The sequence below is a fragment of the Astatotilapia calliptera genome, chromosome 4, assembly GCF_964374335.1.
Source record: "Astatotilapia calliptera chromosome 4, fAstCal68.1, whole genome shotgun sequence".
Lineage (NCBI taxonomy): Eukaryota > Metazoa > Chordata > Actinopteri > Cichliformes > Cichlidae > Astatotilapia > Astatotilapia calliptera.
Genome location: NC_137425.1, coordinates 2,286,041 through 2,406,659, shown reverse-complemented (window position 1 = coordinate 2,406,659; position 120,619 = coordinate 2,286,041). Strand labels below are relative to the sequence as shown.

At 43.0% G+C, this 120,619-nt stretch overlaps 6 protein-coding genes across 12 annotated transcripts; 3 read left to right on the top strand and 3 right to left on the bottom strand.

The window, feature by feature from the left end:
- Nucleotides 1-57,642: 57,642 nt before the first annotated feature.
- LOC145428224 (uncharacterized) lies at nucleotides 57,643-65,343 on the bottom strand. Of its 2 annotated transcripts, none has more exons than XM_080300085.1 (4): nucleotides 65,185-65,343; nucleotides 60,599-60,730; nucleotides 60,155-60,284; nucleotides 57,643-59,024 (listed from the first exon to the last, which is right to left on the bottom strand). In XM_080300085.1, the coding sequence occupies exons 1-4, from the start codon at nucleotides 65,339-65,341 to the stop codon at nucleotides 58,754-58,756; spliced, it is 690 nt and encodes a 229-aa protein (XP_080156211.1). In that variant the 5' UTR covers nucleotides 65,342-65,343; the 3' UTR covers nucleotides 57,643-58,753. The 2 variants fall into 2 exon arrangements, with proteins under 2 accessions (XP_080156211.1, XP_080156212.1); XM_080300086.1 differs by having other exon boundaries at nucleotides 65,205-65,334.
- A 1,018-nt stretch (nucleotides 65,344-66,361) lies between these two features.
- On the top strand, nucleotides 66,362-85,107 carry ift70 (intraflagellar transport 70). Of its 2 annotated transcripts, XM_026163971.2 has the most exons (20): nucleotides 66,362-66,546; nucleotides 66,910-66,975; nucleotides 67,968-68,177; nucleotides 70,766-70,822; nucleotides 70,952-71,087; nucleotides 71,683-71,787; nucleotides 71,886-72,014; nucleotides 74,590-74,639; nucleotides 76,008-76,160; nucleotides 78,227-78,292; nucleotides 78,423-78,476; nucleotides 79,523-79,588; nucleotides 79,838-79,914; nucleotides 80,026-80,233; nucleotides 80,338-80,385; nucleotides 81,070-81,141; nucleotides 81,874-81,977; nucleotides 82,205-82,283; nucleotides 83,777-83,906; nucleotides 84,561-85,107. In XM_026163971.2, exons 1-20 carry the CDS (start codon nucleotides 66,499-66,501, stop codon nucleotides 84,695-84,697), a joined length of 1,995 nt encoding a protein of 664 aa, XP_026019756.2. In that variant the 5' UTR covers nucleotides 66,362-66,498; the 3' UTR covers nucleotides 84,698-85,107. The 2 variants fall into 2 exon arrangements, with proteins under 2 accessions (XP_026019756.2, XP_026019757.2); XM_026163972.2 differs by lacking the exon at nucleotides 80,338-80,385.
- c4h16orf89 (chromosome 4 C16orf89 homolog) lies at nucleotides 84,908-94,732 on the bottom strand. Its single transcript, XM_026163973.2, has 8 exons — nucleotides 94,444-94,732; nucleotides 92,461-92,613; nucleotides 91,770-91,920; nucleotides 91,362-91,479; nucleotides 90,601-90,760; nucleotides 89,895-89,999; nucleotides 87,658-87,747; nucleotides 84,908-86,470 (listed from the first exon to the last, which is right to left on the bottom strand). The coding sequence occupies exons 1-8, from the start codon at nucleotides 94,622-94,624 to the stop codon at nucleotides 86,367-86,369; spliced, it is 1,062 nt and encodes a 353-aa protein (XP_026019758.2). The 5' UTR covers nucleotides 94,625-94,732; the 3' UTR covers nucleotides 84,908-86,366.
- An 826-nt stretch (nucleotides 94,733-95,558) lies between these two features.
- Nucleotides 95,559-102,334, top strand: alg1 (ALG1 chitobiosyldiphosphodolichol beta-mannosyltransferase). Its single transcript, XM_026163969.2, has 13 exons — nucleotides 95,559-96,459; nucleotides 97,870-97,947; nucleotides 98,033-98,136; nucleotides 98,364-98,512; nucleotides 98,657-98,746; nucleotides 99,239-99,352; nucleotides 99,538-99,644; nucleotides 100,289-100,327; nucleotides 100,411-100,470; nucleotides 100,558-100,668; nucleotides 100,775-100,889; nucleotides 101,096-101,171; nucleotides 101,758-102,334. Exons 1-13 carry the CDS (start codon nucleotides 96,096-96,098, stop codon nucleotides 101,890-101,892), a joined length of 1,542 nt encoding a protein of 513 aa, XP_026019754.2. The 5' UTR covers nucleotides 95,559-96,095; the 3' UTR covers nucleotides 101,893-102,334.
- eef2kmt (eukaryotic elongation factor 2 lysine methyltransferase) lies at nucleotides 101,924-106,244 on the bottom strand. 4 transcript variants are annotated; one of them, XM_026163970.2, is made up of 8 exons: nucleotides 106,067-106,244; nucleotides 104,272-104,334; nucleotides 104,117-104,197; nucleotides 103,892-103,993; nucleotides 103,585-103,718; nucleotides 103,263-103,507; nucleotides 102,982-103,173; nucleotides 101,924-102,443 (listed from the first exon to the last, which is right to left on the bottom strand). In XM_026163970.2, exons 1-8 carry the CDS (start codon nucleotides 106,172-106,174, stop codon nucleotides 102,343-102,345), a joined length of 1,026 nt encoding a protein of 341 aa, XP_026019755.1. In that variant the 5' UTR covers nucleotides 106,175-106,244; the 3' UTR covers nucleotides 101,924-102,342. The 4 variants fall into 4 exon arrangements, with proteins under 4 accessions (XP_026019755.1, XP_080156209.1, XP_080156208.1 ...); XM_080300083.1 differs by having other exon boundaries at nucleotides 102,982-103,131; XM_080300082.1 differs by having other exon boundaries at nucleotides 104,117-104,170.
- A 942-nt stretch (nucleotides 106,245-107,186) lies between these two features.
- On the top strand, nucleotides 107,187-120,109 carry pigq (phosphatidylinositol glycan anchor biosynthesis, class Q). 2 transcript variants are annotated; one of them, XM_080300081.1, is made up of 14 exons: nucleotides 107,187-107,270; nucleotides 109,145-109,335; nucleotides 109,526-109,712; nucleotides 110,091-110,260; nucleotides 110,396-110,592; nucleotides 111,540-111,671; nucleotides 111,778-111,898; nucleotides 112,685-112,811; nucleotides 112,935-113,088; nucleotides 116,152-116,263; nucleotides 117,184-117,264; nucleotides 117,522-117,636; nucleotides 117,731-117,792; nucleotides 118,760-120,109. In XM_080300081.1, exons 2-14 carry the CDS (start codon nucleotides 109,183-109,185, stop codon nucleotides 118,910-118,912), a joined length of 1,764 nt encoding a protein of 587 aa, XP_080156207.1. In that variant the 5' UTR covers nucleotides 107,187-107,270; nucleotides 109,145-109,182; the 3' UTR covers nucleotides 118,913-120,109. The 2 variants fall into 2 exon arrangements, with proteins under 2 accessions (XP_080156207.1, XP_026019753.2); XM_026163968.2 differs by lacking the exon at nucleotides 107,187-107,270 and adding an exon at nucleotides 107,967-108,096.
- Nucleotides 120,110-120,619: the final 510 nt, after the last annotated feature.

Here is a 120,619-nt window from a genome sequence, read left to right as displayed (position 1 = left end):
TCAGTGCCACAGGTCTGTAATCCTGGGGGCCACTGGGACGTGACGTCTTTGTTACAAGAACAAGCCATGATGTCATCCTCAGCAATGGGACCCTCTGCAGACTCCACAAAGCTGGAGGCACAGACCTTGAGGACACTGGGACTCACCCCGTCCGGTCCAGCAGACTTGTCTGAGTGGATTCTTCTCATTTATCTCTGAACCTGGTCATGAGTGAAAGTGACAGGTGGGGGAGGGGTGTCAGGACTTGGTGAGGTGGTGAGTAACTCAGTGGGGGGGGGGAGCATTCACTGCAGTGCAGACTGTTGAAGAACACATTCAACTCATTTGCTGTGTGCCGACCAATTATCTGACCAATAATATGGTTGCTGTGCAGTTACCATAGTAACAGGCCATCCAAACAGATCTGAGCCCCAGTTTTGGTTCTAACTGGATTAACTGGCAGTTCTCTGGGTCTTCAGTATGACCAGTAAGTGTCAGATAAGTGACTGAGCCCATAACCTCAGCAGGATTCTGGGCTGAAGCCTGTTTTCCCGTACACTTCTGTAGATATCACCCCCATGTGGCCATTAAAAAGGAGGCGGGTTTAAGCCACTTCCAAGCAAACCCAGAAGCTACTTCAGTCACTTCCTTAATGAGTCCATAAGCCAACACAGTGTGAGACTTGCAGAGTCCAGGGTGGCATCCTGGTGGTTACTAGCTGCCTGCTACTGGTGAAAACAGTAGATACAGATGTGTTAACTAAACTGAAGCTCCACCCATTTCAGATTTTATATTTTATCGTGGTTTTACCTGGTGACTGCTTCTTTAAATGCATCATTTTATGGAAAACGGCGCTGGTCATGTTTAAAAACAGAAGGGGGTGGAGCTGAGCCTCGTCTCTACGTCACCTGACGTCTTCTATATAACATGCGTCGTTAATCACGCTGTCACGATAAAAACATCACTGGGGCTCGTAAAACGCCGCGTGCACAAACAGCCTGCAGGGTCGTTTTTTACGGGAGGGCAGTTATGTGAAGGCTTGTGGCATTAGATATTGTTTTTCATCTGCACAGCATTCGTGACTTTTCTATAAGGCTTGATAAAGATTGAAGTGTCCTGCAGCCTACCAGGGCTTCGTGGTTTTTACTTTATGCAAGTCTAAGAAGATTTATCAGTCTCACCCTACAGAGAAGACAGTGCAAGCTTTGAACTCAAAATCAACCTGTCAGGTTATGGCAACGCTGAGGTTATGGTGCCAAGGAGACGATGAGTATTTCAGGCTGTATACAGTGGGGCAAAAAAGTATTTAGTCAGCCACCGATTGTGCAAGTTCCCCCACCTAAAATGATGACAGAGGTCAGTAATTTGCACCAGAGGTACACTTCAACTGTGAGAGACAGAATGTGAAAAAAAAATCCATGAATCCACATGGTAGGATTTGTAAAGAATTTATTGGTAAATCAGGGTGGAAAATAAGTATTTGGTCAATAACAAAAATACAACTCAATACTTTGTAACATAACCTTTGTTGGCAATAACAAAGGTCAAACGTTTACTATAGGTCTTTACCAGGTTTGCACACACAGTAGCTGGTATTTTGGCCCATTCCTCCATGCAGATCTTCTCGAGAGCAGTGATGTTTTGGGGCTGTCGCCGAGCAACACGGACTTTCAACTCCCGCCACAGATTTTCTATGGGGTTGAGGTCTGGAGACTGGCTAGGCCACTCCAGGACTTTCAAATGCTTCTTACGGAGCCACTCCTTTGTTGCCCGGGCGGTGTGTTTTGGATCATTGTCATGTTGGAAGACCCAGCCTCGTTTCATCTTCAAAGTTCTCACTGATGGAAGGAGGTTTTGGCTCAAAATCTCACGATACATGGCCCCATTCATTCTGTCCTTAACACGGATCAGTCGTCCTGTCCCCTTGGCAGAAAAACAGCCCCATAGCATGATGTTTCCACCCCCATGCTTCACAGTAGGTATGGTGTTCTTGGGATGCAACTCAGTATTCTTCTTCCTCCAAACACGACGAGTTGAGTTTATACCAAAAAGTTCTACTTTGGTTTCATCTGACCACATGACATTCTCCCAATCCTCTGCTGTATCATCCATGTGCTCTCTGGCAAACTTCAGACGGGCCTGGACATGCACTGGCTTCAGCAGCGGAACACGTCTGGCACTGCGGGATTTGATTCCCTGCCGTTGTAGTGTGTTACTGATGGTGACCTTTGTTACTTTGGTCCCAGCTCTCTGCAGGTCATTCACCAGGTCCCCCCGTGTGGTTCTGGGATCTTTGCTCACCGTTCTCATGATCATTTTGACCCCACGGGATGAGATCTTGCGTGGAGCCCCAGATCGAGGGAGATTATCAGTGGTCTTGTATGTCTTCCATTTTCTGATGATTGCTCCCACAGTTGATTTTTTCACACCAAGCTGCTTGCCTATTGTAGATTCACTCTTCCCAGTCTGGTGCAGGTCTACAATACTTTTCCTGGTGTCCTTCGAAAGCTCTTTGGTCTTGGCCATGGCGGAGTTTGGAGTCTGACTGTTTGAGGCTGTGGACAGGTGTCTTTTATACAGATGATGAGTTCAAACAGGTGCCATTCATACAGGTAACGAGTGGGGGACAGAAAAGCTTCTTACAGAAGACGTTACAGGTCTGTGAGAGCCAGAGATTTTCCTTGTTTGAGGTGACCAAATACTTATTTTCCACCCTGATTTACGAATAAATTCTTTACAAATCCTACCATGTGAATTCATGGATTTTTTTTTTCACATTCTGTCTCTCACAGTTGAAGTGTACCTCTGGTGCAAATTACTGACCTCTGTCATCATTTTAAGTGGGGGAACTTGCACAATCGGTGGCTGACTAAATACTTTTTTGCCCCACTGTACGTGAAAGAAGGGAAATTGCCTCTCTGCTGTTTGTTTGTGCAGGTGTGACCTGCTCGATGAATATGTAGAAACCGAGCGTCCCTCCTTATCGATCAGCCGAGCAGAGCGCTCACGTCTCCGGCTGCGAAAATCACCAGCGACAAGGCCGAGCCGCCCACCGCTCCGATCCATCACCGCTCATTTTATGGCTCCCACCTCCGGATCAATACAGCCGGCAAGTGTGTGAGTATGTGTGTGTGTTATATATGTGATGTGTGGAAGCTGAGGCCGATTCAGACTGACAGAGAACCTCAGGAGAGTCAATAAACAGAGCAGAACAGGGTGCACTGATAAATGTGTTATAATGCTGTTGGATTTATCCGCAGTCAGATCTGAACACTTAAAATATTAACGCTTGGTTCATCGAGACCAACCAGCTCACTTTTAACTCCAGTACAAACTGGAAAAAGTCCAAACTGGAGAAGTCCTGATATCAGAGCAGAGGAAACCAAGAAACGAGCTTTCATGGTGTCATTGTGCCTTTTGTTTGTGTTTGTTTGTGTTTTTATTTGTCTTTAGTCTCCCATAATCCCCTGTTTTATTTTTCAGATGCTTCCAGTCTCGGGTCATTTTGCATTTGGGGGTTGAGTTAGAGGTTAGAAGCAGGAATTCAGCTTTATCTGTATCTGATGATACACCTGCTAAAACTAAGACAAAAAGACAAACACTAAACATCAGCAATGTTTGGAGGGTTAGTGAAGTTGGGCTAATTACACAACTAAACACTCATAATGGTGTTTGGTGTCTGTGTGTCATTATGTCTGTAAACTCGACATTTAAAAAGTTATAAAAAGTCATATAATAAGCTCAAGTTGTTCAGGTACAGTTAATAACTGTTCTCTGCTCCTGCGTCATGTTTATGTAATCAAAGTCAGTCATGCTGCCGTTATCTGGTTTTTACTGCACTGTCAACTTTTTAAAGTACAAAAGGACAAAAGAAAACAAAATGAATATACTGAAAGTTAAAGCAAACACTCCCCAGAGAGAGAGCCGCCTTAGCCAAGCTGCAGAGTTATTATTATAATTAAGTTCATGTTTCTGGTTTAAACGCACAAACGCCATCACGTGGCAGAAATAAGATCCTGAGAAACGTTCAAACTTCAGCCAGCAGAGAGTCTGAGGTCACAACATGAGGTTAGTAATTAATGGTTTGCATCACTCTGCTGATCCTCAGCTTCATGTCCACACCGAACAATCAGTCAGCCTGGCACCAAATATTTGAATGCTTTTCTAAAGTGTTTAAATATTTAGTGTCTGGGACACTGTGAACCCTTGGGCAGCAGTTACTTTACTCAAAGATGAGCTTCACATGAGCAGTGCGAGCCGAAGAGCCGAGAATGAGACTGAAGAGTTGGTAGAAAGCAGGAAAGCCCCACAGGAGACCACTGGACACAAACCGGGTAATCTAACATCATCCCTGCAAGTCCTGTTAAATGTTTACATCACAGTAAGAGTAGAAAACATGGTGACTGTGACCTCAGTGCTTTAAACACACACTGAGAGGATGAAATATATTTTAGTTTCTGCTTTTACGTCAGCACATGATTCGGTTTGAATCAATCTTTGAATCATTTCATCTGTGCAAGGACCAAATCCCTTCCCTGGCCTGAAAACACACACCTGCACTCTCTTACACACACACACACACACACACACACACACACACACACACACACACACACACACACACACACACACACACACACACACACACAGTCACATATAAATGCAGTGCTGCTGGATTGATGTCTCTGACTAGATTTCCCATTGGATGTATGGGACCATCTGTGGGTTCGCCCAGGCTTTGTTTGCCGTCTGAAATGAATCCTGGCACCAGCGAGTTGATCACGATGGCCGAGTTAACACAACTCCCTCCAGCGGCGGCGTGTAACACGATATACCCCAGGTGGCAACAACAACAACAACAACGATACACCCCTGATATCCACACACCACCCAAAGTTATCTTCAAGTGTGCACCCAGAATCTTAAATGTGAGGAAATTCAAATTCAGGAATCTTTTATGCCTCGTTCCAGTTTTCTTGGATCAACTTTTGCCGTTTACCTGACTGCTGATAACGAGGCCTGATGCAGTCAGCAAGGCTACTGATTTTTGGAAAGCAGGTATAGTGGAAACTCTGAAGTAGCTAACCCTAACACAACAAATCATTTGTAATTTAGCAACATGAAGGGCAAACAAGTGCAAGTTTCTGCTTAAACAATTGGACTGGTCATTTCTGAAACGTCAGTGCTCAGTGTCTTAGTTACACACAAGGAGTCCTGATTTTAATCTCAACCCTGATCCGGCAGAAACTGCGCAGAGAAGAAGAACGAGATGGAAAACAAAAAACTAAAGCACGTGTAAAGCAATCCACTCGTTGTGCGTCACTTGTGGGCATTACAGGCTCCAGCTGTGCAGGTAATTCTCCCGCGTGTCAATCAGCTCCTCTTTGCTCTCATTGGTTTGTCGGATCAATCACTTCCCTCACAGCTGAGGAGAAGTTTGATTCAGGACCGGACAAATCCGAGTCATCAGACATGTTTTCTGAATGTTGCTGAATGTTATTGACTTTCTGTGGTCTCGGGGATGAAGGGCACTCAACCCTGTGAGGGCCAAGTCATCACAGGTGCTAACACGAACCCTGCCCTCGCTCTGAGTTTATTAACTGGAGTCCAAACAGATGTTTGCAGAAAAGACTGAAAAGAAATTAGACATTTAAAATGATACGTCTTTACGCCTTGGCTGAAAAGACTCTGGAGGACAACTTAATAAAACATGACATATTCTTATTGCCGAGGGTGAGTGTTCAGGTTAGGGTTAGGGCTGACATCAGCACCAATGAGAGAGTCTCTCTGCTTGAAACTTTCACCTTGTGCCTCCGTACATCTCCAACTTTTCTTCTTGGGTCTATTAAGCAGGGCCAAGGATGCTCTTACGTCAAAGCACCAGTGTCCAAAGACACCTTGTGGATAATGAGATGCGAGCAGCAGTGATAAAATGGTAATAAAGGTACCAAGACATCACAGACTGCATCCCGAATTCCCATTTTGGAATCTCTAGAAGACGTTTAGAACATCACCAAAACATGAACGTAAAGGCATCAACATAGAGCATGTCTTTAATCTCGTTCACACAATCACACACACATTCGTACAAGAGCTTTTTTATACGCATGAGCACGTTGTCTAACATTTGGGGAGGTGAAAACCCACAAAGGCACCAGAGGAACTTAAAAAACAAACAAAAAAAAGAGGAAGTGAAGAGAAAAGTAATGACTGATTAAAATATACGCCACAAGTTAACAGACAAAAGTGATGTATTCTTATCCACAGAACTCATCTGAGGTCTGACTGCAGGTAAATAGACCTCATGGGAAATATTCTGGTCAACATCTGGATCCCTGTAGGAGATGTCAGAGGTGGAAAAATGCACTCAGCACCTCTGCTCATATCTATCTGCCGCTCAGAGATGCGATGCGGTAAACACCCGGTCGGACGTTCGGCTCGTGGCTGAGTGCCGTCGCCAGCTCAAAGTGACCTTGGATGAAACTCGGCTCTGTGAAGTAAAGTGGATGTTGTAGTTAATCACAGTCGGTGGTTCAGGTCAGAGACTCGGATCAATAAAACTTTATTTTTGTGTCAACTTTACAAGTGACTGACAAGCTGGTAAGATCATCTAAATGCAGGTGCAGCGCTGAGGTCAGCGGAGAGCCGAGATTTAGAGCTGAGATCTTTGGGACTCGAGTACGGATTTACTTCTCATTAGACGTTTGTTTTATATTCAGTTTGCGTCGGAGCAGAAATGAACCGTGTTTAGAGTTCTGAACCAAAGCGTTTGCTAAACCTGATGCCATTGGCCTTTTTGAGCTCCAAATTGATCTTTTTCTTGACTTTTTCTCTGACCGGTGTCCTATCCATGTAGATATGTGGGAATGTTGAGTTGGTAGAGGCCCGAATTCTTCATTCGAGGCTTAAACTGGAGGCCAAAGATCGAGTTTCACCCTTTGTGCTGCTATGGTCTGGCTCGTGCACGATCTCTAGAGGCCAATTTGGACAGCTGGGACGATCCCCAGTGAGGTGTTTAAGCGTCGCACGATGTTCTGACCAGAAACATAGTCAATCTGAACAGGTTTCACTTTTCACAACTACTGAACCGTAATAAACTTATGTGGCTGCTGCCACTTACGGCGATCCTCCTTCCATAATCGTTTAAGTTGGTTGTTCCCATGTTTCAGCCCCGAGTAACTGTAATAAATAAAAATCAATAAAACCCACTGAAGGTAGTGAAAATGAAATTTATTTATTTTTTAAAAGACAGTGTGAACACATCTGGAGTGGGCTGAGCAGAGTATCTTTGCCTAATTACCCCAAAATTATCTGAGCGTAATGTATGAACACAGCTCTGGTTTCTTGGGTTAAAACTGGGACACTTTCTCCCACACTATAGTCTCTTAAGGTGGACTGCCATGTTGTTTTTCATGTACCTGAACACGAATCTATAGACTGAAAGTCATGAATATTTCACAGACTGCTGTGAGACTGCATTGCAGCGAGTTAATGTGAACAGACTGGCCATAAAGCGATACGGGGCTGGCGGTGGGTTTACTCCCCGCTGCAGCTCCTCCTCACACCTGTATTTACCTCAGTCAATCATCTTGTGGGACACGCTTGTCCAAGGAAAAAAAAAAAGAAAGGAGGGAAGGAGACAGAGCAGCAGTTTGCAGTGAAAATAACCTGCGAATCAATTCCACGCTCAGCAGATTTCACCTGGTTCTGTTTTTCCAATTATGTGTCTGGATGGGAGAGTGTGAGGAGATGTTTATTCTGACCAGTAAATGACATTTATGCAAATGGCCTCAGGACGGATTGCTGACGCAGGTGTGTGTGTGTGTGTGTGTGTGTGTGTGTGTGTGTGTGTGTGTGTGTGTGTGTGTGTGTGTGTGTGTGTGTGTGTGTGTGTGTGTGAATACAGGTGCATTACCAATCATGCTGCCTCTCGGTGTTGTGGTGGGATTAAGTGACAGAGCAGCAGAGTCTGAATTCTGCATGACACTGGAGCCGCTTTCCTACCACTAATCAGCTGCAGGCCGGAGCTTTCCTCCGTGTAATACAGAGTGAAGAATCACATGTCAATTTTATGAGTGTCTCCAAAGAGTAGTAGTAGTACGATATTCTTTCAAAGTGCACAAAGACAGAATAAAAGGTGGAGGTAACCACTGTGATGCCTAAAGTCTCATTATGAAGCCTCACGATGAGCATTTCCACCTTTATCATCTTGATATTTAAAAACCGGATGTGATTGGTTTTCCTTGGACTCTTGCGCTCTGGGGGCCTCTGGATGTCTGGAGCCTGGATCTCCTCCATATCTGCTTCATAATATTCAATATTTAGTATTTACTGTCATATACACATAGATTATTGTGATTATGTTGTTTATTATATTGCTCTCTTTTTTTGCTTGTTTTTTCTTTTTTCTCAACAGGTGATCCAGGTGATTGATATGTATTTTATCACCGACCTGGTATTTTCTGCCTTCCAAGCAGAATGTGATGGTGAACAGTGTCAAAGGCCAACGCGGGGCCCGGCATCAGCAGAACAGAACTACCTTCACTAAGTGGTGGAAATGAGCGTCTGGGAGGATGTTCAAGCTCAGCCTTTGAGAGAGGGTGAGAAACTCAGTCATCTGGGTGGGGGTCAAAGTAGAGCTTCAGACCGAGGATATGCTTGAGAGATTTCGTCTCTCTGCTGCCTGTCTGAAGGAGGGGACCGTGGAGAGGACGGTCTGGACATCTGCAGCCTTGATGGACTGGACCCTGAGCAGCTGCAGTAAACTAACGTATAGCATAAATCTTGTACCCGTGTAAAGCTTCAGGTCACCTCATTGCTTTTGCAAGTTTGACTCCATGTCCTTCCTGAACTAATGCTATGCTCGATGAGTACACGGTCACGTTTGTGCTCTTTTCATTTGGAGCAGAAACCTGGCAGACACATGATGTGAGGCTTAGTCTGACCTGTTGAAGACTGGTTTCACATTTTGAGGTTAGGAAATCAGTGTGACCAGATGCTAACTTCTTAAACTGCAGAGCAGTTGTGTGAATGCAGCTATATTCACTCTGTGTGAGTTTGCAGTCGACTGCTCATTCCCAGTTTTTCCTGATTTCCCCTTGGTAAAGCGCTGTGGCTGACCTGCAGCTCATTATACCCTCAGCTGAACCTGCTCTCCATGCTTCTCTCCTTCCTAATCTAATGGGACTCTCTGTCTATCAGTCTCTGGCAGCCGTCCGCATCAGGGTTCCACCTAAATGACTTCCTGAAGTCCACTGCCAGCATTTTCATTATCTTAAGACATTATCTCGGACAGATTCTAAGCCAAAAGTTTTCTAAAAATTACAAATCTGTTTCTAGCAGAAGTTTTTATTCTTGCCAGAGGGGAAAAAGCCTCTAAATCTGAAAAGAAAACATAATATATTAATGCACGTATCAGTATAACTAAGGGGCTGCGCAAGGACAAGCTAAATGTGAGCTGCTGTGGTCGATTTAAAACTGCCTGAACAACAGATGACGTGGATGCTTTGAGTTGGTTCCACGTCAGTTTTATTGACTAAATGTGTCTTATGTAACCTTTTTGTCATGTGTTAAATCAGCCAATGTCTGAGCAGGATAGGCCTGTGTGACCTGCTGTGTAGTCTAATCGTCCTCTTGTCCCCCCGTGGGATCGCCAGTAACTGATTGGATTGGGCAGCAGAGGAGGTTAACGTGCACCTGTGATGGCAGAACAACGTGCGGCCCAAAGGCAACAACTCACTCGACTGTGTGAGAGAGAGAAGGACTCACACAGGGAGTTTATTACAGTTGTTAATTTGTTACAACGTCTGATGAAGTTGTGCGCCCCCATGTGGGCACGCCCAGACACGTCCGTGTCAGCTATACGAGCAGGAGGAAGACTCAAACCAGAATGAATATCATGTGAGCTTAAAATCGCCATTGGCAACGTCTGTCTGATTTATGTGTGAGGAGCTCCAACAGAGGATCTCTGCTACATTTCTGTTGTCTTCTGCTCCTCGCATCAACACAGAGCACCAGCCTAATGGCTGGTGTGATTAGGATGAAGGAGACAAAGACAGGAAGTAACGTGAGAACACACAAAGTAAGTAACACTTCAAAATAAAACAGCACTTGCAATAACTCAAAACCATACTTGGATTATACCGACTGTGTTTACAGTGATGTGTGAGGACCTAGAAAGGCATCATTTAGGCAGGAAGGATTCAACAAAAGGAGCTGTTGATGCTGTCCATGGCCGGGAAAACATGAAACGAAGAGGAAGACTACTGAGGCTGCTATAAATACACTAAGGGATGACTGGGCAGAGGAGACACAGCTGAAGTAAAGCTAAATGCAAAGCACCAGAGATGAAGAAAGAGAGAAGAAAGAGTCTAACATTTGACTACAGGACACAAGAAACACAAAAAGTTAAAATAGACTAAAATATGTACTAATATACAAACCTCAGGCAGCCCAGGGTTCATGACAAAAACTACATACAGACTACAAAGAACATGGCATTTAGATTATTTTAATACTGATTATTCTACTAAATCCTGCCTTACCATCAAAACTCCTCACATCCTGGGATTGCTATGGGAGCTGCTGGAAAGCAATCGCTCACATCCCACAGAAATCACAGGGAGGATGGAGAAGCTTACCTCTTTCGTGTGAGGAAAATACTTGTAATATTATGGTTCATATTGTGTCAGGTATGTGGAGAAATACGAAAAACTAAAGACATTTTTTAAATGTCTCTGCTGGCTCTGTGGGCGGCTCAGCAGGAGGAGTGGGTTAGAAAACAGACGGTGTCCCTCAATTGTTCCTGCTTCAGGGTCCATGTAGACAAAAGAAAGGTTAACGTGCTCGTATAGTGACGCAAACACCGTGGTGTCAGTGTAACTCCGGCAATCAGTCCGTCCACGTAGCCCGACTTCAGAGAGCTCAGCAGGCCTGCGCTTGTATTTCAAACCACTCAAGTCATAATTTAATTTCACACCTGCTCCTGCCTTCGTGGGACCCGGGCGAGCTGTCTCTCAGCTGGAATGAGACGCGAATGGTGTCAGCACCTGCCACGACGTCTCGGCTCAGCTCGCTCCGACCGAATCATCTGAAAAATGGTGCTGGAGTGGCGAGCATCCCTGAAAGACCGGAGCAGGGCTGAGAACTCAGTGAGTGCAGCCTGTGGAGGAGAGATATTGAGAGCCTTAAAGCACTTAATCAGAACTATCAGATATCTTCTTCTTTCTCTTTTGTTTTGGCCTCTGGGTGTTTTTCATTTATGCTCTAGAACCTGCAACAACATATTTTGTCACCTTTGCATTTGTTTGGAAAGTCTTTCTATTTATATTATAACGCATATCTAAAGATGGCCATAAATTCATATCTGCATAGAGGAGACGCTGAGTTGGAGTCAAATTTCATGGCTTTGAGTTTAAAATACATAGAGAAGAGAAATCTATCTTAAACTGCCTGCTGTTTCTGCAATCTCCTGATATGATGTGAGTCAAAAGACAAACAACATTAACCTTAATGCACAGGTGTGAAAGGCTCGGGGGCCAGAATCGGCCAGAGAAATCCTCCAACCAAGCCCCTTGGACAGCTTTGAATAATGTGAAGGAGGACCTATGAAATGCATAGTTTCACCTACGAGGGTTCTTTCATCCTATATCACAATAATTAAAAGACAAAAAAGTTTCTATTTTTCATTTTTATCTACTATAGAAATTCTGTTTTCTACAATAAAGTAAAGCAGTCTGGCCAATGAGCTACCAGAACTTTTTCTGTATTTTTACACATTGCTTTCTTACGATTTAAACCCAGAGAGTCGTGCTTACAGATTTCTTTAATTAAATAAATCAGCATGAGATCTGCTGTTGAAATTGCACTTCTTTTCCTTATATTAAGATATCTGAGGGATTCAATGTGTAATTAAACTTCTTTTTTACTGACAGATCAGTCCCTGTCTTAGTATCAAACACTGCAAGGGACACAAGGGAATTAATCCGTTCACTGTCTCTTTGAGGATTTCTCTGTATTTTTGGGGGGTGCTTAAAAGGGTCACGCTCAGTGGAGCCGTTTGGAGCACGATGACCTGACCATCATCTGCTTGAAACCTTCTTATTTTTCCTGTAAAAGGACCTGAAGTAGAGCTCGGCTGCTCTTTCACACTGTACAGCTTACTGTGTTCTTTTAATCTGAAGGAGGGTGAAGCTTCTGCAGCATAAAGGACGAGGATAACTCGTTTATAACTGTCTATCTATATTTTGTAAGACTAACAGAAGTTTAATATATATTAAAGTCAGGAAATATGATTTTATGTTTATGTTGTAATGTTGCTGTGATGGGGCTCTTTGTTTCAGATACACTGCAGTCATTAACTTGCATGTAACACTACAGTATGAATGCTCATGGTCACTTTATTAGGTACACCTTGCTAGTTGGCCCGACAAGCTGCTGAAAACGATACTCTGAGATTGTGAGACACATCACGAGCGACGTGATTGCTTCAGGTGTGTGGAGGCAGCAGGTGGGAACTCAGGCAGAGTCCTGTTTCTGTGCCATAACCAAACCACACCCACACACACACACAGGACAGATAGAAAGTGGTGATTCAGCCGGCGAGGACAGAGGGACAGAGGCACTGTGACAGATGGACGTTGTCAGCAACAGTACTCAGGTGGGCTGTGGTGCTTAAACAAAGCTCATCTGATACCAGCACCTCCAGCAGCAGCCTGAGCTGCTGATACAGGCAGGGTGGATGCTGTGGTGATTTTTACACTACACTCTGACCCCACCACCTGAGACTCATCAGACCAGGAAGCATTTGTCCATCTTCTGTTGTCCACTTTTGCTGAGTCCGTGTGAACTATAGCCGCAGTTTCCTGTTCTTGCCACTAAGTGTGGTCTTCCACAAGCCCTGGAGATGGCTGAGACACCCAGACGCTGAGTGACCTTACTTCCCCACTCTGATGCACTTTGAAGTTCATCAGCGCATCCTGACCATGCATTGCTGCCATGCGATTGGCTGATTAGATTGATGAGAAGATGAAGCGGTGTACCTAGTAAAATGACCCTGGGTGTAATCTCAAAGCTGCATTATCCAATAACTTCGATTCCATCGAGCCCATCTTTGCCCAGAGTTGTCCAGATGTGTGACTGATAAGCTCAGAGCATCTCTCAGCTCGACAGCCGTCCAAAAGATTTTAAACCAGCAGAACTTTGAACAGACGGCAGTGAGCTTTTCATCCATCATCAGAGCGAGGTCATAATGTCCCCACGGCGCGGCGGCCTTCCACGCAATCAATGGAGATTTTAAGAAGCTTTTCTTCACGCAGCTTTTGTTTTGTATCATCGATTGGCAAAACTTACATGAGCGTGCGAGATAAAAGGAGACAGAGTGTGACACCCGAGCATGAAGGCTAAAGCCGTAAATCTGCAGACGCCTCTTGGTGCGCACGGAAAGTCGGCCATTATAGTGGAGGCAGACGTAATTGATGGTCGCAGGTCTGGAGGAGAGCGAGCGAGGGAAAGTGACAGACGAGGGACAGACGGCAGGAGCGAGGAGGCAGATAGATCGTCCTTCTGTTCTCACTTTCAGTCTCTGCAGAGCTCTGCGGGCGGATAAGACAAAAGACGTCTTCACCTTCAGCATCAAAAGCGCTTTTCTTTGAGTGTCTGAATGCTGCTGAAGTCAAACAGGAGCAGCTGGCAGCCTGAAAACAGAAGTTAAATCTAAAGACAGTACTTCTTACAAATAAACACATCCTTGAGCTCTTTGAAACCTGAGACTCTTCACTTATTTATGCCTCCTGGTTGGAGGTTTTCTTCTTATTGGCGCACTGCAGTGTTTCTCTAGCCTTAAACGGGATTATGTTTCTTCTCTGCAGGCTAACGTTTTATCATTTGTTACTGGACTGAAAAACATGAGTGCATATTTTCAGTCACTAACATTACAGCCAGTCACACAGATCAGACTGTGGATTGTGAGCTCGTCCGTTTGCTGTTGCACGTGTCTGCCTGCTGTCCTTCGTGCTTGTCCTCTTCACTTTTGGATTCCTGTTTTGTTTTTGTGGACTAGGTTTCTCTGGGTTTTATTTATTTATTTAGCAGCTATTAAAGGCTCGAATTTTGATCCTCTGTCCAGTTCATGGACTATAAAAACCCCATCTGAGGTACTTTACCGCTTCTCTTATACTCTTATATAGACTCGATCAATATGTTGACCAGGAAACCAACAACAGTCTTTACCACATTTTGATTTAACTTTTTTATTATCAGAATACAGCTTATCACCAAAACACCTTTTTAAAATGTAGGGCTACTGTATAATATGGCCATTGGCCCTAAATTGCTGTGTGGTGTAAGTTGAGTAATTACTCTTATTCTGGTTGTTCACTGCTTAAAATTACTTCCAGTATGAATATTTCTTCTTCACTGGGAAAACTTGGATCGTTATCCTCGTATCCTGCTGTATCCACTGGTAAGTCACTATGATTACATCGTCATTCAGGAATAATACTGTTATAAATTGCTACTGTTTCTGTCTGTGTGAGCTCTTTAGTTGAGCCCACTCATGTTTTTGTGTTTCCTTCTTTCATTTAGGGTTTTACTTCCTTTTGTCTAGATTAAGTTCAGCTGAGTCTCGTTACCCTCCTGTGTGTGCACTTCACTCTTTGTTAATCATGAGTGGATTCCTAACGTACTCCCTGGCTCGTCTTCAGCCCTCTTAATAAAACTTTGAGCTTCTTGTTCATTCATGTCCTGCATTTCGGTTCTCGACACCAGGCTGGTTCTCAACGACTTTACTGTTGCCTTCGTAGAAGCTCCGTCACTTTGGGTCACAATGAGTAAAAATTTAGGTCAGTTTGAAACCATGTTTCAAAGTGGAGGATGATCCGTGTATGAAAGCCTCTCATCGTCTACCAACATGTCAATCACAAGCTGTCAGTCACTGCTAACAGTCTTCTGCACGTCCAGCTTTTTGTAACCATGACAGCGATGGTAAGAAGGCTGATCAGAGCTGTAAAACGCCGTCTGTTGTACTGTCTGTGAGAGGAAACGAACTAGTCGCTGTACTCAGACAATAAATACACATCAGGTAACGACGGGAGAGGAAACAGGTGAAAAACAGCTGAGACCACAAGAAAGCAGAACAGATCAAAGAAAATAGAAATATTAAATTATCAAATTATCCTCACAAAGGCACAGAGAAATGAAAAGCCCCTGGGTTTAAGACCCAGTGACACTGACACCAGCAATCAAAGCTGAAACTGAACCTCCAACTGAAGCTTACAGCAGTTTTTGCGACACGCTCAGAGGTCAGGTCGAAGAAGAAGAAGAGTTCTTAACTAAAAACAGAAACGACTAAAATACAGGTCGGTTAAAAGTTTCAAATCCTACAATATTATCTGACCTTTTGACCTCTACTCCGACCTTGGATTTGACCTTTCTGTGCTGCAAAGTGAATTTAAATGTTCTCTAAGAGAATATTAAGCTTTTCATGCATGAATTGTGACAACCTCAATCAGGATTTTTAGGCACGAAAAGATGAATAAAGTACTTAAGAAGAAAATCCTGATTGAAGTTGTCACAATTCATGCATGTCAGGGTTAAATAACAATAATTACAATGAAACGTGTCATATAGTAACATTAAACAACCAGTGGGTGGCAGGTATGGAGTGACATCAGTGCCCAATGTAGTGGTTTATGTGCAAGGATCCCATCAACACTGACACAAACACAAGAAAACAGCCTTTGAATAGCTGCACCGCAGTGACCACTGAGTGAAAGGGTTAAATGGGGGTATGTTTAGTTTTGTATGCTGGTGAACGTGCGGTGACTCAGTGAAACGCAGCTCATCCTCTGTGTTCCTCTGGAGTGCAGATGTGGAGATTTCCATAAAGTGATGAAACCAGCACATCATAATATTCCAGGTAACTGATGAAACTGGCATTTCTCCGTGTTATAACATCCATCCTAAACACAACATATTGACCTGGCCTCTCGGGCTCTGAGCGAATGCAGTGAAGCTTTTCTGTGAAATGAGTTGGATAAACTGTGCTGTCATCTCGTGCCTGTATGTGTTTTAATATTATTTGACAGAACGCCTGAGAGATTCAGTCACTGCTGAATTGTTGCAATTCTTTCTGTTACATACAGGAACACATTTCCACCTTAAACTGCAGAAAAAGGTACAACTTCCTGCATGAAAAACAGACAAAATGCAGGAAATGAAGCTTCTGATGCTCTAAATGTGGAAGACCTCAGACTGCCCCCAAAGTTCAACAAAACCTCCGTCCAAGTACAAAGTCACGTGTGATGCATGACTGTGTGAGTAATGCTTTCCTTTTAATCATGTAGCTTTATTCTCAGTTTAACTATTTAAACGTTCCTTCCTTCAGTCTCTTTTCTTGCTCCACCACAGAAAGCTGTATTTGTATAAATGCAGATTTGGACATTGGTGCTGAAAGCTGTGCGTCAGCTAAACTGCCAGTTCCTGTGAGAAAACTCACTCGAGAAAGTCTCATTCCTTAAATCCTTTGAGCCTTGATTGAAATTCACAGGGACCATTACCGCCTGAGGGTCTCTTCCAATTCAGAATGAGAGCTCCCCCCACCACCACCACCGGAGACCCCACCCTGAGTCGGCGCCATCCTTCTTTTCTGAGGGCCCGTCTGTCATGTGTCAGGATTAGTCAGCCGGAGAGGTGGACCTTGTTATTGAAAAGCACGCCTGTCTCGCTTGCTCTGCCTCCGCCCGACTACCTGATCTCCAGGAGAAGGAAATGTCCAATTTCTGTGATATTTTACTTTGTAATGAAAGTGTCAGAGGGGATGTGAGAAGGAGGAGATGCACCATAAATCCCCACCTTTGGAGAACAGGGTGGAGTGTAACCATGTCTGTGCTGGTCCGGCTGCTCGGTGAGTCCATGTTTTATTCACAGTTCATGTTCACTTCTCTGGGTTTTGACGTCGATGAGGACGGGCCTTCAGCTGGCAGGTAAAGAAGGACGTTCAGACTGTATGTGGGAGTTTTTTACTCCTTCAAACTGTACTTTATTACATCCATTGCTTTCAGAAAGAAGAGAGTCGAGGAGCAGTTTTATTGGGCATTAAGAATAAAAAAGTGGGTTCTTCATGAAATTCGTGATTGCAGAACCTGATCTGTGGAGTTTGTGTTTATATATGTGCACACAAACAAACTTTATCCCCATATCTCATTTAAAAAAACAAAAACAACTCAAGAACATGTAATGGACAAAAAAGTGGCTCCAAGCATGGCCAGAGAAACCCCGAGAGAGGCCCAGAGAGGCCCTGGGGCACCGATTCGTCCCTGGGCTCCTCTCTCACCCCAGTAACAACCTACAGACCAGAGCTGAAGAAGCCGGCTGCTAATTCATTAATTCATCAACTGACAGAACATGAAACAGCAGCTGATGAGTTATTTTTCAATTAATTTGATAGCAGCTTCTCCAGCTGTGCACTCAGCATATTTAGTTTGTTGATTACTGGGCAGAAAAAACAAAACAAAAAACATCTTTACAGTTTTTAACGAAGCAATGAAACACTAGTTTATAGCTAACTGTATAGCAAACATGTATTTACTTACACCGTTTATTTACACATTGGATCCTTGTGTAAATAAAGTGCAATTTTAAAACTATAGCTACGTTTTTCTACAAGAAGTTCAAGAAGTTTAAAATTGTAATAAATAAATGTGCAACATTACAGAAAAAGGTGAAATAGAAATAGAAAGATTATTATTGTTATCATTAATAATAACAATAATAATAATACTGTGGGCTCATTGTAAAAAACTGATTTTTTTAGTAAATAAAAATGAAAACTTACTGAATTACTTTGGTGAAGTCTTTATCATCTGTAAAACTTATTAAAATGCATTAAAAGCCCCCTCTCACATTTTGTCTCGCAAGTTGTCCAGTGGGCCCGATTGGAGTCTTTACCGGGCCGATTTTGGCCCAGGGCCTTATTTTTCACAACCCTGCTGTAAATGATTGTGCTATATGTACAACTGTGTCCTTCCATTGTGTATGGCTCTATACCGGTCGACTGTGAACTTTTAACAAACAAACTCTAAATGACACCTGAGCTGTCAGGAGTGTTTCAACCAGGCAGGCAGGCGATTGGTCAATTTTAATTACAGGCCCCTCTGCCCCTATCTTTCTCCTGCAGATTGGACAGCTTCATTACCTGATGGGCAACAGTCAGTGTTCACTTTTAATTGTTTGTGTCGTTGCATCATGCCGATGTAAAACCAGGCTGGCATCAATGAATAATATGAGTTTGAGAAGAGAAGAGAAGAGAAGAGTGTTTGCATGAAGGATCAATAGCTAATCCTCAGCTTAATCTGGTGCCTTTGGTTTACGGGGTATCTGTCCTGCCTCTCTGCTGCCAGCTGCTTCCTTATGAGGAAAACAAGATCGTTTGTGTCTGACAAAAAGCTGCAGTGATTTAGGAGCTAATGCCTCCACCGGAGCAGTGTCTGCACACCGAGAGGAAGACAGAGGGACGGCTTATCTCAGCCTTAAAAAATGAACAACAGAGGGAGAGAGAGATACAGACACAGGTTTTAAAAGTTTCCCACATACAGTCACTCTGTAAGAAAGCTTCCCCGTCAGCCTGCTCACAACCTGGTGCCAAACGCTGCAGTTCCCCTGATGTCCACCAGAGGCTCCAGCAGTGAGTCCCCATAGACTCACATGTGTCCAGCAGAAATAAAGATGTTTACAGCCTGATGCTGATTTGGTCTCTATGGATAATTTCTCCTTTCATAACAACTTTTAAGTATTTTGTTATTAGTCACCTGCTTAAAGTTGCAGCCTGTCATTTTTTGAGTTTATTTAATAAAAAAAAGGATACTGTAGTCATTAATATACATAGAATAATAATATGTAATTACATCTTCCAACAGACTGCATTCCACAGACTATTGAAAATGCATAGAAGCAGGTTTGCAGGAGAAGAGAAGCCGTACTGTAGCTTGGATTATGCACTTGGATTGGGAGGGGTAAGAAAAATAGGATTACAGTCAGTTGTCTGCAATCTGCAATCCACTGACATTTAGATAAAAATGGCCTCTTTGACTGACAGGTGTCAGTCCCTGTTTTAGACCCTCAGCTTCATGTTTATTATTAACTTTAGATTTCTGTTTCATTTTACTGTTTGTGTCTTCTGAGTTTGTTGCTTTACTTTGATGCATCTTTTCTCTGGCGGTTTCTGTCTGTCTGATTGTCTTGAATTCCCTCCCAGATGAACTTAGTCCCGTCTCCCCTGTTATTTTTCACCGGTCGTCTGATGTGCATGTGAAGTCAATGCAGGAGCTGACAGAGCAACATTCAAGAGCTACACCAGCTGGGAGGAGTGGAGGCGTGTTGTGTTTGGACGATGCAAGAATATAGTAAAATTACACCCACACCTCACCACAGCTGAGGTGAGTATCACCACCAGCCGGGTTTGAAGCTGCAGTAATTTCCAAGATGAAGCAGAAAATGAGAAGAAGGTACGGGAAGCAACCCGGACCCTTCACTATTATGAAATCTTCAGCTGACAGTTGTTGTCGAATAAAATTAAGGGGAAAAAATTTGTTCTCCACTAAAATGTTCTGCAAGATGGCATGCATGCCAATCGCAGTGGATTTATATTTGTGAAAGTTTTCCATTTAATACCAACTATTTAACTTCAGCGAGGCACAGCGGCACATTGGATGCTACTGAAGGAAAAAAGGCTCAAACATTTGTGTGCAGGAGTTTGTAAGATGATGTTCTGAGAATGCTGATTAGTAAAATTAGCTGCTCTTTTCCCCACACTGGTGAGATCCAACATCAAACTGACTTGTACTGGACAGCTGGCAGGTGAAAGAGTCTCTAAGCTTCGATCTGACTGCGCCTGACATTTGCATTCTCAGACAGAAGCCGTGATTATTATTGGCTTCGTACGGTGAATAACAATCCAAACAAGTGCCTAAAACTTCGGCGCAGTTCTGCACACGAGTCCACGCAGAGGCACTCATAAATTCTCCCACACATGTATCCCTCGCTCTTGCTTTTATAATATCTACGAGGCTATCTCGCCTCAGATTCGATTCCGAGCCAACGCTTCAGTGCTCAGACTCATCCTCTCCCTCCTCCATCAGCCTCCAGCTTCAGCTCCGAGGAATAACTCACTGCCCGCCGGCCCACGGTAATATCGGGCTGCCTATCGATTACACAGCCGGCCACAGAGAGATGGACTTCTTCAACAACAGGCAGACACAGAGGAGGCAGAGCGACACTGCGGTGTGAAGCTAATGAAGCACAGAAATGATCTGAACACAGTCCTGCCTCCGTCCTGCAGTGTCTTTTAAACATGCAGGATCACCTGGAAGCTTGTTTGCATGTCATCTCTGAGCTCCTGAGGCTTCATCAACCTCAGTGGGTGGGTGAACAAAGACAAATCAATGGAGGCTGTCATCATTTGACTTGCATCACATGACCCAGAAATTAGAACCAGAGACAAGTGATTGCTTTCAGGGTGGAAGCGCATTCACACTTCAGGCGTCCTCCACGTGCCACTTCACCTTGTTTCCATTTGATCCTGCAACACCACAAAGGCAAAATTAATTCAATTAAGCCTGAGATGTCCTGATGGATCAGCGACCTCCACTTTGTCTTTGTGCACACATAAATATATATACACTCCTCACATTCATTACAAACATACACACCCTCTCTGGAAATTAAATCAAGCTCCACTCTGATCATTAGCCTAACCAGCTGAAACCGGAGTGAAGGGAATAGCAACAGGCTGTCTTTCACGAACTGTCGAACTCGCTAGCTGCTTGTTAGCCTTCAGCTGTATTTACTTTGAGCTGTGTGAGGTCTGCTGCTGCTGGCAGGAAAATGAGACGGGGGGGAACAATCTTTCCATCACGCCGTGACTTTTGATCAAAAGTCGTGGAACATGAAAAAGGATGCTGCAATAACCGGCGTCCTACATCGAGAGGAGTGCGTGATGAATTTAAAGTTTAGGCCTCTAAACGGCTCAAGAAGCATAACAGAAAAGTTAAACATTTGTAAAAGCACATAAAAATAAAGATACAATAACAATTTGTGTCGATATTTTGGTGTTTCAGTCTAATGACGTCCTGCTTACATCGAAATCTATTTGGACCTTGGACTCAGAGCTCCAGGAAAGATGCAAATAAGCCTCAACTCCTCATCTTTAATGTGCTTAATCTGTCAGAGAATAATGAGGGAACAGGCCTCACCCGACCATTAGACAGTCTGCTGTCTGTGAACAGAACCACCGTGCATGAAAATGGCTGTACATCCTAAACAGACAGTCTAATGCTTTTGTTAAATCTCTTAAATTGAAGCTGAAAATCTGCACTTCAGTCACATCTTGAGTCTTTGATCTAAAGTCTCCTGTGGTGGTGTACAGAGACAAAGTTAGAAAAATATATATATCACCATCCAAACTCTGTAAATAACTCTGCAATAACTTCTGTGTTGATTTGGGTCCAATGCAATAAACGCAGCTCATTTCCTCGTCCTGCAGAAACATCATTAATTTGCAGGCTTGTTTGGTTCCACGTAAAGAATTAGTGTCATTTTCACCCTTTCTCTGTTTTTGGATTCTGCCCAAACTCCTGAGGGAAATATTCAGCTCTTTAGCTGTTAAATGATCTCCCATGTTCACCTGCTCATTTCTCTGTCTTCAGTTTGCTGCTAAGCAGGGAGTGAACAGCAGCCCTTTAGAAGCTTTTCTTTGAAAACAGCTGCCTGCTGCCAGAGTGAGACTTTTAAATTAACCCCATAAGGCCTTTTCTTTTCTTTTCTTTTCTTTTCTTTTCTTTTGAGTTTCCACCTGAAAAACATCCTTAACTCTGGTCAGAAACACCTCCGTGGCTGTTGGGCTGAATTTGATAACCTTGGCCTCTATATGGATAAAAGACTTTTGGTGTAAAGTAACTGATGTAACAACAGAGGAACATTTAGTGTAAGTTAGCACGTTAAGGAATCATATCTAGTGATTTAAAGCTCACACATTATTCTAATGCTTCCTTACTTCCTGTCATGTTTCTCCTGTTTCTGCGGTGGATGGTCGTAATAAACATGACCATCGATTCAAATATTGAGGTCAGTGTAAAGCTCACACTTCAGACTGCTCTGAAGACTCAGTTTCACTAAGTTATTTCTACTATGGGTTGCTTATGATTAGAATAGAATTTCCCTATAATGGTTATTTTAGGCACAGAAGCCCCTCCCACCTTATGCTTAGTTGGCTAAAGTGGGAGGAGCTAAAAGGCAGACAGTATGAACTGAGGGGTTCTACCAATGCCCTGTACAAGACAAAGATGGATTATGTTGAGCTGTAAAGCATGTAAAGCTACTTTAATGGAGTCCAAGAATAAAATTATGGAGCTGGAAACGATCAGAATCAGAAACTTTCCTGGAAATCACGACTGAATTACGAGCAGGGCTGCTAACAGGAGAACCAAGCTGATTTCAGCAAGTCAACAAGTGATGAACAAAGACAGATTTGCACATAGAGGAACCAAGGAGAGGCCGACAGGATTCAGAGAGTAAAGAAGGAAAGTCATTCAAAAGGATCTGAGGTAGTGATTGTGTGTTTGTGCCTTTTCTTACATCCAAACATTTGTGCACCGTAAGCTGTTGAGCTGTAAGCTTTACAGCCTCCAACACACATTACTGGAGTATCTGAAAAACAAAAGATTACAGCTGACAGCAGTGAAAGTGTCCCAGAGATGCTGCTTTTACACCAGTCACTACAATTAAATAAACACACAAAAGAGCATAAATGCTGACAGTTTAACACTTCTTAGCGCTTTAAAAGAAACAGAAGAAGACGGGCGAAGGCTGTAAATGTGAGACCATCATCACAGGTTCATCCTCTCAGGAGCAGGAAGGTGATCAGGAGATTCACCTGTCCCTTAAAAGCTGGTAGAAGAAGAAACGAGAGAATTAAACTGAATTTCTAACACATGCACACTATTTTACAAAGGAAATTAAAACAATCATGTCATTATATATCATTAAAGTCTGTAACTACATTAAATATCTACCAGACCGTTTATAACAGAAAATATTAAAATGGTAATGTGAGATCAGACAGTCCGACTGCCATCCAGTCAACCTCTCACTGAACATCTACAGCCCCGCCTCCTGTTAGTATCCCCACAGAAACCCTTATGATCTGGCCATCAGGTGCCCACTCCCAGGACTGTCCCCGGGTGGGGCCACATTAACCTGGGTATAGGTCTTTTGATTGGTCCTCACTAACATGCCTTTGGAGACCCTACCAAGGGAAGATTGACAAATGCCTACAGCAAAAAAAGATGAAGGTGATCAGTCTATGTTCCTGCCCTGCACTAAGGCCACAAGCTGTGGACAGAGACCAAAGGAATAAAACCATTAATGCAGGTTGTGGAAATGAGCTTCCTCTGCAGGGTTTCCGGGCTCAGCATTATTTACGCTCACCTTTCTCTGCACTTCAGAGTTTTTCAGCTCATCATGCACTTTTCTGTTTTCATAACCTGACTCAGGGCTTTGCTGTCATTTCAATGATATATCATACAAAGATACAGACATACAAGAGTAGAAAACTTTGAACAAATAAAAAGAAAACTTTCTGTTTCTTTGCTTCCTGATTTGACTTTGTTATAACCTCAGGATAACGATGCTCAGAAACTAAGAGCCTTAATCAGGACGTTTAATGACTACTTCATGAGACGTCAACAGTTAACCACAACATGTACAGGAGCCTGTTTTCCACATAACACCCCCAAACACACATGAACACCAGCACTCTCTACAACAGACTTCACATTCCAAAACTGATGAAGTCATTTTTTCTAGTTAGCTATGACACCTGTTGTTTAGAGTCCTCAACCTCAGGTGTCAGTGTACAGTGGTGTGAAAAAGTGCTTCCCTCTTCCTTATTTTATGTAATTTTCTATGTTTGTCACACTTAAACATTTCAAATCATCAAACAAATTTAAATATTAGACAAAAAATAAGACAAGTAAATACCATTTCTAAATGAAGGTGTTTATTATTAAGAGGGAAAAATCCAAACCTACATGACCCTGTGTGAATTTAGAGCTTTAGAGATGGGGGGGGGGAACTCAGTCATCTGGGGGGATCTCAGAGGAAAGCAGCTGACCGTCCACATCAAACGGATTCAAATGAGCTGGTTCAGCATCTGACCAAAATGCCTCGTGGATGGCTCCTAGGTGAGGTGTCTCCCATTACTGTACGATCACTTTAGTCTAGTTTAATATAGATAATGTTCATGTTTTTTCAAATCCAGCTAAAAAATAAGCCCATCAACCCTCAAAAATGGTAAATGGCCTGTATTTATATAACGCTTTTCTAGTCCCTAAGGACCCCAAAGCGCTTTACACATCCTGTCATCCACACATTCACACACTGGTGATGGCAGCTACATTGTAGCCACAGCCACCCTGGGGCGCACTGACAGAGGCGAGGCTGCCGGACACTGGCGCCACCGGGCCCTCTGATCACCACCAGGCAACGGGTGAAGTGTCTTTGCCCAAGGCCACAACGACCGAGACTGTCCAAGCCGGGGCTCGAACCAGCAACCTTCCGATTACAAGGCGAACTTCCAACTCTTGAACCACGATCGCCCCGAACGGCATTTGACTGTTATAATCTAACTCTCTACCAACATTTCCAGCTTATTTTTTGGTTAACTTCACAGATTGAAGATGAACAGTTACTCCTGTTTTATTTTTCTGGCACATCTAAGTGTTGATTTGATAAATGCATTATCCTGGAGCTTGTATGAGACGTACTAATATAAATTTGTGTATCATCGGCATATTTTAGGGAATCAGAAATGCTGAACATATGTTCATGTACATAAATGTACTTTCCTGACCTGATTCAGATTCACAGAACAGTAAAAGTGATCTGTGGGGAATGAAGCAGCAGGAGATGAGATTTCACTGGAGCAGAACAGGAGGGTGTCGTGACCCAGCGAGGGGTCACAGCAGGGAAAGGTCAACAACCTCCATCAAAGCCTTCATGACTGACACGAATCCCAGCATCTCTGACGTCCACGTGGGAACCCCTCACCACGGTGTGACTCAAACAGACACCGTAACCACCTGCTGGGTGTCTGATTTCCATAAGGTGACAGTCCACACGCTGCGCCTGTGACACCTGAGGAGATTAAAGAAGTGTGTGTAACCATGACAAATATTCTCATTTTTAAGAAGTTTATCTTACAGTGTGTAACAAGGATGTGAAATATGTGATGCTGCAGCAGTCACGTTTTACAGTTGACTTCTTTATGCACCATGACGAGGAGGAACGATCTTCGGTATCTGTGTTTTCATGCTGCAACCCTCATAATATCCGACTTTACAAGCTGCTGTCATTAATTAAGTAGCTAAAATAGTATCAACCTCTAACGAGAGATAATATATTGTTGTGACAGCTCAGACTCATGAGTGATTTAGACTTCTGTAGTGAATCCTTGAAGGCCTGCTTACGTGCCTGCATATGTGAATCCTTGAAAAAAGGATTTTGCTTTTGAAATGGACCTGTACAGAGTCAGGGACTCCAACTAGCTGAGGTGAAGCCGAGCAGACAGCTAGCAGCTTTAGCCGCCTGTGTCACCATCAGTGTTGGTCAAGTTACTTGAAAAAAGTAATCAGTAACTAATTACTGATTACTTCCCCAAAAAAGTAATCCCGTTACTTTACTGATTACTTATTTTCAAAAGTAATTAATTACTTAGTTACTTAGTTACTTTTTAAAAACACGATTTACAACCTGAAGAGGTGATAAAGTGATAGATCTTTCAGCCCAAGTCTACTTTTTCTACATAATCCATCATACAAAATGTAATCAAATGGAAAAGTCTCTTTTTTTTAAAAACTTGTTTTATTAGTTTTAATCTTTTAACTTTATGCATCAAGCAAAAATTTAATTATATGCAACATTCTCTGACTGGAAGAAATTAGTTTAACATTTAAACCTATTTTCTGCACATTCCAGCACATAAAATAAAATATTTTTTGTGTTTACACTCAGTCTTTCAAATAGATGCAAGTAAAACACAGCAGAAAATAAATAAAGTCAAAGACTCAGCGGTCCTGTTGCTCTATTTTTACAGGTTTACATGTGATGTTTACAGTGGTGCAGGTGAGTCGCAGCGGTCAGTGGAAGAATCCGCGAGTTTCTCTGTGAGTTTCCCATTACGTCGTAGCTACTCGGTGCTTGTTTGGAAGTTTAGGGGTTTTTCGCTGTAAAAAGAAGTTTTCTTCCCACGCACAGCAGACACTAATGTTTTTGTCACTTTTTATGGAATCAAACTCAAAGTAAGGTCAGTACTTCCACGCTTTAAACGCTGCACGCTCATACTCTCTCTGCACTCGATATATGATCCACTGTTGATCTGCACACAGCTGTTGTCACGAACGGCGCACTCGCTTACGTCACTGTCATGAGACATTCTCGCAAAAAATCACGGATTTAGTAACGCAGTAACGCAGCGTTCCTACGGGAAAGTAACGGTAATCCAATTACCGTTTTTGCAATAGTAATCCCTTACTTTACTCGTTACTTGAAAAAAGTAATCGGATTACAGTAACGCGTTACTGCCCATCTCTGGTCACCATCCACCTGTCAGTCAAAGAGGCCACGCCTACACAGATATATAATATCACATCAGATGATTGATGACAAATAACAAGACACAGCTGGAGCCTCAAGTGGATTTTAGAGGAACTGCAGGTTCATTCACCTTGGCTTCATTTTTTACCCATGGAGGTTTCTACTTGGCCTTCACTTCAAGAACCTGAGAGCTATAGCATGAAATCAACATTTTTTCATTGTTGTCCTCTGAATACATGTGATAGTGGAAGCTTTAAGGTGAATTCTTCACCGCAAAGTAAAGAGAAGGGCAGATTAAGCGGGTCTGCCTATAAAGATTCAAAGAACCTGGCTTTTGCATTGGAAGTGTTCTGTGTACAGTTTATGCTCTTGTTCTGCTTTTTAGAGGCAACCAGAAAATGTATTCTTCACATCCCAGCTGCACCACGTTCACCATGGCTCAGCTCCATGTTGTGCCACAGCAAGCCAGTGTGCACAGCCCAAAGACCCTGGAACAGCTCACCTAAAGAGTGCCGCATGGATGATTTGATTTGTGTGTGTGTGTGTGTGTGTGTGTGTGTGTGTGTGTGTGTGTGTGTGTGTGTGTGTGTGTGTGTGTGTGTGGCATCACCCTGTTTACCTCAACAAAAACCCAACTGGACAAATAAAAGTTTATTTGCTTTCTTCTGCTAGATCGTCTGCACAATTCACCACAACTACACAACATCCATCCAACAAGTTATAAATAAAGTAGAAAAAACAATGGTTCAAAAAACAGAAGACGTTGGTTCATTTAAAGAAATCAGTGGGTGGCTCCGCATGTTGGATTTGGTGTTTGACATGAGTGACCTTTGACTGGAGGCACAGCTCCAACAGAGCAGACGGACACTTTGTTGTACCAAAGAAATAACAAAATAAATAAATAGAAATAAAAATCAACAACCACAGAATTATAATCAGATGGCATAAAAGTGGCTGCAGTAGCCCGTTTTATCAGAAGTGCCCAGCATGTGATCTGCTTTCAGTGCTGATCTGGGATCCAGAGTCTTAACTTTTTTGCACTTCTCGTTTCTTATTACATGTTTTCTTTGATTTATGGTTTGTTTAGTTTCATTTTCATTTTCTTATTTTGTATCTTGACCTTTGGCTCTGTGTTTCCTGCATTTCCTACTTTAATTTGGTGGTCCTTATCTGCTGTGTTTGATTTTAGTTTTACTCCCATTATCCTGGATTATTTCACCTGTTATTTGTTACCCAGCTGTTTCCACTCCCCTCATCAGCCCTCAGTGTGTCCGTGTATAAACAGCCATGTTTTCATTGTTGTGTTATGTTGCTATGCAACGCCTTTTTGAAATTTTGGTACTTTTTTTTTGGGACCTACAGCAAAATAAACTGCTCAGTGAAGCTCGCCTGCATTTGTGTCCTACCTGTTACACTCCAGAACACGGCATTGATCTCCTACACAGGATAAACTGGTCCTTTGGTTTTACAGTCATGGCTCTTCATCTGACCTCTCACCCAGGACCTTGTTGACCTCTGCCACAAAGTGTTGGTGATTCCCCACCGTCACTCCTCACAGAATCATTCGTCTAACAACTTTTTTGGGGGGTGACTTTGAGATGAGAGAAAAGGCGTAAAACTAACTTCTGTTTTTAAGGACTTATTTGTGCTGCATGCTTTATTTTACCAGCAGGAGGATTGCTGTGATCTGCATCACCGATAATGCAGCGCCGTTTTAAATGTTTTATGACACAACAGGGACTTCCTGAACACACCATTAATTTTACTTCTTGTTTGAATTTCTGCTGACCTGCACGTCCTTGAGCTGTTCGGTAAGAAATTCAGACACTGAAAGGAGACCGGCGACATTCTCGTTACAGTTGTCGGGTTTCTGTGGCTCGGCGCGGCGTTTCAGCTGATCCTCTGTAATGAAACACCTCCTACTGTCTGGAGATGACGGGCACACACATACTTCCAGACCTCACGGGGAGGGTAATAAAAGGAGATGATTTCTAGGTGAGTAGAGCTCAGGCTGTCCCACACACACACACACACACACACACACACACACACACACACACACACACACACACACACACGCACTTGCAGCAGGGAAGCATCTGGTCTCAGTGATGATACAGGTGGTGGAGTGTGTCACTGGCCACCTGTCTCTCTTTAAGTATCCTTTTACAGGTGAAATGAATGACATTATGTCTCCGTGTGTATGTGTTGGTGTGTTGGTGTGATTTCATCAAAGTCTCATCCTGTGGAGCTTCTTTATTAAAACACCTGTGTGGTTTTGTAAGGAGGATCACGCTTGTCCATCAGTGAAGACACTGATCAAAGCTGCCCGGCTGCAACTGTGGATTCCTCATGGATCTGGTGTGCGTGCGCGTGTGTACTAAAACTGCATTTATGTTACTTTTTATGAGCACTATGTATTGAGCGATAAGCAGTATATGTGCATTTAGTGATCACCACCTTATGGAACCCATCATTTCCTCAGTTTGTTCAGTAAATCTCTTTGTGGTTTGAAATTTATGCATAAAATGGACAAAAACAACAGAACACAATTGAAAAACATCAAAAGTTACTCTAGTTACTCTAGTTACTCTAGTTACACTATGATGTTGTTTTATTTAAAAACTGGAAATCGGCCCGGAGGCAGAGAGCATGTCCAGATTTTGCAAATTGGATCAGATGAAGACACTGAGGGACAGTGCATTATTCTAAACTTTGTGATTTAGCATTAGTCATCAGGAAGCCCTGGCCTGAAGCATACCCGATTTAAACTTTAATACATTCCCAAATAAACATCATGCTGTGTTCACTGAGGCATTTTTCACCCTGGTCATTGTGGGTCGCTGTTTTACACACGACCAAGAAAGGAAAAGGTCAAATAAATATGTGAGCTAGCAACATGACAGCAATATAGCAACAGGAACTGAAAATATACTGCATAGAGTATATGAACAATAAGAAGCTGATACATAATGAATGCTGGAGCGTCCTCTTTGGCTGTACCGGCCAAGAAAAAGACAAACAAAGCTGCTGCTGGTGTTTATTCCCAGTTAAACCAACATATTTTTTATTATTTCCATAAGCTAATATTCAAATGAAAGTCAGTTAGCTAAGCCTTGGCTTTGCTGGCCTGTCCATTTTTAAAAGTATGACCAGCTGTGTGATGTTGTGTTGGTCCCACGTTGATGATAAAACAGCCCTGACCCGTCGCGGTGTGGACTCCACCCAAAGCTGCACTGTGGTATCTGCACCAAGATGCTGAACACCTCTCACAGATGCTCAGATTGGCTGCTTCACACAGATTTGAATAGCAGGATCAGCATGGCCGACCGTTTTAGCGATAACATTTATCTGTGACATCACACAGAGCTAAGAGTAGAAATCAGTGTGAGGAGAAGAGTCGAAGCTGAACAGGAGCTATTACTGCTAACACTTCCCTCTGTGAGTGTCTGCTGAAGCACTGATGGAGACAGTTGCAAACTGCTGGACTGCTGCCACGACTGTCACTCATGCATCGTGTGCATTTTTAAACCATATGTCTCGGCTCTGGTGGGGCTCTGTTTCAGCGTGCTGTGGCTCACGGGGCACCCAGGGGTGCTGCTCGTCAACAGGATAAATGGGTTGTTTTTTTGGAGAGCTGGAGGGTCCAGATGGAGCTCAGAAATGTGGAGAGAAGCCACAAAGTTTTGGTTGTGATGATGATGAGGGCTGTGGACCAAAGACGAACACCTGCACGAGTAAACAGCCCAACACGGCCAATCAGATTTAATGAACTCCCAGTTAAAAGGTAAATATTTATCAGTTTAGCAGGAAGTTGCACACATAGGAAGCAAAATGTGTTATGAGGTCGTTTTTTTTTTTCATTGAACACAGGCTGGCCATACAAATGGTTACTTTTATTGATAAAATATGTTTCAATAGGAGTCAAGAGTCTTTAGTAAGGATGTGTCTCCATGGGAACGATGGAAAATTTGTCTTTTACCCAAACCACAAAACTTTTCTAAACTTGAGCATTTCTTAATGATAATTAATATAAAAATGTAACTAATGCTAACCCTCCAACATCCAAATGTTCATTTTGTGCACAAAGACACCAATCGGCACATGTGAGACCGGTCTGATGGAAAAAAGTGTTCAGGACCATGAAACAGAGGATCCTGAGCTGCTGTAAACCAGTACAGTCATTTAGGCTGAGGTGTGTGTGTGTGTGTGTGTGTGTGTGTGTGTTGTTTCGGTTCATTGTGTGATGTTGGTGAAACACATTTACAAAATCTTACAGATCCAGACATGAAGACAGGCCTGTGGATGGGCTGCAGTCCCACCGTCTGTGGGTCCCACATGGCCTTCAGGCCAGGGCCAAACACAAAACTCAACAACACTGCCAACCTCCACCGTCTGCTACGTGTCCGTGACCAGCTTATGAATGTGTGTGTGTGTGTGTGTGTGTGTGTGTGTGTGTGGTTGGCATCATTGACAGTGGAGGCTCCTCTGTGTCTCGTGGGGAGGGAAGAGTTCATCTCTGAAGTCTCAAATAAAACCAAACACATTGATGTCTGAGGAAAATCTAACTTTAACAAAATCTTTGGACACATTCGTTTGAAATGAATCGGTTTAGTTTCTGATTTTCTGAAGCCGTTCCTGCACAGTGGTGAGGATGCTCAGCTACAAATACTTTGGTCAGCACTGAGGTGATAATTATTTAATGAACCCGGCTTTTTTCCTTATTAAACCTTTGTACCAGTAGAAACCTCTTTTTAACTGAGAGGAGTTACTTGAACAATTCAAATAGAACAAAAAGACAAATCAGCATGCACTGAACTAAACCTGACGCGAGTGGCCTTGAATCATTGTTTAAATTTTACAGTGTCGGGATATTACCAAGATAATTGGGGGGGGAGCCATCTTTATTAGCTGATAAAGTCCCAAATCAGGAGAAAACAACCAAGAGTAACTCAGGGCAGGACACAAGGGAACGTCCACAGGAGCATCGCAACGTGATAAAGAGGAAGGCCAGACTATCTAAGGACTGCAGGAAGCAAAGGAGGCACAGGTGGAAGAAATTACCAGAGGTGAGAGCAATCAGGTAATCATTTAGCTAGCACAGGCTATAGATGGAAACTGAACCTTCAAAGTAAAACAGGAAGTGCCTGAAAGACAAATAATAAAATAGAAGAGGGATACTATAGAAAGATGAGAGAGAAACACTGAGGGAACTTATCTATAGCTTTTTATAATAAAATAATAAAATCAAGAGTTGAAGAAAAATTGATAAAATAAAAACAGGAATTATGACCACAAATAAAATAAAATCTACTAGATTAGCAAAGAAATCAGACCAGCAGAAAATCCTATAAAGCAAAGAACCCGAAAACAACATGACACCTTAAGACGATGACAAAGAGACAAAACTGAGCCAACGGGACGAAGGGTGAAAATGGACAAATGGAACGTCACATGGGGTCACCAAAGATTAAGAAAATGCAAGAGTCGGTATTTAGAACAAAGACCGTGACGGGCGTAAGTCCTTACCGCGGTGTTAGCATGTTTCCATCACTCAGGTTAGCGTGAAATATTTTCAATTGGATCCATTTTTGCACAAAAATCACTTTTTACTGGAAATTAGTGCCTCCTCCTTCCAGCTCAAAGAAAACACAGTTTGTAAGAATCTTTTAAAATGAAACAGCCATCACCCACTGAGACTTTATTCAAATTTGTGTCCTTGATTTACTGAAAGGAGCTTTATGGACCTCAGACTGGGATTTCGACTGTTCCCAGTCCACCCAATTTGACGCTGGAAGGGCTCAGCTGCTTCCGTTTGGACTGATTGGACTGGGATAAACCCGACTCTGCAGAAAAGCTCCAAACAAAGCTAACAGGATCACAGGCAGACACATGTCCCTGGAGATGCCGCGCTCTTTAAACTCTCCCACACTCAGACTTCACTGGCAGAGTCAGACGGCTCTGAGTGGAGGGCTGCAGAATCAGTCACAATGGCACACGAGTCACAGTCAATCATCCTCATGGCGGCCTCTCTATATCAACTACAGCATTTTCTTATTAACAAATCATCCTGTAGCTGCTGGAGTTGTGGCGTCTGAGCCTGTGGACCCACACAGACACTGGAAACATGCTTTCAGGTATTTTTTATAAAGACTGGAAAGAAGCCGGAGAGTGACCGGACCCACAGCTGGGGGAGAATTCACGATGAGGTGAAGAGAAGCAGGTGAGTGCTTCCCAGAGGCGAGTTTTGGTGGTGAGAGGGGTGACAGTGAGTGTGCACGCTGGCGAGTCCTCCTCCTTCTTTCCAGAAATGATTTGCAAAGATTTTTGCATTTACAGAAGATGCAGAGGAGCTGAGATGAAGGATGAGACGCCTGACTGGTCACTGCCACTGGGTCTGCATCAGTGTGATGACTGAGCTGGCACTTCAACACAGGTGATCCAGCAGGAAGTGGTAGGAGGACATGATGGCAGTAAATCTGCCACTCAGAGGGAAAAGAGCCTCTGGAGAGAGAATAAAGCTTGATGTAAGACCTGTGAGGGAAATCTACGTCCTGATTTACGATGTAACCGGAAATCCCTCTTAATCCCACACCACAACCTTCCACTGCGGGCTGCACCGACCCGACGTGTAGTTGTGTCTCTCAGGAGGTCCACGGAGGAGTTTCCGGTTACGTCATAAGATTTGATGTCGATTTTCTAAATTGCACATGACACACCAGCACATACCATATAACCATATTAACCTTTTATAGGGGACTCATCGAAATACATGATGTCGGAGGTATAAGCCCAGTCCGGTCCAGCTGCAGGTGACTGCTTCACGATTGATAATCTCCAGTGTGGCTACACATTTATACTTTTCTTTAAAGATTGAAGTTCATTAAGTTTGTTTTTACTGAGCTGGTACTTGATGGGCTGTGTGATGGACCAAGCAGTGAAGGAAACTCAGGCACAGCTTAAAGTCCAAAAGAAGGGTTTTTTATTTAACCCCAAAACAAATTTGGTTAAATTATACAAAAAAAATCTTGGGCCCATGAAAGACGTCAAAGTAAAAGAACTCTACTCAAAAGTTACCAGCAAGCAATACTGGTAACTCAACAAACTGACCTATCCAAACGAGACAAAGAGAGGAAACTTTACATGTCGCTCCTCCTACATCACCCCCACAAAGAGGGGGTGAAGCTAACATAATAAATTCCAAAAAGAAGATACAGAGGAGATGAAGGATGAGATCCAGAGTTATGGTGTGAGCCAATTTGCAGTTCTCCATCTAGGCTTGCTCCGCCCCTTTCCCCACCTCTTAGCCCATCAACCAGGGACCGGAGCAGCTGCAACTGCGGTAACTCAGGAAACAAAGAGATTAAATCATACCTAACAGTGACAACCAAAATGTGCACACTTGTTTTAAAATGCAGTATGTAAATTAATTCTAACCCAAAACCAGTTATTTATTATCCTGTAAATTAAATCCTATATTTAAAGAAAGAAAATTGTGAGTGTAGTGTTATGTGTAGGCCTCTAAACTAATATTAGGTGGATGTTACCACTGTGTGGCTGCAACTGCAGCCGTCACAGGCTGCATCCATACGAGAGACGTGCAGACAGCTGCAGAAGAAATGAGATCACACTTTTAGTCAATATTGAGCCCACTTTAAAGGAAACGGCAACAACAGTGTAAAAGTGTATTTGTACTCAAAATAAACATAGAAATGATAAATACGTAGCAAGAAGTATATGTAACTATTGGTGGTACCTTTCTTAAATATGATTCAACCAAAATTAAATAAATGACAAATATTGGAATACTAAATCAATTTTATCAGTAATAAGAAAGATAAACTGGAATATATGCAGCGTAACCTTCTGAGGTCAAAGCCGTCATGTTGCTAAGCTAACACTAGCCTGAACACTCTCTACAATCCTACAAATCTAATATTTAAGATGTTTGCATCCATGTTACTGTGCTGTGTTTAAAATGATAAATGATGTGAGGTATTTTTGCAGATCTTTGTTTGCCTTTATTGGGGAATTTGGGTCCTCGTTGTTGTCGTCGATGTTTTATGTTTCCATCGTCGGGGGTTTCATCCCCGCAGCAGCAGCAGTGTTATTTACTTTCTCCTCTGTATCCCGGCGCAGGGATACGTGCTGCATATCAGGACTGTCTTAAATCAAAGACAGCGAATCCCTGGCAGGTCAATTACTGTCTGACCTTGTGAGTTCAAATTTAACACAGAGTGAATCACAACACAAAGTCTGCGCTCACAGCTGACACTATGGGCTCACTGCCACTGCTTTAATTTATTAAGCCTGACATTATGCTGTGGCCCCAGCAGCACCATTCAAATACATTTAGCCTGTGCAGTGTATTTTCCACTGTTTAAGCTCTCGATTCAAAGGTTCAGCTAAATGACATTTAAAAATGAGACTTTCATTAGACACAGAGTGTTTGTGGCTTGCTTCTGTCAGCCGCTGAGAAACTAAAGATTATTTTACTGCCTCCGTTCTGCTGTCTGTCAGTGGCCGAGAGATGCCAGGCTTCCCTTGTTTGTTCAGACTTCCGTTATCATTTCAATAAAAACTATTTGTTTAACGGTTTCTGTGCTGTTATCTCTTTCATGAAAAGTTGCAGAAGTACACTGACAAATTCATGATTAAAACTATAATGACAACACATGTAAAAACAGAGCCATGGGCATAATTGACTCCATTTGCTCGCTTGAACTTCAAAGCTTCTTAAACTTAATTTCGATTTGTCAGCATCAGATCTGGTTTGGGGCTGTTTTTAGGCTGCCAAAGAGCCTTCTGTCTCCTGATTTAATCTCAAACTGACTGCACAACGTTGGCATTCAGCTCAGTTCCATTTAGGATGTTTTCACACCTTAAATCCTTAAAAATCTTAAGTCGAACTCTGATTCATTTTTGCCCTTGGTGCAGTTCACTTCAGTTTTATTTATATAATGTGAAATCATATCAACAGTCGCCTCAAGGCACTTAGATGGGAGCACTAATCGTACTCAGGTGCAGACTCAAAAAATGGTACCAACACCGTTTGGTCTTGGTCCGGTTTCAAACACAGAGCCATTTGTTAATGTTGTGAACGAGAACCAAACCAACTATCAGGAGTATGTGAGTTTAAGCTAAGCGCCTTCCTGTAGCCGATACGCAGTGCAAGGCAGCAACTAGCCGTAAAATGAACGTAAAGTCTCCTTGGTACCCACAACACAGCTTCCTATATTTATTTTTGCATCTGACCAATAAACAGACTAAATGTTCTCACATGGTTTGTAGAGACGCATTTTGGTTCACCTGAAGGCCCAAACAGCAGCACATATCCCTGTACTCGGATATCAAAAACCAATTTTGGACTTTTCCCTGTATTTTACAGATTTGCCTGCTGATAAAGACCTCCCACACACCATTCATACTACAAAGTAATTGATAGATAAATACTGGAATGACACGTTGCTGTTTTTACACCACTTACTGTGATTATTTCTGGATTCTTTTTGTTACAACAGGACTGCAGTTCACAAAAGGATTCTTTTACAAAGTAACAAAAACTTTGGGTTCTATGGTTACAGGACAGTCTGGACAACGAGCTACCAGAATTTTGTCATTTCTTATTGCTGATTATTTCTTAGCAGCTTTTCTGTATTGAATATAAAACCAACACACTTTCTCATTTAAGTTATGACTGCTCTTCTTAAGATATCTCTGGGATTAAAGCTTCTGTGCACTGACAGAGAGGAGAGTTTCACTCATTCAGCCAGCATGAGATTAAAATGGGCTGTATGACTTCCCTGCTCTGGAGCTTCCTCACATTTCAGTGCTCTCCTTGGACATATCATCTGTTCTTTATGTGTAGGATGGTTTTTAAGAGAAAGCACCCCAACAATCACACAATCCCCTATGAACAAGATCTGGTGACACTGGGAAGGAAGAACGCCCTTTTAACAGGAAAGAACCTCCAGCAGAACAGGATCAGGGAGGGGCAGTGGTCTCTCTGACCAGTTGGTGGGTAAGGAGAAAGAGAGCATGGAGAGGCAGGACTAAACACAGACAGAATGTACACTTATATTAAAATAACAATATGACAGCAGTTTGTCTTTACAGGCTCTTCGGGTACATTAAACACTAAACCTTTGACTGTGGCATTCCAGAGAGAATCCCAGCAAATGATGATCCCCGTGTGCAAGCATTTGGCAACTGTGGGACAGAAAAACTCCCTTTTTTCAGCAGGAAGATGGCTAGTGATGCACCAGCAGGGAAGCAATCTGCTGCTGGTGGTCTCATTAGCTTGAAAAGAAGGCGACTCCTTAGCCATAAAAGGCAGGCAGTGTGAATGACTCGAACAAGAGGATGTAGAGGTTTGAAAATGATACCATAGGTGTCTCCCATCAGCTGAAGGAAGCTTCCTGGATTCAGGTATTCAGAAAAACTTAAAGAAGTCGAGTCGCCTTCAAAGACTACGATGACCTGATTAACTGAGAACCTGCACAGACATCTGCTGCTGGTGGTTGGCTCATAAAGATGGCAGGGGGAGTGAACACAAACAGGACAAAACAGAGGCTGCACGGGCTGGTTTAATGTGATGCGTGACATTTTTGTAATGGAAAATTTGACATTTGCTTTGAGACTAAAGACTAACGTATTTGATAAATGTTGGAGAGGATGGGTCGAGTTTATCAAACTTTAAAGAGCAGATTTTTGGGTTAAAATGTTACGAGTTTCACTGCAACGACCCCGGTTCTCTGATACAGTCAGATATATTGTGTCTTTTTATGTTTTCTATTCCTAAACAATAAAACATATAAAAAATAAGCTTTGAAGATTTCTATCAGGTCATATTTTCTGGATTAAAAAGGGGTTTGAAGAGAGATTTCATGGAGTTTATCTCCAGCCTCACCACAGATGGTCTGTGGCAGGCAGGTAAAGGTGGATGAGGTTATTATGGTGCGGTCACGGCACAGTGCCTTCTATCAGGAGCACAGTTAAGGCATTATTAGAAGGAGATGACAAGCCTGCGTGTGTGTGTGAGGCTGCTTTAGATGAGAGAATCAAATTGACAAGGGAAATTTTCCGCTTCAGGTGTCTCCTACTTGTTTATCAAAGTGTCTGTAATCAAACTGCCTCCTCGAGAAAATGGAGCCGCCACCGTCTCTGGCTCCTAATCAACCTAACCAGCCTGTCTCTGTGGCCAATTTGGCTTCTGAAGGGTCTCCGCATCCTGCGCATTGTTGTCCTCCAGATTTCCTGCGACAGATACGACACCCTGCTGAAAGACAGCCTGCGACCTGCTGTCACCGAGGCCACTGTAAATGTCAGCACAGCCGTCAAGGGCCAAAGATCCCAGTGGGAAACACATGACATACGCCTTTTCTATCCCCCCTCCTCTCTCTTGTATTTTTTTGGCTAGCATTTTAAGGTGTCTGCCGTTGAAAAGAGCCTCCTCGGTGCTCTTGGCCTTTACCGCTCTCATCTGACATTTCTCCTGAGTGTCCTGTGAAAGGCGTCCTGTGTGTTTAGCATTTAGAGACCGGCCTGTCAATTCATAAAACGCTTTGAGGGGAAATTAAAACTGTGTGAAGTGTTGTTTCAACTCTGAAATCTATGTTTACAATCCCAGATTCATCCAGGGTAAATTTTTCTCAGAGCACTCAGAGAGCCCCAGAAGGCAAAGGCCATACTAACCTTAAAGCATTACATAGTGAAATGGTGTGTTATATCTTTGCCTGTGTGATTGGAGCACAACTGGCTGAAATCTTTGGCTTCTATAAGCTGCAAAACTTTACATTTTAAGATGTAGATGAATGGTGTTCATGAATGTTGTGTAATTTTGTGACGACGTATTGAAAAGATAAAGTGTGTTGTACAGCTCCCTCCATGATAAGTTTGTTGATGTGGTTTCTTTTTTCTAGGTCAACTTTGACCTTGGGCGCTAAAAATGACAGTAAAGGTCAAACGCTTAGCCAACCTAGCACTCATGTCCCTGAAGGCCTGGCATGTTGTTGTGAGGTTTTAAGAAGAAAATCAATAAAATATTGCCGGTAATAGTGTGACCTTTAGTGTCACCGTGACCTGATTCCCACCAAAATTAAACCTGTTATCAACCTGTGGATGCTCAACTTTGCTTCTTTCAAACCTGTAGCTTCAATAATCTGACCTTTTAGTTTTTTCAGCTTCAATTTCCAATAAAAATTAATCTTTTAATGAGCATTTCTTTTTAAAAAGTCTTTATACGCTCCACCTTCTTAGGATCAGCTATCTATTGGTTGTAAAGACATAATGATTTAAGGACTGAAGAAGAATGTTCCATGGAGACCAAACTGGTTTTGCATCAGGATGTAAAATGTTTATTTCTGCTGTAAAGTTTGACATTTTAACTTGAGAGTCTATGAAGACTCCCAAGTTAAAGTGAAGCTCACTTTAGGAGCCAGCATCGAGTGGACGTGGAACAAAGCTTTTGGTCATTTTTGGCACTGGCTTTGTTTGTCAGCAGCTTGAGGAACACAAACAATACGACTGTTTAGTTGGAGGACAACAGCAACAGTTTTCCAGCAAAGATACTTAAAACTGTAAGATAAACAAAAACATCTGAATATGGATAATAAGGCACAAGTAAACTCAATCAAGACAAAAACGAAGTGTCTGAAAAGGAAACTGGGATGAAAGTGAGGACCGAATGCTACATCAGGACCTAACCTGTTTGTTTTGATCCCTTTTAGTTTACTTCCTCTTTTATTTACGTTAGTTTTCTTATATATAGACTGAATGCACATGAGGAATAATAAGGTAGGTGAAGTCAGTCATGACACGGGAGAGCTGAAGGGTGATTAAAACAAAAAGACTGAGGGGGAACACAAAGTTGCAGTAAAGCAGTAATGTGGCCAACAGGACCCAGGTAAGGTAAAAAACACAGATTGCTACATGAAATAAACTATAAATATTGAACACAGACAGGAAAACATGACTGGCTCCTTCCATATTACCCAGTTGGAGTCATTTAATCAGGTGGAAAAGGTTGACTAAGGATGAACCGAGCCGACGTGTACAGCATCTCTCACACTCTGGTTTGTCTGCTTGTTTTCCACCACTACGATTTATTTGGCCTGGTGGTGAGCCAGCTCCTTTACCAGTTTAAAATTGAAAGTGAGCCATTAGGAAGTCTGATGTGCTGCAACACCTTCTGCTGTTTGTGACTCACATCAGAAAAGTCTGCAGAGTCTCCAAACAAATTAACAAGATGCTGCCTGATTCCAGCTGTTTCCTGCTTTGTTTCCAAACAAAATCCGTCTTTGTGTTTGTGTGAACTGAGTGCAGCGACCTAACGCACGCACGCACGCACGCACGCACGCACGCACGCACACACACACACACACACACACACACACACACACACACAACCACACACACACACACACTAGTTGGCTGAGGAGCCCGGGGCATCTGGGACTTGGATTAGAAGCCATGACAGGGAGATGGAGGAGGGATTACGCTGCCTGCCTCATTTCAGCTTTCCTGCCTCAGTTTGTTTGCATTAGCGTGAAGAAGAAAAAAGATGTAATGAGTCTGAGAGTGCTGGTCTGAGTGGCTGCTCTGCTATTAGAAGAAGACAAGCAAAAAAAGGCAGAAGTGTATACGATCAGCCAGGGAAACAGCACAGTCTCTGAATCTCCTGACAGCTGTTGGAAAGTGTTCACAAACCAGAAAGTTTGGATATTGTGTTTTAATTATTCCCTTTATTAGGCACACCTTGGAAGTCCCAAGTCAGACCCTCTTTTGAGTCGCCTTAATTATCCGTGGCTCAGATTCAATAAGGTGCTGGAAATGTTCCTCAGAGATTTCGTCCATATTGACATCACAGCATCACTCAGATGGTACAGATTTGTCAGCTGCATGTTCACAAGTACGACCAATAAAATCACGATCATCACAACCTGACAGGATGGTATCCAATGTTTGGCAAAGCAAGATTATTAAGACCAGTAAACCTAATGATGACATTTATGCAAAGAGGCAGACACAAGACCAATTACCAATGGATGGATGGATGGATGGATGGATGGATGGACGGATGGATGGATGGATGGATGGATGGATGGATGGATGGATGGACGGACGGACGGACGGACGGACGGATGGATGGGCGGATAGATGGATGGATGGATGGATGGATGGATGGATGGATGGATGGATGGACAGATGGATGGATGGATGGACAGATGGATGGATGGATGGATGGATCCATGAAATCCAATTCTGTCTCCAGCTGAGACTCATGACATGGCGCTGTCACTTGGTGTTCGCTGGCTCTGCGGTAGAGTATCACTTCCTGTTCCTGCTCAAACACAGTGGTGTTTCTGAGTAGCTTATTTGCTTAGCAATTTAATTAACAACTTTTAAATACATTCTTCTTTCATAGTATAATTTTCACGTGCTTCATCCGAAGCACACTTTCTGTGTACTCACTACCTAATTTATAGCCAAAGTATTCACTCACTGTCTCTGTACTGTTTCGCTAGCTTAGCTTAGCTCGTAGCCGACTGATATTTGCAGCTCTGGAGGCCAGGATTACTGAATTGTAGACTCGGCTTCGCACCCTTCATTCACCTGTAGCTAGCCAGGCCCCTGTAGCTGGTGCAGCCGAAGATAGCGTAGGCCCCGCTAGCTGTTCCCCGGCAGACCCCAAGCAGCTGGGGAAAGAGGTTGGCTGGGTCACGGTGAGGAGGAAGCATAGTCCTAAACAGAAGCCCCAGGTACACCACCAACCCGTTCATGTGTCTAACCGTTTTTCCCCACTTGGCGACACACCCGCCGAGGGTCAAACTCTGGTAATTGGTGATTCTGTTCTCAGACATGTGAAGCTAGAGACACCGGCAACCATAGTCAATTGTCTTCCAGGGGCCAGAGCAGGCGACATTGAAGGAAATTTAAAACTGCTGGCTAAGGGTAAACGTAAATTCAGTAAAATCATAATTCACGTCGGCAGTAATGACACCCGGTTACGCCAATCGGAGGTCACTAAAATCAATATTGAATCGGTGTGCAACTCTGCTAAAACAATGTCGGACTCTGTAGTTTTCTCTGGTCCCCTCCCCAATCAGACCAGGAGTGACATGTTTAGCCGCATGTTCTCCTTAAATTGCTGGCTGTCTGAGTGGTGTCCCAGAAACGATGTGGGCTTCATAGATAATTGGCAAACCTTCTGGAGGAAACCTGGTCTTGTTAGGAGAGACGGCATCCATCCCACTTTGGATGGAGCAGCTCTCATTTCTAGAAATATGGACAAATTTATTAAACCCCCCAAAATATGACTATCCAGAGTTGGGACCAGGAAGCAGAGTTGCAGTCTTACACGCCTCTCTGCAGCTTCTCTCCTCCTGCTACCCCCCCAAAAACCCATCTCCATAGAGACTGTGTCAGCTTCCAAAAAGACAAAAAACAAACTAAAAACCAGCAACAAACAACTTAAACATAAACAATCACAAAGAAAGAACAATACAGTATCCACATCTGAACCAAAGAGTAAAACAGTGAAATGTGGATTATTAAATATTAGGTCTCTCTCCTCCAAGTCTCTGTTAGTACATGACTTAATAATTGATCAACAAATTGATTTACTCTGCCTTACAGGAACCTGGTTGCAGCAGGATGATTATGTTAGTTTAAATGAATCAACACCCCCGAGTCATTCTAACTACCAGAAACCTCGAAGCACAGGCCGAGGGGGAGGTGTGGCAGCAATTTTTCACACCAGCCTATTAATTAATGAAAGACCAAGACAGACTTTTAGTTCAGTGAAAGCCTGATGCTTAGCCTCGTCCACCCCAGCTGTGAAACTCAGAAACCAGTCTTACTTGTTATCATCTATCGTCCACCTGGGCCTTACACAGAGTTTCTGTCTGATTTCTCAGACGTTATATCTAAATTAGTTCTGAGCTCAGATAAAATAATTATTGTGGGTGATTTTAACATCCATGTAGATGCTAAAAGTGACAGCCTCAACATGGCATTTAATCTGTTATTAGACTCAATTGGCTTCTCTCAAAATGTAAAAGAACCCACCCACCACTTTAATCACACTCTAGATCTTGTTTTAACATATGGCATCGAACCTGAACATTTAACAGTGTTTCCTGAAAACCCTCTCCTGTCTGATCATTTCCTGATAACATTTACATTTACAATAATTGATTACACAGCGGTGGAGAGTAGACTTTATCAAAGTAGATGTCTTTCTGAAAGCGCTGTAACTAAGTTTAAGAATATAATCCACCCACTGTTATCATCTTCAATGCCCTGTACCAACACAGAGCAGAGCAGCTATCTGAACGCTACCCCAACAGAGGTCGATCATCTTGTTAATAATTTCACCTCCTCACTACGTACGACTCTGGATACTGTAGCTCCTGTGAAAACTAAGGCCTCAAATCAGAAGTACCTGACTCCGTGGTATAATTCTCAAACACGTAGCCTAAAGCAGATGACTCGTAATCTGGAGAGGAAATGGCGTGTCACAAATCTAGAGGATCATCATTTAGCCTGGAGAAATAGTTTGCTGCTTTATAAGAAAGCCCTCCGCAAAGCCAGAACATCTTACTATTCATCACTGATTGAAGAAAATAAGAACAACCCTAGGTTTCTCTTCAGCTCTGTAGCCAAGCTGACAAACAGTCAGAGCTCTTTTGAGCCAACCATCCCTTTAACGTTAACTAGTAATGACTTCATGAACTTCTTCACAAATAAAATTTTTATCATTAGAGAAAAAATTACCAGTAATCATCCCACAGATGTAATATTATCTACAGCTACTCTTAGTACCATTGATGTTAAGTTAGACTCTTTTTCTCCAATTGATCTTTCTGAGTTAACTTCAATAATTACTTCCTCCAAACCATCAACGTGTCTTTTAGACCCCATTCCTACAAAACTGCTCAAAGAAGTCCTGCCATTAATTAATTCTTCGATCTTAAATATGATCAACCTATCTCTAATAATCGGCTATGTACCACAGGCCTTCAAGCTGGCTGTAGTTAAACCTTTACTCAAAAAGCATCTCTAGACCCAGCAGTCTTAGCTAATTATAGGCCAATCTCCAACCTTCCTTTATATCAAACATCCTTGAAAGAGTAGTTGTCAAACAGCTAACAGATCATCTGCAGAGGCTTATTTGAAGAGTTTCAGTCAGGTTTCAGAGCTCATCACAGCACAGAAACAGCTTTAGTGAAGGTTACAAATGATCTTCGTATGGCCTCTGACAGTGGACTCATCTCTGTGCTTGTCCTGCTAGACCTTAGTGCAGCATTCGATACTGTTGACCATAATATCCTATTAGAGTGATTAGAACATGCTGTAGGTATTACAGGTACTGCACTGCAGTGGTTTGTATCATATCTATCTAATAGACTCCAGTTTGTGCATGTAAATGGAGAGTCCTCTTCACACACTGAGGTTAATTATGGAGTTCCACAGGGTTCAGTGCTAGGACCAATTCTGTTTACATTATACATGCTTCCCTTAGGCAGCATCATTAGAAGACATAGCATACATTTTCACTGCTATGCAGATGACACCCAGCTCTATCTGTCCATGAAGCCAGATAACACACACCAATGAGTTAAACTGCAGGAATGTCTTAAAGACATAAAGACCTGGATGGCCGCTAACTTTCTGCTTCTTAATTCAGATAAAACTGAGGTTATTGTACTCGGCCCTGAAAATCTTAGAAATATGGTATCTAACCAGATTCTTACTCTGGATGGCATTACCTTGGCCTCCAGTAACGCTGTGAGGAACCTTGGAGTCATTTTTGACCAGGACATGTCCTTCAAAGCACATATTAAACAAATATGTAAGACTGCTTTCTTCCATTTGCGCAACATCTCTAAAATTAGAAATATCCTGTCTCAGAGTGACGCTGAAAAACTAGTTGATGCATTTATTACTTCCAGGCTGGACGACTGTAATTCATTATTATCAGGATGTCCAAAAAACTCACTGAAAAGCCTTCAGCTAATCCAAAATGCTGCAGCAAGAGTACTGACAGGGACTAGAAAGAGAGAGCATATTTCCCCTGTTTTGGCTTCCCTTCATTGGCTTCCTGTTAAATCCAGAATTCAAAATCCTGCTCCTCACATACAAGGTCTTAAATAATCAGGCCCCATCTTATCTTAATGACCTTGTAGTACCATATCACCCTATTAGAGCACTTCGCTCTCGCTCTGCAGGCCTACTTGTTGTTCCTAGAGTATTTAAAAGTAGAATGGGAGGCAGAGCCTTCAGTTTTCAGGCCCCTCTTCTGTGGAACCAGCTTCCAGTTTGGATTCGGGAGACAGAAACTATCTCTACTTTCAAGATTAGGCTTAAAACTTTCCTTTTTGCTAAAGCATATAGTTAGGGCTGGACCAGGTGATCCTGAATCCTCCCTTAGTTATGCTGCAATAGACGTAGGCTGCCGGGGGATTCCCATGATGCATTGAGTTTTTCCTTTCCAGTCACCTTTCTCACTCACTATGTATTAACAGACCTCTCTGCATTGAATGGATGGATGGATGGATGGACGAATGGATGGATGGACGGATGGATGGATGGATGGATGGATGGATGGATGGATGGACGAATGGATGGATGGATGGATGGATGGATGGATGGATGGATGGATGGACGGATGGACGAATGGATGGACGGATGAATGGATGGATGGATGGATGGATGGATGAATGGATGGACGAATGGATGGATGGATGGATGGATGGACGAATGGATGGATGGATGGATGAATGGATGAATGGATGGATGGACGAATGGACAGATGGATGGATGGATGGATGGATGGATGGATGGATGGATGAATGGATGGATGGATGGATGGATGGATGGATGGATGGATGGATGGATGGATGGATGGAAGGATGGATGGATGGATGAATGGATGGATGGATGGATGAATGGATCGATGGATGGAAGGATGAATGGATGGATGGACGGATGGACGAATGGATGGACGGATGAATGGATGGATGGATGGACGAATGGATGGATGGATGGATGGATGGATGGATGAATGGATGGATGGATGAATGGATCGATGGATGGAAGGATGGATGGATGGATGGATGGATGGATGAATGGATGGATGAATGGATGGATGGACGAATGGACGGATGGACGGATGGATGGATGGATGGATGGATGGATGGATGGATGGATGAATGGATGGATGGATGGATGGATGGATGGATGAATGGATGGATGGATGAATGGATGGATGAACGAATGGACGGATGGATGGATGGATGGATGGACATGATCTCATCCGTCCTTCAGTCAAATGAGCGGATAAAAAGAAGAGAAATTGAAAGTTACAGTTTTTTGGCCTTGTACTTGGAAATAAAAAGTGAGTTAAGGGATCGCCGTTTTGACACGCTGGTTGAGATTTTGTGATTTTACAAGTACAACAGGATACAACAGGTCCATAGACATCTTAAATTGGAGATAACTCAAATTTAAATAAAGTAAGATATTAGATTTGTTTTCTTCCTGTGGACCTGTTCTCTCAACTTTTTGATCAGACCTTGTATGATACTCTGTGCACATTCAGACAGTTCACTGTAATCCTGAGCTTAACCATCTTACTTCAGTGTGGCAGGAAACTGATTGGGTCTTAATAAGTGAGAAGACTGAAAACTGGCAGATTTCAGATTTCTGACTCCGATGAAACTAAAGTTGTTTTCACTGGACTTTTTCCAGACAGTCAGCTTGGGGTCTGGACACCTTGACTCTCTAGATTTTCTGCTGAGCTCAGGATCTTTGTCCTGTTGATGAATCGGTTTGGTTTAAGCTTAAGCTGTAGGACAGACGCCTGACTGTAGAGCAGTTTGGTATAAAGACAAGTTCAGTGACTGCAAGGTGCCCAAATCATTATCCCTCCACCACCGTGCCCACGGTCTGAGGTGTTTGTGCTGACATGCTGTATTCAGTTTTGTGCATTATGAACAAACATCTGCACTTTGGTCTCGTCTGTCCAAAGAACAATGTTCAACAAGTCTTGTGCTTTGTTCAGCTTTTAAACCTGGGTCATGGGGCCATGTTCTTTTTAAATGGAAGAGACTTTCTCCTGCAACTCTTCCAAAAAAAACCAACCTGCATGAACTTTAACCTTTAACCTGCTAACTGAGGCCTGTAGAGTCTGGGACGGAGCGCTCGGCTTTTCTGCCGTTTCTGCACGCTCTGACCTTGGGCTGAATTTGCTGGGACTCCCGCTCCTGGGAAGACTGTGGGATTGAGTTAACACTTGAATACTCCAGACCATCAAACTGACAAAATGCCTGCTTTTATAGAGGTGCTCACACTTGTTAAAGGTCACTTGATCATCTGCACAGAGTCGTTCTGTTTTAATTTGACTGTAACAGTTTAGACAAACGCACCTTTGTTTCACCATATTCTCTCATTCCTGCAACTTTCCGACTTTACAAAGTCCTCCACCTGACTCGTTCCCTGCATCATTTTTAACACTTCAGCTTAAAATTATTATTTTCAACTATCAATGGTTCATTCAGAGTCTGATAATCCTTTCTGCTTTGTAGGTTATCTTATTGATCTATTCCATTACTCGGTACGGCATCATCAGGAGGTCAGAAAACATTATAATGTCTGCAGAATCTTTGCACACATTTTTTAAAAATCTCATCTTCAGAAATGCATTTTTCACTTTCAGTCTCCTTTCAGCAAATATTGAATGAATCTCATTTCACTCACTTTGTTAGGTTTAATAAAGCCGGCTGTTATTACTGTGTTTCACTGTTTAATCAAGCAGCAGAGATTTCTCTTTTTTTCTTTACGAAAACATGAAAGTTAATATTTGGAAATGTTTCATTATAACAGCTACAGTCCTTTAGGATACTTCAGTTCTGCAATTATGTGAATAATAAATAAAAAAAGAGGGTGAGGCTGTTTGAATCAGGCTCCTGTTCATCATTTAATTACTTTCCAGTCTGGTGAATAAATATTTTGCCCGGTGCCTACGGGGCGTGAGCGGCTGGGGATGCGTTTCCTGATCAGAAAAGTAGTCACTGTCTTGGAGAACTTGGATTTAGGTTCTTTCTGCAGTTGCTAACATTTCACTTTTATAAATGTTGCTTCAAATATGCAGGCAGCACTTCGAGTCCCTCTGAGTTACCTTTCAGACCAAAATAAAATCAATCAGTTCTTTTATTTTTTATTACAAAAACTGAGGTTGTTCATCTTTCACTGTGGGTTTCATTGTTCAGATGTTATTGCTTCTTTTTGGTGAGAGCTTCCCAGCATAGTAATGTAAAGAAAGCCTATGAGGAATCACATCGGACGCTTGTATCTGTGAATTCAGACAGTAAAGATAACTGTAGATCTGCACCTGCTAATTAATGAAATCCGAGCAGGATTTCTGCGTCTGCAGATGAGACTGGGGAGGCTCTACGAGCAGCAGTAGTAATGGATATGCGCTGTCCTTTCATTTGAGACATCCCGTTCAAAATGTTTTACATGAAAAGGAACACGAAACTAATGTGTGAACGAGTGAATATTTAAATGAATATCTGATAAAAGAGGGAAAAGAACACCAAAGTGACTTAAACTACAGTGTTTATTAAAAACAGTAATAACTCACCACATTTTTAGGGTTAAATTAAACTAGTGGACAGTAACGCGGTGCTGGCCGGACAGTCGGTAGAGTATTTCATTCGTTTATTGAGCGAAAGCTGTTTCGGTTAGATTCTCACCGAGTGCAGTGAATTTAAATGAACCCTCCTCTGCAGCCTTTGATGCTGTGCAGCGTCTGCTTCTAAAGTGAAAAGACAGCAGAGCGAGAAAGTTCAGGGAAAGAGAAAGACACTCCGGCTCTCAATGGAAGCAGCCTGATTAGAAAAGATCAGAGAAAGGAGTCACTGACATGTAAATGATCAGAGTGGGTGTGGTAGCTCACAAAGTTCAGCTGTTTCAGCAGCGAAGTTTAAAGATCAGCAGAGATGGTTAAGCAGCTATACCACATTCAGTTTCAACATAGCATGATTAAAAGCAGGAGCGTGGGTAAAAGCTGGGTTTGAGTGTCTCCACTCAACCCCTCTGACATCTGCAGGGCGGCTCTAAAAAGTGCGTTTGCTATCAATGCGATGACAAAATTAAAGTGAGGGACACAGGGTCAGGGCTTTTTGAGGGAAAATCTGTGACGTGTTGGAAGATAAATAATGTTGAATTAAACAACAAAATTCAGTCTAAGCCTTTGTGCTAATTATTACAAGGATTTGATTGGATAGCCATAGTTTGTCTTTATGTGACATCAGAGCTACTGGGACACTCCCACCTGGAGGGCAAAATCAGTACTGTTGTCCTTTCCCCTCCAGTCATCCTTTGAACATCTTTTAACTTATTAAAAGGTAAAACCATCACTGCCTGAACATCCCCTGTTTAAACTAAATATGGTGTCCCTCAGGGGCCCGTTCTAGGTCCTCTTTTATTTTCATTGCACTGTGGCAGCATGGTGGCACTTTTGCCGCACAGCAAGAAGGTCCTGAGTTCAACTCCACCACCCCGTGTTCCCTCCCGTACTCTGGCTTCCTCCCACAGTCCAGACAGAAGTGGTTTGTGGCGATAGGTTAATTGCCCACGTTAGCTCCCCGACAGACTGGCGACCTGTCCAGGGTGTACCCTACCCAATGACAGCTGGGATTGTTACGGTTCAAGCGCAGGACTCCAGAATCAGCTGTACACAAGAATTTATTTACAGAATCCACCAGGTGTATGTACAGGAAGTGCAGGGCAGTGCTATATACAACAACATGCGTGACGGGGCTCCAGGGAAATCCAAAGGGGGTAATCACTCGTTCTTAGAACACTCACGACCGCAGTTCCACTCTCCACAATTGACAGAATGATTCACACAGGGAAGGTATCCAACGTTCCCAATAGACTCTTGACTTAACTTGAGCTGTAGCTTTGACTCTCACTGACGCGTGGTAGACAACAATCCAGCGAAGACCAACAGACTCCTCCTAGTCTAAATGCCGATTGCCTTGATGGGCATCAGGTGTGTTCCCCTTCCGTGGGCGTGAACCCACAATGAGTTTCGCCCCGGCGACAGAGAGGAGGCGAGAGAGAGAGAAAGGGAGAAATGGCTGATCAACGTCCTGCTGATCCCCCAGGCCGTGAAAGCAAATGGATGTATTATATACTATATATTATAGTTTCCTTGGTCAGTCTGACTGCTTTTGATGTCTTGTGATGATGTGTTACTGCACATGATTCACATATTTGTGTTTATTTGCCCATACTCTGCTGCTCCCTCTGTGCAGACGACATTCAGCTATTCTAAGTCCCGACACGTGTCTAAATTATAGATATAATGGAAACACACCTGTCAAAGTGGCCACATCCCCAATTTTAAGCCTCAGCATAATCCAAATGTATGTCTTGTAAAGAAATTCAAACCCATACAGCTTTAATGCAGGACAAAAAGTAGCAATAGAGACCAAAAATGTTTTCGCGTCAGGTTGTAAACGTGTTTATTTCTGATGTAAATCTGGCAATTTAACATGGGAGTCCATGGGAATGACTCACTGCTGGACATTAGAGGAACTGCAGTTTTCTTGCTTACCAGGGGAACAAAAATCTTAATAAAAAAGATGGTTGTGCGTTTTCTTAACTGTTGATTAGTGACTGACGTGAGGCCGGACTCTAGTTATGAACTTGAAGAGCATCTGATGAGCTGATAATTCAAAAGAAAGCAGAATCAGGGTTACCCAGTTTATTAACCTTCTTCCATTCAGATTTTGCATACACACACGAGGGAGTTTGTAAAGTAACTCATACAGATTAATATCTTAAAATTAAGGGGAGGAGGCAGCTCATCACATCCTTCACCCTCAGGGGCCTTGAGAGGTTTACCCTCTAATTTGAATTTTGTCTAAAGCTGCAGACTCTCAGTCTGATACTGCCTCTCGCTGTGGAGGGCGAAGCATCAGAACGGTCACTGCAGAAATAAAGCAAAGTGGCAGCCGCCCTTTTTCCTGACTTTAATTTATTCATGCAACGCTTTGCTTGAATTGAACCTTTCAGAAACTCAGCGCACTTTAGGAAAAATGACATCTGTGTCTAATATTACATCCTGCTGCATGGCGTAGACGGCCCTCGCTGCTGACTAATCGACCTCCAGTGCAATGTTCCCCCACCAGAGTTTATGAGCGTTCATTCTCATCTTTCACTTGCTTTTTTCAGTTAAGTCACACCACAAGCTGTTGAGAAAATTCACCATTGAGCTATATGTAATAAAAGTCTGTTTACTTTATTGGCTAAGGGATCTCTTCTTAAATCCAGAAAATGATGTAAACGGCCCCAGCAGGTCACGTCACCGGGGAAAAATGATGCAATCATCCCATCTCCTGCAGGACAGGTAAGACTGAAAGCATGCTGGTGTTTTACAGACAGCCGTTCAAATGCTGCATATATCATCAGTGCACCTCTGAAAAAGCATGTACGACTACACAAACAGGTAGGTTTTTGAAGTGCAGATTTTTAGTTTTAATTTTTTATGAAAGAAGAAATTTTGAGTGCGTCATTGCAACCGATGCAGTTTGAGATACGAGAGACCAACAAGAGCTAACAGGGTATGAAGAGCCAGCACAAGCCAAAAGTAGCTGCGTGGATATGGTGAAAGTTTTATTTGTAGAATTATGAAAATGCTGTTCATATGATCAAAAACAGCTTTGTTGTTATGCTGTAAGGCTACCGGGTTAATGGTAAAGATATGAGAGGACACAGAAAGTCTAACATCACCGTAGTGCACCTCGATGCTGTGAAAGCTACGAGTCCTTTGGAAAACATTTTACTGAGAGAAGCAGCAACATTTACTTGAAAAAACCATCACGCTGAGATTTTTAGGTGGGATTCATCTTAAAATGCATCTCTATGGATGTTATGATGTTGCAGTGCTCATCACTCTGGGGCAGGTTGTCTCAAAATCCACCTGTCCTGTTACAACGGTAAGATCAGGTAAATCAGGTAATATATATAAATGCCCCTCTCGCCCCTGCAGTCTTTATCCTTCAAGCTCGGGTCCTCTACCAGAGGCCTGGGAGCTTGAGGGTCCTGCGCAGTATCTTAGCTGTTCCCAGGACTGCGCTCTTCTGGACAGAGATCTCCGATGTTGTTCCCGGTATCTGCTGGAGCCACTCGCCTAGCTTGGGAGTCACTGCACCTAGTGCTCCGATTACCACTGGGACACTGTTACCTTCACCCTCCACATCTTCTCCAGCTCTTCTTTGAGCCCTTGGTATTTCTCTTCTCATGTTCCTTCTTCCTGATGTTGCTGTCATTCAGTATGGCTACATCTATAAGCCGGCTTCCTCTGCTTGTCAACCATCAGTATTTTGTCCGTCTGTATCTGGAAGTCCCACAGGATCTTAGCTCAGTCATTCTCCATCACCCTTGGGGGCATCTCCCATTTTGACCTTGGGGCTTCCAGGCCATATTTGGCACAGATGTTTCTGTACACTATGCTGGACACTTCTTATGGCGTTCCATGTATGCTAACATCGTGCACCCTGCTGTTACATGCTGGATTGTCTCAGGGGCATCTTTACCCAACCACTGGTAGGATTTCTGGATGTCAGCCACCTCTGCCCGTGGTACATACCATGCAAGGGACTGTCTTCTCATGATGGTTCCTCCTCATTCTTGGGTTTCTGCTGCCTGAAGTATTCACCGAGCACATGGTCAGTAGTGGCCATCTTCCTGATGCACTCATGTATGTTTGTTGTCTCAACCTGGACCATGGTTGTGACACTGACTACTCCTCTGCCTCCCTCCTGCCTAGTATACACTCTCAGGGTGCTCTGCTGTACTAAATCCTTTAATTTTCTCCTTTTTTAAAAGCTATGGTTTTTACACTGATACAACCTGCTGGTGTGCAATTGCAGCTTAAAAGCACAAAAAAAATCAGAGGGGAGATTTCCCCCGAGCAAAATCCTTCATGTTCCTGAGTCTTGATTGTTGTTTTCTGCCAGTGTTTTGGATTTCTTTGTTGTTGAACATTGTTACTGGTTTTTGTAGTCTCTCCCTTTTCTGAGGATTGTTTTTAATGTTATGTTTCACCGAGTAATTAAAGTACCTTTTTATCCCTTTACCGCCCTGCCAGTCCTTCTGTGTTTTATCTGCACCTGGGTCCACTTTATTTGTTTCATTGCACACGTGACAAAAACACTAGCATGCCAAGTAAAACGACTGTAATATAATGAAAATGACTACAAAGAGAAACAAAAATACCACAAATGGATGCAAAAGACATATTTTGTCAGAATGCAGAGATGACACGCTCTGCTGCTCACGTTCAGCAGCCGACTCCAGGTGATGACTGAAGGCTCGCGGCTGATTTAAGAGGATGCACTCTTCTCAGATGGAGGTGATGCCTCACTCTGACCTCAACATTAAGTCAAGGCTGGCCTGAGAGATGAGCTGTAAAATCAATAGTCACATCTGATTCAGAGAGATTTGTGACGCACAGTAAAATGTGACTGCCTTTCAAATGAGGTGTCAAAGGTCAAAGTGCATTTGCAGCAGCAGAGAGGAAAAGGATAAAGAGGATTTCCTGCTCTGAGCTGGATGAAAATAAGAAGAAGAAAAACAAAAATCACGTTGCAGATGTCTCAGGAGAAAGTTTCAGTGAGAGCGGTGATTTTCCTTCAGCCATACTGACACCAGTGCAGTGTGTCGCTGACACCATAAGGCATGAAATGTGGTATTGATCTGGAGCTTCTTTGACACTGAATTATATGTAGGACAGCTGAAGAGCTGCAGCCAGTCAATCCACTCATGAACTGATCAAGTGAAGCAAAGCAATAACTCTGTGTGACCACGAATTACAGCATGAAAGTGAGTGCCGGGCTGGAGTTTTTCTTTCCAGCACCTGCTCTCATGTTGTATTCATCAGGTGATTCAGCCAGCTGTCAGCGAAGCGAGTGAATCTGGAGTTCATGGCTTTTCTTCGGAGCCGCCTCAAAACAGGAAATCCCAGCGTGTCTGTCTGTTTATATCGAAACAAACATAAAATCATTTCGATTAATGCACAATTACGGTGAGCTTGATTATTTCTACGTGTTATTCCTGTGAGATGATTTGCAAATTCTGAACACATTTTAATGACCACCATATAAATCACTGATTTTTGCTTTCCACAATAAGCAGTAAACGCTGCTTTTCATCGATTTTGAATTTGGGGTTTTTAGAGACCTGGAATCTAAATGTGCGTCTCTTAAAAACACTTTGGGTCAGCTTATGTTTCAAATGTGTTAAATGATAAAAGAGAATAATATTCACTGGTGGTTCCAAGTTTACTGTGTGCAGGGTCGTCTGTCTCTCTGTGTTGGCCTCTCGCCCTGTGGCAGCTGTACACCAGTCATGACCAGTGTTGGTTAAGTTACTTAAAAATAGTAATTAGTTACTAATTACTGATTACCTCTGCAAGAAAGTAATCCAGTTACTTTACTGATAACATTTAAACCTAATTCCAGCATATCAAATAAAATAATGTTTTTCAAATAGATTAAAGTCAAACACAGCAAAAAATAAATAAAATCAAAGATTCAGCAGCACCGAGTCCTGTCAGTCTTAAGTCTATTGTCACCTGTTTAGCAGGAGGAGGTTTGCCCGGTGCCGCAGCGGTCGTGTCAGTGGGGGGATCCGGGGGTTTCTCTGTGAATGTCAAATGTCACGGGAAAGTAATGGTAATCTAATTACCTTTTTGCAATCTTAATCCCTTACTTTACTCGTTACTTGAAAAAAGTAATTGGATTACATTAACCCATCTGTGGTCATGACTGAAACATTATTGTCATCGGTATATGAACTACCTGGTTATTCTTCACCTCTATGAAAGGACTGTGACCTCCGACCTCTGTGCTGAGTCTGGGGGTTTCCTTCCTCCTGTCTTTGTTTCTTTTGCTGCTCGTTTTTTCTGTTTGGTTTCCTGTCGTTATATAAGTTGGTGATGTTGCCACAGCAGAGCATCTCCTTCCAAAACTCATCACTGCTTGTAGTGTTTTCAACTGCAGATTTGAGCACCTCGATGCTGCCACGTCATGAGCTCATCAGTGCCTTGGCCGGACGAGATAACAAGTACTCGGTTAAATTTAAGCATTTTAATGTTTTCTCACTCTGGGACATCAAACCCTGTGTGTCATAACTGCACACAAAGCTCTGAGCTAAGACTTCAGTGTTTACAGATACACAGTAAACAGAAATACAGAAACTTTAAACGACATTTGGCTTTTTAGCCCGAGTGTCAAAAGGCTTTCTGCAGGTTCTTATTTATCTTCTGCTAGAATGGAGCATTTCAGCTATTTTCATAAGCAGCAAAGAGGACACGGAGTCACAGGAAGTATTATAAGAGCGCTAAAATAGTCATTTGTAAGTGCTGCAGTTTATATTTTGTGTTTTAAGTGGCTGACAGCCACCACAGTTGTGTCACCCTTTAATGTTCCTTTCACACAGTTTCATCTCCTCTGTTGCCTCCCTGTGTGATCCTTCCCACGTCGTCTCCTGCAGTGAATCAGAATTGAGAGCAACCACAGATTACACACAGTATGTTATAGTACGGGATTACTGAAGCCTCTCTCCGTGGCTCTGATGTAATGCATATGTGGGTCACGGCTCAGAGACCCACTTACAGCCGAGTTTTAGTGTTTTGTTGCAAACACTTTTGAACTGAAGCCTCTGATGGATTACATTTCAAGGTCCCAAATGTTTAAATTTTAAGTTAGGTGCAAGTTTGGAAAGACTAAAACAGCAATGAGAACACAGAAGATTGTCCTGCACTGTTATGCTGCACTGTTGCATGTACTGTGTCATATATGTTACACAGCAATTTACACACTGTTTACATGAATAGTATAAAGTATAAGTATAATGAAGCTGATGCATGGTGTGTAGCTCAGTAACAGCTGGCAGGTTCACTTCTTCTTGCTTTATGTTGTGCTAGAAGACGGTTGTTGGGTGACGTTCGTAATGAGAGGATTTTCTATTTTTAATTCTATTTTTAAGCTAAGCTTGTGTTGCTCAATAAAAGAGACATTTCTCAGGAACTCTGTCAAAGGTAAAATCATAAAAACATGTAAATCAAAAGTAAATTATATTATAAGCCGGACAAATCAAAACTTTTCAAAAGCAAAATTAAGATTGCATTCAATTAAAATTGTTACAAAAATTCTGAAGAAACAAACATATTAATAAAATAAAATAGAAGTCTATCAAATTAAAATACCGGACACAATATAAAGCAGATATATAACTACGAAGACTGACCCTGATCAAGACTTCAGTACACATCAGTCTGTTCTGCTTGTTTGATTGCTCCTAAGATTAAATATTTTATGGTTTTACCTTTAACAGGGTGCCTGGTGGAAAAGCCTCAGAGCCTCCACTTTTATCTTTATGGAACCAGCTTCCAGTTTGGATTCAGGAGACAGACACTATCTCTACTTTTAAGATCTGGCTTCAAACTTTCCTTTTTGCTAAAGCATATAGTTAGGGCTGGACCAGGTGACCCTGAATCCTCCCTTAGTTATGCTGCAATAGACGTAGGCTGCCGAGGGATTCCCATGATGCACTGGGTGTTTCTTCTTCACTCACTATGTATTAACAGACCTCTCTGCACTGAATCATATCTGTTATTAACCTCTGTCTCTCTTCCACAGCATGTCTTTATCCTGTCTTCCTTCTCTCACCCCAACCAATCACAGCAGATGGCCCCGCCCCTCCCTGAGCCTGGTTCTGCCTGAGGTTTCTTCCTGTTAAAAGGGAGTTTTTCCTTCCCACTGTTGCCAAAGTGCTGCTCATAGGGGTCATATGAGTGTTGTTTTTTTCTCTGTATGTATTATTGTAGGGTCGACCTCACAATATAAAGCGCCTTGAGGCGACTGTTGTTGTGATTTCATGCTGTATAAATAAAATTGAATTGAATTGAATCTTTTATTTGTTTGCTCATGTTGGATGCTGGGAGTGAGCGCGGTCAAGACATCTTTTAGATTTTAGCAGAAAATGCTCTTTTAGAAATCAGTCTAAAGGCTGTTAGAGGCAACTGAGATTTAAAAAACACTTAAATTCTTTTAAAGTTGTGATAAAGTCCTTTTAAACATCAGACTTGAAAGGTTTGAGATCCACACTCGACACGAAGGTTGGAGTTCTCTGCACCACATGAAGCTGCCGTGATGCTGTTCACTCAGAAGCAAGGCAGAGATAGACGCCAACAGGTAATAAGGGAGAAAACACACTGAAAACAGCCGGTCGCAAAACAACCCAAAAGATCACACTGTCACGTTCTGAAAGCTGCTCTTTGAAAACAAAAGCATGAAGATTTTCTTTGGCTGCTGTGTGGCGACAGCTAAGATAACAGCCTTATCTGAGGTAACGTGTAAAAATATTTTAAATTACCAGCAAGAACCCATCTTACTGGCAGTTCTTTGTTTCGCATGTTTGTGCTGTTATAGGGTAAACATGCACATATTAACATACGTATGCTACGATCAGTATTATAAGATAAATTAGCAGTGCCTGCATATTTCCTGAAATGTTGCTGAAGTTCATGGTTTTCTGTCTTCCAGCTGCTGTCTTCGGCTCTGTGACCTCAGCTCCTTGTTGCTCCTCCCACTGCAGAAAACTCAAAGAACTTTCTCCGTCCTCGTCATTTGTACCATTGTGTCATTTTACAACAAAACAGCTTTCTAATGTCTACATGGAACGTTTAAACCCCCAAAAGACTGTCTCTGTACAGTCCATGCATACATCTCAGGCTTGCGTGCAGAACCGTCCCATAATGCATTGCGTTAGTGACGTCACAATTAGCGGTTATATTCAAACTTCACTGATTCTTTGCTTTAAGACTATTACAGGAAATCTACTGTCACGCAGTTAAGACCAAAGCTTTATTCTGAGCTTTGCTCCTCAGATCAAACGAACCTCGTTTCTGAAGAAGTCCACAGCAGAACTCTCAGCTGAATGCAATAAGTGAGTTTATTTGCAGGTTATATAATGCAGCAATAGGTACAAACCAGTAAACATGTTTGTACAATAAGCAAGCAGAGTGCAGACACAGGAAGGCTTGAATAAGGCAGCATTATCTTGATGATTTTGGTGGGTTAGACTTTTGTGTCCAATTGTTGATGATATTTTAGTAAAATGCCAGAATCTCTGAGTATTCAGTTTATTCACCAAACTGTGTCTTCAAACCTGATCTTAACCTGTGCAGAACAGGTTAGGCACAGACGTGGGCTGATACTTGGAGTTGCTCCGGATCTGGAACCAGGAAGTTTCGGAGGATTCTTTGATTCTTTATCATTGCAAGAAAGGACAGTCGTCATCAATACAAAGTAAAAAGTGGAAGGTGTTGTTGTGATGTTCTCAAAGACAAAAACTGATCTAGATCCAGGTATCCTTCTGGATCTCCAGATTCTGCTTTCAGGTGAGCTTTGCTTTTTCTTTCATTTTAAAAATAATCTACACAAAGAAAACCTCAACCAGGTCAGGGGTCAGGGTCATCAGGTCATCAGGTCATCAGGTCAGGCCATTGTGTTCTTTTATAATGTGTTTAAAAACAGCCCATTTTTGTTCTTTAGGCACCAGAATAACACGTGAAGAAGCAGCTAGCTGGTCATTTATTAGAGTTTTGTTTTAATTTGACATGTGAGCTCTGCTTGGCTTTGAGGAAATTAGAAAACTGACAGGTATAATGGAGGTGAGCAGAAAGCTCCAGGCCGAGGGCTGCGGGGACTCTAAAGAGGTTAATACACCCATGCAGGTGAGATCTCACCTGATGATAAAGATGATGAAGAGGTTCTGAATAAAATAAAATGTAAAACTCAGTGCATAGAGCACATTTGTTTAGTTTCTCTGTCGACTAATTGCATATATTAGCGAATAATGGCTGATTTGGCATTTTTCTGAATTTTCAAATGAGAGTGAGAGATGTTAGATCTCCCTATAAAAAGCTGAGCTATGCAGAAGCTCATAATATAGTAAAGCCTGCTAAAAAGAATAGATTAGCTTCAGACACAAACAGCCTGAGAAGCAAACGTCAGAGAGGAAAAGCCTCGTCGTAGCCGTCCGGTTAGGACGAGGCAGGGGCCTTTTTCCTCATCACCCGCCTCTGCCTGACGACTGGAGCCACAGCAGTGCCAGTGTTGGGGTTGGTGCTGGCGCTGGTGTTGGGGTTCGGGTTGGTGTTGGTGTTGGCGTTGGAGCTGGTTGCGCGGCTGGTTTTGACCTCATCGATAAAAGTTTCTATGGCGGTGAACTTATCGGTCAGATCGCCCAGACGAGTCTTGAGGGCGTTGAACTCTTTGAAAAGGTCGTCTAAGGCCTCAGACAGCGGCTGGATCCTGAACACGGGGCGAGTGGAGACAACATAAATCAAACACACACGCAACGCTTTAGTTTCCTCTTCATCCTGTGCTAGTAGAGATTGCTGCCTGCTCGCCACACACATAACTTTCACTAAAAGTCTCTTTGGTAGCACACGTGTGATCCTCGCTGCAGTTAGTGCTCCCTGTTCTAGTTTAAAAGTCTTTTTCTTGCAGGTTTTACATGACATCTGTAATTTATGTTCATGTCTAGTTACCCAGAAATATAGGCTACAAAGTCTTCTTTCTTTATACTCCTGTTGCAAACTGCACACTCTCTTCTCTCATTGTGAGTGGGTGTGTTCCTTAATGTAGACATTTATAAAGCAAACCATGTATGAAAGCGACCAACAGTCCAGGATCAATCACAACATCAAACTGTGGGTTAAAGTAAGATGACAAACACAGACTTTGATCAGTGGATCAGCAGAAAAACTGAACTAAAAGACTTTATGTAAGAAAATTAAATTTGAGGGAGAAACATGTCTGCAGCTGTGCTTATGTAACTTCTGGACCACAGCGATGTCTCGTCTGCTGACCTGCGGTGAGCGGCAGGAAGCTGCAGAGTCCCCCTCTGGAAAACTGGAGCTCCTTTCGGTCAGTTTCTATTTTGACGTTTAAATTGCCGTTTCAGCTGCAGCTTCCTCTGACGGCATCGGCCGCAGAGCGTACCCAGTAAACCCCCGACTTCATTTTCAGCCCCACGGCTAAACCGCATTCCTGTGGTGCCTCTCAGAGACTGTTTCGCTTCACTCACGGGGAACAGTTTGCTCGTTCGTTTACACTCTTCTGTTACTGTCATGGATTTATGTAGTGAGAAAAGACCCAAATATATGCTTTCTATTTCAGCCTCTGTTTGTCTTGATGACAGCTTTGCACACAGTTGTCAGTGTACCGGCCAGCTTCATGAGCTCGTGCTGGATTTCTGGACTTCTTTGTGCACCTATCAGCTGTGCAAATGGCAAAATTCAGCTACTGCATTAGTCGCATTATGGCAGGAACACTCAGCTAAAAGGAACAGTAGATCTGAACTGTAAGGCACATCAGAGGTTTGTGTGCCGTGGGATTTTGTGGCGTCATAAACGAATAAATGAGACCCTCTCTCGTACCTGGCGTAGTCCGGCAGGAGAGACTGGTGGTCATTCTGCAGGAGCCCTTTCATCTGGTTGATGATGTCGAACCGCCAGTTGTCCAGAACCTCGGTCAGGTTGGCCACATTGCGCATGTTCACCCTGTCAGCTGGGACAGAAAGTCACAGCACTGTTAATTTTCAGCCATCTTCACTTTGTAACGATTAGTGAGAACACACCATAATAAGCCCCAGAGGTCCTGTTTACTTCAAAATAAATTCAGATTCAAGGAAGCTCCTGTGTGAGCCTCTTAAAGGAGTATTTCATATTTTAAGACACCAGCTTGGAACCTGCATGTACAGGTTTAACAGGCAGGCTTTCTCTGAGCAGTGTGATCTTTCACCTCTACCTTTGACCTCATCATGATGGACCCTGCACTTGACCCTTGACCCAGAGTAAACAGAGAGTAATCTGGGTGCTCACAGCCTTCCTTGAAGTTCCATTCGTCGGTGGCTTTGGACGCCGGGCGTCGCCTCTGGGCCAGCACCGTCAAGGTGGAGCCAGTCAGTACCAGCAGCAGCACGCTCAGCTTGGAGGCCATGATCGCACTCGCACCTGCAGGCAGAAGCAGCAGATGATCTGATGATGAGGAAGAGTGATTTCAATCCATCTGAGCCCCACTTTGAGCCCTCAGTTTTAACATTACCACCCTGTTAAATCGATGAATAACTGTTGTCCAGCCCAGCACAGAGGTTGAAACATATTTAACCCAAAACATGATGGTTACATAAATCCAACCAAGTTAAAATGGAAATACTGAACAGATCTCAACCCTCTGTAGTCTCATCAGTGTTGGCATCTTTAGAAGCATCCTGTGTCAGAGACCAGCACACTGATCTGTTACTGCGAGTGTGGTCTCTTTACAATCACGCCATGAAAAGCCTTCAGTTTTACGGTATTAGCTTCTCTCTCAATAAGTGAATTTAAAGTCCTTCTCCAACACAGCGTCTCGAATAATCAGGCCCCGTGTGGTCTTAAACACCTCGTTGTCTTATCCTAACAGAGCACTTGGAGCTGAACTGCAGCCAGAGCCTCCAGCTGGGTGAAATTTCTGATCAGACAGTTCTGATAAACACGCTGGTTGTCTTGTGCGAACTTGTTTTTATCATCTGTTGAACACCTCAGTTATTCATGAGTCCTCTGCCTGAGCACATCCTCTCTTATAAACAGTGTAGGAAGCGACTGCGAGGCTTCTCACAGGTCCTCTCAGAGCTCCCGCCGTGACACTGTCCTCTTTACACCGGCTCTACAAAAGGTTTAGGGTTCAATTTAAAAATCTGGTGATCACACACAGAGTTATTGATGACCAGAACTTCAGCCATAAATAAGTACTGGATCTCTGAGGTGAGCTGATCAGTGCTGGTTAAGGACAAAAGGAGACGTGCGTTTGAGGTTGTGGAACTTTTATTACACTTCCAGAAAAACACTTTTAGTTTTTTAACCTTTTTTTATCTCATAAAACATTTTGTGACTTTTGCTCTTGTAAAACAGTTTATTTACATATAAACTTTAAACGTTTGGGTCCAGCAGACAGACACACGCTCTACTTTTAAGATTGGACTTTTTTGATAAAGCATACAGTTAGAGCTGGATCACGCAACCCTGACTTTGCCCTAATTATGTTTTTCTTGTCCCTCTAGCACGGTTGGTTTTTTCTACAGATATGTAGACATATGAAAAGTTACTGTTTATCATTAACTGACTGGAGCCTTTCTCTGTGGTGTTGTTGTTGCCTGCACGCTTTCAGAATCAGAATACTTTATTGATCCCAGAGGATATTATGCTTTTTATGGGTTCCTGGGACACTGGTTCCTGCCCAGTCCAAAGACATCCTTGTTAGGGTTAACTGGTGATTCTAAGCTAGCTGTTAGTGTGAATAAGAGTGTGTCTCTCTGAGTTGGCCCTGTGATAGATTGGCGACTTGTCCCAGCTGCTCTCTGTTTCTATAAAGCTTTAAATGCCACTCTGTTCCTCTAGAATAAACTGTTGCATTACTTTTCATTAGTTCCTAACATATAAATACACTGCTCAAATAGAGGAGAGAGTTACCACCTACTTTGACCCCTGTCTATTGCCTTAGAGTTTTTTTGGTTTTTTGGAGGTTTTTTTGTTTGTTTGTTTGTTTGTTTGTTTGTTTGTTTGTTTGTTTGTTTTTACACCTATAGTTCGTTTACTCTGGTCTGAATCAGTTGACAAGTTTGTAAACTTGTAGTTTTCCGTGATTTGATTTCTTTTCACACAGAAAAATCCAAGCGAACTCCAAACGAGCCAAAAGGAATCAGTGCAAACCACGTAAGAATCTTCAGTCTGCTGATTGGCCAGATGCGTTTGAGGCGGGAGCAACAAAAGTAAATACAGGAAGAAGATGCTGCACTCTCAAATGTTGGAGAACACAGAGAATTAACATTCATTTCACGGATAGTTGCTAGCCCATACAGACCTTTCACCTCGCTGTATACCAGAACACAAAGCATACACTGCCATTTATTTCTTTATTTATTTATTTATTTATTTTGCTCAAAATTGCAACGTACTCCTGCTAGGAGTCAGAAGTCAGATCACTTCCACATGGTAAATGAACCTTCTCCTCCAAAGCATTTCGGTGCAGTTGCTTTGCTCCGCACCCAACTGCGATTACTGCGATTACAACTGTACAAATGAAAAGGATAAACACCGCAGGTCTACCTCAGAACAGAAGCCCCGCCCACATTCTGTTGATAAGGGGCAGCTAATCAGAAGAAAGCGGTGGAGGAGCCCCAGTATGAGATAAAGAAGGATTATTTTGAACTGTGACTCATGCAAAGCTGCTCTAAAAATTGAAAATGAGAAGAACTGGTCCTTTCAAATCTTCCCCTTGTGTTTCTTTGTCTTATTTCAATCATTTAAATGTTGACATGTGTCCCACTTGTCTCTTTTAATCCTTGTTTATTCTGCTCTGCTTTGCTTATTTGCTGGCTTTACATGCAGACGCAGCTTTTCTTTTGACACCTCGTTTTTTATTGAGCACTTTAAATAATTTTGCTGTGTGAATATTGATTCTTTGACTGGGTGATTGATTGATTTAGAAATAATTGGCAACAATGGTTTAACGAAGGCACTCTAGCAATTTAATTGAATCACCAGCAAACCACCAACGGCTCAGCATCACACCCAAACGACTCAGACATGTCGATAAGTTTGGTTGTTTGCATGGCATTAAAATAATTGAATCGTATATTCAAGCTGCTTCTTTGTGCTCAGCCTTATGAAATGCAGATTGCCTCCTGCTGAACTGCACAATATCTGTCTGGAAACATTGCTCTGTACGGCCAAAGCGAGTTTGCTCTAGAGATTTGATTATTCCTCAGCACTGTGTAAGGCCTTGTGTGGCTTTACTACCACTGTGGCTATCAATCCTAATAAAGCAGAGAAAGGAAATCTAACTACTGAGTGTACAAACTTCCAAGTCTTCCAGGCTTGTCAGGAGTGGAACACAGGAAGAAGCGATAAACTCTCAGCTCCTGCAGTCAGCTCGCATTAAAGAGCGAGTCCGAGCCCGAGTCAGAGCGCCGATGCACAAACCAGACCTGACAGAGCGACTTAGAGGAGAGCTGCAGAGGCACGCCGAGTACAGTCTACCTCAGCAGCTTTGTGTTTGTTCCGCACATGCCTGCAAAAATACACAGAGGCAGCAGCAGACTATACAGCCGGCCTTCCTGCACACGTGTGTTTAAACAGAAATAAACCTGCCGTTAAGCTCAAAGTGAAGCGGACGGGGTTTGAAGCCATTTCAGGGATCATTCTGGTTCATTTCAACCAGTGATGTTTTCCATTGGCTCTCTCTGAGAAGACTTGTTGGATAACAAAGTTTTTTGTTTTACAGCTGTAGTCGTCTTTTTAGAATACGTGTCTGTACTTATCATTTGAGTTTCTTTTGAATCATTCATAAACATAGCATCCTGGGGAGTATCTATCTAACTATCCAGCGAGTTTAAAATCACTCGTTTTTGGACTGTCGAAGGAAAACAGAGGCCCTGGAGTGACTCCACACAAACTCCAAATAAAGGCAGCATACTGTGCACATATTATACATAATCATAAAAATCACCAGCAGCACTCATAATTAGTGGCCTGGTGTTGAGCGATGCCAAAATATGCTTTCCAAAACCTGTATTGATTTTTGTATTTGCACATTGGTGCATCATCCAGCGATCAGAAGAGGAACTGCCCCTTTAAATAAACTCTGTCATCAGGGGGGAAAAAACACTTATGTAACCAGTGTTTTTATTAACTATGACCCAGTCTTTCTTCATCTTTGAGCTGCCTAATCATAGCCACACAGACTGAGTGCCTTCAGTACAACAGTTCCTTAAGTTACCTTGATTTTCTCTGAAGGTCTACCAGATTATTTTCATGCAAACCCATCACTTACTTAGGACTCAAACATATCCTTAAACCAATGGAACACACTTGACCACCCGTAGTGCAAGTATACACACTCCCACAGGATCCAAAGAAGATAACCACACACACAAACAAACACATCTTTTTGCCTTCGTCTCTGCTGCAGTTTTTCTCCTCAACATCATTTTAAGCCACCAAAATCTCACCAGCTCCAACCAGTCTCAATCTGGGAACCATGAAATAAGTTTGGCCTCGCAGTGAAGAAAGTCACATGGAAACATTCCCAAGAGTTTTTCAATATTACAACGGCAGATGCCAGATTCATGTACATGCTCTGCATTAATAAAGAACCTCATTCAGGTGCATCTCAAGTATGCATTAGACTTATGGAGCTCGAGCTTTCATGCAGCACGAATACAATAAGTGTTTTCTTGCAAAGCAAAGTAGCAATGCAACAGTTTTTAACAAAATAACGCAAAACAAGAAAACAAGAAGAAAATATAAAGAAAATGTAAAAATAATACAGTTTAAAAAAAACAGAGCCCTCTGATAGTGCTTCTCTTCCTTTTCTGAACCAGCCAGCTATAAAATAAATGTGAGTAAATGATGGATATTTCTGCACATACCTGCTAATGTTAATATGTACCTGTTGTTTTGCAGCTCCTCTGCTGCAGATCTTTTCACTCGTCCCAACAGAAGTGAGTGACAGGCATGCAAGAAGTGCAGAAAGTACCAGAAGGAGAGAACGCAAGCATAAAACACACCCCTCCTACACACAAGCATGCATGCACATGCATATAAACACTAAAAAAAACACTTCACGTTCTGAAACTCTCTCACACACACTCGGCATCAAACCTTTCCTCCGTCATTATGGAGGCCCGGTGGTCAGCACACTGTGGTTTGGGTTTGAGGCGACACTCCAGGTTTCATCTGTTTTAGCCACTGTTTGGTGAGTATATTTCCTTCTCCTGAATCCTTCAGATATGAGATCATCTGTGGATTTTACCAGCCTGTGCTTGTGCTTTGCTGAAGGATAAGAAGGAAAGAGAAAAACAGAGAGACTTTAAGAGAGACAAAACTAGAGACATTAAGTTGTAAACGTGTAGAAGAACAGCCCTACAAAGCACAGGCCCAGGAGCACAAAGGAACAGAGATCCCTGGTCAGTGATGATTGTCAGTATTTCTTGCTGATAAGTAAATCAAACAATCACAAAGAGACACAAAACACCAACAGATAGACAGAAAATTTAAAAGAGAAGCAAAAAAATTTTTTTTTAAAGTTATAAAACAAAAGTTACAAAACCAAGTTAAACAAAGAACAAAGACACTCAAAATTCTTTAAAAGAGATTTAAGGAAATTCATAAAGAGAAGAAAGTAAATAAAGAAAAACAAACAAAAAACACATGCAAAACCAATGCAAGCGGGAAGACAATGACTGCAAATTCACACACGCAGGCTCAAAACTACTAACGATTTGTAAAACTGCCAAAAGGCGACGCAATATATGAGACAAGCTAAAACAAAACCAGTACAACTAGAAACTAGAAGGACACTTAATATAAGACATTCTTTGTCAAACCAAAGGGGGAGAAGCTGCAAATGAATTTAAACACTATAAAAATGCCACAGAAAGAAAGAAAGAAAGAAAGAAACTTAAAGACAGCAGGAAAGTTTTATATTTTCTACGGGACGGTGATTGTCTTTGTCCAACAAGTAAATAAAGGTTCTAGAAAAAAAATACGTTCAAACTGTAAGGTGATTGGCTGTTACATACGCCAGGCAAATGTCCCTTTCCGCTCTCCTCCGTTGCTAAGTAACAGCTCCTATGCTCTCCGTGCTTCGCCAAGCAGAAGCTAGCTAAATGCTACGACCCAGATTATGGGAAAACCCGAAGCCACAAGTAGTGTCTGTTTGATGAGAGTGCAGATTTGAAGCAATGACTGCTATAAAAGACGGAGAGTACACGGCTACGATCTACAAACTGGTGAGAATACGCCAAATAGTTAGGGTTCTTAGCTTGTTGAGCTAACAGCTACACAGCGTGAACCAAACTCCATTCACAAATCGTTTATTTTAGTGTTTCATTCTTAATGAAGTACTTATCCAAGACGAATTATATTTTTCTGGAATTGAGATGCACTTTCCGTAAATTCGGCTTAAGTTTAAACTTATAATAAACAGAGAAAATGTAAACTGCAGTGTTTGTAGGTTTGTACCGGTGGTTAATCTTTGAAGTTCTTATCGCTCCAGTCCTTGTAGTTTACTACAAGTGATTGGATAAAGAGAGCGAGTGTTAATCAGTCTACATACTCAAGCTTTTCCCAATAAATATGTGTCTGCGTTGTAGATTAAAGATGGTCAGTATGTGGATGCCATTCACATCCTGAACGGCCAGCTCCAAAAACACACCAAGGTAAGTCTGCCAATCTTCAAGGGGGGAAAGGAGATATGCAACCCGCGATATAAGACTTAAAGAAACAGGAATCCTCTCTCTCTTCCTGTCTCTACTCAACAGTGCACACAGAGAGCTCTGAAACATTACAACTTGATTTTCTTGTTTGTTTGTTACATGGGCTTTTTTTGGTCTGGAAAGCTATTACATACATGTTTGTCCAAATACAGCAATTAATGGGGCTCATTTTCAAGACTTCATCATTGGATCCATAAGATTAATTTTATTATAGTGTCTTGTCATTGATCTGAATTGCTTCACTGTTACTGTGATGAAACTATATTACTTTGGGTAGTAAATTATTCGCTCCCTCATCTGAGTCACTCATTTTTTCCCTTCTAATTTGCTCTGCTCTCAGTACGTTTCTTTCATTATGACTGAAATAAACTGGCTACATCTTTCTTTTTAAATTAGCACATTGTAAGTGCATTTTTGCATATTGCACCTCAGTAAATCTGGCACACTTTCAGTTGTAGGGATTACTGCACTGCTGCAAGACATTGTTTTCAGCTTTGTAAAGTGTAAAGTAAAGTGTGCGTGTTAGTCCCCATGGGGAAATAGTTCCTCTGCATTTAACCCATTCACCCAGTGAAGCAGTGGGCAGCCACCAATGCAGCGCCCGGGGAGCAGTGTGTAGGGACGGTACCTTGCTCAGGGGTACCTCAGGGTAGCCGTTCAGTGGAGTCGAACCCCCGACCTTCCGATCATGGGGCCACTACTCTACCTACTGAACTATCCCTGCAGTTTTGTTCTTTCTTAATTTTTATTTATTGAGATCTTAAAAAGGAAACGGTTTTTAAAATACAGAAAAGAACATCTTAAAATGCAGCAGGAACCCTGGTGGGCTGAAGATGTCTGCATTTTGTGCTCAGACATCCTCAGGTGAGCTGTGTGTTTTTCTCTACAGATGTGCCTCAGCTGGTCACTCTCTCCTCCTTTCACCTGTGTCTCAGTCCAGGGCGGCGCTGTCTCTGCTTGGTTTCTGCTACTATCACATCCAGGACTTCACCAACGCCGCCGAGTGCTACGAGCAGCTCACGCAGCTGCACCCGGAGGTGGAGGAGTACAAAGTGTACTACGCCCAGTCCCTGTACAAAGCTGGTGCTTATCCCGAGGCCACCAAGGCTTCATTTGCACTCGACAACCCCAGCAGCCAAACCAAGGTACAACACACACACACACTGAGCCCAGCTGTGTGTGCATGCGTGTGTCATTTAAATAAATAAACGAAGAGCTGGAAGTGTTGTGGTCCAGGTGTTTCATCATTGCATCAAATTTGTCAGTTTATGAACAATTCCACTTTATTTGTACAGAATTGTTTTAACACCATCTGTTAGATGATCTCCATCACGAGGAACATTTGTTCACCAGACGTGTTCTAGCGAATGCATATGGCCCATAAATGCACAATAAATGAACAAAGGCAAACAAAAATGTTTGTAATTCAGCAACAAGGGCCACACTTTTTATCAAAGTTACAAGAAGGCAGCCTGTGCATCAGAGTCAACCCTCTGAACCCCCAAACCAGAAAAAGTGTCTGGTTTTACAAAAAAATCACAAAAATAACACCATCCATCAAAACCAGAAGGTGTAAAAACAGATGCAACAAGAAGCACTCAGAGCACACAAACCTGCGTCAAGGCAGCTCACTCTCTGGGTGATATTTACTCTGAAGATACATTTTGTATTCTTTGTTCTTTTAAATCTACTTTAAGAACTTAAAGACTTTAGGAAGTTTGTAGTGCAGTAAAAACTAGATACAGGTATCATGAAAGACGTTTATTTTGATTACACTAAAGGACTCGGCAATGAATTATAGGTACAGATTTGTAAGTACCTGAAATTAATTACTTGATCTTATTGTGTAATATTACTACAGTAATATAACTCTGTGTTCCTAACAGCTCATTCTCTTTCTCCTGACAATACTTTATTTAAAGATATATCGCATTTGGGGTCAATTTGAAAGAAACGCAGATGTGAAATGTAAAAGTGAGGTCAGAGTAGCTGTGTCATGATATTTGGATGCAAACTCTAATGTGATATTTAGAATCCCCGTACACCAGAATCACTTCCTAACTGTTACCAATACAAACAAAGGAAGTAGAATTTTAAGCATAATTCTGCACATAAAAGAGATTTGACAAGTTTGACCATGAAAATGAGGTCAGAGGTCCAAAGTAACGTGATATTTAGAATCCTCACAAATGTCTTGCTGTCAGTATGAACAATGGCAATGAGAAACATGGAAGAACTTTGACTTTCGGATCAAACTTTTGACCTTGAAGAAAAGGTCAGAGGTCAGATGTGATATTATGTTTATAATGATATTAGACCAATAAATCATGAAGTTGACCTTGACAACCTCAGTGGGTGTAAGCCAAATTTTAATGGATTGTTAACATGACTCCACTTTACACCCCTACAAAGTTTTATTAGAATTTATTCAAAAGCTGTCGTGTTTACAGACGCATGCAAATGCTACCAAAAACATTACCTCCTTGGCTATTCCGTCATCGATTTTTAGCTTTCCAAAGGTCTAATTCAGGGAAAATTGAGTATAATGACATCTAATTAAATCAAATTCAAAGTTTGGTCTAAAGAGATAGTTAGCATGCTCCCTCCATCTTCCTCCAGGAGATATTTGAAGCGTCAGTGATAAAGCAGGTTCTGAAAATCACCAAAGATATAAATCACAAGAGTCGACGCCCTGATTGTACCTTCAGTGGCTCTAATACGCTGTTGAAAAGGTGCAGGGTAACAACTTGTAAGTTAATCAGTGCAAATTTTCTTTAGCACCATTATAAATCATTGAATGATAATAAGTCAAGCTACGAGTGTGTGTTTGTGTGTATGAATTTAAAACAGCATCATAAACGCCGTTTTATGTGGCGCGTCTCTCTGACTTGTCCAAGACAAACTTCTGCCAAGGCAGAGAATGAAGGCTAATCTATAATCTATGCCTAATAATGTGGCATTTTATGAAAATTAATTTAGTCAGCGTGTCACTTTTAAAGCAAAAATACATCGTTTTCGCTAAACAGTCCCGAGAAGCTAAGACTGAGTCGGCTAGGAGCCATAGTCACGTAACGACAATTTAGCCATTTGCTGGGGCTGAATCTATATTTTTATTCGCACACATACTCCCAAATATATTTTACAGACACAGAAATTTCAAGTTTAAATTTGTAAATTTGCAAGAAAAAATCTCCTGATCTCCTATTTATAAAAAACTAAAACCTACAAGAAAAAAATGGAAACATTGATGATGAAAGCTGGTGACAAATTTTCATACATTTAACTGTAACTGGGTTAGATTTCTCTTATAAATTTACAAATTTACAACAAAACCTTTTGCCGTCCTGTTATGTGAATTATTTTTATTCTGATGACCCACTCTATCCTCCCTTCCTTTGCCCGTGGACGGTTTGTGACATACCTTCAGTGGAGCTATTGCGCTGTTGTAAAAATTAGACCAGAGTAAAAGTATCATCTAGAAGCTTTCTGGGGTTCAGAGGGTTAAGCTTGTTTTGTCCTTGTGATAATATCAAGAAGAAAAGTTCAGAGGTTTTGGAGAAAAGGTCCAAATGTGGGAAAAGAAGCTCATAAAAATGGTTATGGATGACAGTTTGCATTACAGATTACACTTTGTACTGGCTCTTTTTTTTTTGGCCCCATATTAAAATTAGCACTTGGCTGCTGTTGCCGTGTCCCTGTTTTACCTTCGGTTTATTGTCTCTCTCTGGCACAGATGGTCAAGCTGCAGGCCTGCATTAAATATTGTGAGGAAGATTATTCCGCTGCCAAGGTGAGGAGCTTTAACACGTCATCTGTTAACACACGATACCATTTCTGCTCAGTATAGCATCAGATTAATCCTTATTATGCACAGCCAGACACGCCTTCATTAGCGTCACTTTCTGTTGTGTTTTTGTAGTCGCTGTTGGAGCAGCTGCCGCCGGACGACCCGGACTACGTCTACAATATGGGCTGTTTGCTTTACCAGGACGGCAAGTATGAGGAGGCCTGCAGGAAGTTCATGTCTGCCATGCAAGTGCTGGGATACGTGCCAGGTGATCAGTTAAAAACACACATTCAGTAAGCTGTTCTCTATGCACTGACCTGAAATCAAAAGACAATTTATTTACTGTCACTGGAGTGTTTCTGGAAACCCAAAAATATTCACCCGTAACAGCCAATAAGACGACGCTGTCTAACCGCTGGAAGGACGGTCCAGTAACATATCTTCATCTGCTCCATCTCTATAAAAAAGCAATGTTGACCCAAACAGCTCCTCCTGCAGAAATAATCTTGTCCTTCATTTCTTATAGTTGGTGGCGTTGGGAGAATCCACAGTCTGTGGGAGAATCCACAGTCTGTGGGAGAATCCACAGTCTGTGGGAGAATCCACAGTCTGTGGGAGAATATCAGCTGTCTCTGGGTTTTTTGTAATCAACTCCGCACTACTTTTTACAGTGGAAAGGGTTTATTTTTCAGGTTAACCGAAAATATTTGCAGATGAGATGAGTTTCTATTTCTGTTAAACAAAAAGAACCAGAACAAAAACTGGACATGACTTGAATTCATCATACATTTAAATAAAATTGATTAAGATAAAATGATTGTACACCTCTGGGTTTTTGTGTCATTTTTGTCTCTTATTTTCAGCGTTGTCCTACAACATCGCCCTGACTTATTACAGCCTGAAGAACCACAATCAGGCCCTCAAGTATATCGGAGAGATCATAGACCGTGGAATCAAGGAACATCCAGGTAAAAATAGCTGTGATTTTCTCCTCTTTTAGATATTTATTATTTTTAGATCATGTTTTTGTCATCAGCATGAGGGTTGTTTTTTTTCTGCGTACCAGAGCTGAGTGTCGGGATGACGACCGAAGGCATCGACATCCACAGCGTGGGAAACACGCTGGTCCTGCATCAGTCGGCCCTGATCGAAGCTTTTAACCTCAAAGCTGCAATCAATTACGAGCTGAAGAACTGTAAGAACCTCCATCTGTTTCCAACACGTCACTTAGAGAGGTAGTGAGGTGGCAGACGAGCCCGCGTAAAAAAACAGTATTGATGACAACTGTGGCTGTAAAGTGAACCACAGTCAGTATTCAGACACCAACCACACAAGAGCTGAGGAACATCACAAACCTATCCATGCTGTGGCCAATCATAGCTATCTAAATCCTCTGTGAAGACACATGGGTGTGCTGAGAGCTGGTCTTTAGTTTGACTAACCTGACGTTAGCGGCTGTTTCTCACTGTTTACATTATAAAGGATGGATGTGGGTCCTGGGTCTGATAAGAAAAGCCATCGTAAAAGCTCCTTAAACCTTCCCCTCAACCACAGTAAACACTTTCCTGGTGGATTAATCGCTGGTTTTAGGTCACAGTGAGGAGAACAACAAGCCGACGTTAGCTAGCTATCACAAAGTTTTGCTCAGTCACATAGATATCAGTCCGCAGGCGGTTAAAGTTAATAATAACTGTAGTAAATAATGAATAAATGATTAAAGTCTTGAACCATCCCTCATTACTTTATATTTTGATTCAAATGAGCCAGACTTGTATTTTTTAAGTCCTCTTGAACAATAGTTCTCCAGCTTTCTGAAGGTCTTTCAAAGTTCTTATTTGGACAAGAAACAAGAAATGCAGCAAAGATAAGTGTCTGATTGCCAATAGTTTGATTTACTGCCAATGCAGTAAAAGCATAAATGGATAGAAACCATCAGTCCTGGATTGGCCTCCCCAGAGCCCGAAACTCAACATTATTGATGCAGAGAATGAAACAAAGACGAGCTTTGAATGTCCTTCAAAAGCCCCGGAGAACCCTTCCTGAACACCAAGAGAAGAAAGAAACTAAAAATAAAAAAAAATTTGATATTTACCCTGTAGCCTAAAAATATTTTTGCATAGGCCGCAATTATCAAGAAGAGGCCTGTAAAACTGTTTACGCTCGTTGTGGTTTCACATGTGTAAAACCTCACCAGTGCAGAAAAAACAGCGTCTGCGACAAGAAACAAATCCAGAAGTTTCCACTGAGGTGAGTCTGGTGGCCAGGGCTCCTTAATGTTTTAGACCTTAAGAAATTTTGTGAAAGACGCAACATGCCATGGTCATTTATTCATCAAAAAATACTCTGCAAAGCAATGAATAAATGACCATGGACACAACAACTGCACACCAGATTCTCCTATTCAGAGCATCTGTAATAACATTAACAAAGTGCAGTTTCAGTCTGTCTGTTAAGCATCAGGTACTACTTTAAGCAAGCTAAAGCAAAACGTATGCATGTGATTAAACACACTGAAAAAGCCTTTGAAGGAGCTTGTACACTTTTACATTCAATGCAAAAAGTGAGCGTTTAACTTTGTTTGCCAAAAAGGTTAGAACCGAGGGACTCGAACCTTGAACCTGTCAGTGTTGATGACCTGGGTCTTTTTCAGTCCTTTGAATTTTTAACTGATGTATGTGTTGGGACTGTGTTTTCTTACTTGACTGCAGGCTCAGTGCTTGTGTCCTAAACCAGGTCACAGCCGTAAACTTTTCCCTGTTCATAAGAGGAACAGAAACCGATAGAAAGAGATGAAAATCGGCTGCAAGAGAACTTGCAAAGCTTCCTTTAATCTTCAAAAGCAGGGTTGTAGTCCTTTCTTTCTCCACCCTCTGACACATTATCAGACCAAAGCTTTAAAGAACAGTGATCAGAGGACGACATGCAGGAAGGAAGCCCACATCAAACGGCCGGCTCTGTCAGACGGACGGAGAGTCGCGTCACCTGCTGCATGAAATGGATGGAAAGATGTGCTGAACCCAGCCTGCAGGGATGAGCTCAGAAACGTTTTTAGGGGACATCCCGAGCACGTTTTGGCTATATTGGACATTTCTTATTAACCTCATCAACACCACTGGTGCTGATTTGATCTCAGGCTTCTGCTGTCTGCGTGTTGAAGTGTGTTTCAGGAAGATATGAACCCCAAATAAGAGCCACCAGGTCACCGGAAAACCACTGTGAGAGAGGGTTAGGGTTAGTCTAAACACTCCTAGTTTCAGAAACTAGACGTTACTTGTCAGCCTTACAGGTTTTTGTTAAAAGATTTCCAGCTGGGAGTGCCAAACAGGAGAAAATCCTTTTAAAGGGGTAGGTAGAACCTAACAATAAGCCCAGAGGACCAGTGGGATACTTTTAGTCCAATAAGAAGTGATCAGAACTTTGTTTTCCAGAAAAACCTTTTGTAGAAAAACTGTAAATGCTTTGTGGCATGTGTTACAGTTTTGATTTTATTAGATATTGAGCGTTAAATGACAGGTAGGTAGGGAGAGAGAGTGAGGATGAAAATCAGCTTTGCTCATGTTTGAGGAATTGACATCTGAAAACAGTTCCACGGGGCGCCTGCAGATGATGATTATCGATTTTCCTTATGAGGTTTTCAAGACTCTGCGCTGTTTAAGTTTCCCAGGTTCATAAAGTTCATCTCTCAAAGAGAAATTTCTCAGAAAAAAACCTCTATGTGCACTGAAACGACCTGTTTTCTTCTCTGTTGTGTTCCATGTGGATTCCTGCAGTGAAAACAGCTCAGGAGGCTCTGACAGACATGCCCCCGAGATCAGATGAGGTAAGGACCTGAAACTGTTTGCACAATCACGTTTGGAGGCCCCCATAAACACAAATTCATTACTGTTAGGGTGAAGACTTCAATCGAAAGGAAGGAAACGAATGACTCTGTGTTGTTATTCAGTAGTTGTCTGAATTAAGGCTGCCTGGGCTCGCTGAGCCTGACAGCCTGTAGATAACAGAGATTAATTCAAGATTAGAATGGAGACGTAGGTGTGAAGGCTTACATGGAGGTAATGATGGTATTTTTATCATCCTAACATGACTTATTTAAAATTAATGTACAGATGGGACACTGTCCTTGGTCCAGCCTGTCACTGCCTCTGAGTCATGGCTTATGAACAACTAGTGCCCCCTAGTGGAAATCCATGCAAAGTGCACTGAGTCAGAAATACTAGGAAGTGAAGTTTTACCTAAATTTTTTACAGGCTGAAATTAATGGGACCACAGCAGCAACACTCAAATGAAATGGATCCAGAGTGTAAAAAATACACTCTTATTCTAGTCATTTATATGATTTAAAGTGTTTGTTTTTTGTGAATTAAATAATCGGTAGAACAGAACGTAAACACCATCATTTTACTGTTTATCACTATAGACAACCACTCATTGGGCGGGGGGCTTTTTTCTCTAACCTGTGCCTCCTTGTCTCTTCTGTCCTCCTGACTATGACCTGCAGCTCAGTCTCAGTGTGCCAGTTTAAAGGATGTCTCTGTTCCTAATATGACAAAGGGAGGATCAGGGTGCTCACCCTCCTTCGTCCCTCCCACGTGAGATGTGAGCAGAGGAGGTGAGGAGGAGATACGAGGAGAGAGGAGACGAGACAAACACCGTCTAACAGAATGAGGCATCCTCGACTCTGAGCATCATTTTAAATGATGTCAATTAAATATGATGTTTGACATCATCATAAACTGTTCTGTTGTAGCCACAGCAGTTTTTCATGATCTCAGGTGTAACGGTGCTCGTGACATTTTTATAGTCTCGGACACTTTTAATTAAATTCACCACGAGGAGCAAAGTGACCGTTTCCAGACCTGGTGTTTTTGCTCATACACAGAAACAGTGAAGGAGAAAAAGCTTCTTCATCTTTAGAAACTGAAACAAGAATTTAAACAGGCTGTTCAAAGAGTCCTTCTCCCTCCAGCTGTGCCTCTTTTATACACTAACAATAAAAAAGAACAAAATGAGCAACTGAAAACTCACAAACGATGAAAGTTTGTATTTCTGTTGAAGTCTGTACAACTAGTTTTATGTGGTTCATTATAAAAGCAATCAGCCCCGCTTCAATTCGAAAAAGTGCAGTTATTCTTGTACACTCAGTGCAGTATTATGTACTTCATCTCCTATATTATGTCTACTTTTACAGGAACTGGACCCAGTGACACTCCACAACCAGGCTCTGTTGAACATGGACACGAAGCCGTCGGAGGGCTTCGAGAAGCTGGCCTTCCTCCTGCAGCAGCCCTCCTTCCCCCCCGTCACCTTTGGAAACCTGCTGCTGCTCTACTGCAAACACGAGGTAAGCAGCAGTATTTTATCTGAAGGAGACCAACTACAGCAGCAAAGACTCCCACTGACCTGCTAAACGTCAGGTCAAAGATGCTTTTCTTGATTTTCTGTCATGTATCTCATGTTCCAGCGGTGGATGTTCATATTAAACATAAGCAAAGTGTCTGATAAAGTCAGTGTAGCGTATGTACAAGTACTCCCTGTGGGCCAGAAGCTCAGGCTGCTTCAAACACTCTAGTCTTGGCCCTGCGTGACGCCTGTGACGGTATATTTCCTTACTGTGATCATCACATGCAGCTGCTTTTATAACCCGGTGTTTCTGAGGGTCAGTCAGCAGGTTGTCTTAAACGGCACTAAAAACAGCTTGTGTTTCAGACAGATGATGAGCTAAGAGGCTCAGTAAAAAGTACATTTGAATAAAAGCAAAAATATGTGCATAGAAATTAGAACAATGGGATCCTGGTAATTGTTCCTGTTGCTGTAGCAAACCTTGAAAACCAAGGACATGGTTATTGACTTCAGGAAGACATCCCGCCATCCTGCACTAACAGTGGTAAATGGTGCAGCCATTGAACTGGTGGACAGTTATTTGGGGGTTGTTCTTGATAAGGCTCTGTCCTTTGAGTCACATGTTGCTGCTAGAGTGAAAAAGGTTCAACAAAGACTTTTTAAGGAGGTTGAGAGGTTTCAATGTTTCATCTGAAATGATTTTTTATAAAAGTTTTATTGAATCTGTTTTAACTTTCTGTATCATCGCTTGGTACGGTAATATGTCCCTGAATAATAAGACCAGACTTAACAGATCATCCTCTCTTTAATGATTTTCAACTGCTTCCATCAGGTCGTCGTTATAGAGTGCCTGCAGTGAAGACAGAGACATAGATTGTCTTTTGTACCTGCTGCTATTATCATAGTTAATAACACTAAACCATAAGTGTTGTTGCCATTGCACACTGCACTTTTTTGATGAAAAATCTAGGTTGTTTTCTCAGGCTTATATTATATTATATTATATTATATTATATTATATTATATTATATTATATTATATTATATTATTTTGGAGTGTGTATGTGATGTGTTGGTTGTCTGTTTGTTTGTACGGACATACTGCAAATCAATTTCCCGTTAGGGACAATAAAGTTACCAATAACCAATAACATCAATATGAAACGTGCTGTATTCAGCGCTATTTGGACTTTCAGACAGGCTCTTGCTGTGATCCAGCAAACACTGTGGGAAATAATTTGTCCCACTCCACCGTGGCTTTAAAGGCTCGTAACAGCTCAGATTAGTTCAGGTAATTAGGTAACTGAAACAAGCAGTTTTAGCTCACAAAGGTTCAGAAAAAAACATTTTAAAAAACATCCACGTGGCCAAACAACGCAGGAATCTCAGAAACACAAAGGAGCACGAGGAGGGAAACCAGGTGGAATAACCAAAAACTGAGAAGAAGAAGACACAGCTGAAATTTATCAGGGTGTGGCAGAAAATTACAGAGGCGACAGGAAGTAGCTGCTGCAGATTACCAAAATAAGACAGAAGAAAAAACAAAGATAAAGAAAAGTAGACACTGAACCATAAAAGACACAAAAATAAATCTCACAAGAAATTAATCAAGAAAACATCTTTCACAAAAGCATCTGCCACCGTGCCAGTTTAAATAAGACAGATAAAGAATTTCTGACTTTAAGCATCAATATTCAGATCTACTGCTCCAAAAACACAGTTTTACAATTAATTTCTATGTTTTTTCTTTACTTTTCCTCAGTAAATTAAAAATTTCCATACAGTTAGTTTTAATTGGCAGCCCTATAAACTCTGAACAGCTCCTCTCCCTGACAGCGCTCACGCTGACCTCATTATTCAGAGATTTATCGCCGTTCTCCATAAACACCACGATGCCTCTCTGTAGCATGTCAGCAGTTTCCACCAGTGAGCATCCACGCAGGGAGTAACACTGTTTGCAAAGGGATTTGGACTCATGTGGTGTGAGTTCCAGTGGAAAGAGCTGAAAACAAAGAGCTGCAAGTCTTTCATTAAGATGGCATTAACTTCTCTGCTGGACTTCTCACAGTACTTTGACCTGGCAGCTGATGTCCTGGCAGAAAACGCACATCTCACCTACAAGTTCCTCTCCCCGGTGAGTAACGAGCATCCTCAAGAGACCAGCCAGTTGATTTTATTCTAATTAGCACATCTGGTGTAGTGTCGTCTGCACAAATATGACTAGTAATAACAAAAACAGTCATCTGTTTCTTTTTCTTTTTCAGTACATGTACGAGTTTCTTGATGCTTTGTTGACCTGCCAGACGGCACCAGAGGAGGTACGGTACAAAACACCTGACACCTTATTAACAATAGGAAGCTATTTTTAATGATCTGTATAAAATCAACCAAATGTCCACATGATATGAAAGTTTCACGGCCGAAAAATATATTTAAGCTCTGTTTAAACTGTTCTCATTGAAATGTCGACTTCCAGCTTGGACTTGGATTCATGTGCAAGATTTTTCTGAGTCTCTTTGTAATGACTGTAAATGAAACAGATCATTTTAGTGAAGTGGTTGAAATGAGAATTAGTACCTTTACACCTGAGCTGGAAAACAAAGAGAGTGCAGACTCCAGGACGGGGAAGGAGTTTCAGTTATGTGAGGGTGTTCACAAGTGAGACGAGACTGATAGATGGACCAATGAGGACGTTGTAGCGGTCCGTTGTGGTAAAGAGGAACTCTTTATGGCTCAGTCTACGTTCCCTCACCACGAGCTCTGCGTTTTGACTGAAAGCAGCATTGAAGACACATCCGCTTCCTCTGAGGGGTTTCTCGACTCAGCCATAGATTGGATGAGGATCTCAGTCATTCAGTTGAGCTGCTGCTCCACATCGAAAGGAGTCAGTCAAGGTGATTCAGGCCTCTGAATAGGATGACTCCTGGACCCTCTCTAGGTGCTTCAGGGATATCTAACTGGGAGGAGACCCCAGAGCAGAACCAGGACACTCTAGAGAGGTTTTGTAATTTGGCTTGCTTAGGAACACTTAACCAGCCTCCTAGAAGAACTGGAGGAGATGGCTGGGAGGGGGGGGGGTCTTAACACCTATGCTTAGACTGCTGCTGCCACAATCCAGACCTGGACAATCGGCAGAGAGTGTATAGAAGGATGAAATTACAAAATAATACTCGTTATTGGAGTGCTAGAAACATGAACCATAGTACGTTAACCTGCTGAGCTAACCAGTCAACCCTGTGAATGAAACACAACTAATGCTGTGGATGACAGTCAGCTGGAAAAGACCAGTATGATGGTTCAGCATCAGATTTGTTTTTGTGTCTTTAGTATCCGTCATGTTTCATTACCTGCGTTCTTTTTTCAGGCTTTCAGGAAGTTTGAAGAGATGAACGGAAAACTGGCGGAACAGCTACGCAAACTATCAAAGCAGGTTGTTTACCTCACGCTGCTCTTTCTGTCTTACTGCACACAGCATTTTCACACTGCCTGTATTTTATTTTGTGGGGTTATATATCAGACATGCTTTTGTTATAGGAGTGGCGTTGTGGGTTAACTCAGAACTATAAAACGTGGTTTGGAGGCTGGTTGCAAAGGGGCTTGCAGTTGAACTTGCCGATTTCTTGCAGGACAGGATTGAATACAAATAAAATGTCTGTGTGAATCACTCATCTTCTTCAAGCTGCAGGAAACCAGGCTGACTCGAGATGAGGAACTGCTGAAGAAAGCCGTGCAGGACTTCGAACTGATGCAGGAAAAGTGAGGACACGCAAACATAAACACACTAAGCCGTGTTTTCATTTCCTCAATGGAAACAAAGCAAATTCAGTAACAGAGGATTACTTTCTGATTGGCCGCATCTCTTCACAGGTACATCGTTGTCCTCATGGCTCAGGCTAAGATCTACTGGAACCGCGAGAACTTCCAGATGGTGGAGAAGATTTTTCGCAAGTCGGTGGAGTACTGCAACGATAACGACACCTGGAAGCTGAACGTGGCTCACGTGCTCTTCATGCAGAACAAGTACAAGGAGGCTATCGGCTTCTACGAGCCCATCGTCAAGAAGCACTACGACAACGTGAGTGCTCAGGGCGGATGATTACCCGCCTGTTCAACTGTGGGCACCAAATGATGACAGTGTGACGTCAGCTGTAAAAGCTGACAGTGTGCCTTTTTGTCCAGGTGGAGCAGTGTAACATACAAGAGTGTCCCTGCAAGTGCAAACCATCGGTAAACAAAAAACAGACCAAACACCTGTTTCTCTGCCTCTGCAGTTTCTATCTGTGCATGAATCCGCTGTTTAGTGTGATGGTTTGCAGTGTTGTTTCTGATGTTGTACAACTTCAGACAGTCACATGGCTGAAGGTCTGGAGTGTTTAACAGAGCGCACTAACACTGGACAACAAAGAGGTGGTTTTTAACCTGTTCAATTCAAACTCTGGTTCGTTTTGGTTTGTGCAGGTGTGAACGCAGTAATTGCACCAGTGTTGAACAAAGAGCATTTTTTTATGGTGTGAATGTGATCCATCCTCGATCTGAGCCAAAGCCAGCTGTACGTTGTAGGTTTTAGCTAAAATATTCTCCATGCTCTGTGCGGTAGTGCAGAACCTTCTTCCTGTATTTACTTTTGTTTCTCTCACCTCAGACACATCTGGCCAATCAGTAGACTGAACATTCTCATGTGGTTTGTAGTGACACAAGAAAAGAAATCAAACCCTGAGAAAAAGCTACAAGTTTACCAACCCAGAGTAAACAGACTATAGCTGTGAAAACACCTGCAGGTTTCTTATATGTTCCAGTTCAGATTTAACCTCACATCAGTGGGATAATTTAAAGGTTCTGCTGCTGACTGAAAAGATTTCCTGTGAAATCATTGGTCAAGCCTCTGATCCATGTTGGTGTTTGCTTCTGTAGATCCTGAACGTGAGCGCAGTGGTCTTAGCCAACCTGTGCGTGTCCTACATCATGACGAGCCAAAACGAAGAGGTAACGTACAGACACGGTCACTGTCAGCCCAAAGGTGTTTCTATATAGTTTGTATCCAGAAGAACATGTTTATAACACACATGAAAGTAATGAAACTCATGCAAAGCACTGCTTTAAAAAACAGAGACACACCAGATGAGACAAAAGAAGTCAACGCAATAAATTAATTATCCTATTCCAGTTTAATATATATCAATGTAGAGAAAAAAGATGAAGCAGCATTTATATCCTGATAGAAGATTAGATTAATGTCCACTGGGATGTCCTCCTAAAGAGACAGGGAGCACAGAGGATATCTGTTCAGACTCATGCACACATATGGTTATTGTACTCATTCTCTGCGATGGCCACTGTCACTGTTGATTCTTTGTTATACAGTAAAGCCACAGCGGGCACTACTTTATCTCCACACTGACGGTGACGGAATTAACAAAAAGCCGGGCATGGAAACATGTTGAAATCCAGCAGTGCTGTTAGACTGCCTGAAAGTTCAGACAGCTAGCTCCAGCCTTTCCCCGCTGGGAGTCTGATCAGGTCCCTGTGTGATACTTTCATCCAAACTCGAGCTCCACTGTCCAGGATGGATGATTTTTTGGGGGGAGCCTTTGTTGTGTCTGAGAGTAGAAAGGAAAGGTGTGAGAGGGCAGCAAAGCCCAGAATCGAGCCTCTGCAATAACAGGACAGCATAACTTCTCTGACTGATGATCTCTGCGTGTCGTCCCGGTTTAACAGGCTGAAGAGCTGATGAGGAAGATCGAGAAAGAAGAGGAGCAGATCTCCTACGACGACCCCGACAAAAAGGTCTTTCACCTCTGCATCGTCAACCTGGTCATCGGGTGAGTCCCACACAGGAAGAGCTTTATGGGGACAGTCAGCAGCTATTTACTGTATTCTTCAGTTGTAATGAAAGGGAGTTACTATGCAATCAGAAATCAGTCCTAAGTATTTTATTTTGTATCATTTCTGATGTGAAGGTTAGAGAGGAAGAACAAAAACGTCCTGCTTTCATCAGTAAGATCATCTCTGTGAAACCTTCTTTGCACACTTGTGTTTTGTCTTTCAGGACGCTGTACTGTGCAAAGGGAAACTACGACTTTGGCATCTCCCGTGTCATCAAGAGCCTGGAGCCTTACAACAAGAAGGTCAGCCATTTTTCCACCAATTGTATCAGTCAGATACAAAAGATCACAGAGACCTTCGGGTCACCGAGGCTGACCACAACGTCGTCTCCTACTGCCCAGTTTAATGCCCCTGATGTTTGACTGGCTCCCAGTGCCTACAGCTAAGAAAAGAAAATCAAGCAGGTCACCCTGGAGATCCTCAAACTGTGAACAACACTCAGAAGATTTTGATTCCAGTACTTTTGTAATCACGATGATGATTCAACCGGGCGATCAGCTTTAGTGAGAGAAGAGGTGCCGACTGTGCTTCCACTCAGGAACACTTCAAGTCTCCCTCCGCAGTCCTGCTTCTTGGACTGCAGCTGATTGGCCATCTGTTGGGAGAGTGAGCCTCCAATCAGAGCCTGGTGTTGGTGTAAGTGGTGTAAGGGCCGGGGCTAAATGCTTAGCACCGACTGAACCGAGTAAATCAGTGCTGGATGGCATCGTTCTTACAGATGGATGAAAAAAATGAAAACTCAAATCTTGTTTCTTTAATTTGAAGATTTTTCCTTTTCCCACACAAAAACGAGCAGGGCTCGTACAGACCACACACTTCTGTGTCATTTAACACTGGAAGGACACACAGCATAACAATGCAAGCCTTTAATGGCTGTGATGGAAAAACACAGCCACAGTGAGGATGCTTGGTGGCCCAGGCCCAAACCAGCCCCACCAGCTGCAGGAGCAGCAGGAGGCACAGGAACAAACAAGCTTCATGGAGTGTTCTTTAATATGCTTAACACCCGGACAGTCTTCTTCACTTCCATGTCCACGTTCATGCTTATAGATTAGAGACTCATGCATGTAGTTTTAGATTAAGACTTAAAAAGAGAACCATGCACATGGACAGTTTTATCAAAAGCAGTCTGAACATTTCATCCTTCATGGTTTAGTTTTATTCATAAATCTGCAGTTTCTGTGCAATCTGACTCCACTTACAGCTCGTTGTACAGTCTGATGAAATCTAATCATGCTTTAGCTTAATTTAATATTAAATGCAGGTAATCCCACTTGCAGTGTTCGGACTTTGTGTCCAAGGATTAAAAAATATCTGAACAACAAATACAGTCCTGCAGGAGCACCTTCTCCAAGGCCGAGCTGCTCTTTTTGGGAACCTTTTGATCCCGTTTGGTCACAACATCAGCGGAGTCCAGCTGCAGCTGAGTCCACTAAAATCCAGCTGAGAACACACGCCATCATCCTGAGCCTGTCATCCCCTCCAACAATCACCATCCAGTCGCATCCACAGTGAAAGCAGCGAGCACGACAGGAATGTGAAACCTGGCGAGATGCACGCCCATCACACAAGCTTCTCGTCTCTGGTTACTTCAGATCATTTTATACAGGAAACCGGCCTGCGTGGTTAAACTGTCACGACGACAGCTTACAATGTTCACAAAACAAATCCTGCTGGCAGGCGCTGAGGCGTTCAGTCTGGTTATATGTTGTTAATCTGTTCTGTTTGTGTGTAGCTGGGGACGGACACATGGTTCTACGCCAAGCGCTGTTTCCTGTCCCTGCTGGAGAACATGTCCAAACACATGGTCATGCTGAGGGACACCGTGGTACAGGAGTGCATTCAGTTCCTGGAGCACTGCGAGGGTGAGCAGCCGTCACAAACACGCCTGCAGAAATATCTCGAGAACACACCGGTGTGACGACACGATTAATGGGATTACTCTGTTTCTTCAGATTAAAATGTTCGTGTACGGGTCCCAGTTTTTAGTGATTGTTAACGTTTTGGTGATAGTGTAGTATCTTTAGTCTCTTCACACAGTTGGAAACCGCTGTAAGAGACACTGACCACAGCTTCAGTCCCCTTCAGCTCTGAGAAACCAACATGGTGGCAACTTAAACAGCTAATGTTGATGCTTAGAGTTATGATAAGTCCAGAAGTCAGAAACCAGTGAACACTGACGTGTGTTCGATTCAGCCACCTGCTGATATGAGCCTCTGAAGCTCATCCAAACACACTTTTTGAAGTTTTGTCCAGTGAATTATCAGGAAACGGATCAAACATTCAGGGTGTTACTGCCTGTTTCTGGTCCTCTGCGTCACAGATATTTAACTGCACATTATTCAAACTGTGATCGATCCATCACAGTCACGCTGGGACTTTAGGTTGTTTAGCTGGAGTGTAAAATTGTGTGCAGTGTTTCCATTTTAAATGTTCTTGCTGATGCCTCCTGTACTGCGGTAAAAAGTCATTTTGTACTCCGAATGCTCTGACCGACTGTTTTCTTTGCTTTCCTGCAGTTTATGGGAAGGAGGTGCCGGCCATCATCGAGCAGCCTCTGGAGGAGGTCCGCATTCACATCGGCAAGAACACCGTCACCTACGAGGCTCGGCTTCTCAAGGCCCTGTTCTACGAGGTGATTGGCTGGAACAAGTGACATCACAAAGGTGTTACCGGCTGAGTTAGGACAGTTTAATAAGTTCCACAGAAACTCGGTTTAAAGACGGTCAGCACACAGTGACGTGTTTCTGTGGAGCTTTCGTCCGGCTTCTCTGCGCTGGGACACTTCTGGCTGAAGGACGTGATCTCAGTGAGCAGATCTGATATAATCACATTGCTGCATTTATCATCACTATGAACACAACGGTTTGTAGAACAGACTTTAGTTTTATTGGTTATGTTTATTTCACTAACATAAACATACATGATGATAGTAATGTAAGTTTATCTCCATGCATTCGGTTCATGCAGATCCTCTGCAGCCGCTGCTCCCGACTCTGTTTGTCGATTAAATACGTGTGAAAAACAATACGATTTAAAGTAAATAAAGATATTTTTAGAGCTTAACTCAAGGTTTTCACCAGGAAAACAACCTGGGTGGATTCTGATGTTTTTTTCAAAGTAAATGTAAATATGTGTTTTAAATAGAGATGCTCCAATCAGCGTCTTTAGCTTCATATAAACTTTAAAAATCATCGAATCGTTAAAAATCAAAGATCGTCGAGTCTCTGACCACATCACGCTGTGTCCTCTGTGTTTTTCTCACTGTGGTGTTCACACAAAGGTGACCCCACCCCCCTCCAAGTCCAGCTGATCTCTTGTTCACTCATTGCAACTACAAATTTCTCCTAAAGAGGAGAAAAAACACTGTTTTGTGGACACAGTGTCGCTGATACACAGGGGTTAGAGTGGGATTGGGCTGGTGGGGGGTGGGTATATTTCCTGGGTCTTTACCGTACAATATAAAGCGCCTCGAGGTGACTCTTGTTGTGATTTGGCCCTATAAATTTATATATATATAAAACTGAATTGAATTAATTTATACTTTTGTATAAAAACTCTTAGCTGTGCATTTTCACTTCTCAAAGCTGAAAACATCGGGACCAGCTCTGCCCTCGTCACCATTACAGCTCAGTGTGGGACTTCAGCACTGTAACTTTCATACAGCACTTTCTGTGGACTCCTGTAGTGATGGCTAAATGCTAAAGTATTAAGATTCCAGTCTTATTGTGAGCATGAACTCTGACACGAATGGAAGGATTGAAGGCTCAGAGTGTGCATGCAGCCGTGTGTCACCGTCTGATTGGTTGAGGTGGGAGCAGCTGGAAACAAAGCCGAGCTGCAATAAAAATGAACTCTTAATATTAAAAGCTGCCGATCAAATGTAATCACTCATTAACTGGAGGTGGGCTTTCAGGATCGCCGTGGCCCACTTTAACCCCTGGAGCCAGAAAAAATCTCGTGATGACCTCGAAAAGTCGAATTAATCCAAGTCTCATCCTCCAAAACGCTCATTTACATTTTACCACGGTCCTACTTATTGGGTACGCCATCCTTTTTTACGGTTGGAGCATCACTACTTTCAAACATCTTGTTTAGGTTTGATAATAATAATGATAAAAAAAATCAGCTTTATTGTTATAGTAACAAAACATGACTGAAAATAAAGCTTTAGCTTCCACATCCCAGCTTTGCATTAGGCGTTTTCATCATGTTAACACTACGTTCTTAAAGCGACATGTGGTGTGGAGAGTCTGCCTCGTTTCGCCGATGACGAAAGTCTCTACCTGATGATCTACAGTGTTTTTTTCTCGTGAGAACGCCCCTCAGGAGAGCGGCCTCTTTGTAATGTCCTGCTCTGTCAGGTAGTAGTTCAGGTATCCTCCCAGAGCACCGACCGCCACCGCCGTCATGTGACTGGAACAGCCGTCTGGCAGATGAAAGCAAACAGAGTTTATCAGACAATAACAAAAACCCCAAATCAGATGAAGTACTTAAGGTGGTAAAGACTGTTCATGCCAGCTTCACACATAACAAGAAATTATCAGCATATGAGCTCCAGCAGCTCTGCATCCAACTGCATTTTTAATGTGACCTCCGCTGGCTTCACAACACCAGCGTTCTTCAGATTTCCTCCAAACCTACAAACGTAACAACAAGCTTCTTTAGCCACAGTGGCTGAAGATCAGCTGATGTGATTGTTACGATCTTGTCATGCTTCTGGGTCATTTGATCCAGCTCTGAGTTTATTGTGTTTTTGTGATTCCTGAGATGTTATGATTGAGTTTTCTATCATTCAGTATTGAGTTCAGTCCTTTCCATGTCACTGAGTTATTGGTCATTTCTGGTCTGTTAGGTCCCTTTTGTGCCTTTGTCGTCGTGTCTCCTGTGAGAATCTGTCTTGTCGTCTGTGTTTGTGTTTCGGTGTCTCGCTCCCTCAACCTCTGTGTATGTCTTAGTCGGGTCATTGTTTTGCGTCTCCCTTCTGTGTCCACACGTTCCCCTCCTTGTGTTTCCACAGCCACTCATGTCTGTCCATGTGTGTTCTCCCCAGCCTGTCTTGTCTCTCTCTCCCTCCATGTCTCGCCTCTGTAACTGTTTGTGTCTCATCCAGTTGTCTCTCCAGTCTGTCTTGGTCCCGTGTGCTTTCCTTCCTCCCGGCTCCTGTATCATGCTGCGTGTTTTAGTCTGTGTCTTAGTGTGTTTCCTGTTTTATTTTGACAGTCTGCCATCCTGTGTTCAGTGTGTTTGCTTCCTCCCTGTCTCGTCACGCCTAATTCGTCCCAGCTGTGTTCCCCGTGTGTTTCTGCTTTTCCTAATCACCCTCGTGTGTGTGTGTGGGTGTGGGTGTGTGCGCATATATGTTGTGTCAGGTTCCTCTTGTCCCTTGTCCAGTTGTCCACGTCCAGGTTCTTAGTTTCATTTTTGTGATTCATGTTTTAGTCTACCTAGTTTAGTTCTATCTCCATTCGCCATTTGCTTCTGTTTTTGTGCAGCCTATGAATAAAGCAGCTCGTTTTTTGTTAAGCCTGCATTTGGGACCGCCTCATCATCACTTCCCACATTCTGCAGCTGCAGACCGTGACAGATCCTCAGCTGAGAAAAATGTAAACGGACCTGGAAGTATCTTCTCCCTCCTCTTCACTCTCCTGTGAGGCTGCAGCTGTTCCAGCAGCTCGTCTCCAATGATCTGTGAGATGATGCTCCCTGAGGAGAACAACAGAGAATGAACTGCCCATCCATCCGTTCACAATCTCTGCCCAGAAATAAGTAATTTAATACAGATAAATACAGATAATTGATTCTTGTGTAATCCACATCAGTAATTAGGAGATTTTTTTTTGTTTAAAACTAATTGCTTTCAAAATACATCAAATGGGTTAATACATCAGTACAGTGCATATAAAAAGTCTGTTCCATGGCTGATTTTATTATTTATTGTATTCAAATAGATATTTAAATCTATTTATTATATATCTTACTACAGGATCCAAAACATGAACATTGTAGGAATGCAATAATAATTGTGACGAAAAGCTCCCAAAAACCTCAAATTTTCTGAACAGCCCAAAGATTTTCCATCCCTCTAGTTAAATTGTAACTCGGGTGATTTAGTGTCGACGACATTTGTTGTTGAAATTATGTTCTTCAAGGAAGTTTCAGGCTCGTAACCTGTTTCCATTATACATCCTGCCTTTGGCCAACATAAAGAATTCCCAAAGTTTAAAATGCTACAACTTAACTGAAGAATTTCATGTTGTAAACTACTCTGCATGGCTTTCAATTTTTTTATCCGGTTGTTCAGTCTGACGTCACTAGCCGTGTCTGGGTCTAAACTCCGCTGCAGGTCCATATATCAAACGATCACTGTGGCATTACTGAGAGTTGAAAAACTGTCTAAAGTCTTTCATCTTTAATAAAATGATCAGCCTTCTCCTCTACCAGGTGTAACAATTGAGTTTAACATCCAGGCATCCATGAAAACGGAATTTATGACATTTAACGGAGTTAGAAGTTAGCAGGGAGTGAGCTCGCTAGCTTCTATCTAAATACAATATAGCATGTCCTGACTGCGGGGTTTTGGAAACAAATTCAAACGTACAGCTCTGTTATCACTTCCAACATAAATGAAGACAGAAAACTAAACAGCAGTGACGTTTGTAGGGTTACTGAAGTTGGGCTAGCTGGTATATAATGATGTGCTACGTGACCGCTAGCGACACAGCTATGTTAGCATAATATAAACAAGCTAACTTTTTTTCCACTCGATAAGAGTTAACGTGAGTGTTCTCGGTGGTCAGGAACAAATGTAATCGCATGGCAGGATGCTGTAAAAGGACCAAACTTCAGCCAGGAGAACAACTGAGATAATCCATCCACAATACGAGGTTAGTCATTCATATACTGCTGCATGGGCTGGGCTGTAGTTACATCGTAAGGTTTTAAAAACTGAGCTTAAATAAATGATTAGCGGTAATAAAAGCCGAGGGAGGTCAACAGTGGTCGCTGACTGTTTTAGGAGCTTTTTGAGATCAAATAGAAGAAAATACAAAACATTAAACATGTTAACAACACAAAAGCCATATTAAACGCAGACTACTTTAGACCCGGAAGTAGGATTCGTCGCGTCATCACTGAACAACCGGATTAGCGTGTATGTGCAGATATAGAACTTTGGCAGCGATTTGAGATGGAAGGACTCTTAATCACTACTCTCATTATCATTGTTTCTACTCAAAAGTTAAAAATTGAAGTAAAAAGTGATTTAATGGTTCAGGGCAGCTGATGTTAAATATGGTGTTCCTCAAGGAAGTATTCTAGGTCCTCTTCAGTTTTTATTATCCACACACAGACACCCCTTGGGCAGCATTATTATTCACCAGCATCCCTGACGACTACTTCAAACATTTATTCTTATTAAAAGTTTTCACAATAAATGAGCAGAAAATTCTGTTTGCAGTCTTTGTTTGCTGGTCTGTCCAAAGAAATCAAGAAATAAATCATGAAAAGTTTAGAAACTGTAGGTAAATTATAACAATATTTCTGAAGTGTCTTCTATAACAAATTACTGCACTTCCTCAAAAGTTTTCTCAAGAAATCTGCAGGTAATTCAGATCTCGTGCAGATTTTTCACTGACATAACGTCAGACAGAGATCTGATCGCCACGTTACTTGTACGAATGCTCTTTGTGTTTTATTTGCCTAACACATAAAAAACCCTGCATATTCTTGCATCAGTGGCCATCTTTGTTTCATTAAGACCTCTAAAATACACTGTTGCTATATTTATGAGGTTTGACATATTTGGTATTTTTGACTAAGAACATATATTTTAGCAGGTTTGTGATACTCACTGTCTCTCCCAAAGCAGCCCACCTCCTCGTCCTGCAGCCTCAGAATGTGCTGCAGCCAGTCGGCTTTGTGGAAGTCGGAGAATCCAGACAATCCACAAATCAGGACTGCCAACATAGAGAGGAAACTCAGAAACTAATTTATTTACAGTTCAGACATTTTTACAGTTGACTGCTCATCCAAATTCCCCCCTGTACACTTTTCAATTTAATCTAAAACAAAAATTAAATTAAAAGTCTTAAAAAGTCCTAAAACAAGAAAAAACTTTCTTTGTTACATGAATTCTCTGAAGGCGAGCCTCAATGTCTCCTGAAAAGTCAGGACTCAACATTAAAATCCCCAAATTCTACAACCAACACTCTGAATTTTGTTGAAATTCAGATTTTGTTGTGATCTCTTTTATTCCATAATTTTCTTTTATATTGAAATGGTGATGTAGTCATCAAAAAAAGTAAACGTTTTTAGTTTATCTCATTCAAAAGGACACATCAGTATTTGACAATATGGTTTTCCCATTCCAGTCAATCATTTTTATGAGTTTATCCTTACGTTTATCATAATTAGTGGTTTATATTTATAAATTAATTCATTTTCAAGCTTTTTTGCATGAAAATATTAAAATATGAGTAAGAACATTTTTTTAAAATATGGGAATTCATTTTGCATCAAACCGGAATAACACCGGATCAGGAAAATGTTGACACTCACTGTTTTCGATGAAGATGTCGACCATCTGTTCGCTCAGACCGTCTTTGATGTCCTGGTTGGTCTTCATCATGTTGGAGCAGAAGATCCTCTGGTAGTTCTGTTCAGTCATGTTTGCTCTGGATGCTCGTGTGTCACCTTTCAGCAGATTAGTGCAGCCTTTCTGAAATGGAAATACCAACGAGTCAAACTGTGAAGCTCATAAATTCCCCTCGTACTGAAATCATGGTCCTCGCTACTTTAATCAAATGTTTCTAACAGTAGTTTTGCCACCTGTGGTGTTCCCCAAGGCTCTGTCTTTGGCTCTGTACTGGTCTCACTTTAAGACAGCTTTTTATTGATTGGCTGCACATTATAAACAGAATGTCTTGGAGAGCGGGTGGGTGGGGCTTCTGTGCTCACAGCTTTTAGAGCAGCCTACAGCCTGAGCTTTTGGCTCAGTATTTTACTGGGAAAAACATACAAATGTAAAGACTCTTAATCAAAATTGTTAATGAAAATGTAATGAGTCTTACCAGGAAGTAAAATATTAAAAATTCAGCTTGGGCAGAGATAGGCAGCATTAATCTGGTATTTTGAGTTAAACCGGAGGTTCTGGGCCGATATGCAAACTCCACACAGGAGGCTCATATCTGGTTTCGAGCCTCTTTCTGTGAGGCTTCCTAAAATGAGGTTGTTTCTTTCTCCAAAATGCTTGTTAGTGTTACACACATCTGTGGGTCTTTGAGTGGTTTTACGTGTTGTTTCCATCTTTGTTTGCTCACCATTTTTCCGATCATGAAGTAGAGAAGCTGGTGGGACAGAGAGTAGTGTGGACACCCAAAACGAGTCATGGTGTCCCGGCAGGGCTTGGTGACGATGCACGGCGTCCCGTTCATCTTCCTGTCCGAACACACACACACACGACTCGGGCAGGTGAGTGTCCTCACCTCAGCTAACAGGTATTGTTACCTTCATACATAATTACACAGTAGTGAAAAACAATCCAAACTACTGACAGTTACAATGAGATAAAGAACTTTCTTTTTAGTGTAAATCAGCATTTTTAAAGTTAAAAAACAGGCTGCGGTCGGTGAATAATTTGCACAGTCCAACAATCCAAATGTAGGGGAACCAGCACAGTAAAGAGCCTCTGAAGCCGGACTCTTTGGGGTGTTGGTGTGGGTTCCTACCAGGTTCCCAGCAGCAGGGTCAGACATTTGTCACTGAGCTGCTCATCGTAACACTCAGTGGTCATGGTGGAGGGATAAACCAGGCTGGGATCTGTGGTGTACCATTCCTGAGGAATCAGCCAGAAACTCCACGACAACAGGGGCTCGAACTCTTGAGAGGAGGATGCAAGAAACGCACAAGTGTTAAAGTCTGCTAGGATCTCAACAAACCTCACCTCCACGTCTGTGCAACACCTGCCTGCTCATTTCTCTCAAGTCAGATATTTAAATTATATAATTAAACCTTAATCAATACGTCGTGATGATTAAAAACATAATTAAATACAAATTTAACTCAAAAACAGCCCCTATAAGTTCAAACAGTCTTTAAATAAGCTCCTCCTTTTTCAGGAAACACCTACAGAAGACGTCACAGCAGTGAAACTGAAATTTGTCTCTCAGCTTTCTGACTGTTGTCTGTTCTTGATGTTGTGTTCACTGACCTGTAGTGTTTCAGTGTCACTGTGAAGAACAGATTTGTAACATCACTGACACTTTTACCTTCATAAATATAAGGTGTGATAATAAAAAATACATATCTGAGACTGCCCTGAGCCTTTTCATAAAAACCATAACAGCTCCAAGAATTAACCACTAAATGGATCAGCACTGTACCTGCAGACTTTTGGGACACGGAGTCTGAAAGTCTCACCTCTGTAGTATTTTGGGTCGTCCTGTTCCAGTGCAGCGTTCGCCTTCTCCACACTTTGGTCGAGACGTCTGACCAGAGCGACGGCGGTGGTTCTCTGAGCCCAGCTGACCGGGTCAGTGTGAGGCCACGTCCGGACCGCCTCCTTCAGCTCAGCTGAGACACAAAAACAGGAAGAAAGAGTTCATTCGTAAAATAAAAGGATGTAAGTAAACTTGCTTTATGGTTTTAATTTCCTCTGCCTGTTTCCTCCTGTGGATGGACCCTCTTTCGGTTTACTTCCTGTTTTATTTTGAAAGGTAGGCCCTTAGTTGGTTTTCTGATCTGTTACTTTCTTCCTTTGTTCTTTTTCGTGCCCTCGCTTTTGTCTTTGTGTTTTCCCTCTTTTGGCTTACTTCCTGTTTTATTTCAAAGGTGAGCTCTTCAGTGTTTTTACTTCAGCCTCAGTCACACAGACCTGCAGACCAGCCAGCAGCCTTCTGGTCTCGATATTACCTGACCGGCTGGCTCTAGGTGACGTCAGCTGCATATGCAAAGAGGTCAGCTGCACAGAAAGCCTCTGTGTGACTGCTTTGGTTGCCAACAGGTTTGCAGGTGTATCTCCTGAGTGGCATCATGTCTGTCTCTCTAAATCTGGAGCAGGCTGAGTTTGTAAATGCCGACTTACATCCACCGAGGTCTTCAAGGTCAGCTTCATGAATGATTGGTAGAAAATTGACAAAAAGCCTTATAACTTAACTGTGATTCTCACAAGGCTGCTGTGTATTGTCAACATACAGAAAATATAAAGGTTCAAATTACGTCACTTCACGGACACGGTCTGTGTCTAAAATGAGAAAAGCAGGCAGATGGTGAATACTGAGCTGTTACTTTCTGCTGTTTTCTGTTTCATAAACAGCAGAGCAGCTGTTGCACATCTGCATTTATGAGGAAAGATAATAAAGCATGAAGATGATCTCTGCTGGGCAAACAGAGCTCTGTGTGCAAACACGGCCTCACATTAAAGTCAGTTCGTTTTCCTGGTGAGAAAACAAACCACGGCAGAAACTATTTAGCCAAATGTGGCGGCGCAGCTTCAGTCAGTGTTGTGTCATTTAGTGAACTGTAATCTGCATCTTTTTAACAATGTTACACATGGAAGACCCTGACTCGTCTGCAGACACTTGCGGACTGTTCGCCGAGCGGTGGTGAGACCTGAAAACAGTGTGACGCAAAACAAAGACTGTTTGTCTTCAAAGTTGCTGAAACCAACAAGATTTAAATGTTTGTCACTGTGGAGCGGAGTAAAATATCAGAGCCACCACTCAGGCCGTCACACGCTTCCTTTTTATTTGTCCTTAGAGCATCAAACGTTCACATTAAAAACATGTTACGTGACCTGTGAGCGACTTTACAGTTTAATGCTGCACAGATTGCTGCCCCTCAGCAGGCACCTAGAAGCTGGCCAATCAGAATATTAAATGCCGTGCAGAAAATACTGGCCATCATTTTATCCTCTGTGCTCTGAATACACATGATCCCACTTTAGCTCTTTAAGAAGCTACGGCCACAAAATCAACGTTTTTTGGGGGGGATACACTTTTTATTCTGGAAATGTTCATCATTTGTTTTTGGACAGAAGGGGTTAAAACAATAGATTTACTTTATTTTTAGATTACTTTGGGGTTTTCATTGTCATAAAATCAAATGTCAGAGCAGTAGCTGTACTGGCAGCGCTGTACTTTACTGTATTTTACTATAAAATAAAACAGATCAGTGAAAAGTCTGAGAGTGAAGCAGAAAATGTGTCACTTTCAGGCACTGCGAGACAAAAACCTCTGAGTCGACACTGAGGTTAAAAGCATTTCACTTTAAAAGCTTTCGCATATTTGTATAACCTGTTCGATCTGCACCTGCATCTCAAATCAGTGAGTTTCACCAAAACAAGCAAACCATAAACAGCTGTTATTCTCCAGATGTTTTCCTGCAGCTGGTAAACAGTCCTACCCTGCAGTATGACGAACCCCACCACTCCGTCCAGGTTGATGTGCTCATGCTGCCGCTCCAGGAAGGACACTCCGCGGGAGAGGCTGCTCAGGATGTCATCGATCACCTCCGCCCGAGAGCCGCACACTGCGGCAAACAGAGCCAGCGCTGCGGCCAGCCGGAGCACCGAAACCCGCATCATCCGGTCTGAGGTCCGGGACAGCTTCAGTCTAGCAGGGAGACCGAGAGAGGCGGAGGAGGACAGCCTGTCTCCGCTTTAACACGGGGGGAGGAAAGTCAAGGGCTCAGCATGGGGGAGGAAATATCCATGACGTCAGAGGGGCTCACGAAATGACATTTTATTTTTACTGCGTTTAATTTGAATTAATATTAGAATAAAAATAATACACCAAGAAAAGCTCACCTTACCTCCTAAGAGGATTTAAAGTGATGTGCAGTGAAACCATTTACACGTTTATTTAACCGAAACCAAAAAACAAAATTACATTTTAAAAAAGTCAGTTAGTGGCCTGAAAGCTGCAACGCATGGAAGACAAAAGCTGTTCAAAAAGTGGAAAATGTACACAGAATTAATATCATATTTCCTTGCAGTTTCCCACAGTGAGGTGAGGTTTATGTATGCGGGATTTTCCAGTGGGGCGGCGCAGGGAGCCAGAATATTTGACCACAAAAGGTTAGTATAGAAGATCAGTCTGGTTTTAAAATTATTTACAAGCGGAAGTAACAATAAGTAAATTTCTCAATAATTTGCTTACAATGTAAATGATTTTGTAAATACAACGTACAAAGAAAAATTAGAAATCTGAAGGCAGTTTTCTTATTTCAGTAATGTTTAATTTTTTGGTTCTTTTGTTTCTGTTTGTTTGTTTGTTTTTGTTTATGTGTGCAGGGCATTTCCAGGATAATAAGTCAGACTATTTCATCAGAAAAATACAGTGTGGACAGCACGAGTACAATTTTCAGGCTCATTTACAAATTGATGAATATGTATATGTTATTATTTAGATTTTTTAAACAATTTTGTTTATAGTATATTAATGCATACATTTTATGAATATATTTTCTGGAAGGCACTAGAAAACATATATTACATATCAATGTCACGCATTCTTATACGTGTATATGTGTATAATATAATTTCCTCAGGGATTAAGAAAGTATTGCACTTACTGCTCTTGCACTTCTGATTAGATGCAAACTGTATTTCGTTACACTGTATTTATACATGTGTAATGACAGTAAAGTATAATCCTGAATCCTATTTTGATTCTGATGTGTATATATTATATCCTCCTGTTTCTAAATGAAGAATAGAACCGAAAATATCCTAAAGAGAGATTGGTTAATACAAAGTAGATTTTCACATTTGAAAAGCACAAAACTTCAGAACAAATGTTTAATTGTGTAAATATATTCACAAAAATCTGCTGAGTCAAACTTTTTATTCTTTGTTCCAAAATGTTTGTGAAAAGATGTTTCTGAGATTTTTCTTTTTTAAAAAACAAAATGTAAATGTGCTACCAAAGCCCTACTTTTTAATTTTTTCTTTGTGGGTTTTTTAATATAATCTTTTGATAACAATAGAAGTTAACACACGCTTTGACGGCTGAGACTGAAAGTTCCTGGTTTGCACATGAACGCGTCACGATACGATGCGCGCTTCCTTTAAACATCAAGCCCCGCCCATTTGTGATGAGCCGCGTCATCACAAATCTCAAACAAACATGGCGCCGCGCTGCTCCTGCACGGCTCTGCTGGCAGTTTCCCTGACGGTTTTGGCGCTTTTAGCGGGACTTTTGGCGCCACACTCGGCTGTGAGGTGGCCCGCGGTGTCTCTGGCGGTCGCTGCCGCGCTGCTGCCGCTGTGGGGCCGCAGCCTACGGCGGCGGGACGACGGGACCTCCCGGCGGGTCTGTGTGCTGGTGCTGGGGGACATCGGGCGCAGTCCTCGGATGCAGTATCACGCTTTATCCCTGAGTAAACACGGGTACCATGTGACCTTCGTGGGGTTTTCAGGTGAGACTGAAGCTTCCTGTGACACATTGATTCACCTGTTTCCCACCTGCCGCTGAGATCAAACAGTCAGCTTCTTTCACTTCTCGTACCGACATGTTCAGGTAGGTACCGATACCAGCGTATCCTCGTACCAGTATGAGGACAGAGAGACAGTGGGGAGGTGGGTTTAAGGTGGAGGTGAGACTACATCAGGGATCGACCCTGAGCCCACTCTGGTCAGCAGACAGATGGGGGTAGGCAGGAGTCCCTGTGGCGACACTGTGATTTGTAGTGTGAGTAGTGAGCAGGTGGAGGTATGATCTGGAGAGAAGAAGAATGAAAATTGGTACAATCCAGACAGAATAGACGTGAGTGAGAGAGACATGTTGACAGGTGGACATGTGAGGAGAGAAGCCAGTGCAGGTGGATGAGTTTAAATACCTGGGGTCAATCATCCATACAATGCACAAGAGGAGGTGAAGAAGAACGTGCAGGCAGGGCGGCGTGGGTGGAGACAAGGATTAGAAATGAGTCCATCAGAGGGACATCTCAGAGTCAGAGAGGCTGAGGTGTGCAGAGGAGGGAGCGTACATATACTGGATATACACAGGAGGAGAAGAGGACGACCTCTGAGGATATTTCTGGATGTAGTGAAGGAGGGCTGGAGTGACAGAGGAGGTCCATACCTCCTAATGTTTGGAGGTTTGGGGGAAACAAACACTGAAGCGTCTACATCCTGTTGGAGCTGTATAGTGAGGTGGTTCACTGTGCGAGTTTATTTGTTCCTGAAACATGTGCTGCAACTTCTACACCTCCATCAATACTGCAGCGCTCTGCCTGTAGGATTTATAAGGAGTGGTATTTTAAAGAAGCAGCGTTTACATGTCGTTACTCGTAAAAGTTCCAAATCAAAAATCTAAAGAAAAGAATATTTGATCCAAGTATAAAACTGCTGCTTTCAGCAGGTTGAGATAAATCAAACTTTAGATAAAGAAAAAGACGTGACTGTAAAGTATATGCAGAAAAAAAAGGATGCAAAATGACCACAGACAGAAAACACCTCAAAGCAGGTCGCTGTAAGTGATCCGAGATGGAGCCGATCCTCTTTGTAAGGGTGGTGTTTGAAAGAAGTAATATCACGTACTCTATTAAAATTACTAAAACGTAAACTCGGTGCAGCACATCCCGGTTAACTGAGCCGGGTTCATTTCAGCTGTGCGTTATAAACATGACCTGATAGAAAAGAAATACCTTTTGTTTCTACAGCACTGAAAACCAAAAGAGTTTCAGACAAACAGTCGGTTGTTCTGAGAAACAAAAAACGAAATGTGAGCTTTGGACTAAAAACAATCAGGAAGTCGTTTCATCGTGCCTGAAAAATTCCCGTGTCGGCTGTGAAAGTGAAGAATTTGTGCTGTGATTGTTTTTCAGAAACCAAACCTCATCAAGACGTGCTGAGCGAGGAGAAAATCACCATAGTGCCCATCGCAGAGCTGAAAGGTGTCCGAGGTACATTTACATCTGCGCTTAAACAACAAACAGGATGTGATTCTTTACTGTTTGTTTTTTAATGAACCCGTTTCCTGTTTCGCAGTCGGACCGAAAGTGGTCTCGTATGTGACGAAGGTGACGGTTCAGTCCCTGCAGCTGCTCCGTGTCCTGCTGACGATGGAGCTGCAGGCGCATGTTCTGATGCAGGTGTGTTACCTGTGACTCTCACAGGGGGAACAATAACTCACGTACAGACGTAAACATCACACTGGTTCATCCATTCTTCTTTTTTATTTGTTTAAATTAAGACAAAAATCCTCATTTTGACTCAAAAACATTTATTTTGAGAGTTAAATGAACTCTAGAGGAACGATAAAGAACTCTGCTATAAATACTTCACTCTGTTAACATCAACGACTGCCTTTGTTTCCCAGAATCCTCCTGGGCTGCCCAGCATCGCAGTGACCTGGTTCGTGTGTTTGCTGCGTGGCAGCAGATTCATCATCGACTGGCACAACTACGGCTACACCATCATGGCGCTGAGCCACGGCCCGGCGCATCCCATAGTCCGACTGGCAAAGTGGTGAGTACCGCTGAGAGGCTGAAGGTGGCGCTCTGCGGTGTCCTGATCCTCAGGACTGTGATAAAAATACTTAATGTTAAATCCTGATCCGAGGTGTTTCTGTCTCTGTCGTCTCTGACGGGCGCTTTCGTTCTCGTCTTTCAGGTACGAGCGCTTCTTTGGCCCTCTGGCGTCTCACAACTTGTGCGTCACCAACGCCATGAAGGACGACTTGCAGAAAAACTGGGGCATCAAGTATGACTTTCTCTTTCTATTATCTGCATGGCTGTTTTTCATTCACTGACAAATGCTCGTGGCAGAAAATCTGAGAGATGTTTGAAATTTAAGATTCTCACAACACACCAATAAAAACATGCAGACGTGTCACTTTACAGTGAAGTTGATGAAGGAAAGAAAGACTGAAACAAAGGTCAGATGTCTCACTAGCGGCCTCTGGAGGCCGTGATGTGTATGACACCTGAGGAGACACTGAAGGAGCGGAGTTAAAAGGAGACGCTGCTCCAGGTCTGCGGACGATGTGTTCACATAACTCGTACCTGCTCGAAGTCTCGGCTCTGCTGTGGACGGTCCCGTGATCCGTCCTCTGTGAGGCTCCTGATGTTCACGTTTGTGTTTCACTGCAGGGCCGAGTTTTTAATGCAGTTAATAAAAACCAGTAAACTAACCGCAGTGACTCTGTTCTCACTCTGGATCGCAGCGCGACATTTTACTGTTTGACGTTTGCAGGGCGACGACTCTGTACGACCGGCCGGCCTCCATCTTCAGAGAGACTCCGCTGAAGCTGCAGCACGAGCTCTTCGTGAGGCTCGCCGCCGTCTATCCTCAGTTCAGACACGCGGGGTGAGTGATGACGCCGTCGGGGGGCAGTTCCTGTGAAACACTGTTGATCGCCCACAAAACAGGAAGTTTGTGTAATGTGTGCAATCGTAGAGCTGCAGAGTTTTACTGTCGGCTTTTCCTCGGTTGTTCAGTTTATTGTTATAGAAAAAAACACATCAGCTCTGTGTGCTCACCTACTCTCTCAGGTCTGAGGCGGAGAGGACCATCTTCTCAGTTCGTGACCCCGCTGACGGCACCGTGACCCTGAGGGCGGAGCGACCAGCGCTGCTGCTCAGCAGCACCAGCTGGACAGGTCTGAGGAAGAGACGCTTCCCCCCGTTTAAGAACGAAAACCACGGCGAGCTTTTGGTGTTTTCTGATTGCAAACCGATTTTTTGTTTTGCGTTTGCTGTTCGAACATTTCTGCTGAAGTCGTTCATCTCAGGAGTTCAAAAAGTCTTGTTTTTAATTTCACAAGCTTTTACTTTCCTTCAGCGGCTCACACACAGGCAGCTTCACTGCAGGGTTTTTAATCACATTTCAATGATCAGGAAGAAACAGAAACAAAACAGAAGTTACTGCTTGGAGGTCGTGACCTCCGCTTCAGCGGCGTCCTCGGCCCGTTCAGGATTTACAGGAAAGGATTTTGGGAGCAACGGTTTCGCTTTAAGTCCTGCTGTGAATCTCGGTAAAGAGATCGTGATCTCAGTGCGGAAATAAATAAAGTTTTTTCGTGGAAAAGGGGAATTAAACTCCCGGTGTTCCTCATCATCGACGTAAACACGATGCGGGAATGTCGGGATGCGCGAGGACGCTCACTGAAGGTTTCTGGCTGCAGCTTCTATTGTAAACAGAATGTAAAATTTTCCAAATTCAGCCAGTTTCACTTTATTTTGCACCTTGTGTTTCATCTCTGGAAACACTGAATCACTGATTCAGGACATTTTTTCTCTGCAGAGGACGAAGATTTCTCCATCCTGCTGACGGCCCTCGAAGGTGCGACCTGCTGTTCCAGAAACGAAAGTTTAAATAATCCATGAAACGTGTTTCCTCACCTGTCGCCTGTTTGTTCCCACCAGAGTACGAAGGTTTCATTAGGGGAGGAGCTTCCTTACCACCTTTACTCTGCGTGATCACAGGTAGTCCAGCTCGCTGCTTACAGATTAGAAGATTTTCCTTTATTCAGAACATGTTTCCACTCTGTGTGTTTTTGTGCGTTTGTGCAGGTAAGGGTCCTCAGAAGGAACACTACATGAAGCTCATCGACTCCCTGCACCTGGAGCACGTGGAGATCTGCACCCCCTGGCTGGAGGCAGAAGATTATCCTCTGCTTTTAGGTATTTTAGTATTAATTTTGGTCTGTTCGACCAGTTTAGTCTCACTCGTGTTTGCGCACAAAGGTTCCTGCAGGTCGTTGGAGGAGTTTCCTTCTCTGTCGTCCAGGCTCAGCAGACCTGGGTGTTTGTCTCCACAAGTCGTCCAGCGGTCTGGATCTGCCCATGAAGGTGGTGGACATGTTCGGCTGCTGCCTCCCCGTCTGCGCCGTCCACTTCAACTGGTGAGCCGACCTCTTAACCTGCATTCTTTCTAGTGGCCAGGAGGGGGCGACTCCGCTGGTTGCAAAGTAAAATGCTCATCAGTGACCTCTGTAAATACTTCCCTCTCTGTGTTGATGTCCACCTATTTAAACTGGAGATGAGAATGTGCTTCCAGTAAGCTCATGAACGTGAATTAAACCTGACTCGGCTTTATTTTTATTCCTAGCTTGGATGAGCTGGTGAAGCACGAGGAGAACGGGCTGATCTTCAAAGACTCTGCAGAGCTCGCCGAGCAGCTGAAGGTGAGAGATGCCTGTAAACCAGTCACATGATCAGGAGAAAGATTCGGGCAGACCCTGATATGGACTCTAATATCTACCAACATTTATTCTTCTCTGAAAATACCGTACAACACGATTTAAGCATAGACTGTATATAAAAGATGGTTTTGTGGGTTCTGAAGCCTGAGTGGGAGTGAAGTGGCCACATCTGTGATGAGAGGGTGACACAGGCGGCTGTAGCAGCTAGATGTCCGTTAGGCTTCACCTCGGCTAACTGAACTGGACCTCTGGACCGTGTTTGTGCTGTTGGAGCTTTTTTTAATAACATCATGTGACCAAAAACATGGCTGCTGTGAGGTGACTGTACTAACAGACTGTCCAAGAAGCTGGAGCCACAGTTTTGGGGGTGAAATTCTAGGATTTTAATTGGATATTACAGATAAATAAGTTAATAGCTAATTATTTATATAGCATGGTAGCTAGCTAGCTAGCGTTAGCTGATACCTTAGCACTCCACCTTCTTTCTTCTATTCTCAAAAAAACAAACAAGGTGATCGACACGCTCTTTTGACTTCTTTCAAATAATGTTGAACGTTTATGATTCCAGACTCTCCTGTCAGACTTTCCCAGTTCAGACGGCAAACTGGGAACCTTCAGGAGGAACCTCCACTCCAGCAGGGGGCAGCGCTGGGATGACAACTGGGACCAGAACGTCCTGCCTCTAATCACTGCTCCGAGATAACCTTGGCTCTATTTAGAGAGCTAGACAGCGCTGCAGTTTTATAACCATTTTTTTTTATTCATGAAAGTCTCGCTTTGTAAGCCCTACTGGGCACGTGCAGTAGACATCACCATGGAAACAAGCCTTTTTTTTCCTTTTGTGCCTGGTGAGCACTTCATGGAATAAAGTAGGCCCAGCCTTTGAGTCCAGTATCCAGTGAATGCCTGGATGAGATGAGCACCAGTTACAGCAGAGTGAGAGCATAAAGGACAAAACTGTTTGTTTGGGGTGTTTTCTGAGAAATGTACATTTAAAATTTAAATGGATCAGTGGGTGAAAAGACGAAGTCTTCTGAGGTCTTCTTTTTTTATTCCTGGCGTTTTTCTTTCTTCACTTGAATGTATAAAGGAAGTTGTCATGACGATGAGGATGTACATTTGTAAATAAAATCTTTATCATGCTCCCCTCGTGTCATCTGCGCAGTTTGATGAGCTCTATAGCCGACTGTCTGTTATAAGGAAACACGTGGTTGACGGGTGCTGGGATCACTTCATGGCCGACTCCTTCAGCTTCTGCCAAAACAAACAAACAATGACTTCGTTCAAACCAACGTCCTGCACTGCGAAAATCCTGATCTCTATAAAATCATCTTCATAATTCCCCAAGCACACCTCAAAAACAACTTATTTATTCCCACTGCAACCAGGAAGTATCCAGGATCAAATCTGGCCAGATTTGCAGTCTCGTTTTGTCGACACTGGAACGTCTGAGTGTTTCCTGTGAGCTGTCTCCAGGTCCTTTTTGCTTCATGAATTTCATGAATTGTGGACACTGTGCACAGCTGGTTAAAGAACTACTTACTACAGCAAACCACAGTATTTTTCCCCTTGTGTTATATGTTTACTGTTCATTTCAGGCAGAAAACGTGTTTTTGTGGGCGAGGCTGATGAAACTCAGACTCTAGCATGAGGTCGATCACGTGAGGTTAGCATGAGCCAAAGAGCCACAGCAGAACGTCAGGTTTAAGTAAACCAGACTCTGATCAGGTTTAAGTCTGAATTAATCTGAACCATCTTCACCACAGCCTCCTCCTCCTCAGCGCTGTCTTACCAAGCTGCTGTTTAAAGCCGCCGTACGTCTCCAGGTTCCTTATCGTGGAGCAGATGAAGACCTGAGGGAGACCCTCGGCAGACGAACACCTCAGGACGATGGACAGCAGCTTCGCCAGACTTCCTGCGATGTCGGGGTCGTACACCACGTCTGCACCACGACAAACAACAGGAATCTGCTTTAACTCCAAATCTGAGAAAGCAGATTGTCAACAGCTCCACAAAATCCAGAACAGACTGAGGTGTGTGAATGTGTGTCCACGCCATCTCCAAAAATCTGACCTGCGGCGATGATGACATCAGCTCCGATCTCCCTCAGCTCTTCCTCTGAGATTGCCGTCCAGTCCAGCTTCTCCACGCTGACCGCTGGGGTCGTCTGCTCGCTCAGCCCATTCAGCCGGACGTTGTCTCTGAGTTTCTGCAGCACTGTGGAGTGACAGTCGCTGAAGATGAATCGCTTTGGGCTGCACGACCGACAGACGGCGATACCCGTCAACCCCGCACCGCTGCCCAGCTCCAGCACCGTCCTGAAGGAGGAGGAGCAAATTTAAAAGCTGCAGAAGCTCCACCTGGAGGGCGACGACCTGCAGATCCTTCCGCTTACCTGCCTGTAAAGACCTGCTGATTCTCCAGAGCCCACTCTGCCAGGTAAAGAGCCGCCTCCCACGTCACCAGCCCGGTGGTCCCCTCTGAGATCAGAGCAATGTTCTCCATCAAGCTCACGGCGCCACCAGCAGGCTGCAGGACACAAACATCGCTGCACTTCAAATTAAGACTCCTGCAAGCAACAGCTGGCAAAAGTAGGGCCGGGCGATTCAGACCGAAAATCAGATCGTGATATTTTTATGGCACAAAACAAATAATTTGATATAAAGGTAACAGTGACACTGGGGGTTTTTTGTGTGCGGTACCAGCAGGTAGCTCTTGTAGCACTCCATGGTCTCCTCAGCGCCCACCACCTCAGCCAGAGCATCGTACAGCTCATCCAGGGGTTCACAGCCTGAAGCTTCCAGCTGTGGAGGAAGAAACCAGGAAGCACACAGCCGGGTTTGACTCTGTGATCGAGTACTTCAACATCTTTCTGCCCAGAGAAAAAAAAAGCTCAACTAATAATCTGAGAGTTAACCTCTCCTTACCCGTCTGATGAGCTGGGAGAGAAACAGCCTCCTGTATCTGACTGAAGGTGGAAACTTCCGGCACAGGGGATGAAGGCACGTCTGTAAAAACATGTGACTGTTCATTACACTGACGAAGCTGTTTTATGATTGCAGCACGATGGAGGAACACTCACCTGTTTCAGCACCTGAGAAATGAGCTCTGATGACCCGCTGCTCTGAAGGTCTTTTTCTACAAACTGTAAGCAGATAAAAAGTTCAACCTCTGTGTAAGTCACGTTTTAAGTTCAATTCAAGTCATTCATTCATCCATCCTCATCCGCTTTGTCCGGGGCCGGGTCGCGGGGGCAGCAGCCTAAGCAAAGAGGCCCAGACCTCCCTCTCCCCAGCCACCTCCTCCAGCTTATCCGGGGGAACACCAAGGCATTCCCAGGCCAGCCGAGAGATATAATCTCTCCAGCGTGTCCTGGGTCTGCCCCGGGGCCTCCTCCCGGTGGGACATGCCTGGAACACCTCACCCAGGAGGCGCCCAGGGGGCATCCTTGTCAGATGCCCGAACCACCTCAGCTGGCTCCTTTCGATGTGGAGCAGCAGCTGCTCTACTCTGAGCCCCTCCCGGATGGCCGAACTTCTCACCCTATCTGTAAGGGAGAGGCCAGCCACCCTTCGGAGGAAGCTCATTTCTGCCGCTTGTATCCGCGATCTCGTTCTTTCGGTCACTACCCACAGCTCGTGGCCATAGGTGAGGGTAGGGACGTAGATCGACCGGTAAATTGAGAGCTTCGCTTTTACACTCAGCTCCCTCTTCACCACGACGGACCGGTGCAGCGTCCGCATTACTGCAGCTGCAGCCCCAATCCGTCTGTCGATCTCCGGCTCCCTTCTCCCATCACTCGCGAACAAGACCCCGAGATACTTGAACTCCTCCACTTGGGGCAGGAACTCATCCCCGACCCGGAGTGGGCACTCCACCCTTTTCCGGCTGAGAACCATGGCCTCAGATTTGGAGGTGCTGATCCTCATTCCCGCTGCTTCACACTCGGCTGCGAACCGTTCCAGTGCGAGCTGGAGGCCCTCACCCGATAAAGCCAACAGAACCACATCATCTGCAAAAATCAGAGATGAGATTCTGAGGCCACCAAAGCGAAAGCCCTCCGCCACTTGGCTGCGCCTAGAAATCCTGTCCATAAAAATTATGAACAGAACCGGTGACAAAGGGCAGCCCTGGCGGAGCCCATCACCCACCGGGAACGAGTCCGACTTATTGCCGGCAATGCGAACCAAGCTCTTGCAACGGTTGTATAGGGATCGAATGGCCCGTAGCAATGGGCCAGACACCCCATACTCCCGCAACACCTCCCACAGGACACCCCGAGGGACACGGTCGAATGCCTTCTCCAAGTCCACAAAACACATGTAGACTGGTTGGGCAAACTCCCATGCACCCTCAAGTATCCTGGAGAGGATAAAGAGCTGGTCCAGTGTTCCGCGACCAGGACGGAAACCGCATTGTTCCTCCTGTATCCGAGGTTCGACTAACGGACGAACTCTCCTTTCCAGCACCCTGGCATAGACTTTCCCAGGGAGGCTGAAGGCTAAAGTCATTCACATTGCGCCAAATCACAACACTCGCCTCAAGGCGCTTATATTGTAAGGTAGACCCACCATAACCCCAACAATCAGACGACCCCTACGAGCAAGCACTGGGCGACAGTGGAAAGGAAAACATGTCCTTTAAGAGGAAGAAATCTCCGGCAGAAGCAGGCTCAGAGAGCCCGTGGCCAATTTGAAAACATAAAACCAAATTAAAAGAAAGAATAAAGATTATCTTTATGAACTGAGACCAAAATTATTCAGGGAGGTCCCTTGACTGATTACAAGCATTGCTTTACTCATGTTTCACAGGCAGAGGCTGCTTTGGTGCTAAAATGCGGAGATTTCTGAATGAAGTTCGGCCAGACTCGTACTCACAGTCCAGGGAAACGAAGGGAGCCGAGTCAGAGCGAAAAACGACACCTGGAACTCCCTTAAAACCTCTTTAACTGACCCCTGAACCGAGGACCGCTCTGAAAGCGCCATCTTACACGTGTATTTGTTTACTTCCTATTTACCCATAATCCTGCGCGACCCTCTCTCGCCAGAGCCTCTGGGTAGTGAAGTTTATCTGTAGGTTTGAGCATCGGCTGCCTTTTTTAAAGCTACAGAGAGCTAGTGCATGTGTTTAATACATACATACATACAGTCTTCTTTTTATTGTTATATATTTTATTAGTGGACATTTATTATTTAAATGTAAGGTTTTGTATTAATTAGAACTTAACTTCATTTTGAACCAGAGTGTGTTCTGGGGCTTTCCTTAACCTTTTTATACAGTTTCTGTTGCTCTCTGTGTGTTTTTCTTTTCATTTTATTTTGGAGGGTCTTCAGACATCAGCTGCTGGAGAGCTCTGATTATGGTCTCATCATATTTTATCTAAAAGGTTCAGGATTCAAGTCCAGCAAATATCTTTTTCTACTTTTAAGGTCAAAATTAAAAGTTGCCACTCCTGTGGCTCTCCTCTGCATCATGAGATCAAACCTCCAGATGACCCACTTCTCCAGCAGGTAGTCTTATGCTTTAAAGATCTTCTGGGTAAGTTTTCTGAATTAAAATCGTGTATACTTTTGTTTTAAGGAGGTTTTGTCCGTTTCGTTCGTGTGCATGTTTTGTAACCTCAGAGTAAATTTCTGATCCATCAGAGCTGCTGGAGAGATCGGCTGGTTCTGTCTGTCAGTGGATTTAAACACTGAGGCTCAAGGTTCAAGTCCAGCTGCAGTTCTTATTGAATTTTATACCTGAATCCAGCAGCGTGTTGAAACCTCCCCTTTATGCCAGCTTCAGCAGCTCGGTGACATGAATAAAAGGTTACTGTGGTATAAATCAAAGGGCTGAGCCACACTCATGTTCATTTTGGAACCTGTGATATCTGCTGATATCTGTGAAGCTTCAGTCAGATCTGCTGCTGTGGCCTTGAATTCTGCCCGCTCACTAACGTCGCTTCGTCCAGAAGGTTTCTGATATTTCTTTCTCCTCGCGCTCTTTTCTTGCTGTGTCACTGCAGCCGGAGATAAAATCTCTTCAGTTGGACCAACTGTGCATTCACAGCAGCAGCTCCAGCACACTGAGCATTTACTGGTGAGTATGAGCTGATTATTTTAAAACATCAGTTTGATCATTTCACTTGGTTTTCTTAACAGAAAAGAAGAACCTAAGAGAAACTAACGATTTTGATTATTTGTGGATAATAAAGTTTTAAAGTTTTCGGTCCAGGTAAATTATAAATGTTGTTATAGTATTATAATATCTTCTTATTATTTTAAAAGGACCGCATGAAGACAGTGAATATAGAAAGTTTTTCATAGAGGAAATAACCGTATAAATTAATTAAAAAGGATTAGCAGAAACACAGTCCTTTATAACGCCGACACGAATTACTGTTTTCAAAATCAGAGGAGCGTCTTGTGGCCAATGCTGAAGCCTGTGAACGTGGTAAAACGTAATAAATTCAGTGTAAACTGGAATTATGAGTAAGGAGAACTACATGTTGACTTTAACTGCTTATTTTATTGTTCTGGGATGTTTTGGGTTGAAACGTTTCCCCTTAAGGATCAATACCTTCATTCAGACATTACAATTCAGAAAATCCTGATCAAACTATTAGCATAAAACAACAAGGAATGTAAACTAATATAGTGACTTTTCAAAATAACATTATTAATATTCTCTATTGAAAGAGTTCCCTTTCAAATAAAAAAAAACTTTGGTAAAAAAAAAATATGTGAGACTTTTAATTCTTTCAAAAACTGAAATCTAATCGCAGTAAGAGGAACACAGCACAGTCATTAACGCGTGTTTCTCTCCGGAGCGTTTTATCGCACGGACTATCAACAACGAAGATGGCGCCGACGGTTTGCACGTAGCTGCAGAGGGAAGGTGAACTCTTGTTGTCGTGTTAAACAAGGTAAAAGTTGCATTTTTAACACTCGTGTCTCGTCTCCGCAGTGATGTTAGACACTTTGACCTTTCCGTTGTTTGTTCGAGCTTCAGTTCATTGATTTTAAAACGCTTTTAACGAAAAATAATGAAAAATGCGAAGAACTTTGAGGTGGTTGTCAGGTGGGGGACATGATAAACCAGCAGGTTGGGGTGTCACTCTTCTCTTTGACGTGATGGGTAATTTCTTTATGTTCCCGCGGTTACTCTGTAATAACACTGCAGATAAAACTGCAGCTGACCGGCTTCGTGGTCTCGGAAATCAATGTCATCCCTGCCCCAGGCTTCCTGTTGTGCTCCAATCGGGTTTCTGATTGAAGGGCAAAAAATGAGGACAGCCGTCTCTAACCCTGTTCCATTCTGTTGCCGAACTCCATTCAAAAAATGGAAGATTGAGTGGTTTTCCTGTCGTAGCACTTAAATGGAAACGCGGGGATATTTTTCATTAATAAGGACTTCTTTGTCCCCTCGGCGGGTAGTTCGTACTTGGTTACTGTTACTCTTGTGTATATATACACACATACAGTGTGTTGTACACATAGATTAGACCTGTTCCTAAATGAGGAGAAGTATTCCGTGAATGTGTCCCACTGAAAACAGGTCCAGGCTTATTCCATGTCTGGGAAACTGAGCCTTGATGCCATGCTGGGCTTCATGTCAGGAAAGCACCAGTAGAATAGAGGTTAGAGAGAAGAGGCTTTAAAACCTTTTTAAGACACTGGCTGAAACTTTTTTAAAGGCTTTTCCTCAACGCTTTACTTTTACCGCCATCTTCGCTGTTGTAAAATGTTCACATAAATTTTATTTCAGAATTCTTTGATTTCCAAGTTGGACTTTTGTAATATCTGCTGCTGGCAGTGAGTTTTCCAGGGTTAGACGAGTGTCTCCAACCAAGGTGTGGACACCAATGAGGGACCTGCACGCGCTAATCAGCACGCGTATCTGTGATGAAGGATTTCTCCGTCAGGGCGGTAACTGAAGTTAAAGTTTACCTCTGCTTGTTTTATTTCTCTCAGATCATCAGAGCTGCTGGACTCTGAGCCACAGTGCAGTCATGGTGCTGAAGATTTTCTTCCCACAGTGCTGTAACCGGGCGGAGAGCGGGCTGCTGGTGGGCCGCTGGATCTCTGGTCATGACTCAGCCGTGGTGCTGGCGGTCATTCACTACCCCTTCATCCCCGGGCAGGTCAAACAGTACATCCAGCAGGTTGGTGATTATAAAGAGGGAGCTGAGTCTTTGTAGGGCACAAGTTGTCCAATAGGTGTCACCTTTGACTTTTGAATTAAACACAATGCAGAGGAAAACTTTTAGTCAGGTTGCAGATGATCAGATGAATCCATTCAGCAACGTGAGCCAGACGTCAGTCCCTCAGCCGTCCTCTGTGTTCGTCTCTAAGATGCAGGCCCAGAGCGGGGTGGAGCTGACGGTACTCGGCTCCTGGAGTTTGCCTAAAGAGGGTCAGGAGAGCATGGAGAGCTTCCTCAGGGACCTCAGCACCATTTTCCCCCAGCAGCGCTGGCTCCAGGTCAGTCGCCAAATGGGAAAGATGGGCTTCATCTGTGAGGTCGTCAACCGGAACCAAAGTAAGATCCTCAGACTGGAATCTGCTTCCTCCTTGGCTTTTCTTTTCCATACTTTTTTTTTAAAATTCTGGACTGTGCTAGAGTAGCTTTGCATGATTCTCAGCTCAAAATAATCCTCATTTATCTTAAACAGGTGCAGGCATTGGCGCAGCCTAGCAGTTCATCCTGTCTGAACTGAGCTGCTTTAGCTCCTCCCACTCTTTTAAGCCTGCTGACCCTGGAATGATAGTTCTCCTTTTTCACAGCTGTTTTTCATTTTTTTATCTGACAGTTTGTTTCTGTTTTTAAGATTATTTTTCTTTTCTGTTTTTAAATGTCCAATAAAATGTCCTTCATTTAATTTGAAAGTTTCTGTGCTCTGATTTGAATAACTTTCAGATGGGCAAGAAACTCAGCAGGAAGCAAAAAAGCAAAATGATGAGGAGGAGGAGGAGGAGAAGGTGATCTTTGTCCACTATGAGCAGAGGAAGGTGATGCTGTCGCAGCTCCACCCCACTGAGAGTGGAGATCCTGACCTCGACACCGAGCCGCCGTCTGAGCTGAAACAGGTAGAGAGGAGAAAAAAACTGTGATGTCTCCGTGCTGGTGCAAAGCTCTCAAATCAGCTCCTCCACCAACATGCGTCCAATCCCTGATGTGGGCAGCTGGTGATCTCTCACATGCTCCTCCTCTTCCTGTTGCAGGTGTTCCAGACGGTAGCGCGCAGCCAGCCTCTGTTCTTCCTGGATCGCTACGATGACGGGCCGCTGAAGTCGACGCACTGGCAGTCTGAAGGCCGGGAGGCCAGCATCATCGTGGAGCTGCTTAAACAGGCCTCAGTGCCGCTGTGTGTGCTCATCAGCTGGCTGCTCGCCTTGTGGACGTGGCTCTGCAGCATCCGGTAAGAGGAAGAGAGCTACAGCTGAGAGATAATTTTATATACTGATCAATGTGCTGATTGTTTTATCGCTGGTTGTCCTCCCCCGGCTGGAAACTGCACAAAACATCCTGTTAATTCATGATGAATAAACCACAAACTATAATCCTGCCGTGCCTTCTTTCACCGTTTCAGTTTGTGCACGAGAAGATTCTTGTTCAGTGTTTTTCACTTTGCGTGTTTTAATTTCAGTGAGTTTATTCATTTTAAAAAATGAAATAAAAAACACTCATTTCAAGCAATCTGCTCAAGTCCTGTTTGTGCAAAAGACTAAAATCCTCTAAAAAAATCAAAGCACGGATTAAGTTCGAGGTAGTTACACTTTATTACATCTCAGCGTTTGGGTGTGTTTAATCTGTTAATAAAGACTGATAGAAAAGCTGTATAGTAGATCGATGCACAGGCCTCCCTCTCCACCTCCTCCAACACTTCTGTGAGGAGCTTTAAGATCCTTCCAAGCTAGCAGAGAAGGAGCAGCTATCGAGCAGCTTCTGGCTCTGCTGCAGGACCTCACCCACTCTGATATGCCCGAAATGCCTCAGCTTTGAGGCAGCCAGGAGGCATCGAGTCAGATGCTGCACAACCCCAGCTGGCTCCTTTTAATGTGGAGGTGCAGCATCATTACGCTCATTTCTGCTGCTTGTATCCTCAGACTCACTCTGTTGGTCTCATGGTCAGAACGTAGCTCAGCCGGTGAATCGACAGCTTTGCTTTCAAACTCGGCTCTCTGTTCACCTCCACAGACTTTGAGTAATGCAAAGCTGGATAAAAACTATTTTTTGAATTGAAGAAGCGACGTACTTTTCCTGCTTCCTTCTTTGTTTTGCTCTTATTTATTAGTCCAGCATTTATTGTAAGAAAGTCCCGACCGCGGCTGTAAAGCTCTAAGCTGCCTCTTCTGTTTCATGCAGGATCTTCAGTCTTTACCCGCTGCGCTTCCTGTCCAGTAAACTGTCCACATGTGTCCAGATCAGCTACAGGACCGAACACATGAGGACGCTGAGCTCGCCCAAACCAGCCATCGAGCATAAGCAGTTCATGAGGTGGGCGTCTGGTGAAGAAATGGAGCTTCACCTGGTTTGTACTGAAACTGTTGCTGAAACCGAGCCGACTGTAACGCCGCGTCTCCGCTTTGATGTCTGTCGGCAGGAAAGGCAACATCCTGGTGTCGTTCCTGGTGGACGTGGGGCTCGGCGTCCTGCTCATGTCGTGGCTCTACAGAGACGACCACATCGCCACGCTGGCTAACATGCTGATGCCTGCAGCTGATGTAAGTTATTGCTCTGTGGAGATTTTTGCTGTGTGCAAGTGTGAGGGACCAGCTGAGTAATGCTGGAGCTGAATGAATGTCCTCGATTCGCAGACTGGTCTTTGTTTTACAGGTTCATGGTCGTGTCTTTGATGTAGAATCGCCATCATGACATATGAGCTTGGTTTTGTTTTTGCAGTTCACTGTTGGAAAAAGCAGCTCTGCATGATTCATTGTTTAAAAAAAGGATCCATGTGTACCTCATGCTGGCCTTCATGCAGCCCTCCTGTCTCACACAAGCTGTTTTAGTTCGTGTCTCTTTAAAACACCAACTTTATTTTGATTGGCCAACTTCCAGAAGCCTGCTGAGGGGCACAGCCCAATGACCTGTGCTGCCTGCACTTCATGAGCATCTTTTGCCAGCAAGAGACGGATCGAAGGAGCATAATCAGACATTACTGCTGCTTCATCCAGGAGACAAAAAGCAGTTTAGAGGATGCTGCGCGCCGGATCGGAAAAACGTGAAAAAGTTTAGCTTTAATAATTTCAGCTTGTTGCTTTATAGAAACTCCAGGTTTGAAAACAAAAACAGTCTCTTGATAAGTGAACTAATGATGCTCAGACATGTGTTTGGATCATGTTGTGGAAACAGCCTGAAGGCACAAAAACTCTTCATGTTATAAATGTAGAGACTTCAGCGCCCTGCGCAGCGCCGACAGGCCTCATTAAGTCGCTAATAACCGGCTGGATTTGGTGTAATTTCAGCTTCTGTTCTTCTGTCATTAAACTCCTGCGCTTCCTCCTCAGCATGTGGCTAAAGAGCTGGAGGAGCTGCTGCAGTGGCTGATGGGAGCTCCAGCCGGGCTGAAGATGAACCGGGCCTTGGACCAGGTTCTGGGCCGCTTCTTCCTGTACCACATACACCTCTGGATCAGTGAGTATCAGGAGGTTTTCTGCAGTGTTGAGATTTCCTTTAATTTGTTTAAATCTTTTTCACGCTAAAGTGACACAAAAGCTTGTGCTGACTCTCACTGTGCTGCTTGGTCTCTCCATCCAGGCTACATCCACCTGATGTCTCCATTCATCGAGGGGATCCTGTGGTACGGAGGTCTGTCGGCCTGCCTTGGCCTGACCTTTGCCCTCTCGCTGCTGTCAGACATGGTGGCCCTGCTCACCTTCCACATCTACTGCTTCTACGTCTACGGAGCCAGGTATGTCTTAGAAACGGCCAGCTTTTACTCCGCTATGAAGCAAAGCTCATTCTGATCGGTGAAGGCAACAAGGCCTGGAGCATGAGGCCGACAGATGTGCACAGTGTCTGTGTGAAGGTGAAGCTGCTGATTTCTTCAAGCTGTGAGGAGAGAATGAGATTGTGGGTGTCAGGTTTAGAGAGCGAGGATGGTGAGGAAGTGAAACTGATGCTCCTCCACCTCAACAGGAGCCATTTGAGGTGTTAATGGGAGGAAGCCCTGGGACAGACCCAGGACTCTCCGCAGAGATTAGTCTTCTCTGCTGGGTTTGAGGACGAGTCTGCCTCTGGACCTGGATGAGTGGACTGTTTAGGACTTCTTTTAGTTTTCATCTCACCACCTTATTGAATAAGCACGCGGTAAAGCTTTGTGAGAGGAGGTACTTCTGATAACCTGCAGGGGGCAGTGCTTTCAAATCTTTTCCTTCCTCTGTGCATCTAGAAAAAACTTCTTGGTAGAAAATGGCCCGAGAATGGTCTAGAAATGAGAATTTATTAATAATGAAATAATCGACCGGACTGAGGTGATGGAGGCCAAATTGGTGGGTTTGAAGATCATATTTGGGACGTTTGCTAAAAGCAGTTCATTCAAAAAGAAACTATTTAAAATCTTACACATAAAAACTTTTACACAGCCGGTAAATTTACTATAAAATACCTTTTGGACAATAGTGAAAACTGAAAGATGAAGATGAGAGCATCATAATTCATTTCTGCAGCCGCTCACAAAAGAACCAAATCTGACTTGCAGGATGTTTTGTTTGACGTCACGGTTACATAACAGGGTTGGACATTTGGAAGAGCCTCGCCTAAGCTGGTGCACGCTCTGCTCTGCAGGCCTGTTTGCTTTAGATGTTCACACTCGCACTGTGCTGCTGAACAGAGTCATTGTTGACTGTGAGAAGATGGTGAAGATTCAGAGGAGGGTCCAAACCATGAGAGAGAGATGAAGGTGAAACGTGACCCTTCAGTATGAACGTGCCATCAGTAATGGTCTCAGTGGAAGGGCGGCCGTCAAGAAGCCATTGCCAAGGAAAACTGTGAGGAAAGGCTGAGGTATGGAAATTACACAAGAACTGGACTGAAAACCTGTGACGGGGCATCAGTGATGGACATGTGGGCTGCAGTTTAACCAGCGGTGTTGACGATTATGAACTGACAGTGATGCCAACACACCTGTGGGACACCACCAGTCGTGGATCAGCCTCCTCAGAGCCGGACCTCAGACTTACTGAAGCAGCGTGAGATCGTCCTGACAGAGAACAGAACAAGAGGCAGAAACATCCAAAGAGCTTTGAACGTCCTCCACGAAGGCTGGAGAACTGAGGATACTTAAACTAATGACAGAGAGTTTCCTCAGACTTCAGGCTGTGATGAAGATTAAAGGTGGTCATAATAATAAATATTAACTTATTCTGTTTAATTTTCTAATGTATTTCTTTGTGTTTGCACACGTTTCAGTTAATCCCTGCAACTGTTCCACATTTCACTAACAAATATAAAGAAATGAGGGTGCCTTAAGATTTTTGCACAACACTTTGTTGCAAAATATTCTAATATAATCAATTAATTGGTTTTCAGATGAATTTATTGTCTTTGAACAAAGTACAATGAAAGGAAGCGAGAATAAGGAATACAAATGCATTAAAATATCCTCAGAAAATATACAAGCACATGAATATATAAATATATTAGTATTAGTATTATCAGGGGCGAGTTCGTGGTTCTGTTGGTGCTTCTTATCAGGCAGCGGTGGCTCCAAATGTCCTCCAGGAAGGGTGGTGGGAACCTGGTGATGGTTTCGGTGGTGCTGATGGAGCAGCAGTGGGAGGACGGGCTGTTTTTGTTTGAGAACCCTGAAGAAGTCGAGCCTCTGCTGGGCCTTCTTCATGTCTGGGTGCTGAGGGCCCCTTCCATGCAGCATCATGCATGGATCAGATTTGGGGCATTCTTACTTTCATGATGAGTTTTTTGGTTCTGGAAGATTTTAGGGTCAAGTTAAATTCTGGAACCACCCTGGCAGCCTTTATTTAGCGCTTCTTACCATTTAAAAGTGACAGCATGCTTGCATCCCTGTAACACCACACTGCAGATGAACCGATGACTCTGTCATACGTCCTCTCAGGCTGCTGCTGTCAAACTCAAACTAAGCAAACATCTGGTTTGGAGATGACACTCTTTACAATATTTTGTGCACAAGCGTGTGAAACTGAAACTTCTGCAGCAGGAAATGTTGCTGCCTTCAGTAGGTCAGCCAGTAACTGCAGAGCATCACAGGACTAATGAGTATTTCTTCTTAATCTTTAACCTGAAGACGTGTTCAGCTGCAGAAACAGCACGTCATCGCTGCTGAATCCCGTTTGAGGATTAAAAGATGAGCTCGATGACATTTAAATCTTCATTTTCTTAAATCTTGGTTCTGTTCTGTCAGCTCTCAGGTACACTCACCTGCTTTGGCTTTAACAGGAGAAATGAGGTCTGTTAGTCTGCCGTGTGGTGTGACGGGAGTCTGAGTGCTGTCGTGAAGGATTGACTAAATTATGTATTTGCTCTAAAGATAGCAGTGCCTCGCCCCGTGGTGCACAGTGAAATATTACCCATTTTCCTCCTCACATATTTATGCTCCGCCGGCTCTTCGCTTTGAGAGCTTTTTGTCTGAGTTTTTTTTATTATTATTAAATCTGCGCGCCCGGGTCTAAAAATATCTCCTGCCGTGAACACAGCTCGGCTCTGCAGAGGATGAAAGTCGAAGAAGCTTCGCTGTGCTTCAAACGGAAAGCTTCTCTGTCTCTCTTAGTCTTTGTCAAACAGACTGAGTGTGTCATTAATGACTGCTCCTATTACAGCCGTGGTGCTTTTTCTGTGACTACACTTGAAATGATTTGTCAGTGCTGCTGCGCATAAAGCTGGTGGTTTACCAGCTGAACAGGCCTCTGCAGAGCTCTTCTATGAAACCTGTCTTTGTGTCAGATATCTACCTGTTCCTTTTAAGCAGTCACTCATCACCTGTTTGTGTCTCTGTCAGGCTGTACTGTCTGAAGATCTATGGGCTCTCGTCGCTCTGGAGGCTCTTCAGAGGGAAGAAGTGGAACGTCCTGCGGCAGAGAGTGGACTCCTGCTCCTATGACGTGGACCAGGTAACCCACAAACACCTGTGAGAATAAACAGGTAGAGATCCATGAATTCAACATCTACATTTGTAGAGACAAAGAGTCAATCTTATTTAAAAACTGCTAAAAAAATGGTACATTTATCCCAAAATGAGGATTCGGAAGCTGTTTTCCTCACTATATGTATATCTGAGCACCACTGATGTCAGTTTGATTCATACAGCTCCATTTCACAACAACACTTTATAAGATAAAGAACCTTAAATATTGGTGAGAAGACGCCGTCAATCAGACGATCCCCTGTGAGAGGCTCTTGGCGAGGGTGGGGAGGAAAAACTCCCTTTTAACAGGAAGAACCTCCAGCAGAACCAGGATCAGGGAGGCAAAGAAATCAAAGAAAGATGTTTGTTACCGCGTCGAGAACGGTGAATGCATCGTCCTCCACTCAGCTTTAGGAGCTGTGAATGAGCTCTGCAGCATGATTGGCTCATGGTTCCAGGCTCAGCTGCTGATTGGCTCTTTAAAGGCATTCATAGATTTCTACTGAGCAGTCTTTAAATGGGAGCATCACATCTGGGTTTCTTGCACTTATTCCTGATTTTGCTTGTTCTGTGCTCGACTCTGGTGTAAAATGTTCTGAATAAACAAACGTAATTTGATTTATTTGGTTGCGCATTAATTTCCTACTGTGAAGAGGAGACACGCCCCCTCTTAGAGGGACGTTTGTCAGCGATTGGATGCTGAGACTGATCTGAAACCTCATCACAGGAGCTTCAAACCCAAACTAACTCAAGAGCTTTAATACCAAGATTTTTACATTTATTTAAAAAATGAATTATCATGAGGAAGAGGAGGCATCGAGAGCCTCAGACTCAACATAATCTTCATCAGTTCTTAGAGATGCAGAGAATTTTCTCTGAGTGTTGTTGTGTTTGTGCTTCTTCCAGCTCTTCATCGGGACGCTGCTCTTCACCATCCTGCTGTTCCTGCTGCCCACCACCGCCCTCTACTACCTGGTCTTCACTCTGGTACGCCTTCACTTCACCTGCCGCCTACTGGTGATGGTCAGAGGGGCCGATGGCGCGATATGGCAGCCTCGCCTCTGTCAGTCTGCCACAGGGCAGCTGTGGCTATAACCGTAGCTACCTCCACCAGTGTGTGAATGTGACAGTGAATGAATAGTGGCATTGTAAAGCGCTTTGGGTGTCTCGAAAAGCGCTATATAAATCCAATCCATTATTTTGTTTGTTTCTTTTTGACTCCCGGGTCTCGTTGTGTCGTGCAGCTCCGGCTCGTGGTGGTGCTGTTCCAGGGCGTCCTCCACCTCAGCGTGGACTTCATCAACTCCTTCCCGCTGTTTGCCATGGGCCTCCGCCTCTTCAGACCCTACAGACTGGCAGGTACGCTTTACTGAACCGTCTTTATAAAGCCTTTAAATAACTGCGTGGGGGAGGTGTGCAGGTTTTCATCGTGAGGCTTTGTGCACGTTTTCAGAAGGTGTAAAGTTCCAGGTGCTGTGTGAGGAGCCGGGCACCGCCCTTCACCTGCTGATGGAGGTAAGAGGTCACACAGGTCTTCGTTGTCTTACCACGCAGATTTAAACATGGAGGCACCTCATTGGCTGCTACAAGGAAGCCTCTTTGTGTTCAAATCATCACAGCTGGATGAAATTTCCATGATCATCCAGCTGTTTGCTTGTTTTAAATGCTAAATACTTAGTTTGTTACATTTGAGGCCAAATTATTTTTCTTGACTGCACAGCAACTTTATTATTGGTCACATTAAAAATTCACCCAAAGGCTCCAGCAGGACACAATCTAGTACAACTTCAGGTAAACTACTGACTTCCTCTAAAAACAGGAAGAGGAAGACGGGGCTATAAACACACATGACAGGTGAGAACAATCTGGGCGAGGCGGACGATCAAAAAAAAAAAAAAAAGGAAGTAAAATTAACACAAGACACTGAAAGAAAAATGGAAAACAGGAAATAAACATAAGCCAGCCAACGCTGGAGAAAACTAACATGATGGAGCTGCAGAGAGAAACAGAAAAGGGTGGAGGCCGGACCTCGCTGGAGGGCGAGCAGCAGCAGAGCCTGACGGCTGGTCCTGAGGAGACGTCTGACAGGTTTGGTGCAGGAACAGATGCTGAGGTCACATCTGGTGGTTGAGGAACAGGAAAACTCAGACTTGGCACGCCGCTGTGATCCAGGAACTCAGGAGGGGAAATATCAGATGAAGCTCAATAAAAAACAAAAGAACCAAAAACTTACAGACTACAACACTTAAGTAAATAAAACTGACACTTAATGAGACGGTTAACGTGTTTATATCTGCTGTAAAGTTTAACGTGGGAGCCCACGGGGACCGACTCACTGCTGGCGCCTCTAGTGGACTTTATAAGAACTGCAGGTGCATTTGTTTTGTTTGTACCTTACTTCCTACCTCAGCGTGCTAATAATGTGTCATCAGTGTGTGCTCCTCCTGACAGTAAGCCATTATTTTGATGCTTTCTTCCTCAGATAAACCCTCTGAAGTGCAGCACTGTGGTGCAGCTGTACCGCACCCCGACATACAGCTGCTACCCCAGAGACTCATGGGCCGCTCTGGTCAAGAAGCTGTTTGTCGGGGAGCTGATTTATCCCTGGAGACACAAAAGCACCAAGGTTGACTGAGAGAGAGCCAGAAATGCGATGGAGGAAGAGGAGAGACGAGGGAGCGGGGGAAAGGGAAGAGACTGAATAAATAAAGAGATGGAAACGGACAGGAAAAAGACAGACGACCTTCGGGAGATGCTTTTATATTTGATGGGAAGAGCGTCACAGAGAACATCGCCTGAAGCTGCCGACTCATCGCGTCTACAGCTTTCTGCTCAGCCTGAAGGTGGATGATGAATATTTGAGCTCACACGGATACCAGAAACAGGACAACCAGCAAATAGTCACGTCCTGCTGGTGTTGGTTTAAGAGCTGTGGGTATAAAAACACTCGAGGAAGCTCTTTCACTCTTTCAGAGTAAAATTCAACTAACCTGATCGTTCCTTTGACTTTACAGATTTACATTTTTATTTGTCATTATAAAAGACTTTATGTTTAAGGAAGAACAACAAAACTGGACCAAAACAACTCCTGTACGAGCTGTGATCAGCCATAAAAAGTAACAAACACACGTCTAATTCTCTGTTTGGTTTTTGTACAGTCACTTAAAATAAAGTTCCCCCTCCAAACTGTAGAACCACTTTAGCAGCAACTAAACTTGAGGAAACTTAAATTAAAGGTGTTCTTTCATCAGTCTCACATCACTGTGGAGGACTTTTGGACAGACGTGTGCCACAGCTGCCCTGGTTAATCCACCAGCATGCACCAAGGCTTCAATCAAAGTCATGTTTTTAATGAGAAAATCTAAATATTGTTCTCTTGTGTTTATGGCAAGTGGTACATTTGTAAAGCACCTTAAAGGAGCTTTTTAAGAATGACCTGATCTTGTTGTTTTGTGTTAACGTGAGTAAAACTGTGGAGCCGTAAACTGTTCGCCTTCAGTGCAGACACACAAACTCGATCAAATGACTCTTTATATTAACCAACTGCACTGAATATGTTAATAGCTGGAATCTTTAATCCTTAAATAATTGTAACCAGAAAAAATGTTTTTTTTATTTTGATGTCTTTTACGTGTCTGTTTTTAACCTGAGAGCGATTTAGTCTAAATGAAATAATGAATGTTCTTCTTCCACTCACTGACTCTGCACGTCTGTTACAGCCGTGAAGTCTGATTTTTGTCGTTCATTTTAAATGTAATGTGCCTGTTTTGTTATGTCTGATCAAACCTTTTGACTAAATTCAGCTTTTCATTAAACGTTGGGGAAAATCCAGGATTCTGAGCACGTCCTTCCTCCTCTGGTGTTCATGCTGAGTCAGCTGGAACATCACAACATATTTTTATTGTTTTCAAACAATAAACAATGGAAAGTTTAGAAAAATAAGGTGAAAAATTATTATATCATTACATACAGTGTATATGAGTGGCAACCAAACAGCAGAGAGACTTTATACTAATGAATGTTAACTCAGCTGACATCGTTAATGTGGCACGTACTGATGATGTCATCACTGCTGCTGTCTTTGTGCTTAAATAATAATAAAGATGCTAATGATGATAAGCATAATAATAATAACATTCAAAAAGAAGTAAGAAGAAGCGTTAGCTTAATTAATCATGTCCCTTTTCACTTTTTCTTCCTGTGTATTCCCCATCATATCATAAATACTAGCTTACAATTTGCATTTGGTTTTAGAACCCCACTAACACGCCGATAGTTATACATATTTACAGATATATACAGACTTATACACACATCCTTGTGCTTTACAAAAATCATATTT

Bases quoted from the DNA above. Each gene is read 5' to 3' on its own strand.
- LOC145428224 (XM_080300085.1), bottom strand. From the start codon at position 65,341: ATGCTTGTGTGTAGGAGGGGTGTGTTTTATGCTTGCGTTCTCTCCTTC. The intron at 60,731-65,184 runs GTATGTGCAGAA...TTCTGCCTGCAG, and splicing joins GTACATATTAACATTAGCAG to GTGCGAGTGCGATCATGGCC. The intron at 60,285-60,598 runs GTGAGCACCCAG...TTTCTGTCCCAG, and splicing joins ATGGAACTTCAAGGAAGGCT to CTGACAGGGTGAACATGCGC.
- ift70 (XM_026163971.2), top strand. From the start codon at position 66,499: ATGACTGCTATAAAAGACGGAGAGTACACGGCTACGATCTACAAACTG. The intron at 66,976-67,967 runs GTAAGTCTGCCA...CCTGTGTCTCAG, and splicing joins AGCTCCAAAAACACACCAAG to TCCAGGGCGGCGCTGTCTCT. The intron at 74,640-76,007 runs GTAAGGACCTGA...CTACTTTTACAG, and splicing joins TGCCCCCGAGATCAGATGAG to GAACTGGACCCAGTGACACT.
- c4h16orf89 (XM_026163973.2), bottom strand. From the start codon at position 94,624: ATGATGCGGGTTTCGGTGCTCCGGCTGGCCGCAGCGCTGGCTCTGTTT. The intron at 91,480-91,769 runs GTAGGAACCCAC...GTGTTCGGACAG, and splicing joins ACCCTGCTGCTGGGAACCTG to GAAGATGAACGGGACGCCGT. The intron at 90,761-91,361 runs GTGAGCAAACAA...TTTCCATTTCAG, and splicing joins ACTTCATGATCGGAAAAATG to AAAGGCTGCACTAATCTGCT.
- alg1 (XM_026163969.2), top strand. From the start codon at position 96,096: ATGCGCGCTTCCTTTAAACATCAAGCCCCGCCCATTTGTGATGAGCCG. The intron at 96,460-97,869 runs GTGAGACTGAAG...ATTGTTTTTCAG, and splicing joins GACCTTCGTGGGGTTTTCAG to AAACCAAACCTCATCAAGAC. The intron at 100,471-100,557 runs GTAGTCCAGCTC...GCGTTTGTGCAG, and splicing joins TTTACTCTGCGTGATCACAG to GTAAGGGTCCTCAGAAGGAA.
- eef2kmt (XM_026163970.2), bottom strand. From the start codon at position 106,174: ATGGCGCTTTCAGAGCGGTCCTCGGTTCAGGGGTCAGTTAAAGAGGTT. The intron at 104,198-104,271 runs GTGAGTGTTCCT...ATGTTTTTACAG, and splicing joins TTTCTCAGGTGCTGAAACAG to ACGTGCCTTCATCCCCTGTG. The intron at 103,719-103,891 runs GTACCGCACACA...TGTGTCCTGCAG, and splicing joins GCTACAAGAGCTACCTGCTG to CCTGCTGGTGGCGCCGTGAG.
- pigq (XM_080300081.1), top strand. From the start codon at position 109,183: ATGGTGCTGAAGATTTTCTTCCCACAGTGCTGTAACCGGGCGGAGAGC. The intron at 110,593-111,539 runs GTAAGAGGAAGA...TGTTTCATGCAG, and splicing joins ACGTGGCTCTGCAGCATCCG to GATCTTCAGTCTTTACCCGC. The intron at 117,793-118,759 runs GTAAGAGGTCAC...TTTCTTCCTCAG, and splicing joins CCCTTCACCTGCTGATGGAG to ATAAACCCTCTGAAGTGCAG.